The sequence below is a fragment of the Bos javanicus genome, chromosome 9, assembly GCF_032452875.1.
Source record: "Bos javanicus breed banteng chromosome 9, ARS-OSU_banteng_1.0, whole genome shotgun sequence".
Taxonomy (NCBI): domain Eukaryota; kingdom Metazoa; phylum Chordata; class Mammalia; order Artiodactyla; family Bovidae; genus Bos; species Bos javanicus.
The window spans coordinates 23,940,813-24,062,708 of NC_083876.1; the positions used below are offsets into that span (position 1 = coordinate 23,940,813).

The 121,896-nt window shown below is 39.6% G+C and overlaps 2 protein-coding genes across 3 annotated transcripts; one reads left to right on the forward strand and one right to left on the reverse strand.

Annotated features, from left to right (window-relative positions):
* Positions 1-39,948: 39,948 nt before the first annotated feature.
* ECHDC1 (ethylmalonyl-CoA decarboxylase 1) lies at positions 39,949-93,117 on the forward strand. The gene is made up of 6 exons (XM_061427342.1): positions 39,949-40,272; positions 61,756-61,974; positions 66,651-66,793; positions 71,455-71,507; positions 76,558-76,638; positions 91,488-93,117. Exons 1-6 carry the CDS (start codon positions 40,263-40,265, stop codon positions 91,894-91,896), a joined length of 915 nt encoding a protein of 304 aa, XP_061283326.1. The 5' UTR covers positions 39,949-40,262; the 3' UTR covers positions 91,897-93,117.
* RNF146 (ring finger protein 146) lies at positions 72,752-120,938 on the reverse strand. 2 transcript variants are annotated; one of them, XR_009738403.1, is made up of 3 exons: positions 120,821-120,938; positions 112,465-112,572; positions 72,752-72,772 (listed from the first exon to the last, which is right to left on the reverse strand). XR_009738403.1 is itself a non-coding variant. In XM_061427341.1 (3 exons), coding segments are annotated over exons 2-3 (1,044 nt in total). In that variant the 5' UTR covers positions 112,467-112,572; positions 120,821-120,931; the 3' UTR covers positions 94,212-94,245. The 2 variants fall into 2 exon arrangements, 1 of the variants encoding a protein (XP_061283325.1); XM_061427341.1 differs by lacking the exon at positions 72,752-72,772 and adding an exon at positions 94,212-95,287 and having other exon boundaries at positions 120,821-120,931.
* Between the last annotated feature and the right edge of the window lie 958 nt (positions 120,939-121,896).

Here is a 121,896-nt window from a genome sequence, read left to right on the forward strand (position 1 = left end):
GTCTTGAAGTGCAGCTGCACAATAAGAATGAGAATGAATTACAGTCTCTCCACTGGGAAAATTCTCAGAGGCGTTTCCTTAAATGGTATTGTTATGGTTTCTGGCCCAACAGCTCTGTGAAGCCAGTTTCTTATGACTGAACTGCATAATTGAGAATCTCTTTCAAAAGACATTCATTCAGCCTCCCATACAATGCATTCTTTATAAAGTTTTGCTGTCAACTTAGCGCTGACCTGGGGAAACTAGACTAGGAAGGGTGTTATTTTACCACACAGATATACTCAGTTTCACAGGGAAAGACCAGTTAGTGACCATTTTGCCAGAGTGTGGAGGTTAACGGTAAGAACAGAGACTATTACAGCTTCTTCTACTGGTACTACTATTCTTGATGCAAGTCAGAGAGCAAAACAGGCCCAGGTGATGTGCCAATTCATCAAGTCAATTTGGAAGCAGGAGATCTCTCTGGACTTCACCATTAAACACCCAAACTTTCTGATTGTCTCCTTTTTTTTTTTTTTTGATTGTCTCCTAAACAATAGTGGGGAGCTCTAAATCGGCTCAACTAAATTCTCTTTAAAATATATTTCTACCCATTGAATGAGGATAGAAAATAAAATTTTGTAAATTCAAAAATATTGCATGTGTGATATAAAACATATATGGAAATATGGCAATTTCAGTTTTCTATCAAATCATAACTAACCTGCACCTAAGGAATAGGGCACACTAACAAATCAAGTTAATTATTTATATTTAATTTAATAAGGGTAAAAGGTTGAAAAGATTTCTTGCCTTTGAGTGATGTATCTTGAGATGCTTTTTAACATGTGAGCATTATATGTAAGATGATATTTACTTGCTCTCAGGTAAGGAGACTGATGCTGAGTTATATAGACTGGTAGGACAGGATTATAAAGTCTATGTATATAACACTATACATTATAGAGGAACAGAGAGCCTTTGAAGACCCAACTAAATGACACAGTATGGATATCTGACATGACAGATCTTGTATCTGACTATTTCAGGAAGAAATAATCAGTACTTTGGCCATTCCTAAATTTCTGTCATTTTATATATAATACATAAAATCTGATTAGTCCAAACTAGTTCTTATCCCTGTACTGTAGATGCAAAGAAGTTTGTGGGTGTGAATTTTCTGACATCTACCTTTGGAAAGCAGGACTCATAGTGTGAGGAATTACAAAAATAAATAGAGGTATTCAAAGGAGTTGGCCAACCACAGATGAATGTCCACTCAATAGCAGATTGGGGGAATAGATGAAGTGGATTTTTAAGGCAAGATGAAATTTCATCTGGAAATATTACATTTAAATGTTAGGTTGAATAGATAGGAAGACATACTTAATAGACTCTTTGGAACCAAGGTGTGATGTCCGAACAACAGGTATTATTGTCATTGTTTACTCTCTAAGTAAATGGACTCTTTGAGACCCCATGGACTGTAGCCTGCCAGGCTTTCTTTGTCCATGGGATTCCATTTCCTTCTCCAGGGGATCTTTCCCAACCAGGGATTGAACCTATATCTTTTGCCTGGCAGGTGGATTCTTCACTGCTGAGCCACTAGGGAAGCCCTGAAGTACAGATATAGAGTGAAAATATTTGTATATAATCTACAAATGTTGAAGATAAAACGTTGCAGATAAAGCTGCCTAGAAAATGATGGAAAAAAAAGGCGGGGGGCAGGGGAAGAGTGGGGTGAAGGTGTGGGGAGCTAATAGAATAAATGCTGGAGAGGGTGTGGAGAAAAGGGAACCCTCTTACACTGTTGGTGGGAATGCAAACTAGTACAGCCACTATGGAGAACAGTGTGGAGATTCCTTAAAAAACTGGAAATAGAACTGCCTTATGATCCAGCAACCCCACTGCTGGGCATACACACTGAGGAAACCAGAAGGGAAAGAGACACGTGTACCCCAATGTTCATCGCAGCACTGTTTATAATAGCCAAGACATGGAAGCAACCTAGATGTCCATCAGCAGATGAATGGATAAAGAAAGCTGTGGTACATATACACAATGGAGTATTACTCAGCCATTAAAAAGAATACATTTGAATCAGTTCTAATGAGGTGGATGAAACTGGAGCCTATTATACAGAGTGAAGTAAGCCAGAAGGAAAAACATAAATACAGTATTCTAACGCATATATATGGAATTTAGAAAGATGGTAACAATAACCCTGTGTACGAGACAGCAAAAGAGACACTGATGTATAGAACAGTCTTATGGACTCTGTGGGAGAGGGAGAGGGTGGGAAGATTTGGGAGAATGACATTGTAACATGTAAAATATCATGTAAGAAACGAGAACTCTTGTAGAAGAGTTGCTCCCAAAAGAAATTTAGCAATTAGTAAGAACAGTTTCACAATGGAGAGAACAGAACTCAACTTCCTTTGGAAGAATATAGGGAATATTAAGAGATAAGGAGTTCTGCAAGGAAGAAGAGAAAAAGTTTTACATTACCCCTGATTGTCTGAGGAGTTTTTCGGACCCTACACACGATTCAGAGGAAAGGACGTGGGCATTAGCTGAATGGCCACTAGCAGGCCCACTGCACTATTCAGAATGACAGCACAGGCAAAGATCTTAACAGCAGATTTAAAGAATTCACACCCCAGGTCCACATGGTTTAATACTGTTAACAGACATGAATTGTGTTTTACACAAGGGTTTTGTCTCTATAATTTCTTCTCTTCAAGTGTGTGTGTTGTTGTTGTTGTTTAATGTGAATTACATTCACCTGCAAAAAAAAAAAAAAATGATTGAATGAACTGAGTTGGTCTAAAGAACACAACTGCTATTGAGGAGGAGACACAATAAACTCTACAAGCTTGTTCTGCTTCTTCATTAAGAAACAAATGGCATCAGAAATTACAGCCTCAGTTACAAAGCCCTTGAACATGGCTAATTAACAGATCCTTCTTGGGGGCCTAGGAATGAGCATGCTAGTCATGGAGCCCTTTACATGTATTCAGGCCTCTTCAACTCCTGCTAGTTTACGGGTTTATCTGGCCCTTTGTTGCATGCATTTCTAGTAGTTTTGGAATTTCTGTCACTTTCCCAGGTGGTGCTAGTGTTGAAGAACCCACCTGTCATTGCAGGAGACATAAGAGACATGATTTCAGTCCCTGGGTTGGGAAGATCCCCTGGAAGAGGGCATGGCAACCCACTCCAGTATTCTAGCCAGGAGAATCCCATGGACAGAGGAGCCTGGCGGGCTACAGTCCATAGGGTGTCAGAGTCAGAGACGACTGAAGTGACTTAGCACTCAGTCACATGCTTATTACCAGACCCACCTTTCTCTGGGACCAACCCTAACACCAGGAAGTATGGGTTCCTAAGGGCCCTTATCTACTGAAAATGTAATTGGCAACATGCATACATGCATGCTCAGTCACTTTAGTCATGTCTGACTCTTTGCACCCCTGTGGATTGTAGTCTGCCAGGCTTCTCTGTCCATGGAATTCTCCAGGCAAGAATACTGGAGTGAGCTACCATTTCCTCCTTTAGGGAACTTTCCCAAACCAGGGGTCGAACCTGAGTCTCTTATGAATCCTGCATTGGCAGGCGGGTTCTTTACCACTAGCGTCACTGGGAAGCCCCCATTGTCAACGTAGCCATAGCTATTTGATCCAAGGATGGATTCCAGAAACTGGGGTATACCATAAAACCTTACATTTCCTGCCTCCCCTGTTTTTAATGCAAGCGCCTGACTTAAGCTTTGGTTCCTGAAGTATCCACTTCAAAGACACTTTCTAGAATAAACACATTGGCAGCCATAGGACTAGATAAAGAGCCAGGCCACCTCCTCCTACTAAGATCCCTTTGTTTTAAAGATCTTTGTTGATTTCAATAAGTGACTAATTGGACCACTTGTTTTTTTCTCTTCTCAAACTTTAAATTCCAACTCCTATATTTTAAATATTCTTCAATAAAGTATATATCCCTGAAACCCTAGGCCCCCATCCTTGACCCAATAAGAGCAGTTCTCCAGGTCCATTCTCTCTCTTTCTCTTCCTCTATCCTTCAAAGGACTTCACCATGAGGCCCAGGGGTGCCATGTGCTCTCCAGGAACCATGGATAATAAATCTCCCCTCCCCCCAAACTTTCCTGATGGTTATTGCTGAAGGGCCTCTTACAGTAGTAAGAAGAACCACAGGGCTGGTCCAGCCACACTGGTTATTGGTTTTTGATAGGCTGGGTTCCATACAAAACACCTGGTCAATCAGGAGGAGGACTGGAGAGCCTGAGAGTTTGTTAAGCTGAGTTCATTAAATGGCACAAAACGTGTATAATCTCCTGCTCCTGGGTTTCTGGATCTGCCTTCTTCCTTTTTTTGCATCCTAATTTTTCTTTTGATTTTGTAAGAGATGTCCACCATCTTCCAACAAATTCCCCACTTTTGCTTATGCTAGTCAGAATTGGATCCAGTTGCTCCCAACCAAAAGAATTTAAAGAATGCTCTTAAAATTCAAATGACTTGACGTTAAAGAAAGGCACATTTCTTGGAGACTGCATGGTAGCATTTGCGGTCTCTGGTTTTCCTAGGAAGCTTCTGGCAGTGCTTGTGTGCTGCCCCATCAGAGCACCTAACCATATCCTATACTTTGTCTGTTTCACTGTCAGCTTCTCCAGGAGACTGTGAGCCTCACGGAGGTAGTGATTTGCACATCAGTGAATCCCACGTAATCAGCTCAGAGCCTGACATTTCATAGTTGTGCCGATATTGAGTGAAAGAGTTAGTAGGTACCTAGATATCTAGGTACCTCATCATCCTTACCATGGTCCATTTAGCCAAAGTGGGTAATTCATTTTGTATTACCACCAGATAACTGATAATATTATTCTCTTTTGATATATTGTAGGGCTTCCCGTTTATACTGACATATAATTTTCTTCTACTAAATCTTAAACCTACGGCAATTCCATCGTTTTGTCGGGGGAGTTTGCAATTTCCTCGGTTCTGTCTCATCGCAACAAAAATTTGAAGCAACAGATGGACCGATGTTACAGCCCCATGTAATTTCCTAGGATGGACCAGTGTTATAGCTCCATGTAACAGCTCAGTTTTATTTAGAAAGCAAAGGAAATACACCCTCAAGGCGTGAGGGTGGGCTGACCCAAAAGACGCAAAGAGAAGAGAAGCCCCTGGTTCAATTTTGGCTCCTCTTTTTATGTGTTTTTTTTTTTCTCCTCTCCCTGAGCCTGCCCTATATAAACTGTGCTAGCCAGGAGGGCTGTTTGTTTTACTTGAGGTCCTCACTCCGGTCCTCAGATCTTTCTTTGTTCTGTTTTCATGGGCTTTTCCCTTCTTTGTCTTTTAGCCACCACCATTTTGGACTCCTTTTTCCTGTTCTAACTACCTAACAGCTTTATAGGGCTAAATTCATCCTGAACTCATGAGCATAAGATCATGACTTTACTTGGAAACTGAGTTTCAAACATGAAAAATGAAGAAAATGAAGTGCTGACTGACAAAAAAATAACAAAAATGTAACTTGCAAGGAATTACTAACAGCTGACCCAACAGATTATTCATTCATGTGAGAAAGAGAAGAGATCCCTTTCCAGCTGAGCCTCTCATTCAATGGAAAGCCAGTAGTCATCTGTTGGTGGACATCTAGTGAAGCAAGTATAATAATCTAATGTTAGTCTTTCAGTTGTGTCTTACTCTTTGTGACTCCAGGGATTGTAGCCCACCAGGCTCCTCTGTCCATGGGATTTTCCAGGCAAGAATACTGGAGTGGGTGGTTGCTATTTTCTTCTCTAGGGAATCTTCCTGACCCAGGGATTGAACCTAGGTCTCCTGCATTGCTGACAGATTCTTTATGTCTGAGCCAGCAGGGAATCCCCAAGTGAAGTGAGAGCAGTTTGCAAAGCATTAGAAGCAGAAACCTCACATTCTGGGCTTAACTCAAAGGACAAAGGGAGGTTAATGTCTGGTGAGTGATCCAAGTCTAGTTTAAAACAGCTACAAGTCGAATTTTAAACTAGTTTTCAGATCAGATCAGATCAGTCGCTCAGTTGTGTCCAACTCTCTGTGACCCCATGAATCGCAGCACGCCAGGCCTCCCTGTCCATCACCAACACCCGAAGTTCGCTCAGACTCACCTCCATCGAGTCAGTGATGCCATCCAGCCATCTCATCCTCTGTTGTCCCCTTCTCCTCCTGCCCCCAATCCCTCCCAGCTATGCACAGGCCTGTACTATAATTAACAGGATTCTTTGAAAAATAAGAATGACTTTCTCATCACCCCCAGGCGAAGGGCTGGGAGCAGTAAAAAGTACATCTTGGAAAGACATCTTGAAAACAAGATGTTGGAGTACTGATGTGACTGATGGAAAACCGTTAGCGACTGTTAACATAACCAGAGCCTTGAAGGAACTGCTGAGAAAGGGCATCACTAGCCAAAGGCTAAACAGTCATGAAAGGCTTGAAGGTTTGACATTGAGGACTGTGATAGTAAAGAACAGATATCTCTAGAGTACGGATAAGGAAGTAGAAGTTAACAATAAAAGTCATGCAAGGATTAGGATCTGGGCTTTTGCCTGTGAATGGCATCAGCCCCCTGATTCCCACTTTATTTCTGGGTCTTCTTTTTCTTTATTCTTCTGTGGCACCACTCCCTCAGGTCAGTTCGTTGTTGGGCTGGTCCTGATATGTATAAACATCTGACCCAAGAATTGGGGTTCTGAATGTGGGTCCTGGTAATTGCTTTACAACTGGTTTTCTGGGGAAAAGAACCCATAAAAAACAAACAAACAAATACCCTGGTTGTCGCATTTGCTGATTTCCATGGTGTACATTGTTTCTAACATGCCCAATTTCCAGATACCAGTATGATATCAAGTAGCTCACACAATTCCTGAAAATTTATCAGTTGATAAATTTATCAGCTCTCAGGAGCTGGTGCAGGTGAACTCCAACACACCACTGATTCTCTTCCTTGGAGGGTGTTTATCACATACCCTTGTCCATTTACTGACACAGGCATACTTATATGCATCTACTAAACTAACACCTATGAAGTAAGTGTCTTGGACTTCTCTGGTAGCCCAGCTGGCAAAGAATCTGCCGCAATGCAAGATCCTCCAGTTCAATTCCTGGGTCGGGAAGTTCCCCTGGAGAAGGGATAGGCTCCCCACTCCAGTATTCTTGGGCTTCCCTGGTGACTCAGATGGTAAAGAATCCGCTTGCAATGTGGGAGACCTGAGTTCAGCCCCCAGGGTTGGGAAGATCCCCTGGAGGAGGGCACGGCAACCCACTCCAGTGTTCTTGCCTGGAGAATCCCCATTGACAGAGAAGCCTGGCGGGCTACATTCCAGGGGCTCACACAGAGTTGGACACGACTGAATTACTAAACTAAGCATGTGAAGTGTCTTATGACAGAAATGGGAGGTAAAAAGACTAACTCTACCCTCTAAGGGTTAATAGTCTAACAGAGACAATTTTTTTAAAAAACAAGTACAGGTACTATTAGAGGTACAGTCTAAATGGGCCACAAACAGGAAAGTACTTAAATCTGTATGAGGAGGCAAAGGAATATAACATTAACTATTTAGCCATTTAATGAGTATGCTTTCAAAAATGAATATATACCAGGAACTGCTAAGCATTTGATCACACGGAGGAAATTAGTTACTTCTAGAGAGACCTTCACACAATAGCAGGAAAGATAAGGAAGCAAATGATCAGACTCTGGCATAATTACAATAAGTACAATTACAGAAGTGGATGCTAGAAAGAAGGATGGCGTATAAAAAGCATAAAATCTACACTACTTAGTGTAGGCCACAAGACCCCAGTCACAAGGCCCATTTATGTTCGTCTATACTCATTTCTGACATATCATGTAATCTATGCTCTAATCTAAGCGTCTTGAAGATGCTCAGATGCCTCTAAAATGCTCATTTCCTGCCATTGAAACTTAGGCTTTCTTCTTCTAGATTCAAATGATCCTGAGTATTTCCATATAACTTTTTTGAAGGGAAATATACTAGAGCTCGGGGGTTTTCCTGGTGTCTCAGGCAGTAAAGAATCTGCCTGCAATGAAGGAGATCCAGATTCAAACCCTGGGTCAGGAAGATATCCTGGAGAAAGAAATGGCAACCCAATCCAGTATTCTTGCCTGGAGAATTCCATGGATAGCGAAGCCTGGTGGGTTGCAGTCCATGGGGTCGCAAAGAGTTGGACATAACTAAATGACTAACACACACACACAAACACACACACTTACTAGAACACTCTTTATTGTTTTGTTAGACACCACAGGGAGCAAGGAACCTTCTTTTCACCACCTACCATCCCCACCTATATTTCTACTTGTATCCATCTTTGGAAAATTAGACCCTAAGGGTATGCCTTACCATCTTTTATTTAGTCTTTTTTGAAAAAATATTCTCCAAGATTTCCAAAAGCCGAGGAAAAATTATGCTTTTGTTGTTGTCATTATTATTCCATTTGTAATCTTTTATCTTTCACCATTCCAAAATGTACATATTTTAGAATAAACTAAAATTAGTTCCAGATAACAAGAATTTGTCCAGGGCCTATGATATCCAGATTTGTACAGGGTATCATGAAATTTAATAAAGCAATTAATAAAGTTCAATAAAGATGAAAAGTATACAAAAATAAGCAACCCAAATATAATTCTAGAGGTGAAGATATGTGATATAAGCAAGATAAAGAGGTATGTCTCTGGGCATGAAGTAAAATGTCGATGGGTGAGTTGGCATTAGTCAGATAGTGTAGCATTTTGATTGATAGTGGAAAGGTAGGAGGCTTCTCTCATTGGGAGAATAGGATGAACAGAGAACATGCAGGGGAGAGAGAAGGAGGGTGATCTCTCTGAGAAGTCTGTCAGGGAACAAGGAATCACAGGCCACTGTAAGGTAAGGGGAGCGGACAGGGCCACAGCATAGTGGTTAAGAAGTTCGGCTCTATAGCCAAGTAGCTTGAGATAGAGTCTCCGAGGCGTATGAACAGAGGACTTACACTTCAGGCTGCCACTTCTCAAAGATCATAAGGGATAATATTTCACTTAATTAAATTTCAAAGCGAGTGGTGGTTATATTTTCTGTTCGTCTCTCCGTCTTTTAAAATATAAGTTGCTACATTCACCTAAACAAAAACAGTTGGTGATCAATTTAAAGACATACGGCACAGACATTTGACCCTCCAAGTGTGACTTTTTTTCCAATTGTGGTATTTTCTTTCCTGAAATTCAATGTTTAAAGCTCTCAGTGGAAGCATTTCTAAAATATAAATGATGACGGCAGTGGAGAAAAATAAACATACTGATTACTGAGCTTAACTATAAGAGCAAATGAGTTCTGGTGGGGTATGGATTGTGTGACGACATGCAACCTAGTCATGAGGTCAAGAGGCCATGACGTCAAAGCCACCCTTACTTGTCTGAAGAGTCACTGGCTGCCTAGGCAATGCTCCTGTAGGGACAACAGAAAAGATGCCTGTCACTCAAAACAACTCCCCTGTCTATAGGCTGACTTCAGATGTCTTTAAAATTTCTCTACAAAGAGGACTTTTAAGTGAAGATACTCTGTGTGATGTGGGCTTCCCAGGTGGCACTAGTGGTAAAGAACCTGCCTGCCAATGCAGGAGATACTAAGAGAGGTGGTTTGATCCCTGGGTCAGGAAGATCCCCTGAAGAAGGGCATGCAACCCACTCCAGTATTCTTGCCTGGAGAATCCCATGGACAGAGGAGGCCGGGAGGCTACAGTCCATGGGATCACAAAGAGTCGGATACAACTGAAGAGACTTAGCACACACATGTGCACTCTGCACAATATAAGGAGTTGGTTTACATTTACTTGAAGATACAAATGAATGAGGTTGTTTCAGTCGTGCCAGTCTCATGAGTGTTCATTTTTTATCTAATGAGATCATCTGACCACATATCACAGCACTCTTTTCCCAGGGTGAGTTTGCATAGTATATTTATATACTCTGTATGGTGTGGAATAGCAGGATTCACTCTGGATCACTTATTTACTTACGTAAATAACTTACTGAGGTACATTAGCAAATGCAGCTTCGGTTTTTCCTACCACTCTTCATGATAGAATTTGTGTTTTGAGTAACATTTAAATTGCAACCCCTTCCATGCCTTCTGATTTAAAAAAATTTTTTTTTTAATTTACAATTCTAAAGAGTATAGTCTCTGATATTTAATAAGTGCCGTTTCTTAGATATCAAGGGCTTCATGCCATTTTAGGAAGAGAAAACATCATACGAGAAGCAGTTAAAATGGAATTACTTTTAGATTCTATATCTATTGCTGTAAAAGATAGTTACAGTTATTATCTAAAAACCACACAGCTTTCAAACAGATTCCATCTGGAACTGTGAGCAATTTCCTCCAGGCAAAAGAAATGAGGGGACAATTTAACAGAAGCAGCAGAAGGAAAACAAGGAAAGTTATTATAACAATAACACATGCATGTCCGTCAATTTGAGCTTTCCAGGTAGCACCAGCAGTAAAGAGCCCATTCGCCAATACAGAAGACTTAAGAGCCACATGTTCGATCCCTGGGTCAGGAGGATGCCTTGGAGGAGGGCATGCAACCCACTTCAGTATTCTCACCTGGAGAATCCCAAGGACAGAGGAGCCTGGAGGGCTCCAGTGCATAGGGTCACAAAGAGTTGGACATGACTGAATTGACTTAGCCCACACGCATGTTCATCAGTTTGGCAACTACCTTAGTATCTTGTTACAACGCAAATCTAGTATACATTTTATGAGCAATACCTGTACTTTGAGTATTGCAGGTTGCAAACACGAGTTTCTTTTTTAAAACTGAAGTAAACACACTCAGAAATTACAGAAGTGAGACAAAAATTATCATATACTGCTGGTGGAAGAGTAAATTGGTCTAAACTTTCTAGAAAACAAACTGGAGTCAAATATCAAATGCCTTTAAAACTGGTTCATGGGACTTCCCTGGCGGTCCAGGGAAGAATTCGCCTTGCAATGTAGGGGATACAGGTTCAATCCCTGGTCAAGGAACTAAGATCCCACATGCCACAGAGCAACTAAGCCCACATGCCAGGACCAGAGAGTCCTTGACCACAACAAAAGATCCAGATATGATACAATGAAGTTCCTGCATGCCACAACTGAGACCCGAGGCAGCCAAATAAGTAAACAAATATGGGGAAAAAACCACCTTATTCGCAATATTTTAACACTTTCAGCTATCTATCTAAGGAACTTGTCAGTGATCTTTTAAAAAGAGAATATGGATGTTTTGCCCAGTACTCTTCTGAAGAGCAAAATTTAACTCTACAACAGGGGAATGGTTAAATAGATTGTTCCATTTCCACATGTAATATTGTGGAGCCCATAACTATATTTTGAAAACTTAGTCTTATTTTTAAAGGCTTATGAAAAAAAAAATAAATAAAAAAAATAAAAGCTTATGAGTTAACATTAATTTTTTGCAATATGAGTAAAATTTTACACGTGACCATTAAAGTTTATAAAAAAAAAATAAGTCAAATGATGATATTTCAGTTCTTCATATTTTCCACTACCAGACAACAACAGCTGTAATATTCATTGATGGATCAGTCTTAGTCCTGCTTATTTATGTCACATAGAACAAATCTATTTCAACTTCTTCACCTTTCAAATATTTGAAACTAAGTAAAGAGAGCTGTCAGATAATGTCTACTCATTCCCAAATCTAACAAAATGTCACAATTTCTCCAAGTTAAACATTCCTGATACCATCAGCCATTCCCTACTTGACATTTTCTATTTATTTACTTGATTGTGTTTATATGAAATGCTTTCTATCTGCTGCTCACTCTTTTGTGTGCTTTACAAAGGCGAGTTAAAGTACCCTTTACGGTATTTGCTGATCTACGTTACTAGAGATTTGTGTTTCAAGTTCAGGAGTGTAAAGAGAAATGAGACCTTGGGACCATTCCAGGTGGAGAGTTAAACTGAGTCCTGCCCTCCCACCCCTGCATGAAGCTGTGATCTTTGAAGGGCCATGCCTTCTGAAAAATGATAAATGAAGCAAAATCTGTACAGCAAGAAAATGTGTCTGTCTTAAGTTGAGCTATGAGTGAGGAAAGAAATCTCCCTTGAGAACTGGTGAACACAGGCATAAGTCAGGCCATCTTAGGGCTTTACCTTAAACAACTGGGATGGTTAAGTGCCAAATTGAGAAATATACTTGCACCAGCCCTCTTTCAGAGCAATAATAATTGAGACAATGTTGTGTTGGCTCAGAAGCAAACCCAAAATCAACAAAAAGAATAGTAAGCCTAGAAACTGACCACACATAAACAAACTTCACACATGACAAGTGGCATTGCTAATCCATAGTGAAAGTAGGGTCAATTCAATAAATGGTGCTAAATAATTGGTTACAAACATGGAAGATAAATTATATCTGTATGTCACACCACACCCAAAACTCAATATCAAATTCTAGTCTTAAATACAAATAAGGAAAAGAATAAGACTTTTGAATGACAAGGGAGTATTGTATGATTTCAGGACAGACAAGAATAAATAAAGAAGTTTAAGACACTTAAGGAGCTAAAAATTAACCTAACAGAGGAGGAAGACATTTGCAGCATAGAGGAGCCTGGCTCCTGGTTGAAACACTGTGTGTGATTTTTCAGGCCTGACCACAGGCTGCATGGAGCTACCTACCCTCCCTGCACCAGAGCTGGTGCAAAGCCCTTTCTCTGCAGCTTCTGAAGGGGATTGCGGCCAGTGACTCAGGCTCCCTGGCAGGTGTGCTCTCTACACTTGTGCCTTCATTCCCAAGCCTCTTCAGCCAAGGCTTTGGGTGGGGGTCTTCTTTGGGCACCTCTATTGGGACCTCCTTATCAGGGTGAGGAGGTTTAATTGTCAATCATTTTAAGTTGATAAAATTCATTTCATTGAAATACAGCAAAGCATAGCTCCATTCATGGTTCTTGATAGAGGGGCAAGAAAAATGTTTCTCCCATTATCCTAGGCCAGTTAAGGATACCAGAATAAACCAAAGCCTGCCACACAGACCAGTGGTCAAGTCACAAGTCTCAGACAAGGAAAATTAATATTTACCACTGTCAGGAGTTTGTTTCCAAAAAACTGTCACAATATTTCAGATAAAAAGTTGCAAAAGTGTCCTGTGAAGTTTACACTATTTCCAAATTTTTCTTCCGTTTGCACCTTCCGGCTTGGCTACATAAACCTGCCAGTGTTATTAATGCAAGTCACTCTGTTATTCTTCACTTTACTAAATATGGGAAGATCAGAGAAGCAGGTCCTTAAGAGAAGCAAATGTTATTCCTGTTGTGGAATGAATGAATGGTTCTGCCTTTCCTTTCCCAAATGTTTAGGGTGCTGCAGGCCTCCCATAGTGTATGAAAAAGAAAATGTAAAAAGACAGAAAGCAAGGTCCACTGAATGTTCAAAAATGAGTTATAGAACAAAATTTACTTTTCCCAAATCTTAGAAAATATTTCACCCCAATAAAGAGCCTTCAGAGTATGCATGGACAGTAGGCTGAAATTTTCATACTGTTTAACTAGGAAAATTGTTTTGTCTTCCTAAACAATTTTGTTTACTTTTTCAACAAAGGTCTGTCTAGTCAAGGTTATGGTTTTTCCAGTAGTCATGTATGGATGTGAGAGTTGGACTATAAAGAAAGCTGAGTGCAGAAGAATTGATGCTTTTGAACTGTGGTGTTGGAGAAGACTCTTGCGAGTCCCTTGGACTGCAAGAGATCCAACCAGTCCATTCTAAAGGAGATCAGCCCTGGGTGTTCATTGGAAGGACTGATGCTAAAGCAATACTTTGGCCATCTGATGTGAAGAACTGACTCATTGGAAAAGTCCCTGATGCTGGGAAAGATTGAAGGCAGGAGGACAAGGGGACGACAGAGGATGAGATGGTTGGATGGCATCACTGACTCAACTGACATGAGTCTGAGTAGGCTTCGGGAGTTGGTGATGGACAGGGAGGCCTGGCGTGCTGTGGTCCATGGGGTCGAAAAGATTTGGACATGACTGAGTGACTGAACTGAACTGAACTGAAACCATTTTTGGATACACAGCTTTTAAGTTATTTAGATTTTTCTTCACACCATTTTCTTTCACATCCAAAAGCTACATAAGCTGGAAATGACAAGTGTAGATGGATCCAGAAGCTTTATAACTATCATCTTCAAGCAGACTCTCTGTCCAGTGGGTGCATCCAAATGCCCAGTGTGTCCCCACTCCATCACACTGTAGGCTGCCCTTACCTCTGCTCAGGTTTCACAGGGCTCTAAGCAAATGGGGCCTGTTGCCTCTTTGTTCTCTTATAACAGATAGGCTTTGTTCACTCCTTCTGTGTTTCTATCACCTTGTCAAGAACGGCTCCTGAATTTCTTCTCTCTAAAGCAGAGTATCTTTTCCAGATCCTTTACTCTGGCCAATGGGATGTGAGTAAATGTAAGACAGGAACCTGAAATGTGTTTGAGGGGGAAGATTTACCCTCTTGCATTTCCTGGATGGCGCAGTGGTAAAGAATCCACCTGCAATGCAGGAGATGTGGGTTCAACCCCTGTGTAGGGTAGATCTTCTGAAGAAGGAAATGGCAAGCCACTCCAGTATTCTGGCCTGGAGAATCCCCATGGACAAAGCAGCCTGGTGGGCTACACAGTCCATAGGGTTGTAAAGAGGTGGACATGACTGAGTAAACTCTTATTATGGGGGAGAGTTTCTCTTGGTCAGCTGCTGCCTCCTTTGCCTGGAACCCAGGATATGGACACAGGAAATGACACTACAGCATTTGATCCATGGATCCAGGAGTAAAGTAAATGTTTGTTGCTTTATGCTATTGAGACACTGCAGTTCGTTTTTCTATAGTGTTGTAGCAAAGGTTGGCTGACACTAGGGGAACCAACCCATAACACCTCTTTTTTCACCCTAATTTCAGAATCAATGGAAACAGAGAAAGAGGTAAATAGAGATAGAAAAGGAGGCTGAGACAGAAAGAGAGAGTATTACCGGGGTCCAGCCTCGGTTGGATCCAGGGATATCCTCAGGAGGATGGCGTTGGCGAAAGGATAGTTAAAAGGAGAAAGAGACAGAAGCTTGATCTGACTGGTTTACATCGGAAACCAATAAAGTTCGTGACACCGAACTTGCTCTGACCGTGGAGGCCGCAGGAGCCCTCTAGAATAGCTGAAGGTGCCCCACCTTAGGCACCTTCTTGAGTGGGTCTTAGAAACCCAGGCAAGTAAGTGGTCTCAGAGAGCCCCCATGCTCCAAATCAGTCATCCTGAAGGAAGAACAGAGAAGAAAAGGAGAGAAAAGGAAGCAAGAACGACACGGGGAGACCAAGTGATGAGCAAGGCCTGAAGCTTTATTTTCAAAGGGAGCTTATATACCTTAAGTTGTGCATAGAGGATAATAGGGGGTGTAAAGTCATGCAAAGTCAGCAGTCTTTGATCCTTATCGAGACCAGGCTTTCTTTTCTGCAAACTTACCATATACAAATGCTTTAGGTGATTTACAACATCTTCTGGCCAGAAGGCCTATTAACATTTTATGACTCTTTGTTCCGATAAAGGTTAGTTAACCAGAAAACTTGTTTTTTCTAAGAGTAATTATTTTAAAGTTTGGCGCCATCCTTCGAAAGTGTTAGATAAAGTTGCATTCCTATAGGGCAAAGGTGCAGTGGGCTTACAACAAGGAAAGAATTTATTACCTTAATGGTCTAAAGTTGTTAGCACCAAGGCCACTATTTATTTTTTCTATATACCAACTATATTAATTAATATACTCCCAAAGACACAATACAGAAGATATGGAAACTTGGCAGCAAGCATTGGCTCAACAATGAAATCTTCTACTAGTTCTATTCTAGCAATTTCTAACTCCCCTAGAGGCTCTGTACTATTTGAAGTACAGAGTACTTAAGGGGAAGTACTTAAGCTTCCCGTGCCTCTCAGGTTGGGAGGCTGTAAACAATCGTATGTGTAGCTGTAGGAGTCCGGATAAACCTGTCAGGCAAGTTAGAGAGCCATCTGAGGGGTTTGGATTGAAACACTCCTATTATGCCCAGGAGGCTAATTAACTAGAGCTCTAAGTTGATTTTCTTCAAAGAAAAGGTGGTCAAGGATAGACCCCCGTTAATGTCAAAGGAGTTGGTGAAAGTCTTAAAATAGTAAAACAGACAGATTCTGGTTTGGGGGTAGATGCTTGAGCAGTTCCAGGGGGTCCCTTGAGTCCTGACTCGCCTTTGCATGTCAGGCTTCTCCGCATGACCTTTGTCATGGGTGGAAACTCCCATGCTGGCTCCCAGCAGAGTATGAAAATCAGTCAGACGGACTCACTTTGGAGGATGGGGCTTAGAAGTGCTTGAATCCTGGCTTCATAATACCAACCACTGAATCACACAGTGCTCCAGAGCCAGCTAAGGCAGATTTGGTACACAGAACTGTCTGTTCATTGAAACTCTGAAAGAAGGAGGAGGGCAGAAGGGCTGTGTTTGGAGGCAGATCCCCATAGCAGAAGGATAGGAAGGGGTAAGAAATGCAAACTTAGCTTCCACTTTTGGGAAATAGCAAGGGGTTGAATACAGAGATGAAGAAGAGGGTCAATTATTCAACCCACCACTAAAATTCTCAACAATTGTAATCCAGAAAATAGAGAAATGCAGGCAGCTAAGTAGGCCTTGAAGTGTCTGTTATTATCCCCACTTTGACTATAGAGCCTTATTTCCAGCTTGCTGCATGAACCATACGGTTGCATACTTCCATATCTTTGCACACGCTGTTTCCTTCCTGTTCAAAATTCCTTTCTCTCCAAACTTTGAAATCCCTTTCTCTCCAAGCCTAGTAAAATATTACAAATCTCTCAAGACTTGGGTCACATGGCACCCCCAATTTTTAGTTTTCCATGATTTTCTACCTTGGAGTAATTTGTCCTTAAAAATCAATTTTCTTTACTACATTTGTAGCTCATAACACTTGGAAAGAAACTCCAATTCACAAGGTATTTTTACAGACTGTATTTCACTGTATCCCTACAAGCACCCTGTGAGAAAGTCCTAAGGTTAAAAGGGTCACAGAAATCTCAGCAACTTTGATTGTGTTGTCATTTAGCTTCATGAACCCACCAGTGTGAATTTATCCTGTAACTTACCCACTTGCATTTATCTGTAAGATACTCACCTTGTAAGTGTGTATACACACACACATGCACACATGCACACTCTTAAATATACATTCTAACTAAAAAGAACCTGAATTGCCATCATCTATCATGTTCTGGGTATTCAAAAGTTTTTTGATGACTTTGTAAGTCAAAACAGTGAAAGTGAAAGTGAAGTCGCTCAGTCATGTCTGACTCTTTGCGACCCCATGGACTGTAGCCTACCAGGCTCCTCCGTCCATGGGATTTTCCAGGCATGAATACTGGAGTGGGTTGCCATTTCCTTCTCCAGAGGATTCTTCCTGACCCAGGGATCAAACCCAGGTCTCCTGCATTGTAGGCAGAGGCTTTACAATCTGAGCCACCAGAGAAGTCCAAAACAGAGCCAGGAGTTATTACATTACTTCAACACTTTAAATCTGTTCATATTTGTCTGGTTGTTATATTATGGTAAATATGTACTGGACACTCTCTTTAAAAGACAACTTTAATAACACTGCTGCTGCTACTGCCACCGCTGCTAAATCGCTTCAGTCATGCCCGACTCTGTGCGACCCCATAGACGGCAGCCCACCAGGTTCCCCGGTCCCTGGGATTCTCCAGGCAAGAACACTCGAGTGGGTTGCCATTTCCTTCTTCATTGCATGAAAGTGAAAAGTGAAGTTTCTCAGTCGTGTCCGACTCTTGGAGACCCCATGGATTGCAGCCTACCAGGCTCCTCCATCCATGGGATTTTCCAGGCAAGAGTACTGGAGTGGGGTGCCACTGCAAATAACACTACATAATATTAAATACTTTTTTTTGACTGTCCTTCAACTGCCTCATCCCTCCTGTTCTAAAAGGTGCCACATGAGGGCTTTTTGCGTGTGCTATGCTATGGGTCTGCTATTCTCTGGGCTATATACAGCTCACCTATTTCAATTTTGTGTGTATATAAGCATACCTTGGAAATACTATAGTGTTGTTTCTGGCCACCACAATAAAGTAAATGTCTCAATAAAATGAGTTACATGTATTTGTGGTTTCCCAGCACATATAAAAGTTATGTTTACTCTGTACTTGCAGTCTTTTAAGTGTGTAAAAGCATTTCCTGAAAAAAATGTACATACTTTAATTTAAAAATACTTCATTTCCTAAAAATACTTTTAGTGAATTATTTTGCAGTGACTAGAGATTTCTTATCATAGAACCCCATAACAAATATAATAATAATAATAATTAATAAGTTGGAAATATTGTGAGAATTAACAAAATGTGATACAGGGACACCAGGTGAGCAAAGGCTATTTGGAAATGGTGCCTACAGACTTGCTTCACACAGGGATGCCACCACCTTTCAATTTGTATGAAAACACAGTATTTTCTATGTGTAATAGAGGTGAAGCACAGTAAAAGAAGATGTGTCTGTATTTTAAATTTAGACAACAGCTGGAAGTATTTTTCCCCCTTACCCTAAATTGAGCATAAGAACATCCCAGAGTAGCATTTTAGATATATTCCTGATAGAAGAGAATTTGGATTCCAGAAGGATATTTAATGTTGTGCAGTTTCTTTAAACTAAGAGATCATTTCCAGCTCATTGTTTGTTGATGCTCACCAAATGATTGTGGCTTACTCAGTATTGCTTCACTTTCTCCCACTTAATTTTTGTAGGAACAGGCTGCCTTTTTCACAATCGTGGCCAGCAGAAGACTGAGTCGCATCTCCTTTCTTTCTCGCACCGTGAGGCCCTCCTGCTGCCCCTGTAACAATGGAAAAGGGAGGAGAGAGGATCCTGGGATCCTTGAAGAACCCAGAAGCACTGCTCACATTGTACTTCTGGAGAGACCACATGTGACTTTGAACTCTGACAAAGTAACATATCTTTTAAGATTTATGAAATTTTAAAATAAATTCTTCCTCTCTTTCCTACTAAATTTGGTAAATAGTAATATCATTTCCAACTGTTTGAATCACTGGTGTGACTCAATCAAATTCAAATCATTTGACAGGTAAAAATGACAGAAAGAGCTAAGTTCCATGTTAAAATAAAACTAGTTCAGTGCTCACTTGGTTTTCCTCAGGTCCTATAAAGCTATATCAGGTTAAGCTTTCTCTCGATCAGCTTCTTGAGTGACTTTCATAAACTTTTTCTTTTTCCCTTTGGTACATTCAAGTAATCCACTCTCATTTTAATTATTTGGGCAGATGTTATTTGATTTTTGAACAAACTGACTTTTCTAGGTGCTGGAAAGATATGAGGACATGCCATCAAGTATAGCTTTGCTTTGTCTGTTAGCAGTTTATCTTATTCTTCCAAGGCAAGAATAAGAAATGAAGAGGTGACTGAGAAACTTTCAGGAGCGAAAAACTACCACACATCTTATCTATCCGTTCATTCAACAAATAATTATCAAGCACCTCTCATCTGGTGATCACAGCAATGCAGAGCTAAAGGAGACAGCCATGATCTCTGCCCTCAGAGTTTGGCTAAGAATACATTTATTAAATATATAATCACAAGCACACTGAACTTTGTCATGGAGTACAAAGTATATTGGGTATGTGTAAAGAGCTCATCAGGAAAACAAAAACCCCTTGAGTATTTAAAACAGTGGGAATTTATTGCAAAGGAATGGTGATAAAGGTGATGACAAACTGAGAAGCCCAACAGAGAACTATGAGGCTATCAAGTCAGAGGCTGGAACAATAAGAACCCATTCTTCTCCCACTTCAGTCTGAAGGGACATAAAGGCAGAGGTGGCATTATGAGAACACAGGGGCCAAGGCCAAGGCCTCCTGGAAGCTGGAGTCTCATTAGGAAGCACAACTGCCACCGATTATGAAACCATGGGCCAGGAGATGGGGAAACACCATTGCTCCTAGCTTCTTCCCACCCTTTAGTTTGTCTACAGTAATCATCACTGGCAGTGAACCATCTCCTGTCATTATGTTTGTGTGTTTGAGTGCTCAATCGTGTCCGACTTTTTGTGACCCCATGGACTGTAGCCCACCAGGCTCCTCTGTCCATGAGATTTCCCAGGCAACAATACTGGAGTGGGTTGCCATTTCCTTCTCAGGCCTGCCATTATATACATCTCTAAATGATGCATCAGAAAATCTCCTTGCAACTGAGTCTTACAATTTCTCAGTCTCCACAGTTGCGAAACCTGTCTCCACTTCACCTCTGTCACAGTCTTACAGACCTAAATTGCTCCACATTGAAGATTAAATCCCAAGGCTCCACTTCTATCTAATCTTTCCTTCTTCTCATATTTGTTGCCACTACTCTTCAAGACCTCTGGTTTCCTTTCCCCTTCTGTATTCTTTTAGTACATTAGAGCCCCTTTGACTTCTCTTACTTTTATATTTAGCCTAATTTCATGCAAGCACATTTCAACTCTGCCCTTTTTTCATGCATGCAGATTTTAACTCTGACCTGTTTTTCCCAGTGCTTTTAAATCCTTAAACTCTAACCTTCCATCAACATACAAAATCAGGTCAAAAATCTTGATAACTGCCAGGCTCATACTCTTCTTTCCCTTAGAATGCTTGATGCTCCTGTATGTCAAAGATGATTCTAAATCATATGGATTCTTAATTTTCATCTCAGTTCCAGGAACCTTTTAATTCATTTCTTGTAGACTCAGAATCGTATTTCCCAAGGTGACCTTAAAGACCATTTCTTGTCTATGATTTTCTAGCAACCCTGTGTGTGTGTGCGCTAAGTTGCTTTAGTTGTGTCCGACTCTTTGCGACCCTATGGACTGTAGCCCATGAGGCTCCTCTGCCCATGGGATTCTGCAGGCAAGAATACTGGAGTGGGTTGCTGTGCCCTCCTCCAGGGGATCTTTGCAACCCAGGGATCGAACCTGTGTCTCCTACATTGGCAGGTGACTCTTTACCACTAGTGCCACCTGGGAAGCCCTATAGCTACTCTGCTGCTGCTGCTGTTGCTAAGTCACTTCACTCTACCTGCACCAAAACATCTAAAAGAGTAGTTTCTAGCCTTTGCTTTCACTTCATTATCATCCTTTGAGTTTTTAATCAGTTGCACTGTTTCTTCCAACCTTAATGAAAACTGGTCTCTCAAAGGTAACCAATTTCAGGACTCCCACTTCTAGGATGGCAGCATGAGTTCTACGGGCCCATTCCCCAACCAAATAAGCATAATTAGTAAAAAACTGTTTTTAAAAGACAACCATTTAATGTGTGTGGAAATTGGCATAAGGACATGCAACAAATAAAGAAACATTTATTCAAGAAAACTACTAAGTGCAATAAGAACATTGAGAATCTGGGCCATTTGAATCACAACCTATTCCTCTGTCCCTTCCTCTGTTCCAGCTCAGCATGAAAGAAACTTCATTCCAGACAAATGCAGCCAAGAATATATAGTTCCCTCTCATCTTTAGTGCTATGCAAGGGACAGGCTGCCAGTGTTTATCAAACACCCCAGCTACCCTTTTTAGACGTTAAATTCCAGGTGACTGCAATAGAGGTCACAGGCTGTCTTCTTTCACCTAGCCTCAACTCATAGATCAGAGGCTCTACTACAAGCATGGTAGGCTGAAAAGATTAGGACCTTGATTTCTCCCATGCTAGCTCCTGTGGAAGTGAGAGTTCTACTACAGGCGAGGCAAGTCAAGGGGACCAGAGGCTGCTGCATACACCTTGCACCCTCCTCCTAAAGGAAGAGAAGTACGTAGAGAAGTCCCCAGCCTTTGTTCCATGGCTCAGAGATTTATTTTCTCCTCGGGAGGACAAGTAGGCCTTTAGAACAGAAAGTTCTGAAGCTCTACCAAATGGACTAACTTTATATGAATCAGAGTGCAGGCAAAGGTTGAACCTAAGTGTGCTCTTAGAAATAGTGGAGCTGTTTGTTGGGAGTGAGAAAGACGAGCTAAAAGATTGACCAACAAGTTTGTTAGAGGGAAACAGGGGAAAAGTTACCTAAGGAAATCACTCTTGGGGTCAGAGCAATCTTCATACGCTGGCTTCATACATTACCCTTGTAATGAGGCCTGGATTTAACTGCATCTAACTGTGGCGCGACTTATGCCCAAGGGCATTATAGAAAAATACCGCAGATCAGCCAGAAATTAAAGGAGTCTGACATCTGAGTGTGATCAGGGAAAGAGACAATCAAAGAGAGCCCTGCTAAAACCACTATTATCCCAGGAATTGTTTGCAGTACCATCTCCAGACAATATTAGAGTCTCCAAACTAAAATAGTAGCACCAGTAGCTAAAGAAATAAACAGGCAAACAATGAAAAGCACCAAATGGGTGGGGGCGAATCATATGCAGAGTTGCTACAGTATATTGTCTAAATGTAAAGTTCGGGACTTCCCTGGCAGTCCAGTGGTTAAGACTCTATGCTTCCAATGCAGGGACACAGGTTTGATCCCTGGTCAGGGAACTAAAGTCCCACATGCCACACCACGTTGACAAAAATAAATAAATAAATAAATAGAATTTAAGACTAAAATGTAAATTTTAAAATAATGAGACATGCAAAGAAACTGTAAAGTGTGACACATACATTTTTTTTTTTTAAAGCAGACAACAGAAACTTTATTTGAAGGGGCCCAAATGTTGACAACTGTAAAGACTTCAAAGCAACTATCACAAATACCTTCAAAGAATCAAAGGACATCATCATGCCTAAGGAATTAAAGGAAGGTACAGTATTATGATACCTCATCAAAGAGAGAATATCTAAAATGAGAAGAAATTACAAAAAAGCAAGAGAAATTCTAAAATTGAAAATACAATAACCAAAAGAAAGAAAAATCACTACAGGGCTCAAATGCAGAACTGAACTGGCTGAAGGAAAAAGCAGCAAATAAAAATAAAGGTTGACAGAGATTATGCAATCTGAAAAAAACAGAGGGGACAAGAAGAATGAAGGAAAAATGAACAGAGCCTAAGAGAAATGCATAACACCACTGAGCTCACCAGCATACATGTAATAGGATTGCCAGAGCATGGAAAGGAGGGAAAGAAGCAAGCAAACAAAACTACAAAAATGTATTCAAAGAAATCATAACAATTTATTATATTTCATTAAAAAATTATCCAGGAGCCTCAACAAACTGCAAGTTGGAAAAACGCAAAGAGAGATTACCCAGAAACATGGCAGTTAAATGTTCAGATATTTTTGTCTAAAGGGGAAAATTTGAAAGCAGCACAATGGAGCTCTAATAAACACAATGCCAGATTAACAAAAACTGAAAAAGATTCATTGGAAGTCCATCCAACTAACATCAAATACTAGAAGAACTTCTTCAGCCTGAAAACAAGTGACCTCAGACAGTACTTAGAAATCATATAAAAAATAAAAGAAAAGTAAAAGATACTGGTAAGGATAATTAGGTAAGGAAAAAAACATTGAATCTGTATTGCTTCTCCTTTCTTCTCCTAGTTGACTTAAAAAGCAATTATGTAAAACAATATGTGTATCAGTTCAGTTCAGTTCAGTTCAGTTGCTCACTCGTGTCCGACTCTTTGTGACCCCATGAATCGCAGCACGCCGGGCCTCCCTGTCCATCACCAACTCCCGGAGTTCACTCAAACTCATGTCCATGGAGTCGGTGATGCCATCCAGCCATCTCATCCTCTGTTGTCTCCTTCTCCTCCTGCCCCCAATCCCTCCCAGCATCAGAGTCTTTTCCAATGAGTCAACTCTTCGCATGAGGTGGCCAAAGTACTGGAGTTTCAGCTTTAGCATCATTCCTTCCAAAGAAATCCCAGGGCTGATCTCCTTCAGAACGGACTGGTTGCATCTCCTTGCAGTCCAAGGGACTCTCAAGAGTCTTCTCCAACACCACAGTTCAAAAGCATCAATTCTTCGGTGCTCAGCTTTCTTCACAGTCCAACTTTCACATCCATACATGACTACTGGAAAAAACCATAGCCTTGACTAGATGAACCTTTGTTGGCAAAGTAATGTCTCTGCTTTTGAATATGCTATCTAGGTTGGTCATAACTTTCCTTCCAAGGAGTAAGCGTATTTTAATTTCATGGCTGCAGTCACCATTTGCAGAGATTTTGGATCCCCCCCAAAATAAAGTCTGACACTTTCCACTGTTTCCCCATCTATTTCCCATGAAGTGATGGGACCAGATGCCATGATCTTCGTTTTCTGAATGTTGAGCTTTAAGCCAACTTTTTCAATCTCCTCTTTCACTTTTATCAAGAGGCTTTTTAGTTCCTCTTCACTTTCTGCCATAAGGATGGTGTCATCTGCATATCTGAGGTTATTGATATTTCTCCTGGCAATCTTGATTCCAGCTTGTGCTTCTTCCAGCCCAGAATTTCTCATGATGTACTCTGCATAGAGGTTAAATAAGCAGGGTGACAATATACAGTCTTGACGTACTCCTTTTCCTATTTGGAAGCAGTCTGTTGTTCCATATCCAGTTCTAACTGTTGCTTCCTGACCTGCATATAGGTTTCTCAAGAGGCAGGTCAGGTGGTCTGGTATTCCCATCTCTTTAGAATTTTCCACAGTTTATTGTGATCCACACAGTCATAAGTAGGTCTATAGCATATAGAAATGTAACATTTGCCAATGACAGCACAGAGGAGATAGGTGGGAGCAAAGCCACACTGGAATAAAGCTCAAATTTTGAAGACAGCCATAAATGATAAACATGGTTTATATAATAAGTGCTATAAGTATATATTTGTTCTTCTCTCTGTTTCTTTAAAAGATATACAACTATGTAAATTAACATGTATAACAACGTAATAGGGGTGTGTAACATTTGTAGATGAAATATGTAATAATTATGGAACCAAAAGGCATAAAAAAAGGACTACATAGGAATAACATTTCTATACATTACTGGAATGAAGTTACTATAAATCTGAAGAAGATTCTGATAAGGTAAGATGCATATGGCAGATCCTAGAATGACCATTAAGAAAATAATCCCCAAATAATGAAAAAATTGTAAGCGGGAAAAAAATGTGACAAGAGAAAAACATTCATGAATGTAAAACTAAGAAGTGAAAGAAAAATGAAGAAAAAAAAAGACATGAGACAGAAAACAAAAGGTAAAATGACAAATGTAAATCAAATATATCAATAATAGCATTAAATGTGAGTAAATGAAACAATCCAATAAAAGGCAGAGATTGTGACACTGATTTAAAAAAGCAACAACCAAATATATGCTGCTAGAACAGACAAATTTAGACTTTCAGGTACAAATAAGTTGAAAGTAAAAAGATGGAAAATATGTATCATGTAAACAATAACAAGAAACCTAGACTGCTTATTCTAATATAAGGCAAATTGGACTTTCAGAAAAAATATTACAAGAGACAAAGAGGGATTTTTAAAAATGATAACAGTGTCATTCTTAAATAGAACATTTGTAACCATGTTTATCTAAAATTAGAGCCAAAACTGCAGGAAAAATTCACAAAACTGAAGGGGGAAATAGACTTAGAAAAACACAAATTCAACAGTAATAATTCAATATTACCCCACTTCCTTCTCTGTCCCCAGATTTGTGGAAGTATATTGACAAATAAAATTCTATATACTTAAAGTACATAATGTGATGTTTTGATATATGTATACATTGTGATATGATTGCCACAGTCAAGCTAATTAACTTATCTATTACTTCATTCAGGTATGACTTAAATCAAATCCTTTATGATTATACAATGGAAGTGACAAAGAGATTCAAGGGATTAGATCTGATAGAGTGCCTGAAGAACTATGGAAGGAGGTTTGTGACATTGTACAGGAGGCAGGGGTCAAGACCATCTCCAAGAAAAAGAAATGCGAAAAGCCAAAATGGTTGTCTAAAGGCCTTACAAATAGCTGAGAAAAAAGAGAAGCAAAAGGCAAAGGAGAAAAGGAAAGATATACCCATTTGAATGCAGAGTTCCAAAGAATAGCACGGACAGAGAAAAAAGCCTTCCTCAATGATCAGTGCAAAGAAATAGAGGAAAACAATAGAATGGGAAAGACTAGAGATCACTTCAAGAAAATTAGAGATATCAAGGAAATATTTCATGCAAAGATGGGCTCGATAAAGTACAGAAATGGTGTGGACCTAACAAAAGTAGCAGATTTTAAGAAGAGGTGGCAAGAATACACAGAAGAACTATACAAAAAAGATCTTAATGATCCAGATAACCATGATGGTGTGATTACTCACCTAGAGGCAGACATCCTGGCATGTGAAGTCAAGTGAGCCTTAGGAAGCATCACTACAAAAAAGCTAGCAGAGGCGATAGAATTCCAGTTGAGCTATTTCAAATCCTTAAAGATGATGCTGTAAAAGTGCTGCACCCAATATGCCAGCAAATTTGGAAAACTCAGCAGTGGCCATGGGACTGAAAAATGTCAGTTTTCATTTCAATTCCAAAGAAAGGCAATGCTAAAGAACGTTCAAACTACTGCACAATTGCACTTAACTCACATGCTAGTAAAGTAATGCTCAAAATTCTCCAAGCCAGGCTTCAACAGTATGTGAACCGTGTACTTCCAGATGTTCAAGCTGGATTTAGAAAAGGCAGAGGAACCAGAGATCAGATTGCCAACATCCTTTGGATCATCAGAAAAGCAAGAGAGTTCCAGAAAAACATCTACTTCTGCTTTATTGACTATGCCAAAGCCTTTGAATGTGTGGATCACGACAAACTGTGGAAAATTCTGAAAGATATGGGAATACCAGACCACCTGACCTCCCTCCTGAGAAATCTGTAAGCAGGTCAAGAAGTAACAGTTAGGATTGGACATGGAACAAACAATAGACTGGTTCCAAATTGGGAAAGGAGTTGTCAAGGTTGTATACTGTAACTCTGCTTATTTAACTTATACGCAGAGTATATCATGAGAAATGCTGGGCTGGATGAAGCACAAGCTGGAATCAAGACTGCCAGGAGGAATATCAATAACCTCAGGTATGCAGATGACACCACACTTATGGCAGAAAGTGAAGAAGAACTAAAGAGCCTCTTGATGAAAGTAAAAGAAGAGAGTGAAAAAGTTGGCTTAAAACTCAACATTCAGAAAATGAAGATCATGGCATCTGGTCCCATCACTTCATGGGAAATAGATGGGGGAACAATGGAAACAGTGATAGACTTAATTTTGGGAGGCTCCAAAATCACTGCAGTTGGTGACTGCAGCAATGAAATTAAAAGACACTTGCTCCTTGGAAGAAAAGCTATGACCAACCTAGACAGCATATTTAAAAGCACAGACATTACTTTGCCAGCAAAGGTCTGTCAAAGCTATGTTTTTTTCCAGTAGTCATGAATGGATGTGAAGAATTGGACCATAAAGAAAGCTGAGCACTGAAGAATTGATGCTTTTGAACTGTGGTGTTGGAGAAGTCTCTTGAGAGTCCCTTGAACTGCAAGGAGATCCAACCAGTCCATCCTAAAGGAGATCGGTCCTGAATATTCATTGGAAGGACTGATCCTGAAGCTGAAACTCCACTTTGGCCATTTGATGCAAAGAACTGACTCACTGATGCTGAGAAAGATTGAAGGCAGAAACAGAAGGGGATGACAGAGGATGAGATGGTTAGATGGCATCACTGACTGGATGAACATGAGTTTGAGCAAGCTTAGGGAGTTGGTGATGGACAGGGACGTCTATTGTGCTGCAGTCCATGGGGTCTCAGAGAGTCAGACACAACTGAACGACTGAACAGAACCATTCTAAATCACTTCACAGTTACCTTGTGTGTGTGTGTGTGTGTGTGTGTGTGTGGTGAGAACACATAATATCTACTCTTTTAGCAAATTTCAACTATGCAACACAGTCATCATGCTATATGTTAGATCTCCAGGATTTAGTCATCCCACATTATTTAAATTTTGTATATTTAGACTAATATCTTCTCATTTTCCGCATCCCCCAACCCCTGGTAACCACCTTTCTAGTATCAGTTTCCATGAGTTTGACTTTTTTATATTTTACAAATAAGTGATTTTATGCAGTATTTATCTTTTTTGTCTAACATTTCACTTACCATATCCTTCAAGATCCATCCATATTGTAGCAAGTGGAATGACTCCTTTCATTCCTATGGCTGAAAAATATTCTTTTATACATCTGTATGTGTGTATATATATATATGTCCATCAGGTATAGATGTTGCTATCTATAGAATATATTAATTTATATTTTTAGAATATGCTCATACATTGGCAATTTTCACTGTGTGATGTGACTAGGGAATGTTTTTGTTGCTTTTTAAAATTTGTCTTATGTGCACAGTAACATTTTATTCCTAAGCAGAAAAAATAGTTACTTCTTTTTTTCTAAAGCCAGCAGAGAATTACACTGTTAAAAATAGATGGGAGAATACAAGGGAATATCTCTTGCTATCTTGGGAGCGATGAAGTGTCCGAATGAGAGAGAGGGAGAGGGAAAAGCATGGTCAAGAAAGAGGAGAGCAGAAAATGGCAAAGTAACAGAAGTTATAACCAATTGATGCCCCTCATATTTGATAAAAATATCTACATTTATTTCTCAATTGGGCTTCTCTTGGACATTCAGACTCGTTAGAAAGGGATGAATGGTGACTATTCAGATATAAAATTGGGTCAAAATGCTTTTTAAGGTTTCAAAAGTCTTCTGGGATTGTTGTAAACACACACACAGAAAGTAATTAAGCGTGACATAGAAAAGAAAATTTTATGTGCCTCAAGAGTGAAAGCTATTTTGAGCAAATCTTTCAGAAGAGTAGACACTCAAAAGTCTTGAGTGCAGAACATGAGATGGAGTAAAAGGAAGAAAGGCAGTTTAACAGCAAGTCAAGTGAAGGGGGATAAGAATAACTGGATAGGTATTTTATGAAAACTCAGACGACTGGGAAGCCTGATGGGCTGCTGTCTATGGAGTCGCATAGAGTCGGACATGACTGAAGCGACTTAGCAGCAGCAGCAGCAGCACAAGCAGCAGCAGGAAACAATAAAAGAAATAACAAACTAATATTTGCAGATTGAGCCAGCAGTTAAACGTGGACTAGGCACTGACTTTGGCCACCTGATGTGAAGAACTGACTCATTGGAAAAGATCCTGATTCTGGGAAAGATTGAAGGCAGGAGGAGAAGGGGAAGGCAGGAAGAGAAGGGGATGACAGGATGAGATGGTTGAATGGCATCACTGACTCGATGGACACAAGTTTGAGCAAGCTCAAGGAGTCGGTGATGGACAGGGAAGCCTAGCATGCTGCAGTCCATGAGGTCGCAAAGAGTTGGACACGGCTGAGCAACTGAACTGAACTGAACTGAGGCACTGACATGGTAATATTACAGAGCATTAGTTTTTCAGTTTGTGGTTTGGAACAAAGGTTATTGTTATGAAAGGTATATTTACACTAAGTTATATGTAAAGATACACTGAAACAGTATCATACAGATGAGCAAACAGAACACTACTGGAAAACAAAAGAATGAGAAAGACTAGGTCTTGGAATAGAAAGCTTTATCCTACAGGATATGAGAAGCAAGTATCAGATATCCTGGAGTCAGCCTTCCCAGCTCCCACCTTCCTGTCCTTTCAGGACACTTAAATTCTTTTCTGTGGTTTAGACTCCTAGTAGATCCCAATTTATCAAGGCTAATTACCTGGTGGCTTAGTTGGTGATGAATCTCCCTGCAATACAGAACACCCAGGTTCAATCCCTGAGTGTCACTGCATCACACCACTGACATGTCACTGCAGATTCTCATCTTTTCCAATTACATGCTTATATCTGTGGGTGAAGAGGAACTTCTGTGTGTGAAGCATAATAAGAGAAAAGAAATGCTGGCTAATCTCTTAGCATATTAGTTACAGAGCTGAAATGCTTATGTGTCATCTGTGCTACTTCCCATGATCTTCACTTGTTGCCAGCACAACTGGCCAAACTCCTAAGTGCTTTGGACCCCTTTTGATTATGTATATAATTTTATAACCATATATATTAATACATGTATGAAACTTTACATATTTTATCTCCTCAATTTGACGCTAAATTCTTTGAGAACTGGCAAGTAACCAAATACTCACAGAAAAGATAAGATATCGGATAGACTCATCCTTAAATGAGATGCGTTAAGAAAGAAAGATGCTATCAGGGATCTACACAAGCTGCTGAAGCTGCCAACCTTGGAAAAATGCAATATCCTGTATTAATACACAAAGCTGGTGCAATACCACATGTCCTATACAAATTCATGACACAAACCAGACATCTAGTTACTCCCATTCATTATGCAAACTAGTTAGTGCTCCTGAATCACCTTTAAATCAAGTGAATATTTTGTTCAACAGTGTGTAATGGTCCAAGTTGCCCATTTCATATTTACAAGTGTGTGCTCAGTCATGTCTCTTTGTGAGCCCCATGGACTGTAGTCCGCCAGGTTCCTCTGTCCATGGGATTTTCCAGGCAAGAATATTGGAGTGGGTTGTCATTTCCTCCTTCAGGAGATCTTCCCAACCCAGGGTTCAAACACATGCCTCCTGCATCTCCTGCATTGCAGGCAGATTCTTTTACTGTTGAACCACTGGGGAAGCCCCCCCCCCCCCATTTCATATTGCTAGATAGGAATTTACTCATGAGCAAGGAGAGGTGGCCTAGCGGAAAGGGATACAAGCTGACCTTTAAATTCCACCCAGGTACTCCCAGGAGAGCTCACAGATATGCTACAAAAATAATCACAGAGACTTTTCCAACTTCTGCACAGGTGCCCTAAGCACACAGAGGATACAAACTAACCACAGGGGCTTCCTCAAGGAACTATAGGCAGCCAGGAGCCAATTAAGGGCTCATAAATAATCTATACATATACACATCTGATTAGAACAGACTAAATTATGGGAAGACATACACAACTGAGCCTGTTGTTATATAACTTGAAATTGTCAATTGGCCTTGAATATATGCCCATCTGCATCTCCTTTCTTGACTGGTGGTGGATATAAGCTCTATTTTGCATAGGGCACAACCAAAAGGAGGCTACCGGAAGTATGAAAAGGGGGATGCCAAGAGGGAGTACGAAGACTATGACTCCTTCAGAGTTGGCCTGCTCTGCTCATGTCTTAGGAAAGGTCTGAGGAAAGATTGGTCTGTTTGAGTTGAACTGTACTGTGACTTGTTTATTGCTTCAACCTCTTTAGTCTGTCATTCCAAAATCTCTGTTGTGATAAGAACCAAGGAAGAGACATGAAATGATCCAATCATATTAAATAGAAATGAAATACTTCCAGTAAGAACTTCTTCCTATTGGTTCAATCTTGTTTGCCACTTCCTCCTTATTGTACACATCTTGTTTATCAACCCTGTATTTACTGAGACCCACCTTCAGTTCCTCCTCTTTGACAGTTCAGTTGCTTAGTCATGCCAGACTCTTTGTGACCCCATGAACTGCGGCACACTAGGCTTCCCTGTCCATCACCAACTCCCAGAGCTTACTCAAAATCATGTCATGTCCATCTAATCTGTGATGCCATCCAACTATCTTATCCTATGTCTTCCTCTTCTCCTCCTGCCTTCAATCTTTCCCAGCATCAGGGTCTTTTCCAATGAGTCAGTTCTTCACATCAGGTGACCAAAGTATTGGAGTTTCAGCTTCAACATCAGTCTTTCCAATGAATATTCAGGACTGATCTCCTTTAGGATGGACTGGTTGGATCTCCTTGCAGTCCAAGGGACTCTCAAGAGTCTTATCCAACACCACAGTTCAAAAGCATCAATTCTTCGGCACTCAGCTTTCTTTTATAGTCCAAGTCTCACATCCATACATGACATCACATCCATCCATCTTCTTTGACAAAACAATCCCAAATCCCATTCCTGGAGAAACATAAGCCTCCTTTCAGCCACCTTTCAAAGCATCTCTGATTGGCAAATAACTGTAAGCTTGTTGAGCAGTATACAAACTGCCAACATCCGTTGGATCATCAAAAAAAGCAAGAGAGTTCCAGAAAAACATCTACTTCTGCCTTATTGACTATGCCAAAGCCTTTGACTGTGTGGATCACCACAAACCATGGAAAATTCTGAAAGAGATGGGAATACTAGACCACCTGACCTGCCTCCTGAGAAATCTGTATGCAGGTCAGGAAGCAACAGTTAGAACTGGATATGGAACAACAGACTGGTTCAAAATTGGGAAAAGAGTTTGTCAAGGTTGTATATTGTCACCCTACTTATTTAACTTATATGCAGAGTACATCTTGAGAAACGCTGGGCTGGACGAAGCACAAGCTGGAATCAAGATTGCCCGGAGGAATATCAATAACCTCAGATATGCAGATGACACCACACCCATGGCAGAAAGCGAAGAAGAACTAAAGAGCCTCTTGATGAAAGTAAATGATGAGAGTGAAAATGTTGGCTTAAAACTCAACATCCAGAAAAGATCATGGCATCCCATCACTTCATGGCAAATAGATGGGGAAACTGTGGAAAGAGTGGCAGACTATTTTGGGGGGCTCCAAAATCACTGCAGATGGTGACTGGAGCCATGGAATTAAAAGACGCTTACTTCTTGGAAGAAAAGCTATGACCACCCCAGACAGCATATTTAAAAGCAGAGACATTGTTTTGTCAACAAAGGTCCATCTAGTCAAAGCTATGGTTTTTCCAGTAGTCATGTATGGATATGACAGTTGCATTATAAAGAAGGCTGAGTGCTGAAGAATTGATTCTTTTGAACTGTGGTGTTGGAAAAGACTCTTGAGAGTCCCTTGGATAGCAAGGAGATCCAACTAGTCCATCCTAAAAGAAATCAGTCCTGAATATTCATTGTTAGGACTGATGCTGAAGCTGAAACTCTAATACTTTGGCTACTTGGTGCAAAGAACTCATTGGTAAAGACCCTGAGGCTGGGAAAGGTTGAAGGCAGGAAGAGAAGGAGAGGACGGAGGATGAGATGGTTGGATGACGTCACTGACTCAATGGACATGAGTTTGAGTAAGATCTGGGAGTTGGTGATGGACAGGGAGGCCTGGTATGCTGCAATCCATGGGGTTGCCAAGAGTCAGAGAGGACTGAGTGACTGAACTGAACTGAGCAGTATAATGAAGCTTCCTGGTGGCTCAGACTATAAAAAATCTTCCTTCAATGCAGGAGACTCAGGTTTGATCCCCTGGGTCCAGAAGATGCCCTGAAGGGAATGGCAATGGATTCCAGTATTCTTGCCTAGAGAATTAGATGGACAGAGGAGCCTGGCGGGCTACAGTCCATGGGGTCACAGAGTTGGACATGACTGTCTAGTACAGACACACACACAGACAGAGAGACAGACAGATACACACACACACACACACACACACACACACACACACAATGTCCCTATCACATGTGGTATATATGCTGTCTTTAACAAATCAACGACAAAAAAACCTCTCTCTGCTCAAGAACGCAGAAAAGATGTTTAAGAAGGTACACTAGTACAGCCACTATGGAGAACAGTGTGGAGATTCCTTAAAAAACTGGTAATAGAACTGCCTTATGACCCAGCAATCCCACTGCTGGGCATACACACTGAGGAAACCAGAAGGGAAAGAGACACGTGAACCCCAATGTTCATTGCAGCACTGCTTATAATAGCCAGGACATGGAAGCAACCTAGATGTCCATCAGCAAATGAATGGATAAGAAAGCTGTGGTACATATACACAATGGAGTATTACTCAGCCATTAAAAAGAATACATTTGAATCAGTTCTAATGAGGTGGATGAAACTGGAGCCTATTACACAGAGTGAAGTAAGCCAGAAAGGAAAACACTAATACAGTATCAGATCATATCAGATCAGTCGCTCAGTCATGTCTGACTCTTTGTGACCCCAAGAATTGCAGCACGCCAGGCCTCCCTGTCCATCACCAACTCCCGGAGTTCACTCAGACTCACATCCATCGAGTCAGTGATGCCATCCAGCCATCTCATCCTCTCTCGTCCCCTTCTCCTCCTGCCCCCAGTCCCTCCTAGCATCAGAGTCTTTTCCAATGAGTCAACTCTTTGCATGAGGTGGCCAAAGTACTGGCGTTTCAGCTTTAGCATCATTCCTTCCAAAGAAATCCCAGGGCTGATCTCCTTCAGAATGGACCAGTTGGATCTCCTTGCAGTCCAAGGGACTCTCAAGACTACTTCTCCAACACTACAGTTCAAAAGCATCAATTCTTCGGCGCTCGGCCTTCCTCACAGTCCAACTCTCACATCCATACATGACCACAAGAAAAACCATAGCCTTGACTAGATGAACCTTTGTTGGCAAAGTAATGTCTCTGCTTTTGAATATGCTATCTAGGTTGGTCATAACTTTCCTTCCAAGGAGTAAGTGTCTTTTAATTTCATGGCTGCAGTCACCATCTGTAGTGATTTTGGAGCCCAGAAAAATAAAGTCTGACACTGTTTCCACTCTTTCCCCATCTATTTCCCATGAAGTGGTGGGACCGGAGGCCATGATCTTCGTTTTCTGAATGTTGAGCTTTAAGCCAACTTTTTGAGTCTCCACTTTCACTTTTATCAAGAGGCTTTTGAGTTCCTCTTCACTTTCTGCCATAAGGGTGGTGTCATCTGCATATCTGAGGTTACTGGTATTTCTCCTGGCAATCTTGATTTCAGTTTGTGTTTCTTCCAGTCCAACGTTTCTCATGATGTACTCTGCATGTAAGTTAAATAAATAGGGTGATAATATACAGCCTTGACGAACTCCTTTTCCTATTTGGAACCAGTCTGTTGTTTCATGTCCAGTTCTAACTGTTGCTTCCTGACCTGCATACAAATTTCTCAAGAGGCAGATCAGGTGGTCTGGTATTCCCATCTGTTTCAGAATTTTCCAGTTTATTGTGATCCACACAGTCAAAGGCTTTGGCATAGTCAATAAAACAGAAATAGATGTTTTTCTGGAACTCTCTTGCTTTTTCCATGATCCAGCCGATGTTGGCAATTTGATCTCTGGTTCCTCTGCCTTTTCTAAAACCAGCTTGAACATCAGGAAGTTCACGGTTCACATATTGCTGAAGCCTGGCTTGGAGAATTTTGAGCATTACTTTACTAGCGTGTGAGATGAGTGCAATAGTGCAGGCGGCTGCAACATGGCACGCCATAGCGCGGCCAAGAGGAGCCACCCCACGTCCGAGGTCAGGGGCAGAAGCTGGGAGGACCCTATGCCTGAAGGGCAGCGGCCAAGAGGAGTTACCCCACGTCCGAGGTCAGGGGCAGCGGCCGAGAGTACCAGACTGCGACAGCGCAGGAACAGCCGAGAGGAGCTAGCCTGCGTCCAAGGTCGGGGCGGCGGCCGGGAGGAACCACCCCACGCCCCCATGCCTGAGGCCAGGGGCAGCGACCAGAGGAGCTACCCCATGCCCAAGGTAAGAGAAACCCAAGTAAGATGGTAGGTGTTGCAAGAGGGCATCAGAGGGCAAACACACTGAAACCATACTCACTGAAAACTAGTCAATCTAATCACACTAGGACCACAGCCTTGTCTAACTCAATGAAACTAAGCCATGCCCGTGGGGCAACCCAAGACAAGCAGGTCATGGTGGAGAGATCTGACAGAATGTGGTCCACTGGAGAAGGGAATGGCAAACCACTTCAGTATTCTTGCCTTGAGAACCCCATGAAGAGTATGAAAAGGCAAAATGATAGGATACTGAAAGAGAAACTCCCCAGGTCAGTAGGTGCCCAATATGCTACTGGAGATCAGTGGAGAAATAACTCCAGAATGAATGAAGGGATGGAGCCAAAGCAAAAACAATACCCAACTGTGGATGTGACTGGTGATAGAAGCAAGGTCCGATGCTGTAAAGAGCAATATTGCATAGGAACCTGGAATGTTAGGTCCATGAATCAAGGCAAATTGGAAGTGGTCAAACAAGAGATGGCAAGAGTGAATGTTGACATTCTAGGAATCAGCGAACTGAAATGGACTAGAATGGGTGAATTTAACTCAGATGACCATTGTATCTACTACTGCGGGCAGGAATCCCTCAGAAGAAATGGAGTGGCCATCATGGTCAACAAAAGAGTCCGAAATGCAGTACTTGGATGCAAGCTCAAAAACGACAGAATGATCTCTGTTCATTTCCAAGGCAAACCATTCAATATCACAGTAATCCAAGTCTCTGCCCCAACGAGTAATGCTGAAGAAGCTGAAGTTGAACGGTTCTATGAAGACCTACAAGACCTTTTAGAACTAACACCCAAAAAAGATGTCCTTTTCATTACAGGGGACTGGAATGCAAAAGTAGGAAATCAAGAAACACCTGGAGTAACAGTCAAATTTGGCCTTGGAATACGGAATGAAGCAGGGCAAAGACTAATAGAGTTTTGCCAAGAAAATGCACTGGTCATAACAGACAACCTCTTTCAACAACACAAGAGAAGACTCTACACATGGACATCACCAGATGGTAAACACTGAAATCAGATTGATTATATTCTTTGCAGCCAAAGATGGAGAAGCTCTATACAGTCAGCAAAAACAAGACCAGGAGCTGACTGTGGCTCAGATCATGAACTCCTTATTGCCAAATTCAGACTGAAATTGAAGAAAGTAGGGAAAACCACTAGACCATTCAGGTATGACCTAAATCAAATCCCTTATGATTATACAGTGGAAGTGAGAAATAGATTTAAGGGCCTAGATATGATAGATAGAGTGCCTGATGAACTATGGAATGAGGTTCGTGACATTGTACAGGAGACAGGGATCAAGACCATCCCCACAGAAAAGAAATGCAAAAAAGCAAAATGGCTGTCTGGGGAGGCCTTACAAAATAGCTGTGAAAAGAAGAGAAGCGAAAAGCAAAGGAGAAAAGGAAAGATATAAGCATCTGAATGCAGAGTTCCAAAGAATAGCAAGAAGAGATAAGAAAGCCTTCTTCAGCAATCAATGCAAAGAAATAGAGGAAAACAACAGAATGGGAAAGGCTAGGGATCTCTTCAAGAAAATCAGAGATACCAAAGGAACATTTCATGCAAAGATGGGCTTAATAAAGGACAGAAATGGTATGGACCTAATAGAAGCAGACGATATTAAGAAGAGATGGCAAGAATACACAGAAGAACTGTACAAAAAACATCTTCATGACCCAGATAATCACGATGGTGTGACCACTGACCTAGAGCCAGACATCCTGGAATGTGAAGTCAAGTGGGCCTTAGAAAGCATCACTACGAACAAAGCTAGGGGAGGTGATGGAATTCCAGTTGAGCTATTGCAAATCCTGAAAGATGATGCTGTGAAAGTGCTGCACTCAATATGCCAGCAAATTTGGAAAACTCAGCAGTGGCCACAGGACTGGAAAAAGTCAGTTTTCATGCCAATCCCAAAGAAAGGCAATGCCAAAGAATACTCAAACTACCATACCGCATAATACAGTATACTAACGCATATATATGGAATTTAGAAAGATGGTAATGATAACCCTGTATGTGAGACAGCAAAAGAGACACAGATGTATATAACAGTCTTTTATTTTTATTTTTTTAATTTTATTTTATTTTTAAACTTTACATAATTGTATTAGTTTTGCCAAATATCAAAATGAATCCGCCACAGGTATACATGTGTTCCCCATCCTGAATCCTCCTCCCTCCTCCCTCCCCATACCATCCCTCTGGGTCGTCCCAGTGCACTAGCCCCAAGCATCCAGTATCGTGCATCGAACCTGGACTGGCAACTCGTTTCTTACATGATATTTTACATGTTTCAATGTCATTCTCCCAAATCTTCCCACCCTCTCCCTCTCCCACAGAGTCCATAAGACTGTTCTATACATCAGTGTCTCTTTTGCTGTCTCGTACACTGGGTTATTGTTACCATCTTTCTAAATTCCATATATATGTGTTAGTATACTGTATTTATGTTTTTCCTTCTGGCTTACTTCACTCTGTATAATAGGCTCCAGTTTCAGCCACCTCATTAGAACTGATTCAAATGTATTCTTTTTAATGGCTGAGTAATACTCCATTGTGTATATGTACCACAGCTTGCTTATCCATTCATCTGCTGATGGACATCTAGGTTGCTTCCATGTCCTGGCTATTATAAACAGTGCTGCGATGAATATTTGGGTACACGTGTCTCTTTCCCTTCTGGTTTCCTCAGTGTGTATGCCCAGCAGTGGGATTGCTGGATCATAAGGCAGTTCTATTTCCAGTTTTTTAAGGAATCTCCACACTGTTCCTCATAGTGGCTGTACTAGTTTGCATTCCCACCAACAGTGTAAGAGGGTTCCCTTTTCTCCACACCCTCTCCAGCATTTATTATTTGTAGACTTTTGGATCGCAGGCATTCTGACTGGTGTGAAATGGTACCTCATAGTGGTTTTGATTTGCATTTCTCTGATAATGAGTGATGTTGAGCATCTTTTCATGTGTTTGTTAGCCATCTGTATGTCTTCTTTGGAGAAATGTCTATTTAGTTCTTTGGCCCATTTTTTGATTGGGTCATTTATTTTTCTGGAGTTGAGCTGTAGGAGTTGCTTGTATATTTTTGAGATTAGTTGTTTGTCAGTTGCTTCATTTGCTATTATTTTCTCCCATTCTGAAGGCTGTCTTTTCACCTTGCTAATAGTTTCCTTTGATGTGCAGAAGCTTTTAAGGTTAATTAGGTCCCATTTGTTTATTTTTTATTTTATTTCCAATATTCTGGGAGGTGGGTCATAGAGGATCCTGCTGTGATGTGTGTCAGAGAGTGTTTTGCCTATGTTCTCCTCTAGGAGTTTTATAGTTTCTGGTCTTACGTTTAGATCTTTAATCCATTTTGAGTTTATTTTTGTGTATGGTGTTAGAAAGTGGTCTAGTTTCATTCTTTTACAAGTGGTTGACCAGATTTCCCAGCACCACTTGTTAAAGAGATTGTCTTTAATCCATTGTATATTCTTGCCTCCTTTGTCAAAGATAAGGTGTCCATATGTGCGTGGATTTATCTCTGGGCTCGAATAGCCAAAGTGATCTTGAGAAAGAAGAATGGAACTGGAGGAATCAACCTACCTGACTTCAGGCTCTACTACAAAGCCACAGTTATCAAGACAGTATGGTACTGGCACAAAGACAGAAATATAGATCAATGGAATAAAATATAACAGTCTTTTAGACTCTGTGGGAGAGGGAAAGGTTGGGATGATTTGGGAGCATGGCACTGAAACATGTATAATATCATACAAGAAATGAATCTCCAGTACAGGTTCAATGCAGGTTACAGGATGCTTGGGGCTGGTGAACTGGGATGACCCAGAGGGATGGTACCGGGAGGGAGGTGGGAGGGGGTTCAGGATGGGGAACACGTGTACCCCCGTGGTGTATTCATGTTGATGTATGGCAAAACCAATACAATATTGTAAAATAATTAGCCTCCAATTAAAATAAATAAATTTAAATTAAAAAAAGAAAAGGTACAGCCTTGGTAACTTCTCTCCCCTCCCCTTTGGAAATTCTCCTGGACTGTCTTTCTTCTCCACGTTTACATGGAAGCCTGAAAAAAAGCAGGACTGCAGGATTTCAGAGCTTAGGGGCCCCAGCCCTGCATAGCGAAGCTCGGGCCCAGAGACCCGCTTTCCGAGATCGCTTACTACACGAGCACCTGCAGGCACCTGGCAGAGAGCGGGGCGCTCCGCGTCCGGGGCTCCTGGGTCTGGGGTGCCCGCCGAGGAGCGGAAAACCCAGACGCCCAGAGAAGGAGCAGACATTTAACATAGGAACCTGGAAGCAGAGGGCCAGAGAGAGGGCGTCCGGCGCGTCCGGGACGGAGTGGAAAAGCGGAAGGGAAGCCGGACGGACCGGAAGAGGGGCACGTCGGGGCGGAAGAAGGGCGCAACGGGGCGGAAGAGGGGCGCAGAAGAGGGGGAAGGGGATGTCGTCGCCAGTGCTGTCTTCAGGTCCCTGTGTCTGCGGGAGCTGCACTTTAAGGAGCGTGTCTTGGCGAACCCTAGCAGTCACTGTGTAATGGACTTTAGCGCTTCTTCACTAGAATTCCAGACGACGACCCGCGGGGCTTCGGCGGCGCTGTCCGTATGAGGCCATGCGCAGGCCCACTGCCCTGTGCGGGGCGCAGGTATCCTGTGCAGAGCGACGCAGAGCCCTTTGAGGGAAGGTGATGGGAAAAGGTCAGTGGAACTTTCCTGTGAAGGTGAAGAAATAGCTGATGTTGACATTTTCAAAAGGATAAAGACGCGTGATTTCAGTGCTGAATTTATTTAAATTTCATTCAAATGCTGAATACTTTCTTATTCCTGTACTCAGTTGTTGTTGTTCAGTGGCCAAGTCGTGTCAGACTCTTTGGGACCCTGTGAGCTGCAGCACACCAGGCTTCCGGGTCCTTGAGTATCTAACTGAGTTTGCACAATCTCACGTCCATTGAGTTTGTGATGCCATCCAACCATCTCATCCTCTGTCCGTGGCTTTCTCCCCTTGCCCTCAATCTTTCTCAGTAGTGTTAAAAAAAAAAAAAAAAAAAAAGACGAAAGAAGATACTTTAGGTGATACATTTAAGTTCACACTGCCATGAAGTGGGCAGCCTCCTTTTGGAGAACTGCAGAATAAAGTGGAAGGCATGAAGCTTTCAAGATAAAAATAAAATATCCAGTTCTTTTACCAGCAAAATGGGCTTATTTGGGTGTAGCCAAGGAATTGGAGTTGGGACAAGCGAACTATAGCAAAAGCCATAGGTAAGTTCAACAAAGGAGAGGCCCATTATGTTAAAGAGAAGAAGGAGGAAGTTGAAAGGAGTTGTTTTGAAGAAAGTCCCTGGGTTGAGGTGAGAGTTCAGGTAGTGATGGTTTCTCATAGGCTAAGTAGCTAGGTGCACAGGAAATGTTCCCTTCTAGTGGGTCTGTGAGTGATGCTCTCTTGTTGGAGTATGTTATTAACAAGGAGTAATTGATGCCTTCTTTGGTAGTGTGTCCTTCCAACTATTTTAAATGATTTTTTTTTTTAAATTCAGTTTGACGTTTTCTACTTTTTTCTGAAAGCATCGCTGATGAAGAGGCAGGTTTTCTAGTTTCAGTGGCCTTTGTCCTTCGGTGCCAAGAAGGACTTCTTGCTGGGTGTTGTGCCCCACCTTGGCGGGAAAATGCACCGATTGGAAACCTATTGAGAAAACCTAACAAGGAGGAGTAGGAGGGAGAAATTGCGATCTTAAGATCTTAAATCGTTTGAGATCGTTCTGATCATTTTGAAATGTGGAGCAGGCCTCATCTTGTTGGACAAACTGGTTGTACAAAGATTTGACAGGCAACAAAATACAGAACTTAAAATAGTTATACAGAGTTAGAAGTTTAGAACCAAATTGTGTGATGGTTCTAAACAAAGACCTTAAGCCTGAGAGTAGCCGATAGAAGAAATCATGTTGGGAAAGGGGGAGTGTCAGGTGACTCTGTTGGAAGTGGTCTTTCTCTCTGATTCTTCTATGCAATTGAGTTTCTGCTTCTCTAATCATGTTTTGTTTGACATTTACTCAGACCCAAGGGAAAAAAGGCTCTTCCTACTGAGCCAAACCTGGAGTCAGGTATGCTTCCTGGAAGTTCCCACTCAAGGTGACCATGCATGCATACTAATTCGTTTGAGTTGTCTCTGACTCTTTGTGACCCTATGGACTGTAGCCTGCCAGGTTCTTCTGTCTATATGATTGTTCTGACAAGAATAGTGGAGTGGGTTGCCATGCCCTCCTCCAGGGGATCCTCCCGACCCAGGGATCTAACCCACATTTCTTACATCTCCTTCACTGGCAGGTTCTTTATTACTAACACCACCTGGGAAGGCCATTAAAATAGTATTGTTATTTCAAAAGAACTGTTTAGAACCAAATGTATTACCCAATAATACAGGCCGTAAGGTTGCAAATTCAGAAGCCATGAATCTAGGTAAGAATCCAGAATAGTTAATAGTCCAGACAAAGAAAAACTTAAGTGAATTCTGAACCTTCTAACTCAAAAAAGAAAAACAAACAAACAAAAAAACTGGCAAGTGAAAAGATTAATTTGTCATGGAGATTCTGAAAAGCCATAATCAAAAGAAGAAGTTGTCCCCTTTCACTATAATTTGAGAAATACCAGTAGGTATGTTGGGTGTTGTCTTTCCGTGAAAGAGAGAAAGGGTGTTGTCTTTCCGTGAAAGAGAAAAGCAACAGTGACTAAACGGGTATACAAGCCTGGTCAGGTCATCTTTGGAAAGCTGTCTGCCTCAGTTATTAGCTGCTGCTTTTCCTAGTCAGTTTGATTTAGGCGTTTCCAGTGTTTGTACTGGAGAAGGCAATGGCACCCCACTCCAGTACTCCTGCCTGGATAATCCCGTGGATGGAGGAGCCTGGTAGGCTGCAGTCCATGGGGTCGCTGAGGGTCGGGCACCACTTGAGCGACTTCACTTTCACTTTTCACTTTCATGCATTGGAGAAGGAAATGGCAGCCCACTCTGGTGTTCTTGCCTGGAGAATCCCAGGGACGGGGGAGCCTGGTGGGCTGCCGTCTATGGGGTCACACAGAGTTGGACACGACTGCAGTGACTTAGCAGCAGCAGCAGCAGTGTTTGTACAGGACCAGCTGTCAGGTGCAGTCTTCTTTAGCTGTGAGATGTGTACTCAAGTTTCAAGTCCTTGAAGTTTGGTTACCTTCCAGGTCGTGAGGAGGACCTGGTATAGACTGTTCTAAGGAAATTCAAGAGCAGTCTTTTTCTTCTTACTGATTTCAAACCAGAAAAGTGGAAGAAAATTGAAAACATTAGTTTGAAGAGGAGTAGCCAGATATGTAAGGATAGGAAAAATATTTGACCAAAGAGTTACTTTGGCTACCTGCTGCCAAGAGCTGGCTCATTGGGAAAGACCCTGATTCTAGGAAAGACTGAGGACAGGATGAGAATGGGGCGACAGAAGTTGAGATGGTTGGGTTGAATCACTGACTCAATGGACATGAGTTTAAGCAAACTCTGGGAGGTAATGAAGGATGGAGAAGCCTGGTGTGCTGCAGTACATGGGGTCACAAAGAGTCAGACATGGCTGAACAACAACAGCAGAAAAATTTGGAATCCAGTCCAGCATATAGGTATGTAACAAAACCTTGAAGATCATTGGTAGGACTAGAACTTAATATCTGTGTAAGTGAAAATATGATTTCTTTCTCCCATGTTTATCCTTTTATTAAAGACACTCATAGTAAAACTAACTTGTTGGTATTGAACTTGTTTTGATTATTTACATAAATGCCATGAGAATAGTGACTGACCATATAAGCTCTTTTTCAAGTTTGTTTTGCTTGAACCTTGTAAACAAGGTATCTGGCCAGTTTATTTATTTATTTTTCTTGAGTAGGTCCTTAAAGCTGTCTGGTCACATCTGAGTCTATGTACACCTTTCCTGAGTATGATAATACAGCCAAAACTATGGTAATATAGCCAGTATTTCCAGTGGTGTCTTGTTATGAGGAGAACAGATTCCCAGTGAATTTATGCAAATATACATATTGTCACGAAGAAAAAAAAAACCTTAGGTTTTCAAATTCTGGAGGAATCAGGAAGGGAGGAAAAAAAATAAATGTTTTAACCCTTGTTGTAAGATACATTTTCTTAAAGGAGAGGAAAAAAAGGGTCCTTTAAATCCAGTTCTGTGCAATATCTTAAATTTATCTAATACTTTCATCCTAGAGTATTTGTCAGGATCTTTTCCATGAATTTCTTTGAAGATAAATACACTTGCAAAAGCCTCGGCATATGAACAATAATTGTGTATAAATGACAAAAGACTTAAAAATAGTAATAATTAAAGATGAAGGTTCAATTTAATGTAATCGACAAATCTGTTTGGTCATTTCTTTGACCACATCTTTAAAACCATGGCTGTATATCGTCAGCCTGTTTATTTAACTTATGTGTAGGGTACGTCATGAGAAATGCTGGGCTGGATGAAGCACAAGCTAGAATCAAGATTGCTGGGAGAAATATAAATAACCTCAGTTATGCAGATGACACCACCCTTATGGCAGAAAGTGAAGAAGAACTAAAGAGCCTCTTGATGAAAGTGAAAGAGGAGAGTGAAAAAGTTGGCTTAAAATTCAGCATTCAGAAAACTAAGATCATGGCTTCTGGTCCCATCACTTCATGGCAAATAGATGGGCAAACAGTGGAAACAGTGACAGACTTTATTTTTGGGGGCTCCAAAATCACTGCAGATGGAGGCTGCAGCCTTGAAATTAAAACCACTTGCTCCTTGAAAGAAAAGGCATGACAAACCTAGACAGCATATTTAAAAGCAGAGACATTACTTTGCCAACAAAGGTCCATCTAGTCAAAGCTATGGTTTTTCCAGTAGTCATGTATGAAGGTAAGAGTTGCATTATTAAAGAAAGCTGAGTGCTGAAGAATTGATTCTTTTGAACTGTGGTGTTGGAAAAGACTCTTGAGAGTCCCTTGGACTGCAAGGAGATCAACCAGTCCATCCTAAAGGAGATCAGTCCTGAATATTCATTGTTAGGACTGATGTTGAAGCTGAAACTCCAATACTTTGGCCACTTGATGCAAAGAACTGACTCATTGGAAAAGACCCTAATGCTGGGAATGGTTGAAGGCAGAAGGAGAAGGGGATAACAGAGGATGAGATGGTTGGATGGCATCACTGACTTGATGGACATGAGTTTGAGAAAGCTCCGGGAGTTGGTGATGGACAGGGAGGCCTGGCGTGCTGCAGTCCATGGGGGTCTCAAAGAGTTGGACATGACTGAATGACTGAACTAAACTGATAACATTATACTAGAACACATGAGAATTGTCAGAATTTTCATACAATATCTAAAATTTCATAAAATATCTAGATATTTCATACAATAGATATCTACAATATCTAATATTTAAATAATATTCATGTATACAAGATAACCTAAGAAAGTTTATTATAATTTCTTTGACAAAGCTTCCCATAAAATTTGACATATCAAATAAACCTAATTACCATCTCCTTTTATAAGAAGAGAGAACATGTTCTTTAAGAAGTTCTAGGGGCCCCTCTGGACATTCCTAAAGTTATTTTCAGGTCAAAAAAACTTAGTTTAGAGTTTGAATTTTGGGGGGAAGTTTTTCAAAAATATCAAAAGGTTTTGGACAATTCAACAAATAGGATTACAGAAGATTACAAAACACTAAGTATCTGTTTAATCAAAATGACAAAAAGATTTCAGAAGAATAATAGAGAAGGTTACATAGCTGCAAAACAAAAAAGCCAAACCAAACCCTTAGCTCTTCTTTATAAAAAAGACAATTTTTAACTTAAAGCACCTGAAATAAATTTGATTAATGTTTTGCCAAAAGTTTTCACTTTTGTCTCGGTTCAAAGGGTTTGTTAACCTAATAAGCCACTCATTCTATACAAACTAAATAATACCAATATTTATTAGAGTTTTCTAGCTTACTTTCAATATGCAGTAACATTGAAGAGAGAAATAGAAATAGCAGAGGATACGTCATCAAATTGGGTTTTAACCAACATCCAGACTCAAACAGCGCTGGGAAGTCCCATGACACAGCACATCTGGAGTCCTAATTGGGAAAAGGTCCTAGGTAGCACGTCCACTCTGTGGAAGAGACTTCAAAGACTGCACTTCAGGGTTCCTGCTTATAATCCTAGGACACAAACTGATATCATCAACCTGTGAGCAAATTGCAGCTCTGAGTTCCTGTTTATCCTTTAAACTTGGAATGTTGTTAAGCCCGGGGCTTGACTGGCCACCCTGTCTTGAGGGGCTCAACAGTCTCAAGATTCGTCCCCTGTCTTACCTATGGTGCTGCAATTCTTACAGTCATAGCTGTCACTCACAGCCAGGGCAGTGTCCAGGCAGGTTAGAAGCAAGGTCATAGGTCTGCTCTGCTGTGTCTCTGAAGCCTAAACAAAACTAATTTCTCTAACAATGAAATGGTCTCTGAAGAAAATGAGAGATACCAAGGGAACATTCCATGCAAAGATGGGCACAATAAAGGACAGAAATGGTATGGACCTAACAGAAGCAGAAAATATTAAGAAGAGGTGGCAAGAATACACCGAAGAACTATACAAAAAAAATCTTAATGACCCAGATAACCACGATGGTGTGGTCACTGACCTAGAGCCAGACATCCTGGAGTGTGAAGTCAAGTGGGCCTTATGAACTATCACTATGAACAGAGCTAGTGCAGGTGATGGAATTCCAGCTGAGCTATTTCAAATCCTAAAAGACGATGCTGTTAAAGTGCTGCATTCAATATACCAGCAAATTTGGAAAACTCAGCAGTGGCCACAGGACTGGAAAAGGTCAGTTTTCATTCCAATCCCAAAGGCAATGCCAAAGAATGCTCAAGCTACCACACAATTGCACTCATCTCACACGCTAGCAAAGTAATGCTCAAAATTCTCCAAGCCAGGCTTCAGCAATATGTGAACCATGAACTTCCAGATGTTCAAGCTGGATTTAGAAAAGGCAGAGGAACCAGAGATCAAATTGCCAACATCCGTTATGTAGAAAAAGCAAGAGAATTCCAGAAGAACATCTTCTGTTTCATTGAATATGCTGAAGCCTTTGACTGTGTGGATCACAACAAACCATGGAAAATTCTTCAAAGATGGGAATTCCAGACCACCTGACCTGCCTCCTGAGCAACCTGTGTGCAGGTCATGAAGCAACAGTTAGCACCGGACATGGCACAACAGACTGGTTCCAAATTGGGAAGGGAGTATGTCAAAGTTATATATCGTCACCTTGTTTATTTAACTTATGTGCAAAGTACATCATGTGAAATGCCAGACTAGATGAAGCACAAGCTAAAAACAAGATTGCCGGGAGAAATATCAGTGCACCTCAGTGGTGCAGATAACACCACTCTAATGGGAGAAAGCCAAGAGGAACAAAAGAGCCTCTTGATGAAGGTGAAATAGGAGAGTAAAAAGGCTGGCTTAAAACTCAACATTCAAAAAACTTAAGATCATAGCATCCGGTCCCAACACTTCATGGCAAATACATGGTAAACAATGGAAATGGTGAGAGACTTTATTTTGGGGGCTCCAAAATCACTGCAGATGGTGACTGCAGCCATGAAATTAAAAGATGCTTGCTCCTTGGAAGAAAAACTATGACCAGTCTAGACAGCCTATTAAAAGCAGCGGCAAAGGATGAAACAGAAGTGTTTAGAAAAGACACATGTAGGTGGGAAATTAGTGTGTATGATAAAAACAATTCTAGTCAATCATGTAATTTATCTTGCAAAACTCTGACATTTTAAGTTACCTCAAAAGATTTCAGTATGCTATTTTAAGTACATATATCGTAAAATATAATTGTTGCACCTAAAAACTCTTATCCCATTTTCATCTATCTGAATTATTTGTTCCCAACATTTATGTTTAAGTTACTCACAAAAACTTAATGAGTCATTAGACAAAGTCTGCCATCATCTCAAGCAAATTTTTTTTCTGACAGATTTGCAGCAGAGATAATGTGAATTTATCTGACTAGTAAACGCATGTGGGATTAAAGTATTCAGTGCTGATGACACTAAAGACGTGCCTGTTTCAGTTAGACTAACAAATTTAAACTATCACATGAACCACAAAAGCATTCGTGTGAGTTGCTCTTATATTTCTGATAATTTACTTAAGTAATATTTTTAGACCAATTAAATGGAGCTCTTTTTATAAATTAATTTTGGTAGTACCATCTGGCAGTATAAAAATAAGACATACCTGTGACATAACATACAGCCATACACAGAGATCTTTTAGCATGGTACAAAACTCAAAGGAGAATATTTAGATACAAATTGTACTTCTGACAGATAAACTAAGTTAAGCCTACCTGTTTATTTGCATGCTATAAGGATCCTCTTGGAGCTCTTTTCAGACTCATCTTGTCTTTTTAGAAATTTCTGCTTACCAATAAAAGAAAGCATTCCATGGTCTTTGAGATCAGGTGCCCCAAATATCAAACCTGAGTTTGAGCAAAACTACAGTTGTTTTGAAGATTTATATCCCCTTGAGGCCAAATGTTTTAAAAGGTAGGTGCTGTCTTCCTATGAAGAAATTGAGAAATTTCGGGGGGGTGGGGGTGGGGTGGGAGAGAAACAGATTATTTACATAGTATAACAGAGTAGAGAATATAAGATTTTATCGAAAAATTTGATCTCCATAGGAATGGATGTCAGTAGCATGTAGAAGTTGGGAACAATCAAGTGTCAAGGGATAACAGTGTTATTTATTGCCCCGAGGTTCTGAGCAAACCTATCCCTCTGGCCTTGGGTTTTCTCATGGGGAAAATAGATGTGTTACAGGGAATGCGTTTATTGCTTTGAAAGATATTTATCTACTATCAAGTTCTGGAATTATTATTTCCTTTTTGGGGGAGAAAGAAATCCCAGGATGATAACTTTTCTAAAAAGTCTTGGCTGGATCATCGAAAAAGCAAGAGAGTTCCAGAAAAACATCTATTTCTGCTTTATTGACTATGCTAAGGCCTTTGTGTGGATCACAATAAACTGTGGAAAATTCTTAGAGATGGGAATACCAGACCACCTGACCTGCCTCTTGAGAAACCTATATGCAGGTCAGGAAGCAACAGTTAGAACTGGACATGGAACAACAGACTGGTTCCAAATAGGAAAAGGAGTGTGTCAAGGCTGTATATTGTCACCTTGCTTATTTAACTTATATACAGAGTACGTCATGAGAAATGCTGGGCTGGAAGAAGCACAAGCTGGAATCAAGATTGCCGGGAGAAATATCAATAACCTCAGATATGCAGATGACACCACCCTTATGGCAGAAAGTGAAGAGGAACTAAAAAGCCTCTAGATGAAAGTGAAAGAGGAGAGTGAAAAAGTTGGCTTAAAGCTCAACATTCAGAAAACGAAGATCGTGGCATCTGGTCCCATCACTTCATGGGAAATAGATGGTGAAAGAGTGGAAACAGTGTCAGACTTTATTTTTCTGGGCTCCAAAAATCACTGCAGATGGTGACTGCAGCCATGAAATTAAAAGACGCTTACTCCTTGGAAGGAAAGTTATGACCAACTTAGATAGCATATTCAAAAGCAGAGACATTACTTTGCCAACAAAGATCCGTCTAGTCAAGGCTGTGGTTTTTCCTGTGGTCATGTATGGATGTGAGAGTTGGACTGTGAAGAAAGCTGAGTGCTGAAGAATTGATGCTTTTGAACTGTAGTGTTGGAGAAGACTCTTGAGAGTCCCTTGGACTGCAAGGAGATCCATTCTAAAGGAGATCCAGTCCATTCTAAAGGAGATCAGCCCTGGGATTTCTTTGGAAGGAGTGATGCTAAAGCTGAAACTCCAGTACTTTGGCCACCTCATGCGAAGAGTTGACTCATTGGAAAAGACTCTGATGCTGGGAGGGATTGGGGGCAGGAGGAGAAGGGGACGACAAAGGACGAGATGGCTGGATGGCATCACCGACTCGATGGACGTGAGTCTGAGTGAACTCTGGGAGTTGGTGATGGACAGGGAGGCCTGGCGTGCTGCAATTCATAGGGTCGCAAAGAGTTGGACACGACTGAGCGACTGAACTGACTGAACTGTGGTCCTAGTGTGATTAGATTGAATAGTTTTCTGTGATTATGGTTTCAGTGTGTCTGTCCTCTGATGCCCTCTTGCAACACCTACCATCTTACTTGGGTTTCTTTTACCTTGAACGTGGGGTATCTCTTCGCGGCTGCTCCAGCAAAGGAAATAGTGAAGGACAAGGAAGCCTGGCTTGCTGCAGTCCATGGGGTCACAAAGAGTTGGACACGACTGAGTGACTGAACAGCAACAACAGAGTCCCTGAAAGGGGAAAATTCCTAAACAAATTGCAGGTCATAGCCCAGCACAGTTCCAGTGGGAAGAGCTTAATTTCAAAGGAGTTGGGCCAAATGCTAAGTGCATGAGTGCTCACAGGAAGGATAAAGCCTTTAATACAGAAAGTTATCTACTGGAGGTTGTGTCAGTTTGGATTTGCTGAGGAGGCAGCCCTGGCAGCAGTAGCTGTATTTTGTGCCTAGAAATTGATTCCAACCGTCAGTAATGTTCTCTGGGAACTCTATAATTGTCCTTCTTGCTGCCCATATTAAGTTATCTTAAGTAAAATTTGCATCATTGATTTCATGCAGCCAGCTTTTCAACAACAAAAATGAAAAACTCATTTTTGGTAAATGTTCTTTCATTCTAGTATTCTTTTTGAGCCTCAAAAATTCTTTTAATACTACACACACACATGTAATTGTGAAATCAGCTGGGGGAGGGAGGAGCATAGTAATAAAACAGCTGATCTTTTCTTGATAGTTTATTGGTCTGACCTGAAAGATGAGTAGATCTTAGTTAGCTGGTGAGTTGGCAGTGATAAGCATTCCAAGAAGAGAGACCAGCTTGCATAGAAGAGTGGAACTGAAACAAGGTAAGTGGTGGGATTAATGAACAGGGTAGGTGGAGTTGACTTGTGGAAAGATTCTTTAGCCTGTCTCGTGTTGTGGATTCTCAAGCCTTGTGTGCCAAATTGTTATTGGCAAATATTATTTGTCAAGTACTGTACCAGGCGTTCGGAGAAGGCAATGGCACCCCACTCCAGTACTCTTGCCTGGAAAATCCCATGGACAGAGGAGCCTGGTAGGCTGCAGTCCATGCTAAGGGTCGGACACGACTGAGCGACTTCACTTTCACTTTTCACTTCCATGCATTGGAGAAGGAAATGGCAACCCACTCCAGTGTTCTTGCCTGGAGAATCCCACGGACGGGGGAGCCTGGTGGGCTGCCGTCTATGGGGTCGCACAGAGTCGGACACGACTGAAGTGACTTAGCAGCAGCAGCAGCAGCAGTACCAGGCATTGCCAATGTCCTCTTGCAGCTAAATCTAGTGGGAAGATTTGGTTAAAGGAATAGTTACAGCAAAGTGTGAGTGAAGGTTAATGAAGGATCTAAACATTGTGAGAGCAGACAGAGTATTTTGTGTAGTTGAGGGTATTAGAGGAGTTGATTTGGAGTTGCTTTGAGGAAGAAAAAACTGTAATGGGGAATCACATACTCAGAGGGTTGGAATGAATAGAACAACTGAGGGATATGAACAACTGAAAGAAGTTCATTTTGGCTGGCAGGAAAAGTATATGTGGCATACTCAGTACATACACAGTATAGTGTATGACTCAAGTAGTGAAACTTGGAAGTTAATTAAGAAAGAAAGAAAGTGAAGTTGCTCAGTCTTGTCTGACTGTTTGTGACCTCATGGACTGTAGCCTACCATGCTCCTGCCTCCATGGGATTTTCCAGGCAAGAGTACTGGAGTTGGTTGCCATTTCCTTCTCCAGAAGATCTTCCCAACCCAGGGGTCGAACCCGGGTCTCCCGTGTTGTAGGCAGACGCTTTACCGTCTGAGCCACCAGGGAAGTGAAGTGTTAATTAATGACAGCCTAAAACCAAATTCAAATGCCAAAAACGAGTCATATGCTGACAGTCTGAAACGGAATAGTTCTGATTTTTTTGTTTACTCCATGCCTTATGCTTATTTTTTTCTTGCTCAGTATGTGTTTGTGTTTACTTTCTGGATATTTCCAGCACCTGATGAAACAGGTTGCAGCTTCTGAGAGAACAGAGAGCTTAGTCTCTGTGTAGGGAAGGGAGCTTACTTGTTTGCCTTTGAAAAAGTTAGAAAACATGGAGAGAGTGAAACCTTTGATCTCGGACTTCTTCTCTTTCCCCTTTCTGATGGCATGGTTATGAGCTTGTTCAGCTGGGCTGAATCTGGTTGTGGTAGGACAGCAAAGCAACCAGCAGGATGGATTAGCAACCCTGACAGGCTACAGTCCTTGGGGTCACAAAGAGTCAGACATGACCAAGCAACTGAACTGAACTGATCCATATGATTTGTGGTAAGTTGCTCAGTCGTGTCCAACTCTCTGCAGCCCCAAGGACTGTAGCCTGTCAGGCTCCTCTGTCCGTGGGGATTCTCAAGGCAAGATACTGGAGTGGGTTGCCCTGCCATTCTCCAGAAAGTATTCATAATAGGCTCTCATCCAGTGTCAAGGATTAGACCCCTAATCTTGGAACTGGCAAACTTGAGAGGCTTAGCATTGTACTTGAGTTTCTCAGGTACTACTCTTTGCCACAAACAAGGGGATCTGAGGAGAGAAAAGAAGGGAGAGTTAGTGGAAGGAGGACAGGAGTTTGGGGGGCCAAAAAATGGAATCAATAGAGGAAAGGATCCATGAGGTTTTTATTATGAGGTTTCCATGGAAAAATGAGTATATCAAAGATGTCCAATGAGGCAAAAATATTAGTGACATAATGTTGAAATTTGGTAATGATTTAAGTGTAAAAAGGTACATCTGATGATGTCTATACTGATTGCCCTTGTTTTGGATATTGGAGTGGGGTGCCATGCTAAGTCACTTCAGTCATGTCTGACTCTTTGCAACCCTATGGACTGTAGCCCCAGCAGGCTCCTCTGTCTGTGGGATTCTCCAGACAAGAATACTGGAATGGGTTGCTGTTTCCTTCTCCAAGGGATCTTCCCGACCTCGCGTCTCTTAGATCTCCTGCATTGGCAGGCGGATTCCTTTACCACTAGCGCCACCTGGGAAGCTTCATTGGAAGTGGTGGGCGGGGAGGGGGATGTATGTGAAGACAAAACAGACAGACTCCTTACAATGAGAAAAGATATGTTGTTTATTGATTCTATTATCCCTTCATAATAATTAAAAATGCTAATGATTTTATAAGTCTTACTCCTTATTTTCTATTTTAACTATTTTTTTATTTTCCCTAAACAGAATACTGTGGAAAACATAGGCAACTTTTTTCTTTTTTTAAATAGCCATCTAAGTTCTCATCAAGTTTCTTTGGCACAGTTCTCTTACATTAAAGTCACGGTCAACGTGGAAAAGACCTCACCCCCAAATGAATTTTACATTTAATGGTCTCTTTTATATATGACTATATATGACTTATCACTCGGGGCAAAATGTGCAGAGAGCATATTCTAGGCAAAAGCCAGCTTGGTCATGTTGTGTTTGGCTCTCTCTGTGTAGGCCCCTCAGTTTTGTGAACTGATTTGGCCAGTGACCTTGAGAGCTTATTTTTCCTAGACTAGAAGCAGGCCTAAGGAACCCTGAGCCCTACAGCTTTAATCTTCTTCAAATGCCTTCCCAAGATAAAGGCAGCCCCTGGTTCTATGTCCCACACAAGTTGAGAGGCAGAGAGGGGAGCATGAGAGAGAAGGCAGTAGAGATGAAAATGACGAAAGAAGGGAAATTAGAACAAAGAAAATTCAAAGCGGCAGCAGTACCAGTGGAAATAGTTTCACTCTGTTGCCTTCTACGGAAAGCTGTAGTGCTGTGACTGAATTACTTATCTTGGCTCAAAACCAATAGTTTTGTTCTTTGGAAGAAGGACTGGGGAAAGTAGATCAAGTCATGGGTTCTCCACTTAAGTTTGCCGCTAACAGTTACTAGGTCTTAGGCTCAGTACTCCCTGGGTAAAATGCCTCTGATTCTGAGAAAGTCAGAGAACGTAACTGCCTCGCTCTAACCCTTGTGATAGAAATCGTTATATAGTTAAAATATGAAGTACACTACTAACCAAGTCCTTGTAAAATGTGAATCACTAACCACAGACATTATAAGTAGGTAATGTCTTATTATCTATAACTTAACCTCATTTCTTAAAAAGTGTCAGTATTTTTATTAATGATGTGGTAAAGATTGTGTTGTATGCAAACCTGATTTGTATACCTGAAAAAAAAAAAAAAAATCAGACCCACAGCTCTTATCCTTCTTGTGAAGAGGGGTAGGGACTCCTAAGCTGGGAATGATAGTGGAGTGGTGGTTCTGCATCAAACTGACCAGGGGCCAGTGAAAGGGAGACCTTCTTCTCTGGCTGACTCTAATACCCTTAAGCACTTAGAGCTACATATTCTGGACTTGGAATTCCTAAAATCCCCACAATGAAATAAACTTTTTCTGTCTGGCAGATAGAGATCTTTTATTTAGTTTGGGAAATGATGGTTAAGTATACAGTAATCACTGGGCTTCCTGGGTGGCTCTAGGGGTAAAGAAGCCCCTGCCAGTGCAGGAGATGCTGGTTTGGTCCCTGGATGGGCAAGACTCCCTGGAGGAGGAAGTGGCAACCTACTCCAGTATTCTTGCCTGGAAAATTCCGTGAACAGAGGAGCCTGGAGGGCTAATAGTCCGTGGGTCACAAAGAGTTGGACATGACTGACCATACAACAACAACTATAGTAATCCCTATACAGTAATAACCACATTAGGTGTCATTTAGTACCACAAATGTTAAATGTAAAAACTCTGTGCGCTAAAACCATGAGTAAGATGTGGTCCCTGCCAATAGGGAGTTTTTAAATTTACTGGAGGCAGGAGCATCATTATGAGTCGTCATAATTTACTGGAGGCAGGAGTGTCTCTAATTCTTTCTTACCTGGTTTCTGGTCATACATCAAGTTTTAAGAAATATTATTACCTTTAATGAGGACACTTCTTAGTTTTCAGAACTGCCAGAGACTGCAGATACCTATGTGGCCACCTATAGCAATATGTGTGTTCTTTATTAAATATCTTCTATGCAAAAAACAGAATACTTACAAAAATTAGTTTTGAAATTAGTGTTTTAGAAGATTGGGAGAGATTATTGGTAAAGGCAGAGACATCTCTCCATTCCACATTTGAAATGGTATCCTTTAATAAAAAAAAAGTTTAATGAGAAATGTAGCATACTTGCACATAGTTTCAAAGCATAAGAAGAGTTTAAAGAACAGCAACAACAAAAATAAGGACCTGTTTATCCATTGTCTAGGTTAGGAAATACAACACACTCATTCTGAAACCTAACTTTTTCAAAAGTATGTTAGGTTAGCTTTCTTTATGTCTACGTTTATTTTCCTTCTAGCCACTGTACTGAAACCTGATTTCAAATTTAAGACAACAGTCTTTTATAGAAGTAATTTAGGAATAATAATATCAAAGTTTCATAACATAAATATTTTTATTTCATCAGATACATATTTTATGTAAAATATATTCTTATCTGTTCAAAAGATTTGTGATTCTGGGCAGCTGTTTAGTTACTTGAAGTGATGCCTCAAGTTTTAAAGCTTTTTAATAAATTAATATTATGCTATAAAAATATATGTATTTATTTAGAGAAAAAGAGTAAGAACTTTGAGGTCTTTCCTATTGCTTCAGAATTTGACAGTAAGTAGGTGACTCCCTAGAGGAAAGCTTCACATATAGGTAAGCTTTCATTACTTATGAAATGGAAATGTGGGCCTTGTTTCTTGTTTTCTTAGATTTGTTTTGGAAGGGGAGTGAGGCTGTATCATTTTCATTCTAATTGATTAGTGCTAATTTGGCTGTGTGGATCACAGTAAACTGTGGAAAATTCTCAAAGAGATGGGAATACCAGACCACCTGACCTGCCTCTTGAGAAACCTATATGCAGGTCAGGAAGCAACAGTTAGAACTGGACATGGAACAACAGACTGGTTCCAAATAGGAAAAGGAGTACGTCAAGGCTGTATATTGTCACCCTGCTTATTTAACTTATATGCAGAGTACATCATGAGAAACGCTGGACTGGAAGAAGCACAACTGGAATCAAGATTGCCAGGAGAAATATCAATAACCTCAGATATGCAGATGACACCACCCTTATGGCAGAAAGTGAAGAGGAACTCAAAAGCCTCTTGATGAAAGTGAAAGATGAGAGTGAAAAAGTTGGCTTAAAACTCAACATTCAGAAAACGAAGATCATGGCATCTGGTCCCATCACTTCATGGGAACTAGATGGTGAAAGAGTGGAAACAGTGTCAGACTTTATTTTTTGGGGCTCCAAAATCAGTGCAGATGGTGACTGCAGCCATGAAATTAAAAGACGCTTACTCCTTGGAAGGAAAGTTATGACCAACCTAGATAGCATATTCAAAAGCAGAGACATTAGTTTGCCAACAGAGGTCCATCTAGTCAAGACTATGGTTTTTCCAGTGGTCATGTATGGATGTGAGAGTTGGACTGTGAAGAAAGCTGAGCGCCAAAGAATTGATGCTTTTGAACTGTGGTGTTGGAGAAGACTCTTGAGAGTCCCTTGGACTGCAAGGAGATCCAGCCAGTCCATCCTAAAGGAGATCAATCCTGGGTGTTCATTGGAAGGACTGATGCTGAAGCTGAAACTCCAGTACTTTGGCCACCTCATGCGAAGAGTTCACTCACTGGAAAAGACCCTGATGCTGGGAAGGATTGAGGGCAGGAGGAGAAGGGGACGACAGAGGATGAGATGGCTGGATGGCATCACCAACTCAATGGACATGAGTTTGGGTAAACTCTGGGAGTTGCTGATGGACAAGGAGGACTGAATATAGTTAGGTGAAGAACGGATACTCTGCCAACATTTTGGCCACAAGACACTGTAGAGAAAAGCTAATCTGAGTTTACTTTTTCCTTTCCTTACTCCCCAGCAAATTAGGATGGTGCTTAATTTTTGTTCTACTTCTGCCTAAAATGTTAAAACCTGGAAAGAACGAAGGGAAGTTAAATATCATAATCCTATGCACTGATTTAGTATCTTCAGGTCCCTTTCTGCCTATAGAAAATTCTCAGACTTCATGATAAAAGTTTACTGGTGAAGAGAGGGGAAAAAAATCAGGTCTTTAATAAAGCTTAATAAAAGGAGGAATTTTGTTCTATTTTCAATTAGAGAATTGAGTTATTTTTGCTTAGTAAATACTTCATTTCTTTGATAAAACTGAAAATTTGTTGAGGGTAAAATTTTTTTTTCCTGAAATAGCTAGTTGATAGAGGGGAGATGACCAATAAGAACTCAGTTAATTTCCACTGAACTGTTACCAATTATATCTTACCAAATGCACATGTGTTTATATACTAGGATCCCAGTCCTATGAATTTCTTGACTATAAAAACCTACATGTAGTGTGTAATTTACTTACTGGGTCTTAAGCACAGAAACTCTTCAACCCACTTTTTATTCTTAGAATGAAACTATTGTCTATTTTAAATAATCCAATAAAGAATCCTGACCTGTTTTAAAAGATTTATCTTAATTGCTAATCTAGTCGTTATGTATATTTCTTAAATTTTGTCTTCAAAAAGCAAAAAGGCTTCCAAACTCATTTTGAAATGATGTACAGTAATTTGATCTATTTCCTTATTTTTCCCACAAACATTGATCACTGAACTTGAATCTGGGGATAGTGAAAGGGGAGATGAAAAAGAAAGAACAGTGTTTGAGGTCGAGATGGATTTTTTATGCACATGGCTGGAGTTGTGAGCTTATGTATGTTGCAGGAAAGGGTCTGCAGGAAGGGAGATGCCGTCCAGGGTCCAAGAGTAGGCTCTTGTCTAACATTTAGAAATGAATTGTTCCAGATGATAAATGTGTTGACAAAAAGTGGCCCCCAGATGAAGAGCAGCAAGGTAAGGGAACCCAGAGCTGCTCTGCCACATGGCTTGCAGTGTTGGTTTTATGATAATGGAGTTAGTTTCTGGGTTGTCTCTGGCTAATCATTCTGACTCAGGTTCCTTCCTGGTGGCCTGCGCATTGCTCAGCCAAGATGGATTCCAGTGAGAAGGATTCTGGGAGGTTGGCAGGACATATGAATTGGTGTCGCACTCCTTTTGACTTTTCCCGAGTTCTTCCAGTTGGTGGTAGCTTCCGTGTTCCCTACCAAGGTCTCCTGTTGTAAGATAACTCATGCAAGGGGTTACTGTCGACCCTGGCCAGGGTAGGTGGTTTTGGGCAGTGGTTCTCCTATGTATATAGGCATGAGAATATAAGTTTTGTTTGCTAATTTAATTTGTTTCGAGCTCCATTGCTTGTCATTTCTCAACAACTCCTGAAATTTTTAGTGTAGATTTCCTCTGCTAGCTAAGAGAATCTTGAGAAAACTTGATATTTACATTTAGCAAATAATTTAGAAAGCCTCTAAAATCCTTTATTTTTTCATAGCTATTTCATATTTTAATTAGTAAAAATACTATATTTTTGAACTTCACCTTCCATTTCCAATAGACCTAAGTTTATCAACCTTTATCACTTTATTTCTTCTTCATGTTCATTTAGGTTCATGCTCAAGTCCTGAGAAGTCACCCTATTTTAAATCTTTTCAGTTTCTTTGAAAATGTATTTGTAGATTTGTGCTTTTAGGAGCATACAGTATAAAGGTAGCTCTGATTTTAAGGAGTAGTGTGAAACTAATGGTGGCCATTGTATTCATCCAGAGACATAGGTTTGAACTTTGTTGTAGGGGAAATAAAGGATTGGAAAAATAAAAAAGGTAGGTTGTACATGAGATATGAAGGAGGGGAAGGAGATTGGGAGATTGGGTTTTCTACTCTGGCTTTCTCTGTGGTTGATACTACAGATAGTTAAGGGAAGGAATAAAGTAGTTACAGGTTTTAGTAGATTTAAACTGATTTTGAGAAGCCTGTGGTACATCTAGAGGTGAGGAATATGGAAGTAGATTTTTGTTTGATTTAGGAGTACACAGGCATTTCCAATGGAGATGGAAATGCAGGATTTATTGTCATAAGAATTTTAATAAAAGCTGTAGGCAAACGAATAAAAGAATTTCTACAAGGTAGTAGTAAAAGGTTCAGTTCAGTGCCGTGCAGTGCAGTCGCTCAGTCATGTCCAACTCTGCAACCCCATGAGCTGCAACACGCCAGGCCTCCCTGTCCAACACCAACTCCTGGAGTCCACCCAAACTCATATCCATTGAGTCGGTGATGCCATCCAGCCATCTCATTCTCTGTCGTTCCCTTCTCCTCCTGCCCTCAATCCCTTCCAGCATCAGTCTTTTCCAGTGAGTCAACTCTTCGCATGAGGTGGCCAAAGTACTGGAGTTTCAGCTTTAGCATCAGTCCTTCCAAAGAACACTCAGGACTGATCTCCTTTAGAATGGACCAGCTGGATCTCCTTGCAGTCCAAAAGATTATCAAGAGTCTTCTCCAACATCACAGTTTAAAAGCATCAATTCTTCGGCACTCAGCTTTCTTCACAGTCCAACTCTCACATCCATACATGACCACTGGAAAAACCATAACCTTGACTAGACGCACCTTTGTTGGCAAAGTAATGTCTCTGCTTTTTAATATGCTATCTAGGTTGGTCGTAACTTTCCTTCCAAGGAGTAAGCGTCTTTTAATTTCATGGCTGCAGTCACCATCTGCAGTGATTTTGGGGCCCCCAAAAATAAAGTTTGACACTGTTTCCACTGTTTCCCCATCTATTTCCCATGAAGTGATGGGACCAGATGCCACGATCTTCGTTTTCTGAATGTTGAGCTTTAAGCCAACTTTTTGAGTCTCCTCTTTCACTTTTATCAAGAGGCTTTTTAGTTCCTCTTCACTTTCTGCCATAAGGGTGGTGTCATCTGCATATCTGAGGTTATTGATATTTCTCCCGGCCATCTTGATTCCAGCTTGTGCTGGAATAAAAGGTAAATAAATAGAAAAAATTGGTAAAAAAACTTGGAAGAGGCACTTTACAATAGATGATATACAAATAACCAATTAGCATATGAAAATGGAGTTTCACTTCATTAGACGTCATAGAAATGCAAAGTAATACCACAATGACTGTATCACTATCTAGAATACCTAAAATGGAAAGAAAGGAAATAAAAAGACATTAGCAAATGATTAATAAGATCATGGAGCAACTGGAATGTTCACTGTCTTTGGGTATGAAAACTCTTATTAGCCAATATCTCTTAAAGTGGAACAAATGAACTGGTATGATCATTATGACCAGCCCTTGGAAAATGGCAAATGGCAGTGTGTGTGTGATATGTGTGAGCGTGAGAAGGAGAGAGAGATTGATATGTAGAGTTTGCTGATACTTTTCACCATGAGTAATTTCTGTGGGAAATAAAGCCCACTGGCCCAGACTGAAAGAGGAACTTGGAGACACTAGGTGCAGCTAGAAGAGAGGCTTTATGACGGTCTTGCAAGGTCTGGTGTCTGGTGGGCAGGCATACCCAGTGTCATTAAAACAAGCAGTTTTATCCCCTAGCATGCAAGCCCTTCCCCCGGTTCCTTCTTGGCTGAGTACTGTGTGATGAACAGTCTTCCTGGATGTTGCCTAGGTTTGTTCCCTCTCTCTATATGGGCTTGCCCCTCCCTGACATCTTGTTTCTTCCTTTCCTGTGTACTCATTCCTGTTTTCTGTTTTGAATTCACTAGTAGAATGAGCCTCCATGAAAATCCTAGACATTCCACTCTCCCTTTGTTTGCCCGGACTTTCCAGTTTTATAACCCTTATGGTTACTGTGTCAGTAAGCTGTTAGGCCACTTTGGCTGGTAGTAATTTTTCCACCCAAAGTCAGCACCCTTGAAAATGGACCATTTTAAGTTTTTTTATTTCTTATAATTTCAAGCTACCAGTGGTTTAAAAAAAACAACTTGCAAAATTCTTCACTGTTTAACAATCAGTTTTAGCCAGCTGCTGCCTGATCCACTACTTCTATTTTTAGATATAGCCAACAGAAGTGCATATGTGTTGACCCAAAGACAGATACTAAAATGTTCACAGCAGCTCAACTTGTAATGCCAAAACCCAGAAACAACCCTAATGTCTGTTTACATTGGAATTGATGAATGGTGGTATATTCATATAATGAAATACAACAATGAAAAGAATGGACTATTTAGAATTTCATTACACATAATAATAGTAATAGGTGTCACAAACATAGTTGAAACCAGACAAAAGACGATATACCATATTTTTCAATTTGTATAATGTTCAATAGCAGGCCAACTAATCTTGAGTGTTAGAAGTCAAGATAGTTGTTATCCTTATTTGGAGTCATGACCAAAAAGTGGCACAATGAATGGTGGACCTTATAAGGTTCATGTTCTGTTTCTTGATCTGAGTGCTATTTACTTGAATGTATTTGCCTTGTGAAAATTCATTGAACTGTAACTTATGATTTGTATCATTTCTGAGTGTATTTTTTATGTCAGCAAAAATACTTACAAAAAAGCATTTGAACAAATAGGTGATTACCCGGAGATGAGATATGTAAAATGAGAAGAGTTGACAGAACTTTGGGGGATGCAGAAACCTTACATATGTGTTCCTATTTCTTTCCCTATTTTCCTTGGGACTCCTTCCAGCTGTTTCTGTGAGAGCATTACATAAGATAAGGATAATACCAAGAATACCGCTCTGTTGCATTTCTGCCTAGAGGTTGTTTCCAAAGGGACTTTTGGACTGAATTTTTTCTTAGATTTAGAGTTAGAAGAAGAACTGCCATCATGAAGAAGACTCCCTGAAGGCAGGAGATGGTGCAAACTACAGAACAGCAAGTTTTCTAAACCCTCCTAGTGTGTTGGATCTCAGTAAATGTCCTGTAACTGTGTCATCATCTCCTAGTGATGTACTGAAATCATGTACTTTGGGAATTGTTTGGTTTGAGAAGCTGGGAAAAGGGAAGTAATCCGGTACTTAGAGTGCTTTGAGAAGTAGGGAAGTCCTTTCAGTAAACCGAAAGGTTCCTCGCTAAAGCCTATTAATGTGTTATATTAGAAAAGTGTCTGTTTAGCTAGACTACTGCCTACTTCTCTCTTTTTTCCAGAAATGGCAAGTCTTTTGAAGACATCGCCTAACGCTGTAAAGAAAAGATTGCTGCATCAGATAGGATTGTCACTTTATAATACTTCTCATGGCTTCCATGAAGAAGAAGTGAAAAAAAAACTTGAACAGTTTCCTGGTGGATCCATTGACCTTCAGAAGGAAAACAATGGCATTGGCATTCTTACTCTGAACAATCCAAGCAAAATGAACGCCTTCTCAGGTATAGAGATCTTTCTTATGTTAAAGAATGATACTAAATCTAACCTGCTATCTTGTGATTTTTATTCTTAAACTCTGTAGACAGAATTCTTGAAAGTCATGGTACTCTTTGTAGAACATGTAAAAATGAAAAGCTGTCACATGAACCAGGAATATTTTTAAAATTTATTTATTTTTAATTGGAGGATAACTATGTTGTAATATTGTTTTGGTTTCTGCCATACATCAGTCAGTCATAGGTATACATATGGCCCCTTCCTCCTGAACCCCCCCTTCCACCTCCCACCTGATCCCTTCTATGTTGCCACAGAGCACTGGTTTGAGCTCCCTGCATCATACAGAAAATTCCTACTGGCTATCTGTTTTACATATGGTAGTGTATCTGTTTCCATGCTCCTCTCTAAATCTCCCCCAGCTTCTCCTTCCCTCACCGTGTCCACAAGTCTATTCTCTATGTCTGTGTCTCCATTGCTGCCCTGCAAATAGGTTCATCAGTTCCATTGTTCTAGATTCCATGTATATGTGTTAATATATGATACTTGTTTTTCTCCTTCTGACATAACTTCACTCTGAATATTAGGCTCTAGTTTCATCCACCTCATTAGAACTGAACTGACTCAAATGCATTCCTTTTTATGACTGAGTAATATTTCATCGTATATATGTACCACATCTTCTTTATCCATTCACCTATTGATGGGCATCTAGGTTGCTTCCATGTCCTAGGTCTTGTAATAGTGCTGCAGTGGACATTGGGGTACATGTGTCCTTTTCAGGTTTAGTTTTCTCAGAGTGTATGCCCAGTAGTACAATTGCTGGGTCATATGGTAGTTTTATTCCTAGTTTTTTAAGGAATCTCCATAGTATGCCCCATAGTGGCTGTACCAGTTTACATTCCCACCAACAGTGCTAGAGGCTTTCCTTTTCTCCACACCCTCTCTTAACATTTATTTTTTGTAGTTTTTTGATGATGGCCATTCTGACCTGTGTGAGGTGATACCTTGTGATTTTGATTTGCATTTCTCTAATAATGAGCTGTCGACATTGAGCATCTTTTCATATGTTTATTAGCTATCTGTATTCTTTGGAGAAATGTCTGTTTAGGTCTTCTGCTCACTGTTTGACTGAGTTGTTTGTTTTTCTGGTATTGAGCTTCATGAACTGCGTATCTATTTTGGAGATTAATCCTTTGTTAGTTGTTTCATTAGCTGTTATTTTCTCCCATTCTGAGGGTTGTCTTTTGTTGTCTTTATACCTTGTTTATAGTTTCCTTTGCTATGCAAAAACTTTTAAGTTTTTAAGGTTCCCTTTGTTTGTTTTTATTTCCCTTAATCTAGAAGGTGGGTCATAGAGGATCTTGCTATGGTTTATGCCAAAGAGTATTCTGCCTATGTTTTCCTCTTAAGAGTTCTATAGTTTCTCATCTTATATTTAGTTCTTTAATCCATTGTGAGTTTATCTTTGTGTATGGTGTTAGGAAGTGTTCTAATTTCATTCTTTCTTATGTGACTGTCCAGTTTTCCCACCACCACTTATTGAAGAGACTATCTTTTCTTCATTGTATATTCTTGCCTCCTTTGTCAAACATAAGGTGCCCATAGGTATGTGGGTTTATCTCTGAGCTTTCTATCTTGCTCCATTGGTCTGTATTTCTGTTTTTGTGGCCATACCATACTGTCTTAGTGACTATAGCTTTGTAGTATAGTCTGAAGTCAAGCAGGTTGATTCCTCCAGCTCTATACTTTCTCAAGACTGTTTTGGCTACTCAGGGTCTTTTGTGTTTCCATACAAATTGTGAGATTTTTTTTTGTTCTAGTTCTGTGAAAAACGCCATTGGTACTTTGATAGGGATGCATTAAATCTGTAGATTGCTTTGGGTAGTATAGTCATTTTCACAGTATTGACTCTTCCAATCCAAAAACATGGTATATCTCTCCATCTGTTTATGTTGTCTTTGATTTTTTTCATCAGTGTCTTACAGTTTTCTGTATACAGCTGTTTTGTCCCCTTTAGGTAGATTTATTCCTAGGTATTTTATTGTTGCAGTGGTAAATAGGATTGATTCCTTAATTTCTCTTTCTGAAGGAATGCAAATAATTTCTGTGTATTGATTGATTTTGAATCCTGTGACTTTACTAAATTCACTGATTGACTCTAGTAATTTTCTGATAATATCTTTGGGATTTTCTATGTATAGTATCATGTCGTCTGTAAGCAGTAAGAGTTTTACTACTTCTTTTCTTGGATCCCTTTTATTTCTTTTTCTTCTCTGATTGCTGTGACAAGTACTTCTAGAACTCTGTTGAATAATAGTGGCGAGAGTGGGCACCATTGTCTTGTTTGAACTAGGAACATTTTTACTAATTGTGTGTTTTAATTATTTTTAAATATATGAATACAGATATTGATAAAATTAATCAAATTGAGCTTGATTATGTTTTCCATGGAAATTTTAAGTGCTTAATAACTTCATTTGTGTTCAGCTGTCACTAGGAGACAAAGGGAAGGATATTTCAAAGATTAAAAACTAAAGAGAAAAGCCTAAAATGAAAAAAAAAAGTTAGTTTAATTTTTTTGTGAACTAAAATAAGACTGTCATTTTAACCATGTAATTCTAATAATCAGTGAAAGCACTGCACTTGCCTATTTGCTGCCCCTTTTCTAACTCTGAGATACAGGTAAATACCTTCTATTGCTAGGCAACACTCTTGGCATATAAGAATTTTACATTTAAGAGACCTCAACGTCCAGGACCTGGATAATTTGTAATTTTTTGCCAAAGCTCAAATTTGAGTTATTCTACCATGATGTAATACAGAAGGCAATGAATAACCTTGCTGACTACCCAGCACTCATGTTTCAAGGTGATTTTGGCAGTCTCTGTTTATCAGTTATATGCTTCATGGAGGGAGGGGGTTGTGAATTATATTTTGTAGTAGCATTTGAAATATTGGGTTCAAAAATATCCCAATAAAGTTTTATGTGTCTTTACATAATCATAACTATAGACATAATTCGATAGACTGTAAACTTTGTAAATTATCAATGATGTCTTTCAACACAAGATGACTTTTCTTTACACTCAGCAGAATTCAGAGATATCTCTTGCTATTAATGTTAACGAATAGAAATATAATGCAGGATACAAGTGTCAGCTATATATATCATTTAAAATTTTCTGGTAGCCCTATTTTTAAAAGGAAAAAGAAGGGTTAATTTTAATAACATTGTGTTTAATCAGTGTATTCAGAATATTGCAACTTGTGATTGATATTAAAAGTATCAATGAGATATTTTCCTCTTTTTCATACCAAGTCTTTGAAATCTGCTATGTATTTTACACTACTGTTAGTGAAGTGAGTCTGGCTGCTTGCTACTCAAAAATCAGCATTCAAAACAAGTGTTATTAGGAAAGAAAGTTGCTTTTAGTCAGAATGCTGGCAATTTGGGGAGATGGTGGACTCAGTGTCCCACAAAAACCACCTCTGAAGATTCTGCTCAGCCATGAAAGTTTTAAGGGAAAAAGGGGACATAATCTCAGTCACCGGGATAAGGTGTCTGAGTCATTGCCATCCCCCACTGTGTGCTGGCTTGTTGACTTCTTGTAATTTTTCTTTAGATGCTCTCGTTCACACAGTTTGCACGGATTTGTTCTTGAGATTTCTGAAGAAGAAGCTAGGGAAGAGATCTAGTCCTCTGTTACTTATTCTTCGTCTCTACTTATCTGATCTATGGAAAGAACCAACATGTTAGGCAATGTATTGTGTCATCCAGAGATCTGATAGTTGTGCCTAAGGCCAGAGATGAGTAGAGGATGGGATTGCCTGGCCTAAGGTTAGTGACAAGACAGGAGCTTCCTGTCGAGAGCTCTTTCCTGCCAAAAACTGTTTACACTACTGCACATCTCAGTTTAGACTAGCCATATTTCAGGTGCTCAGTGACTTCATGTGGGTGGTGGCTACTTCATTGGACAGTGCAGCTCCATACCTTCAGTTGGTTCAGAGAATAAAAGGCAACTTTTATATGAGCCTAGAAAAAAATAAAATTAGAAAGGTAAGACTGTTCTAGAGATTTTAAACTAGCTAGCTACTAATTTTAACTAACTACTGAATAGCTATACTTTATGATTTATATCAGTAAAGCTTTTTATTCAAATGGAAACAAGTATTAATTTGATGCCTAGTGTTTAAAACTAATACAAGCAGAGCTACTTTGATTAGAGTGATGGGGTTGGTTTGGGTTGAGAGATGATGAATGAGCCCTACACTCAGAACTCTCAGGTCTTTGCCTGAAGATCACCCAAGCAGATACTCTTCATGGTCCATTTCATCTCATGTTTATTTCACAGAGTCAATAAGATTAATTTAACTACTGGTATAGGTTTCTCATACTCAGTGCCAGCTTATTTTTCCTACCTAACCACATATTTATGTGGTGTCTTAATTAAGGGGGAGATAAAGAGAGATCACTAACAAATTGTAAATTTTTAAAGCAGAGAGACTGTCATGCTTATCTTCTTCGTATATACTCAGTACCAACATTATAGGCATTTGATAGACATTCAGTATTTGTAAAATTTGTGATCTAAGAGTCTTGTTTGACACCTTACAGTTACTAAATTATTTCTATTTGTCCAATATTTTATGTGTATGTGATTCCCCCTCCCCTCTCCGGCAGGTGTTATGATGCTACAACTTCTGGAAAAAGTGATTGAATTGGAAAATTGGACAGAGGGGAAAGGCCTCATCATCCGTGGGGCAAAAAATACTTTTTCCTCAGGATCTGATCTGAATGCTGTGAAAGCACTAAGAACTCCAGAGGCAAGTATTGTATGAATTATGCAGTAGATTCTACACGTTTGTCAGCCATCTATGGCTAAGATATTTATATTCTACTTATATGGTTATTATGATGACAGCTATTCTCTAATAGCTTTCCAAAGATCAGAGTTTTTGTTTTTGCATCTTAAAGATTAGCTTGTAATAGTGTGAAGTGATGGGGAAAAAATGACGGACAGGAAGGTTAGCAATAAAACGTCCACTATTAAAACCAGCAAGGATGTGAAGCCCTATAGCATCTCATGATATGGAGTTTTGCATGAGGTACATATATAAAATACCTAGCATGGCTTTGGCACTTGATAGGCTCCAACAAACGCTGGGAGTTGAAACATTTGCTTTTGAATTATGGTGACAGAAAAGCAGTCTGAATCATCTCTCAGTATTTGTCCTCCATGGAAGCTGTTTTTCTTGAATTCACCCCTCCACTAACATCCCCTAGGCAGGAAAAAAAAAAAAAAAAAGCAGATGAGAGAGAGAGGAAAAAGGGAGAAAAATGTATCTGTTACCATTTAATGATAGATGTGAACTGTATTTAGGTAATAATGTTTTAATGTTATTGGACAGCTCTGGCACCACTCTATGTAGTATAAGGATTTCAAGTTGCATAATATCTGTGAGGAAAGATCTCTCTTTCATAGTATCTCTTTCTTTCACAGTATCTCTTTCTCTTTCACAGTATCTCATAACCCTGAGAAATCGCTCTGAGGCTGTGAAGGGGAGCCAAGATATATGGGTGTGTTTGCAACAAAGGGCAAGTAGTCAGGAAATTATTGTTAATTAAAGAAAGCCAGACATTGAAGTTAAGGAATTCAGCACTTTTCTGTGTATGGGTAGATTCAAGAGTCTGGGCTCACTGAAATCATTTCCTTTGGTATGTACCTCAGCTGTAGGGGCCAGTATCCTGTTTTCTCATCCTGAGTTCCCTCAAGCTGCACTGTTGGGAGTGGCTACAGTCTAATGACTGCTCGATGGGGGTGCATTCCTTGTTTCAGTTCTAAGCTCCCTTAGGGTTCACCATCAGGGTTGACTGTGATCGCTGATGACTGCTTCATCCTTTGTTTACCTATAGGATAGGCAGTATTTTATTTTTCAGACTAATATGTTGAAACCCTCCTGTACTCAGAATCGACAATCATCAGCATTGTATTTGCTTATCTATCGGTAGTTTTTTTCTTTTTTTCTTTAGGACCTGGTCTCAAGAGCTTGGTTTCATTTTGATACCCTTTTTTTAATGAGCAGGGAAAAAAGCTCTCATTGTTCCTAGTGAAAGAAAGTGAAAGTCACTCAATCATGTCCGACTCTTTGCCCCCCTATGGACTATACAGTCCATGGAATTCTCCAGGTCAGAATACTGGAGTGGGTAGCTGTCCCCTTCTCCAGGGGATCTTCCCAACCCAGGAATCGAACCCAGGTCTCTCACATTGCGGGTGGATTCTTTACCATCTGGGCTACCAGGGAAGTCCCTAATTGTTCTATTAGACAGTTAATCCTTCATTAAGATGGTCCAAGCAGAGAGATGAATTAGCCCTGAAAAGCAGGGCTTTTCAGTTGAAAAGCAGTTGAAAAGTTTTGGAACAGAAAAAAAGAATAAAAGAGGAAAAAAGTCTAGTGCAATATTAACCCATTTCTAAGATGTGACTTGATGCTGCAGATGTTCTGCAGACTCTGAGAAGTCTTTTTTCAGAGGACAGAAATAATAAGAGTCCAGTTGAAGCTTTAAGATAGGGGGAAATAAAAACCTTCTTACTCTGCAGTGAATGGGTTTGATGCCTCGAGGAAAAGTTTGGCCTTTTAGAAACCTGTATATTTCTCTATGTTCCTTGAAGATAGTATCCTCCTTTGTTCAGTGACTTCCCTTGTTAAGTTTCTGGCCAGTCTGTTGCCCCCTATTTCTCTGTGGCCTAAATTTTCGCAGTTCTTGTCAAAGAGCCTCAAAGTTCTTGTCTAACTTCTTTGCTTTTGCTGTGCTTATTGTACAGTTCCATTGTAACCTTATTGATTTGTAGACAAGCTGTTATAAATTTCTCAAAACACTTCTGTGTATTTTGAGGAAATTAGTAAATTCATACAACAGGCACTTAGGGAAAAAAAGGAAGGCCCATTTATGGTTCTCTTACTGGAAGGGGGACCGCTTCCAGGGCCCAAGAGTGGGCTCCTGTCTAACACTCAGAAATGAATTGTCCAGGGAGACACATACTGACAAAGCAAAATGCTTTATTGGGAAGGGATGCCCAGGCAGAGAACAGCAGGGTAAAGGAACCCAGGAGAACTGCTCTGCCACATGGCTCTTGGTCTCAGGTTTTATTGTAACTGGGAGTTAGCTTTCCAGGTTATCTCCGGCCAGTCATCTTGCTTATATCCATATTTGGTCCGATTCCTGGCAGCACATACATCTCTCAGTCTCGATGGTGTCCAGCAAAAGGATTTCTGGGAGGTTGGCAGAATATATTATGGGCTGGCATCTCCTCCCTCCTTTTGGCCCTTCCCAAATTCTTCCCAGCTGTATCATACTGGATTTACTACTCATTGATTGCCTTTATTTTGTGAAACAACGTAGTTCTCCATCTCAAATTCATCTGAGTCAGTTAACTTCAACAAGCACATACTATATGCAGAACGTTGATTACACTGCTAGCTTCTGAGGATAAAGAATGCGTTTTGTCAGCCTCAAATTATCTAGCAAATGCCATCTCCTCTTCTCCTCTGTAAAGCCTCCTCAACTACTCCAACCCAGTGAATTGTTTCTTATTTGCCACTATTCTCAGCTTGTTTAAGCATTTCTCAGAATACTTAATGTGTTCCTTGATGCATGATGCATTTCTTTTTTCCCACAAGACTTTTGAAGACTGGGAACCAGGGCCACATTCTACTGATCATGTTCCCTATCTTTATCTTGTATAGATGATGTGACTAATAATAAATCTAAACACAATGTATACAATCTATAAATTCTCTAGTTAAGTTAGAAAAAGGAAAATACTACAGAAACACAAAAGGAAAAAGTTGTTACTCTGGGATTTAGAAAATCTTGTTGAAAAAATGTTTGATTCAGGCATTCCTTGAAATAGGTAGAGACAAGGACCAGCTGTTCCAAATAGTGGGAATGACGTGAGCCAAGACATAGAACAACAATAAATGTAAGGTGTTAAAGGAATAGCAAATAGCTTGTTGCAGAAGAAGTTAGGATGCTTTACTGAAGGGTACAGTAGTCAATAAAGTTGGTAAAATAGTTTGGGATCAATCCTTCCCAAGGAATTCTGACCTTATTTTATTGGTGATATGAAATTATCCTGTAAGAAGGTTTTTCAGGCAGGATGCAAGATACATTACAGAGGAAAGAGAAATTAAATACAGAGAGGCCAGTTAGGAAACAAGGCTGTTACAATAATCTAACCATGAGTAACACAAGTTCAAACTTGTGAAAATAGAAGACAAAGGGATTTAAATTAGAAATATTTGAAAAGAAGGATTGAGGGGACATGCTTGGTAACTCAGCAAACACAAGAAAACTGAAATGGAGGAGTTAAAGATAATGCCAAGAATTCTGAACCTCTTGGACTAGAGAAACCGTTCCTGTTAATTCAGAACTCTGTGATCTATTACAAAGCATCTAGGTACATTTTCATCTTTCTAACCATTCTTTAAATCAAATGGAACAAGTCTTTAAAATTTTTCGTTCCTTCCTTATTGTGTAAGAAAACTGAAGTTCATTGTTATGACTTGCTCAAGTTTATGTTTTTATTATGTGGTGATACTCGTGTTAAAAGTAAGCTTTTTCATAACTAGTTGGTTTTGTCATGCCAAATTTGAAATGTTGGCAGAATGTGAAATTTCTTAGCAGGTTTTGGGACTCTTAAAGGAAACACTAGTTGAAGCAATGGGAATGGATGACACTTCCAAGGAAGAAATTATAGGTAAGGTAGAGAAAGAGAATCATGGATTGGATTTTTGGTAACATGTATTTAGCTGAATAAAAAAGAGACAAGAAAACTAGAATATAGTAATCAAAGAAATAGGAAGAGAATTGGGAGTTGAAGTGTCGCTAGAAACGGAGACTATCAAAATGAAAAAATTGATCAAAGGAAGATGCTACGTATGTTATGGGGATACAGAAGGAGATGAGAATAAGGAAAAGCTATTTAATTTAACAAATAGGAGATTATTAGAAACCTTTGAGGAAAGTTTTTTGAGAGAAGGCTGAAGACCCCATTATACTTGGTTTAAGAAAGTATATGAGGGTAAAAAGAAGAGGCAATGAGTTTACACTACTATTAAGAAATTTGTTTTTTATATGTTTATATTCATAGGGGATCAGAGTTTGGGATAATAGGTGGGTATGTCTTATGCCTTGTCCTTCCAAATTACCCTGAGTAGATCTCTACACTTTTCTGAGACCTGACTCTTACACCTAAGTCCATGGTAATACCTCATACAAAGCTGAATTCAAAAAACCCTTGAAGATCAACACAATAAATACACTATAATTTGCATTTCAGACAGCTTCAAAGAGTTTTTAAATGAAAACCTCATTTTAAAAATTTCATTATTTTTGGCTCTACTTTCTAAATCCTAAAAGTGTTTTTCTTTTTAAATTTCTTATGTAAAACATTTACATTGTATCTTTGTGTTTATTCTTAAAGGATGGAATGGCCGTATGCATGTTCATGCAAAACACCTTAACACGATTTATGAGGTAATGTATCTTTGTTTTTAAAACATGATTTCTATGCTTTCTTCTCTGTAACCACCCTCTGTGTTTTTTCAGTCTTCTAACTTTATTGAGGCTTTCCGTGGCTAAGTCAAAGATCTCTCTTGGTAAATGTCACATGGTACTTGAAAATACATGGGTTATTTTCAAATATCTTTTGATACTGATTTTTAGCATCATTCCACAGTGGTAAGAGAACAGACTCTGATTTCGATACCTTTAGACCATGAAATTTTTGCATCTTGTTTTATGTCCCTGGATATGTTCCAGGGCCTCCTAGTTTATAGTCTATGAGAACTTGAATAGAATTTGTATCCTCCTATTGTATGAAAATTGTATAAATCTTAATTATGTTGAATTGGTTCATGGTACCTTTCAGGTCTACTGTATCCTTCTACTTTTTTGTATGTTCAGTCCATTAATTTTTGAGAGTTTGATATTGAAACTCCAACTAAAAATCTTTATTAAAAAAATAATTGTAATATATAGTGGAACTGTATGTAACTTTGTTCTGTATTTTCCAAGTCTCCTATAAATGTGTTATATTTTCATAATTTAAAAAATAAAAAAGGCAATAATTAAAAAAAGAACACAATTTCTAAAAAAAACCCAAATAACTCTTTATTAGTCTATGCTTTGCACTAGTTAAAAAATAGTCACTGATACTCTATTCATATTTAGAATATATGAATCCAATATTCATATATTCTGGTTCATATTTATTCTAATGATGAACTGTTTATTTTTGCCATCAAGGACAGTCATATAATTAGGTGTTAGTGAAGTACATACAAATATTTAAAAAATAAGAGCCTTGAGAGGTAAAAAGAGTTTAAGACTTAGCTCTTTTCCCTAAAGAGTTTGTATTTAGTTATAAGCTGGCTATATTTAAGTATAGTTAAATACTGATACTAGAGCAGAAAAGATGCATAAAGATAACCTAATATTCAAAATTAGTAGAATGTATAGGAGAAGGCAATGGCACCCCACTCCAGTACTCTTGCCTGGAAGATCCCATGGATGGAGGAGCCTGTTAGGCTGCAGTCCATGGGGTCGCGAAGAGTCGTACCGGACTGCGCGATTTCACTTTCATTTTTCACTTTCATGCGTTGGAGAAGGCAATGGCAACCCACTCCAGTGTTCTTGCCTGGAGAGTCCCAGGGACGGGGGTGCCTGGTGGGCTGCCGTCTATGGGGTCGCGCAGAGTTGGACACGACTGAAGCGACTTGGCAGCAGCATAGTAAAGTGGTCTGTATCCACAAGGAGAGAGAAGAAGAGTTACCAGTTGGAGAAAGCTTTTACATATGTCTGAGAAAGATGGATGCACTTTGCACCTAGAAGAGGAAGAAAAGGGAAAAAATTTGGGTCCTGTCATTATGCATTTGGGGTTACAAACTATGACATGATTGGGGTGATTAGCTTTCTACTTCCATATTCTGAATGTAAAAAAAGTTAAAATTCGGGGAAACTAAGGAAATTCATACTTGTTTAGCACACTTATTTATTGGACATGAATGTATTTTTGTTACTCTTTATATATGAGAGTCTAGAAAGAGTGATCTTCATTGTATTAGTTCCTATTCATCACATTTGACCTTTTCTTAAGTAAATCTTAGAAGTTTTTTTCTTTAGATAATCCTTTTTATTTGGAAGCAGTGTGTGTTAAGAAATGTGTAATTTCTTAAGACCTGTATCTTTTCATTTTGGTTAGACCTACAAAAAAATTTATATTTTTGAAACATTTTAAATTCACCTTTTAATACACAGTTCTGCAAAGTGTGTCTTTGCAAACATGTCTTTTCATGTCTTTGCAAACATGAAAGGTGAAGACTATTTTTACTTCAGAACCATTCTTTTATGTAGGATCAGTCTCTGGGTCATTTCAATGAGGAATGAAAAGATTTTTGGTAGGAACCTTCCATACCACATTTCTTCCTTTTTGATACAGCCTTAATTTTCCCATCTATAATTTGATATCAACAAAAATGGACTAAGACTATAGCACACCGAATAATTCCCAATTGTCAGGTGCTTAGAAATTCCAGGAGCTCTCTACAAGCTTGTTAGTCAGTCACTCAGTCATGTCTAACTGTTTGGACCCCATGAACTATACCCCACCAGGCTTCTCTGTCCATGGAATTCTCCAGGCAAGAATACTGGAGTGGGTGCCATTCCTTCTCCAGAGGATTGTCCCGACGCAGGGATCAAACCTGGGTCTGCTGCATTGCAGGCACATTCTTTACCATGTGAGCCACCAGGGAAGCCTGTATACAGGCTTACCTCGGAGATATTGCAGGTTGGGTACCACACCACCACAACAAAATGGTAGCAAAATAAAGCAAGTCACAGAATTTTTTGGTTTCCCAGTGCATATGAAAGTTAATTTATACTCTACTGTAGTCTGTTAAGTATGTGATAGCATTATGTCTTTAAAAATGTACGTATTAATTTAGAAACACTTTATTGCTGAAAAATGCCAATCATCATCTGAACCTTCAGTGAATCTTAGTCTCTTTGTTGGTGCAGGGTCAGTATTGATGGCTGCTAACTGATCAAGGTGGTAGTCACTGAAGGTTGGGGTAGCTGTGGAAATTTCTTGAAATAAGACAACAGTGAAGTTTTCAGCTTCATTTGACTCTTTCTTTCATGAACAATTTCTCTGTAACATCCAGTGCTGTTTGACAGCATTTTTACCCACAGAGGAACTTCTTTCAAAATTGGAGTCAATCCTCTCAAACCCTGTGGCAGCTTTATCAAATACGTTTATTTAATATTTAAAATCTTTTGTTGTCATGCCAATAGTCATCACAACATCTTCACCAGGAATAGATTCCATCTCAAGAAACCACTCTCTTTGCTCATCCATGAGAAGCAACTCCTCATCTGTTAAAGTTTATCATGAGATTGCAGCAAAATCAGTCACATTTTCAAGCTCCACTTCTTATTCTCTTGCTGTTTCCACCACATCTGCAGTTACTTTCTCTTTCTCTAATGTCTTGAACCCCTCAAAGTCATCCAAGAGGTTTGGAATCAGCTTCTTCCAAACTCCTGTTAATGATGTTTTGAGTTCTTCCGATTAATCACAGATGTTTTTAATAGTGTCACCAGGCTCCTCTGCCCATGGAATTTTGCAGGCAAGAATACTGGTGTTGGTTGCCATTTCTTCCTCCAGGGGATCTTCCCGACCCAGGGATTGAACTCCAGTCTCCTGGGTCTCCTGCATCACAGGCAGATTCTTCATCTGCTAAGCCATTGGAGAAGCCCCAACAGCATCTCAAATGGTGAATCCTTTCCAGAAGGTTTTCAATTTACTTTGCCCAGATCCATCAGAAGAATCACTCTCTGTGGAAGCTAAAGACTAATGAATTATATTTCTTAAATAATGAGACTTGAAAGTTAAAATTACTACTTGATCCACAGGCTGCAGAATGGATGTTGTATTAGAAGGCATGAAAAACAGCTTTTATTTCACTGTACACCTTCATTGGAGCTCTTGGGTGATCAGGTGCATTTCATTGTCAATGGGCAGTAATAGTTTGCAAGAAATCTATTTTTTCTGAGCAGTAAATCAGCAGTGGACTTAAAATATTCAGTAAACTACGTTGTAAACCAATGTGCTCACCCAGCCTTTGTTGTTCTATTTATATAACACTGAGTAGATTGAGCATAATTCTTAAGAGCCCTAGGATTTTCAGAGTGGTAAATGAGCATTTAGTTTCAACTAGTAACAGGCTGCCCCTAAAACGAGAGTTAGCCTGCCCTTTGAAGCTTTGAAGCCAGGCATTGATGTCTCTCTAGCTGTGAATGTCCTAGATGGCATCTTCTTCTAATATAAGGTTGTTTTGTCTGCGTCCTCACCTTCATGAATTATGTTAGATCTTCAGGATAACTTGCTGCAGCTGGCATCTGATCTGCATCAACACTTGCTGCCTCACCTAGCACATTTATGTTATGGAGATGACTTCTTTCCTGAATCCTCATAAACCAACCTCTGCTAGCTTCACACTTTTCTTCTATGTCTTCCACATCTCTCTCAGCCTTCATAGAACTGAAGAGAGTTAGCACCTTGCTCTGGATTAGGCTTTGGCTTAAGGAAATGTGGGTAATTTGATCTAATATCTGGACCAATAAGACTTTCTTCCTATTAGCAATAAAGTTGTTTTGCTTTCTTATCTTTCATGTGTTTACTGGAGGAGCACTTTTCATTTCTTTCAAGAACTTTTACTTTGCATTCACAACTTGGCTAACTGTTAGCCAAAGCTTAATCCAGCACAATAAGTGAAAGTGAAAGTTGCTCAGTCGTGTCCAACTCTTTGCAACCTCATGGACTATATGCAGTCCATGGATTTCTCCAGGCCAGAATACTGGAGAGGGTAGCCTTTTCCTTCTCCAGGAGATCTTCCCAACCCAGAGTTTGAACCCAGGTTTCGCACATTGCTGGCGGATTCTTTACCAGCTGAGCCACCAGGGAAGCCCAATAAAATGAAGCACAAAAAAATGAGGTGTGCTTGCATTATACAGAAGCAACTGTTTATTTGGAAGAAAGTTAATATGCCTATAGTTTAAATAATGATTTGGGGAGGTATGTTGATCAGTTTGGGGCTTCCCTGGTGGTTCAGAACAGTACAGATGGCAATGTAGGAGACCCAGGTTCGATCCCTGGATCAGGAAGTTCCCCTGAAGAAGGGAATGGCTACCCCCTCCAGCATTCTTGCCTGGAGAATTCCATGGACAGAAGCTAGCACGCTACAGTCCATGGGGTGGCACAGAGTCGGATACGACTTAGCTACTAACACCTTCACTTTGATAAGTTTGCGTAGCATTTAGTATGAATTATTATATCTTCATTATTATACTGTTTTGCTTCTCATGATTTACAGGCTAATGAGTCTACTGTACCTTGAGGTGTGCTTGTTTTTTAAACATAGATCAATAATTTTGTTTCTACTGTATTTCAAGTTTTTAAAATATTTGTAGATTAATATCAGAATTTAAAATATTAACATCCATTTGTCCTTCTTCCTTCAATATACAGACTTCCTTTAATAAGTGTTGCACTGGTTCAAGGTTGGGCATTGGGTGGAGGAGCAGAAGTTACTACAGCATGTGATTTCAGGTAGGGTAAAAATTGTATTACTCCTCACACAAATATAATTAACGTGTGAAATTTATTTCTTTGCCTGAATTATAAGTATTTAATATATTTTAAAATAGGATGATTGATGAGGAAATATTTTCTTTCTGCCAATCATATCATTAAAGTAGATAATGAGTCTAATATAACTCCATAATTACTTCATTGCTGTGCATTTCAAAAAGTTAAAATGATTTTGAAAAAAATCCATATTAACAAAGTCCCCAGGGAATGAAGCCAAGGAAATACAAGCCAAGAGTCACAAGAATTATACAAGAAAAGAATAAATACAAGCCAAGGAAATACAAGCGAAGAGTCACAAGAATTATACAAGAAAAGAATTTAAAAAAAAAAACAAAAAAAACAAAGAAATAGAATGGGGAAAGGGTCTGCTTGGGTCTTCCTCTTACTAATGACAAAAGGTTTTCTGAGACCCTGTCTCTACTGTGGTTTGTAGAAACTTTGTGGGGATTTTGAGCTGATTAGAGAATTCATTTAGAGAAAATTATTTGGTATCAATTAACCCTTTAATCCAGAGAAGGCAGTGGCACCCCACTCCAGTACTCTTGCCTGGAAAATCCCATGGAAGGAGGAGCCTGGTAGGCTGCAGACCATGGGGTCGCTAAGAGTCGGAAACGACTGAGCGACTTCACTTTCACTTTTCACTTTCATGCATTGGAGAAGGAAATGGCAACCCACTCCAGTGTTCTTGCCTGGAGAATCCCAGGGATGGCGGAGCCTGGTGGGCGGCTGTCTATGGGGTCGCACAGAGTCAGACACGACTGAAGCGACTTAGCAGTAGCAGCAGCAGCAGCAACCCTTTAATCCTAGAATTCTTTTTAGTATTGGATAGCTGTACTTTTGGAGAAGGGAATGGCAGTCCACTCCAGTGTTCTTGCCTGGAGAATTCCAGGGATGAAGAAGCCTGGCGGGCTACAGTTCGTGGGGTCACAAAGAGTCAGACAGGACTCAGTGACTAACACATGCAGCTGTACTTTATAGGAATGATACAGTTTTTGTAAGGCTTTCTGTATTTTGGTTTTGTGTGTATAAAACATAAATGTCAGTTTAATGACTTGCTACAAAATAGGAAGCTATGTAACCATCTTATAGGTCAAGAATTGAAACATTATCAGCATTCCTGAACTCCTTAAGTCATAACCCCTTCATTTCCATCTGTAAGAGAGTATTACCCGAAATTTTATAATTACTTTCTCATTATCCTTTATAGTTTTATAAGTTAACCATTCTATAACCAATATATTCTATTTATTTTCCTTTTGAACTAAATATAAATAGCATACTAATAGAAATACTATGAGGAAAGATTCAGTTAGCTAATTCCTGCAAAAGAGGTAACTTTTTAAAATTTATGACTCAGGTTTCAGTTTATAAGTTGAAATATGTCACTTTATATTCAAATAAATTGAGATTTTAAAATAGTTTGGGTGTATAAGACAAATTACAAAGATCCTAGTCTCTTTGAAAACTGTGTTAAAGTTGCTTCAGTTGTGTCTGACTCTCTGTGACCCTATGGACTGTAGCCTGCCAGGCTTCTCTGTCCGTGGGATTCTCCAGGCAAGAATACTGAAGTGGATTGCTATGCTCTACTCCAGGGGATCTTCCCGACCCAGGGATTGAACCTGTGGCTCCTATATCACACGCAGATTCTTTACCTTTGAGCCACTGCCACCTGGGGAAGTCCCTTTGAAGACTACTGCTGCTGCTAAGTCGCTTCAGTCGTGTACGAGTCTGTGCAACCCCATAGACGGCCGCCCACCAGGCTCCCCCGTCCCTGGGATTCTCCAGGCAAGAACACTGGATGGGTTGCCATTTCCTTCTCCAATGCATGAAAGTGAAAAGTGAGTGAAATCGCTCAGTCGTGTCCGACTCCTCGAGACCCCATGGACTGCAGCCTACCAGGCTCCCCCGTCCCTGGGATTTTCCAGGCAAGAGTACTGGAGTGGGGTGCCATTGCCTTTTACTTGCTAATTGGGGAGCATTCTTGTATACAACAAAAACTGGCCATTTCACACGACAGTGCCCTCTGCTGTCATCAGTGCAGATTGCATTCAGTTCAGTTGCTCAGTTGTGCTCGACTCTTTGAGACCCCATGGACTGCATGCAGCACACCAGGCTTCCTTGTCCATCACCAACTCCCGGAGCTTACTCAAACTCATGTCCATTGAGTCGGTGATGCCATCCAACCATCTCATCCTCTGTCGTCCCCTTCTCCTCCTGCCTTTGGTCTTTCCCAGCATCAGAGTCTTTTCCAAGGAGTCAGTTCTTCACATCAGGTGGCCAAAGTATTGGAGTTTCAGCTTCAGCATCAGTCCTTCCCATGAGTATTCAGGACTGATTTCCTTTAGGATGGATTGGTTTGATCTCCTTGCAGTCCAAGGGACTCACAAGTGTCTTCTCCAACACCACAGGTCAAAAGCATGAATTCTTTAATGCTCAGCTTTCTTTATGGTCCAACTCTCACATTCATACATTACTACTGGAAAAACCATAGCTTTGACTATATAGACCTAATTGCAGATTCTGTCAGGAAGCTACATTTTCATTCTATGAGGAGGAAGCAGTTATATTGGCTTTATGGACGATATGAGACTAAATAGAAAATGTGTGTGAAAGGATTAAATGCTTTTCTCACTTTACCCTGAAATAAAGGTACTTATGAAATATATCATTTAAACATATAATTATATGATATATAAGTATAAAGTATATATTTAGATATAATGTAATATATCTAAAGAATCCTAAGCTATATGTAAATATACATTATTACACTTAAAAATCCTCTACATAAAAGTAAGTGAAAATTAAAACTTTATAGATGTACTCTGGACAAAATGTACCCTCTAACACAGAATCATGTGCTCATCTTTAAGCATTTATTAGACTTTTCCTTCATCTTTTATACTCATTCCTGATCTGTGTTTGGGTGGAGTTAGGGTTTAGGACAAAAGGCAAAATCACAGAAAAAATAATTAAAGATTACTTAGTCCTTTAATACTACTAATTTACCTTTCTATGTTTTTCTGTAAATGAAGTGTCATATGTCCTAGAACCTCATAAAATATTGAGTTTTTTTGATTATGAGAAGTCTCAGGGTACTACCCTCATCAGATATATTCAGTATCATAAACTGATACAGTCACTTTTCCGTGAAGACATATTCATTTGTGGATCAATGACTTGGCTTGTATAGATCCTCATATTAAGCTGCATTCAGTAGAGTCATTCATTAAACATATATTTAGCACACATTTATGCTAGCTCGGGAAGCAACAGTTAGAACTAGACATGGAACAACAGACTGGTTCCAAATACGAAAAGGAGTACGTCAAGGCTGTATATTGTCACGCTGCTTATTGAACTTATATGCAGAGTATATCATGAGAAACGCTGGGCTGGAAGAAGCACAAGTTGGAATCAAGATTGCTGGGAGAAATACCAATAACCTCAGATGTGCAGATAACACCACCCTTATGGCAGAAAGTGAAGAGGAACTAAAAAGCCTCTTGATAAAAATGAAAGAGGAGAGTGAAAAAGTTGGCCTAAAGCTCAACATTCAGAAAATGAAGATCATGGCATCTGGTCCCATCACTTCATGGGAAATAGATGGGGAAACAGTGGAAACAGTGTCAGACTTTATTTTTGGGGGCTCCAAAATCACTGCAGATGGTGATTGCAGCCAAGAAATTAAAAGACGCTTACTCCTGGAAAGGAAAGTTATGACCAACCTAGATAGCATATTCAAAAGCAGAGACATTACTTTGCCAACAAAGGTCCATCTAGTCAAGGCTATGGTTTTTCCAGTAGTCATGTATGGATGTGAGAGTTGGACTGTGAAGAAAGCTGAGCGCCAAAGAATTGATGCTTTTGAACTGTAGTGTTGGAGAAGACTCTTGAGAGTCCCTTGGACTGCAAGGAGATCCAACCAGTCCATTCTAAAGGAGATCAGTCCTGGGTGTTCTTTGGAAGGACTGATGCAAAGAACTTTGCAGTACTTTGGCCACCTCATGCGAAGAGTTGACTCATTGGAAAAGACTCTGATGCTGGGAGGGATTGGGGGCAGGAGGAGAAGGGGACGACAGAGGATGCGATGGCTGGATGGCATCACCGACTCAATGGACATGAGTTTGAGTGAACTCCGGGAGTTGGTGATGGACAGGGAGGCCTGGCGTGCTGCAATTCATGGGGTCGCAAAGAGTCGGACACGACTGAGTGACTGAACCGAACTGAACTGACTGATGCTAGCTCAGCATTGCCATTCAAGAAAGTTGTGTGTCTTGGTTTTTCATTTAGTATTTTTAGTAATACAGTTTTATTACATTTTATAAAATTCTTGGTTCACAACTTATAAGAAGTTTTAAAAACATAGAAACTGATCCTTCACAGTAGAAGTGTGAAAAACACTCTCCTAGACTATTCAGCTCTTTTAAATGTACACACTCAATACAAGAGTTCTTAAAGGTAAAGCCTAATAGAAAGGCTTGTATAACTGAAGTACATTACTAACCACTAGTTACAAGGTAGTGATAAACCAATATAAATTACTCTAGCTGATCTTCCACCTAACTTTACCATTGTTCTGTCGGTTATTTTCTATAACAAACTGGAAATTATTTCTGGAGATGAGAGATACTTTTTTTTTGAGAAATATTTTTAATATGAATATTCCTGATAAGTGAGTGCATTACCCCACTCCCTGCCCTGAAACCCTTTAAGCACCAGCTGATAATACATGTAATGAATTAATATGTCAGAAACACTCAGGTCTACATAACATATATAGACTCTCATACTGAATTGCCTTCAGTTGAGTCATCATTTTCATGTAAAACTTGCTTAGAGAAAATGGCTTTTAAAAAACATTTTCTAAAGTTGGTAACTTAAAAATTGTCATTCCACAGTGCTCAAAAACTAGTCATTCAAACATTATGTTTCTCTTTAGTGACAAAATTGATGAGGAAATAAAAAGGTAGAACCGTGATAAAATCATCTGCTTCTAACTTTTAAATTTGTCTTGATTAAATGAAACACAAATTAAGAAAATATGTATTTGAATATTAGTTTTCTATTGCAGCCATAACAAATCACCACAAATTTATTGGCTTATAACAGCACGTGTTCATCTCACAGATATATAGGTTGGAAGTCTGGCTGGGCTGAACTGGGTTCTCTAAACCTGGTCACGCAAGGCCCAAGTCAGTAGGTTGACCGGACTGAGCTCTAAGGACTCGGGGGAGCGTGCACTTCCAGGCTCATCCTGGTTACAGCTGGCAGAATCCAGTCCCATGCACTTGTAAGACTGAGGTCTCTGTTCTTCCATCAGCATGCCAGCCAGGGGTTAGTCTTCGCTCTTGGAAGATGCCTGTATTCCTTCTCATGTTTTCCATGTGACCCCCTTCAGCAGCGGTGGATTAAGTTCCTTTCATACTTTAAATCTTTCTCACTTTTCCCTCTGCTGCATCTCTCTGACTCCAGCTGGAGAAAGTTTTCTGCTTTTAAGAGCTCGCTGGTTAGAATGAGCCCACTCAGATAATCTGGGATAATGCCTCTATTTTGAGATACACACACACACACACACACACATACACACACATAACCTTAATTAGATCTGCACAGTCCCTTTTATCATGTAAAGTAACATATGCACAGCTTCCTGGAATTAGGGCCTGGATGTCTTTGTGGGACCATTCTATCTCCATCACAAGGGCTTGTCATAGAGAATATAGTTGCCAGCTTTTTTTTTTTTGCTAACTTTTATATTCCTATTTGATCACCAATTAAAATTGGTAACTTTGTTACTCTAAGTTACCTTTGTGAACTGCATCTTTTTAAACTTGTTTAGATATACCAAATTGGTAAAGGTTCATTGATACAAAAATTACTTAATGTGTTGTTATATTATAGTTTCTTAGATTGGTTTCAAGCTCAAGATTCTAGAGTGTGCTTTAGGAGGTACTTAGAACACTCATTCCTTGATTCCCCTTGTCTTATGCCCTATCATTCAACAAAAGGAAGGGGGTGTGAGAGGGAAGGGGAAAGGAAGGAAAATCTCTCAGAAATATCCTAGAAAATAGAAAATTACAAACTCAAACTGCTTGAGTTTTCAGCATCAACTTTTGGCAGTCAGAAACATGTCAACAGTTTAATTCAGTTTTTGCTACTTAATTTGGTATAAGAGAGAAATTGGAATTGTGCTTTTGGTTTGAATTTACAGTCAGCTCTCTGTATCTGTGGGTTCCAAATTCAAGATTTCAACCAAGGATTGAAAATACTCTGGAAAAAAATTCCAGAAAATTTCAAAACGCAAAACTTGAATTTGCCATGTGCTTGCAACTACTGATGTTACTTTTACACTGAATTAGGTACAAGTAATCTGAAAGAAAAGTGAAAGTGAAGTCGCTCAGTCGTGTCAGACTCTTTGCAACCCCATGGACGGTAGCCTACCAGGCTCTGCCGTCTATGGGATTTTCCAGGCAAGAATACTGGAGTGGGCTGCCATTTCCTTCTCCAGGGGCTCTTCCCAAACCAGGGATCAAACCTGGGTCTCCTGCATTGCAGACAAACGCTTTACTGTCTGAGCCACCAGGGAAGCCCTGGTGGGTAATCTAGAGGGATTTAAACTATATGGGAGGATGTGTACAGGTTATATAAAAATACTACACCAATTTATATAAGGAAATTAAGCATCTGAGGATTTGGTATCTGTGAGGGATCCTGGCACCAGTTGTGGAATGGACAAAGACTCCCTGCACCATATTATAATGTAACTTCACCAATTTTTAACATTTTGCTGTTCTGTTTTTCACCTCTTATGTGTGTGTGTATATGTATGTTTTATATATATACACACACATATATATGTAAAATGATTTTTTATGAGAAATTTGAGAGTAAGTTGCAAACATCTTACCCTTTTACTCCTTTATACACACACACACACACACACACACACACACACACACACACAAATATATATTCTTCTTTTAAGAACTAGTTGTTCAGTTGCTCAGTTGTGTCTGACTCTTTGCGACCCCATGGATTGCAGCATGCCAGGCTTCCCTGTCCATCACCAACTCCCGGAGTTTGCTCAAACTCATGTCCATTGAGTTAGTGATGCCATTCAGCCATCTCATCCTCTGTCTTCCCCTTCTCCTCCTGCCCTCAGTCTTTCCCAGCATCAGGGTCTTTTCCAATGAGTCGGCTCTTCACATCAGGTGGCCAAAGGATTGGAGCTTCAGCTTCAGCATCAGTCCTTCCGATGAATATTCACGGCTGATTTCCTTTAGGGCTGACTGGTTGTCCCCTTGCAGTCCAAAGGACTCTCAAGAGTCTTCTCCAGCACCATAGTTCAAAAGCATCAATTCTTCAGCGCTCAGCCTTTTTTATGGTCCAACTCTCACATCCATACATGACCACTGGAAAAACCATAGCTTTGACCTGATGGACCTTTGTCAGCAAGAGTCCATATAGTAACTGACTATACTGTAATGAAGAACTAGAGTGTTCTTTATATAACCACAGCACACAGTTGTCAAATGCAAGAAATTTAACATTGATGCCATACTTTATCTAATATACTATCCATATTGTAATTGTGTCAGTTTGGCAGTGATGTCCTTTATAGCACTCCTGACATTCCCTCTACTGCAGGGTCGTGCACTGCACTTAGTTGGCAGAGCTCTTCATGTTCAGAACTGAGATAATGCTTATAAGCCACTAAGTTCGTGTGATAACATCAATAGAAAGTAACACAGATAATGATACTTTAAAAATGTTTATTGTGCTTTCTATTGTAAAAGGATATTTTGTGCATTCTGGGGAATATGAATCACCTGAGGATTTTGTTGAAATGCAGTTCTGATTTCATCTCAGGGGTGAAGCCTGAGTTGATGCTGATATTACTGGTTCACAGACCACTCATTGAATAGCAACGTTCTAGATTACTTTGTGTGTTGGTCATTCAGTCGTGTCCAACTCTTTGTGATCCCATGGACTATAGCCCGCCAGGCTCCTCTGTCCGTGGGATTCTCCAGGCAAGAATGCTGGAGTGGGTAGCCATTCCCCTCTCCAGGAGATCTTTCCGACCCAGGGATCAAACCTGGGTCTCCCACACTGCAGGCATATTCTTTACCATATGAGCCACCAGGGAAGATTGTTTTGAAAATACTTACTTTGAACATATTGTAAATATTATAATAATAAAATATACCTTACTGTATATTAAATTTTAAGAATATAGAGTTAGCTATAGCATAAAAATTAAAGTTGCAGCCAAAGGTAATTAGCAGTAGCACTGCAGTGTGCTTTCTTCATATCTTTTTAAAATAGACATAATTTTCTGTTTTTAAAAAATTAGGATCATATGACCTATATTTTATATTTAATGACAGTGTTCCCATATCACTTGTGTACTTGAAAAATATGAATTTAAAATTTTTTAAAATATCCCATCAGTTTGGATGTACTAAAATATCCTCTTTTGGCTGTTTCTAATTTTCCTCTATCATGATTAATGCTGTGATAACTGCCTTATATGTAAGGCTTTGTCATTTTGGATTATTTTCTTTGATTTATTCTATAAATCCTAACACTTACTAAGTATTTCAGGTACTTAGTCAAAGAATGTGAACATGTTTGAAAGTTTGGATATATAGTGCCAAGTTACCCTCCAGGAAAGATTCTGCTAGTTTATGCTACGACCAGCAGTATATGAGTGTCTATTTGAGAGCATCCTTTTTACTATAAGTATTACTCTTTTAAAAGCTCTCTTCTAACTTTAATAATCAAAAATTAAATTTTATTTTGTGTTTTTTAAAGTTTTGGTGAGGCATAAATTTTCATATATTCATTGATGTGTATCTGTGTGAATTGTGTGCATTTTCTTTTTGTTTTTCTTTGGAGTATCTTAAGATTTTGCTGTTTATACACTGGATGAAAAACACATTTTTATTCCGTCATCTCCCTAGAGGAATAAAATTCTCAATTATGCAATTTAGAGCCTGTTATTTAATTTGTTTTCAATCTTGAACATTGATTTTACGAATATAAATAACTCTCAGCCAAAGGTATTAGCATTTCCAGCTGCTACCTTTTAGTTCAAAGTATATTACAAAGAAAGGGAGCTGTAAACAGGCTTGTCCCAAGGGAGCTACTGTACATAGCCCTTTTCTTAAAATACTAACCTAATAAGTCAAACATGAAATACAACATAATATTCATACTTGCACAAATGTGCACACAAACACACACACACCCCCCAACCAACACATCCCAGAGTCATTAAAAAGCAAACTCCATTTTTGCTGTGGCAGTGCCTGTATTCTGAATATGAGATGTCCAGCTCAGGAAGCAGTCACATTTCCTGTGCATGTTGCTTTTTCTGTAGTTATCACTGTTTTATGTGAAAAGTCTTACTTCAGAGCCTGTGGTATCAAGAACATCCCCTTCTCTGAGCATGCTAGGATTACAACTGAATACTAAAATCAGACTTTATACTCCCCAAACATTCTCCTGTCTGTTGCTCTCTCACTGTACCACCACCATCACACACAAATGCGCCCACGCACAAATAGAAAAAAACTTCATTCAACCACATACTTCTTACTCAAGCAGTCTCTTTACATAAAGTACATGGAGCCTCATGAGACCAGTCAGCTAAGAGCAGGAAATCAGAAAGGTGAGATAAGGGGAGGATCTTTGAGATCTTTCCCTCTCTTTCCTGTAATTTGCCTGTGATGTGATAGACAACAGGAGGAAGAAAATGCCAGGAAGGTACGCACAAAAATAAATAAGTGTCTGTGTTCAAGGCATGATTCTAAAAAGTATTGTTTGTGGTCAGAGATGTTGCTGCTTATGTACTGTATTTCTCACGTCACTACAGTTTGCTTTGTTGTATTTGGTTTGTTCTTAATGTCATGTAAACGACCAGCAATTTCTGACCCTAAAAGTTTATTTAAATCAATGATTCCGGACTTTAAATTTATGATATCATGTGATTTAATTTTATAACAGGACTGCTGTCTTTAAAATTTTAAATATTTATGCTTTTACTTATATTGCACAATATTCCTTAAGTTAGTCTTAGGTGTATGTCTATTTCTATGTTTTTAAAAAAAAATCAACTTGGAATCTTCCACTTCAGTCATATCTATAACGGAACACAGTATTATTTCTACCTTTATTTGGAAATTAAGAATTGTATATAGTTTGTAGTCTCCGTTAACAGATATTGAGGAAAGATAGTGTATCATTCAGAGAAGGCGATGGCACCCCACTCCAGTACTCTTGCCTGGAAAATCCCATGGATGGAGGAGCCTGGTGGGCTGCAGTCCATGGGGTCGAAGAGTGGGATAAGACTGAGCGACTTCACTTTCACTTTCCACTTTCATGCATTGGAGAAGGAAATGGCAACCCACTCCAGTGTTCTTGCCTGGAGAATCCCAGGGACGGGGGAGCCTGGTGGACTGCTGTCTATGGGGTCGCACAGAGTCAGACACGACTGAAGTGACTTAGTAGCAGCAGCAGCAGTGTATCATTATTTGCTGGGCTTCCAGTGCAAGTATAGCTCTTTTACATTTCAATACTTTAGGGATTGAATGACTTTAGTCCAGCAAAAAACTTTATAATGCCATTCTAGCAGAAACACTGCTATTATTTGTAGTGACTTACCTGTTAAGGCAACCAACTTGATAATAATGAAAGCTAGTACACAGAGAATGTAATACGTGTACTGTGAGGCTATAAAATACATAGTTTTTATATACCAAATAAAAGTATAAATAATACTGTGTTCTATAGATGTGGCAGAGGCAGAAAATTTCACACTTTTTTTTTTTTTTTTGATGTGGACCATTTTTAAAGTCTTTATTGAATTGGTTACAATATTGCTTTTGTTTTATATTTTGATTTCTTGGCCAGGAGGCATGTTAGAATCTTAGCTCCCTAATGAGGGATCAAAGCCACATACCCTGCACTGAAAGGTGAAGTCTTAACCACTGAACTGCCAGGGAAGTCCCACACTGATTTTTTTTAAAATATATGTATAAGCAAGTTCCTCTAGGATTAACAGAATTGTGGTGTATATATGTCCTAAGTAACTTTCATATATTAACTCATTTATTGTAGTACTCATAGAAATTCTAAGGCATAAATATTATCTTTATATCTATTTGCTGGACAAGCATACAGAGGCCCAGGGATGTTAAATAATCTACTCTTGCTCCTCTTTATACCATTGAGTCTTTGGTCTCTGCTGTGTTTTACAAGGTGTAAAATGCAGCCGGTCTAGTGGTCAGGCCTGGTAGTCTGGCTTAAGTTATATTCTTCCCCAGTGCAGTTATCTATTTGTTTCTCATTTCTTTGCCATTTAGTTCATGAAAAGTACCTTTCTTTAATAATAAACATTTTTAACACTTAAAAAAAATAACTTTTGGGAAAAAGTTTCCTATTTTAATACAATTTGGTAATTGTTTTTCTTGAATAAGTTTGTTCAAAGTCCTGAAACTTATAGCTCAACTCATCAGAAATTAGTAGCACAATGAACAGTCTTTTCAGGTATCAACATTGACTTTGCAACACCTGTCAAAAGATACTCTCTTCCAAGTTATGGTTAGTTTTTCCTGATGTATCCATACCACAACACCAGGTATATCCAGGTTAGATTAATTTCCTCATCACCCCTCTCAGTGGGTGTCACAGGAGATTTTCAACCTTGCCAACGATAATGACACTAACAGTCAGAGGATACTTATAATTCTACTTGTCAAAATTCTAAGAGAGTTAATATGGTTTAATGAGTCTGCTATAGGGCTTCAGAATCTTAAGATTTGGGTCTTCCAGTTTTCTACATAGATTAATAGATTATCACTTGCAGGAAACTACATTATACATGGTGCCAGATAACTGCATCTAAACTAGCAGGAATTCGTGTATAATCTTGTAAGGGCTCTTAGGAAGAAGTTTCTAATTTTGGATACATCTTGTTGATGGGACATTTTCTTCATAAATTCTGATTATCACCATTGAAAATTTTATATTTAAACTTGAACTTTTAGATTAATAAAGAGTCTTGTGAAGGGTTATCATCTAAATGTCCCATATTTCTCTCATTGTTAAACTACTTTGTGTTCGTCACTAATAAAATTTTTGGTCTTATTTTCTAATGTAATATGCACTTCAGTTCACAAGTACACCCTAGGCATGACGTATAAAGAATGGATGTCAGAGTTTGATGACAACAGGTATTTATACAAGGACAGCCTCAGGATTTGTTAGCGTTCTTTACAAGTGATACCTCACCTTATAAAACGTGGCAAAAGGAAAACAACCAGTATAAAGATGATGTTATTCTTCAGGAGAAGTGAAGTCGCTCAGTCGTGTCCGACTCTTTGCGACCATGGACTATAGCCTACCAAGCTCCTCTGTCCATGGGATTTCCAGGCAAGAGTACTGGAGTGTATTGCCATTTCCTTCTCCAGGGGATCTTCCTGACCCAGGGATCAAACCCGGGTCTCCCACATTGTGGGCAGATGCTTAACCATCTGAGCCACCAGGGAAGTGGCTTTAGAAGGCATTCTTTACAAGCAATTCCAAATATATATATGTTTTATACATAATAACTTTTGTTGTCGTAAGTTCATCTGCATTAGCCCAACATCTAGGACTTTAACCAGCTTTTATGTTCAGATGATTTTAAGTGAATTTTTTCCTGACATAGTCCTTCTTTGTATTGTAGACATAGCTCTGAGCCATCAATGTCAGTTCCAGGGCATAATTAGGAATTGTGACAATTTTATCTGTGAAAAGCTTTATAGGATTTTCAACATTAATAATATTATTTCCCAGTTATTAGACATTACTGTAATTTCTACTTTCTTTTGACCTTGATTTCTGTTTAACGAAGCTGTTCTTCCCTCACAATTTGGGGCTAGTTCAGATTCTTAAGACACTTGGTTCCTTCTTCCTCCCATTTGAAAATTATTTATTGAAAACTACTACTTTCATGGCTGTTTGCTTCTAAAAACAGTGGTCCATAATTGAGGCAGATTTTCCCTCATAGGAATTCACAGCTGCCAAGAACGTCCTCTTTCCCAGTGGGTTAGTAAATAGGCTTTTGTGAGAATTCTCTATTGGAATATTTCTCTTGATTAAAGGATCAGAGACTGAGAGTCTGTTGTTCTTGGTGCTGAAAGAACCAACCACCTGCAGCTGGGCATTGAACACTTGGGAAATGCAGAACTAACTTAGTCTTCATTTTTGTAATGAGTAGCTTGAAAGCAATAATTTTTCTTAAAAAATTAAAATTCAGACATGACCTTTAAACCAAATTAGATTTTAATAGTGAATGCATAGAGGCATGCAGTCAAAATACTGATAGGCTGCATTCCCCAAACACTGTGGCTTTATGCAGCCTATTAATAACAGCATACACATATTTAACTGGTAAATGATTGCTGTGCCTACTAGTCTCCTTGTTTATTCCCTTTTATTGTTCCACTTGATTAATCATCCTGTACATAAAAGTCCCAATATTTGGGGAAAATGAATCCCTGCTGTAGGAAATCATCCCTCTCAAGTCCAACCCAAGCCACTGTCAGCTTTCTTACTAGCATCCCCGCTTCCACTCTCCCCTAGTTACCTATTGTATGTAGTGGGAGGTTTAGAGCATGCGTGGGGAAGCTAACTTGCTTGGATTTAAAATTCTGTCCCTGCTATAGCTGCATGGCCTTGGGTGTGCTATTTATTTCATCTGTTGCCTCTGTTTCCGTCTGCAAAATGAGCATATTACTATACCTCCAGGGTTGTTCCGAGGATGTTAACATAGAGTTCCTTAAATAGTTGGTGTGCTATTAAATGCTAAATAGGCAACTCTTACAAAATAAATCAGATACTACTCCTTTGGACGGTCTCCTCCTAAAGAGCCTCACACTTAAAAAATAAAATCTGACCTCCTATCCAAGTGCCTATAAGCTCGCTCTGATCTCATCCCCCATTTCTGTTTGCTGTATTCCTGCTACATAAGCCTGGTCCCCAGAGATACTAAGCAGTTCTGCTTCAAGGCCTTTGCACTTGTAATTGCCTCTTCCTGGAATTCCCTTCCAGAATTTTGCATTGCTCACTCACTTGGGTAGTTGCTCAAAAATTCAGAGGCCTTTTCCATATAAGATGGCACACACCCAACACATGTATCCTCATACTCTAGTCCCTTGCCCCGTTTTCTTTGTAGCATGTAGCACCACTGACATCATATTGTTGTTCAGTGTCTTTCTCTCCTAACAGGAATGTAAACTGAGCAGATTTTATTTTGGTTATTCCTGTAGTCCTGCATCGAGACCACCTGGCATTGATAGAGCTTAGTAAATACTTGTGGGAAGAGTGGAGCTAAAAAACAAGTCCCAAGTTAGAAAACAGTATTTTTACCCTAAGGACTAATGACTTGAACTTATTATAATTTTTTTTTATAGTATGCACCTAACATTTTCTACTCCCATATATTCACTTTAATCCAGGTTTTCTCATTAGGCTACCACTTACTTTAGATTGGGTTTTCAGAATAAACGTCAAGATTAGATTCATATATGCAAAGTAAAAGATAACACAAGATTGGTGACCTTGTTTTCAGACAGAAGCACTAAATGCCATGTAGTAAATTGAATTCTATACTTAGCCAGGTTTTTTGAACATTATTTTTAATGACACAGCTACCTATAAAGACCTATGAGATTTCAGGTCAGATTATGAATAGGTAGTACTTTGTGACTAAAGCATACATACTTTAAATTAGTTTTTTTTTTCTTTTTTTTTTGCAGGTTAATGACTACAGAGAGTGAGATCAGATTTGTCCACAAGGAGATGGGCATAATACCAAGCTGGGGCGGTGCCACCCGGCTGGTTGAGATCATCGGCGGTAGACAAGCTCTCAAAGTATTAAGTGGGGCCCTTAAGCTGGATTCAGAAAAAGCATTAAATATAGGAATGGTGGACGACATCTTGCCGTCTTCAGATGAAACCGAATGTCTCAAAGAAGCACAAGAGTGGCTACAGCAGTTTATCAAAGGGCCACCAGAAGTAATCAGAGCTTTGAAAAAATCTGTTTCTTCATGCAAAGAGCTTTGTTTAGAGGAGGCATTACAGAGAGAGAGAGATATTCTAGGAACAGTTTGGGGTGGACCAGCAAATTTAGAGGCTGTTGCTAGGAAGGGAAAGTTTAATAAATAATTTTTAAAAATACATCAGATCAGATCAGATCAGATCAGTCGCTCAGTTGTGTCCGACTCTTTGAGACCCCGTGAATCGCAGCACGCCAGGCCTCCCTGTCCATCACCAACTCCTGGAGTTCACTGAGACTCACGCCCATCGAGTCAGTGATGCCATCCAGCCATCTCATCCTCTGTCGTCCCCTTCTCCTCCTGCCCCCAATCCCTCCCAGCATCAGAGTCTTTTCCAATGAGTCAACGCGCAAGTTAAAACCCCAATGATTAATATGGATAAAAGTTGAATGATACCAAATATGAATATCAAAACTACTTAGAAGGTAGTATTAGTATTTGTAGTATACCAGCTGTTTGACTACTTGAACTCAGTTGGCCTAGTTTTCAGTTTATTCAGGTAGTTGCTAAGTAATTCTGAAGCTCTAACTAAAATACACAACACTTTGGGCTTAAACATAATCATTAATTCCCAGATTCCCATGATAGTTATTAGGCTATACCCAAAGACTAGTTTTTGAAAGGAAAAACTACACAAAACCTATTCCTGGTGTTCTCAAAAAGTCTTGTCTTGTCTTAACCTGGAAATAACTTACAAAAATAACGTAATGAAGCTAAGAGAACAAAATTGTAAAGGGGTCAGGGGACAGGAAGATACGCAAAGTTATGATTCGTCCTTTTCTTCCCCTCCATGCAGCTGCATTAAAGAAGTCATGGACTGGCCCTTCTTTTAAGGATGCTCCTCACCCCACCCTTCTACGTATTTGGACCTTATTTGATGTTTCAAATAATTACTAATTTCTATTTTTGGTTATCTATGAAACAATGATGGCCACCATACAAAAAGTCTGTTGATTCTACAAAATTGGCCAGTTGATTTGTATGCACCAGAATTTCCAAGCTAGCAATTACTATAGTTTATGTAGTAATCAAATTTTCTTTGATCAGAGACTCATGAAGCATTGTGTTACACATGAATCAGATTTCTTTTTTTCCTAAGAAGTAGCCATCTTCTTTTATAACTAGCTATATTTAAAAGTAAATTTAATAATAATGGATGACAAACTTTTATGATCTTAGTAATACAGACTTAAAAAAAAAACTAAGTCAATTAAGTCCTAATCTAAGAGGTAAAAGGTGATTTTATTAATGCCAGTTTATACTTGCCATTGTAACATTCAATTCACATTTGATAAATTGTATTAAAGACAACTTGCATATGCTTCATCAACATGATCCTGCTGTTTTGATTTAGGAAAATACAGAAGATAAACTCATGTTACTTTTTTGCAGAATCAAATTCTGGATTACCAAGTTAACCCAACATTTCCAACCTTGCTGTAGATTCTACATTTTGTGTTGAGTGAGTTTGTGTCTACTAATGCTATTTAGAAATAAACCTATCATTTAATTCATGTAAGTGCTAGCCATTAATGAAGACTGGCAAGGAAAACCCAGTATATACATAGCCTCTACTATCAAGTTATTTAAGACAGGCTTTAGGTTTATTTCCACACATATTTATTCCATGAAAATTCCCTGGAGACTGTTTAAATATTCTCTATGAAGAAATCAAACTTTTCTGAGCAAGTGGCCATGTAAGCTGAATAGACCAATTTAAATCACCACTTTTAGTGATCTTTGGCCACAAAATGTTTCCCATTCCCTTCCAGATTCAAACAAAAGACAGATTAATTTTGATAAATTCTAATATTTATTAAATTATAAAGTCTGTAATCAAAAAAAAAATGTGGATCAAGAGAAACCTCTTAACTACAAGGACTAGACAGCAAAGCCTATGAGAACGCTATGAAGTGTGTTACAAACAAGATTCTGAAACATAAGTTATAAGCTGTTTCCTTTACATTTCCATTTCAGTAACTTTACTGTTAAGTAGTTATTTTAAAACCCCAAATTCACATTTGTTCTCACGTTATTTAAGCTTTCTGTTCATACTGATACCAGACATCTTGTAGGTGCCAAATTTTGGTAATGGTTTTACGTCAATCCATGCAGAAAAATATGAACCAAGGCAATAGTCAGATGAGGACCATTAATGCACAAATACACACACGCTGGCCAAAAGAACTGAAGGTATTTTAAAAAACTATAAAATAAACAGACCTCAAGAAAACTGCGTTATTACTAAACAGCTCTCAACTATTAACACCCAAGTTCTTTATATTAAATAAATTTCTCAACAGAGATGTGTTAGACATATTAATTACAAGTCTATCCTTCCCATACCCCTTCCCACCCCAACTCCCAAAATGCACTACTGGGGATGAGTATAATGTTACGTGGGCAAAAATTTACAGATAACCATTTTCATCTTGAGCATGGATCTGAAAACTTTTATTTAAACTTCCGTTACTGTGCACTGTCCATCAGGCCTTCGAGATCTGACACTCACTGTTCCACCCGCTGCCACTGATCGATCAGATACTGTCTGACTTGGATTAGGAACCAAAAGTCTCTGTTGGGTCAAGGAGTGTTGTGCAACAAGCGCAGATACATCCTCACTATCACTACTGGCATCGGATTCGGTTTCTTCAATCGAAGTGTCTGGTGCTGGTACCCTGCCTGAAGATGGTGATTCATGCTCTTCTTCTCCTTCCCCTCTATGACTTCTTTCCGCTATGCTGTCTCCACCAAGTTGTAAATGTGCAAAAGAGTCTTCCAGAGAAGTGCCTGCATCAGGGGATGGTGTGGCGGGGCTTGTTAGCTGACCGTCTACTGACGTCAGGGGCCTCACAGAAGACGACTGAACAGAAGCTCCGCTCTGAGCTGGTACACTGTCCGCTCCGTCAGCAGAGCTCTCTCTCGCCAGGTTTACAGTATTAGCATCGCAGTCCAGCCTGAGTCCAGCTACTCCCTTCTTTGGTATATCTATTATATCCCGCTTGATCTTCCTGCGACGTCCATGTTCATTTCTCCTATACTGTACCATATTTTCAAGATCGGCAACATACAGAAACCCGGCAATTAACATTTCAGTGCTCTTTTTACCTTTGGAAAAAGCCTCTTCCAGCTCTCTGCTAGTGCGCTCGTCATACTGCCACCACCCATTTCTTCCTTCATAATACCAGGCATATTCACCGTTTCCTCTACTTGCTGCCTTGAGTTCTTCTGGTGACAACAAGGTTGGCTTATCAAGGAAATCTTCGGGAATTTCTTGTCGACAGAGGGCACATCGCTTTCCAAGCCATGAAGCTCCCTTCACACACAGATAGCAGAAAACATGCTTACAAGGCAGACTGACTGGGTGAACACATGTCTGCAGACAAATGGCACATTCAGGGACAGTTAGAGAAGGTGCAGTATTAGAACAGGACTCATTTGCTTTCCTGTTTGTAGGAAGCATGTTTATAGAGTGATCAATTTCTCCACAGCCAGCCATCCTGAGAAAATGAGAGAAAATACATGTAATATTAAAATCTTGTTTTAACTCTTCCAAAATCTTAATTCAACATTCAGAAAACACTTATTAAGCACCAATTATATGCAAGTCAAGACAATGGGGACACAAAATTGAAAGCAGAGAAAAAACTTATGTAGAAAAATATTTTTGATTTGAATTTATTCTTATTTGTGGGCGGGAAATGAGGCACAAATAAAAAGGTACAACCAAAGTATAGATTTGAAATAAATATACCATTTCTATTCACAGAATAGAACTAAATGCTAAGATTTTAAAATGTACACTCCATCTACACTTTTAAAATCAGTCTGGACAGTACAGAAAAACAAAAAAATGGTTAAAAATAATTCAGATTACAATCTCAGTAACAAATTTTATATCTTTTAGGATACCACTAAGTGCAATTCTCCAATACTTCCATGTATTAATGTACTTCTGGTACTTGACAAGTAGACCATGTAAAATGACTAGAGCTGAAATCCTAGAAACTCCGTTTCTCTGCTGTATAATCTTAAAAACACTGGTTAAACCAGTCATCTCATTCCCCCTCTGTGAAACAACTTTTCTTTTAATGGCCTTTTTATTGTTGAGGCTTGTTCTAAACCACACAAACGTTCCTCTTGCTGTACTCTTTCAAGATGATCTCATCTACGTTCATGGCTTCAATTTGTTACCAACTCCTAAAATGATAATCACCAGCCCGGGTTTTTCGTTTTAGCACTAGAACTATCTTTTAATTGCCTACTTTAGCTCTCTTCTTGGCTAAAAAACTGAATTTATGATCTGTTTCCTCCTTATTTACTTATTCCCTAAATGCCCCTCTGGAGACACCTCTATTCATTTGCTTTTCAAGCCAGAAATCCATCACTGAAGCTGTCCTCGGTTCGGTTCAGTTCAGTCGCTCAGTCATGTCCGACTCTTTGCGACCCCATGAATCGCAGCACGCCAGGCCTCCCTGTCCATCACCAACTCCCGGAGTTCACTCAGACTCATGTCCATCGAGTCAGTGATGCCATCCAGCCATCTCATCCTCTGTCGTCCCCTTCTCCTCCTGCCTCCAAACCCTCCCAGCATCAGAGTCTTTTCCAATGAGTCAACTCTTCCCATGAGGTGGCCAAAGTACTGGAGTTTCAGCTTTAGCATCAGTCCTTCCAAAGAAATCCCAGGGCTGATCTCCTTCAGAATGGACTGGTTGGATCTCCTTGTAGTCCAAGGGACTCTCAAGAGTCTTCTCCAACACTACAGTTCAAAAGCATCAATTCTTCAGCACTCAGCTTTCTTCACAGTCCAACTCTCACATCCATACATGACCACAGGAAAAACCATAGCCTTGACTAGACGAACTTTTGTTGGCAAAGCAATGTCTCTGCTTTTGAATATGCTATCTAGGTTGGACATAAGTTTCCTTCCAAGGAGTAAGCGTCTTTTAATTTCATGGCTGCAGTCACCATCTGCAGTGATTTTGGAGCCCCGAAAAATAAAGTCTGACACTGTTTCCACTGTTTCCCCATCTATTTCCCATGAAGTGATGGGACCGGATGCCATGATCTTCGTTTTCTGAATGTTGAGCTTTAAGCCAACTTTTTCACTCTCCACTTTCACCTTCATCAAGAGGCTTTTTAGTTCCTCTTCACTTTCTACCATAAGGGTGGTGTCATCTGCATAGCTAAGGTTATTGATATTTCTCCCCGCAATCTTGATTCCAGCTTGTGTTTCTTCCAGTCCAGCGTTTCTCATGATGTACTCTGCATATAAGTTAAATAAACAGGGTGACAATATACAGCCTTGATGTACTCCTTTTCCTATTTGGAACCAGTCTGTTGTTCCATGTCCAGTTCTAACTGTTGCTTCCTGACCTGCATATAGGTTTCTTAAGAGGCAGGTCAGGTGGTCTGGTATTCCCATCTCTTTCAGAATTGTCCACAGTTTATTGTGATCCACACAGTCAAAGGCTTTGGCATAGTCAAGAAAGCAGAAATAGATGTTTTTTTTTGTTTGTTTGTTTTTTTAAAGTCTACAAGCAATAAATGCTGGAGAAGGTGTGGAGAAAAGGGAACTCTACAGCCACTATGGAGAACAGTGTGGAGATTCCTTAAAAAACTGGAAATAGAACTGCCTTATGATCCAGCAATCCCACTGCTGGGCATACACACTGAGGAAACCAGAAGGGAAAGAGACACATGTACCCCAATGTTCATCGCAGCACTGTTTATAATAGCCAGGACATGGAAGCAACCTAGATGCCCATCAGCAGATGAATAGATAAGAAAGCTGTGGTACATATACACAATGGAGTATTACTCAGCCATTAAAAAGGATACATTTGAATCAGTTCTAATGAGGTGGATGAAACTGGAACCTATTATACAGAGTGAAGTAAGCCAGAAAGAAAAACACCAATACAGTATACTAACGCATATATATGGAATTTAGAAAGATGGAAACAATAACCCTGTGTACGAGACAGCAAAAGAGACACTGATGTATAGAACAGTCTTATGGACTCTGTGGGAGAGGGAGAGGGTGGGGAGATTTGGGAGAATGGCATTGAATCATGTATAATATCATGTATGAAACGAGTTGCCAGTCCAGGTTCGATGCACGATACTGGATGCTTGGGGCTGGTGCACTGGGACGACCTAGAGGGAGGGTATGGGGAGGGAGGAGGGACGAGGGTTCAGGATGGGGAGCACGGGTATACCTGTGGCAGATTCATTTTGATGTTTGGCAAAACTAATACAATATTGCAAAGTTTAAAAAAAAAACAAAAAAAAAAACTATAGAAGGAAATTTCTGCTGCACCACAAAAAAAAAAAAAAGATGTTTTTCTGGAACTCTCTTGCTTTTTCCATGATCCAGCGGATGTTGGCAATTTGATCTCTGGTTCCTCTGCCTTTTCTAAAACCAGCTTGAACATCAGGAAGTTCACGGTTCACATATTGCTGAAGCCTGGCTTGGAGAATTTTGAGCATTACTTTACTAGTGTGTGAGATGAGTGCAATTATGCGATAGTTTGAGCATTCTTTGGCATTGCCTTTCTTTGGGATCGGAATGAAAACTGACCTTTTCCAGTCCTGTGGCCACTGCTGAGTTTTCCAAATTTGCCGGCATATTGAGTGCAGCACTTTCACAGCATCATCTTTCAGGATTTGAAATAGCTCAACTGGAATTCCATCACCTCCACTAGCTTTGTTCATAGTGATGCTTTCTAAGGCCCACTTGACTTCACATTCCAGGATGTCTGGCTCTAGGTCAGTGATCACACCATCGTGATTATCTGGGTCGTGAAGATCTTTTTGTACAGTTCTTCTGTGTATTCTTGCCACCTCTTCTTGATATCTTCTGCTTCTGTTAGGGTCATACCATTTTTGTCCTTTATCAAGCCCATCTTTGCATGAAATGTTCCCTTGGTATCTCTAATTTTTTTGAAGAGAACTCTAGTCTTTCCCATTCTGTTGTTTCCCTCTATTTCTTTGCATTGATCACTGAAGAAGGCTTTTGTATCTTTTCTTGCTATTCTTTGGAACTCTGCATTGAGATGCTTGTATCTTTCCTTTTCTCCTTTGTTTTTCGCTTCTCTTCTTTTCACATGTATTTTGTAAGACCTCCCCAGACAGCCATTTTGCTTTTTTTGCATTTCTTTTCCATGGGGATGGTCTTGATCCCTGTCTCCTGTACAATGTCATGAACCTCATTCCATAGTTCATCAGGCACTCTATCTATCAGATCTCGTCCCTTAAATCTATTTCTCACTTCCACTGTATAATCATAAGGGATTTGATTTAGGTCATACCTGAATGGTCTAGTGGTTTTCCCTACTTTCTTCAATTTCAGTCTGAATTTGGTAACTTCTTAAGGAGTTCATGATCTGAGCCACAGTCAGCTCCTGGTCTTGTTTTTGTTGACTGTATAGAGCTTCTCCATCTTTGGCTTCTCCTAACCCCTCCCCATTCAAAACATTAGCAAGTCCTACATTTTATCTCCTAAATATCCCCTAAATCCAACTATAGCCCATCTCTGCCCTTCCAAGTCATCAAGTAAACAATATTTATTAAATTACTGCATATGCCTTTTAATGGGTCCAGCCTTGTGTCTTGTTAAAAACTTGGTTTCAGGTTAGAGACCAGGATCTATATGCCCTGCACAGTCTGTCTGGACACCAGCTCTCATGCCAGCTTCATCTCACAGCATGCTTCTTGGACTTCAGTTTTCTTATCAGTAAAATGGGGAAAATTCATGTTTTGACTCAATTCCCTTTTCTAAGATATCTAATACACACTACATAATAAATACTTGATAAACTGAATTTAGCTCCTCTCTTTTCTGTTTATTGGCAAAAGCAGATTGATTATATTCTTTGCAGCCAAAGATGGAGAAGCTCTATACAGTCAGCAAAAACAAGACCAGGAGCTGACTGTGGCTCAGACCATGAACTCCTTATTGCCAAATTCAGACTGAAACTGAAGAAAGTAGGGAAAACCACTAGACCATTCAGGTATGACCTAAATCAAATCCCTTATGATTATACAGTGGAAGTGAGAAATAGATTTAAGGGACGAGATCTGATAGATAGAGTGCCTGATGAGCTATGGAATGAGGTTCGTAATATTGTACAGGAGACAGGGATCAAGACCATCCCCATGGAAAAGAAATGCAAAAAAGCAAAATGGCTGTCTGGGGAGGCCTTACAAATAGCTGTGAAAAGAAGAGAAGCGAAAAGCAAAGGAGAAAAGGAAAGATATAAACATCTGAATGCAGAGTTCCAAAGAATAGCAAGAAGAGATAAGAAAGCCTTCTTCAGCGATCAATGCAAAGAAATAGAGGAAAACAACAGAATGGGAAAGACTAGAGATCTCTTCAAGAAAATCAGAGACCAAAGGAACATTTCATGCAAAGATGGGCTCGATAAAGGACAGAAATGGTATGGGACCTAAAAGAAGCAGAAGATATTAAGAAGAGATGGCAAGAATACACAGAAGAACTGTACAAAAAAGATCTTCACGACCCAGATAATCACAATGGTGTGATCACTGACCTAGAGCCAGACATCCTGGATGTGGAGTCAAGTGGGCCTTAGAAAGCATCACTATGAACAAAGCTAGTGGAGGTGATGGAATTCCAGTTGAGCTATTCCAAATTCTGAAAGATGATGCTGTGAAAGTGCTGCACTCAATATGCCAGCAAATTTGGAAAACTCAGCAGTGGCCACAAGACTGGAAAAGGTCAGTTTTCATTCTGATCCCAAAGAAAGGCAATGCCAAAGAATGCTCAAATTACCGCATAATTGCACTCATCTCACATGCTAGTAAAGTAATGCTTAAAATTCTCCAAGCCAGGCTTCAGCAATATGTGAACCGTGGACTTCCTGATGTTCAAGCTGGTTTTAGAAAAGGCAGAGGAACCAGAGATCAAATTGCCAACATCCGCTGGATCATGGAAAAAGCAAGAGAGTTCCAGAAAAACATCTATTTCTGCTTTATTGACTATGCCAAAGCCTTTGACTTGTGGATCACAATAAACTGTGGAAAATTCTGAAAGAGATGGGAATACCAGACCACCTGACCTGCCTCTTAAGAAACCTATATGCAGGTCAGGAAGCAACAGTTAGAACTGGACATGGAACAACAGACTGGTTCCAAATAGGAAAAGGAGTACATCAAGGCTGTATATTGTCACCCTGTTTATTTAACTTATATGCAGAGTACATCATGAGAAACGCTGGACTGGAAGAAACACAAGCTGGAATCAAGATTGCCGGGAGAAATATCAATAACCTCAGATATGCAGATGACACCACCCTTATGGTAGAAAGTGAAGAGGAACTAAAAAGCTTCTTGATGAAGGTGAAAGTGGAGAGTGAAAAAGTTGGCTTAAAGCTCAACATTCAGAAAACGAAGATCATGGCATCTGGTCCCATCACTTCATGGGAAATAGATGGGGAAACAGTGGAAACAGTGTCAGACTTTATTATTCGGGGCTCCAAAATCACTGCAGATGGTGACTGCAGCCATGAAATTAAAAGACGCTTACTCCTTGGAAGGAAACTTATGTCCAACCTAGATAGCATATTCAAAAGCAGAGACATTACTTTGCCAACAAAAGTTCGTCTAGTCAAGGCTATGGTTTTTCCTGTGGTCATGTATGGATGTGAGAGTTGGACTGTGAAGAAGGCTGAGCACCGAAGAATTGGTGCTGTTGAACTGTGGTGTTGGAGAAGACTCTTGAGAGTCCCTTGGACTGCAAGGAGATCCAACCAGTCCATTCTGAAGATCAGCCCTGGGATTTCTTTGGAAGGACTGATGCTAAAGCTGAAACTCCAGTACTTTGGCCACCTCATGGGAAGAGTTGACTCATTGGAAAAGACTCTGATGCTGGGAGGGATTGGGGGCAAGAGGAGAAGGGGACGACAGAGGATGAGATGGCTAGATGGCATCACCGACTCGATGAACATGAGTCTGAGTGAACGCCAGGAGTTGGTGATGGACAGGGAGGCCTGGTGTGTTGCGGTTCATGGGGTCGCAAAGAGTCGGACAGCACTGAGCGACTGATCTGATCTGATCTGATATATATATTGTTCTCAGGAAAAAACAACTGAAAACAGTTGTAAGGCACTGACTAACTAGGTTTCATTCATCAGGTCCTATTGCTACATTTAAATCATAGAATAACTTGAAACATTGTACTAACAGAAAGAACTAAAATTAGCTAGAGAAAGGGTGAACAATATCATCTTTTGTCCCTTTCAATTAAAAAAAATTCACTGTCAATGAAATTCTGAAAAAAAACTTTTTTAATTTCCACATTTAAGGCCCAATTAAAAATAATGAAGTCCTTCATCCACAACTAATAATTTAACTGAGTAAGAGAGATGTTTGATTCTATTTGTAAGACAAAATGTTTAAATGAGCTACTGATCACCACTACTTTGGAAAAACAATAGCAACATCTCATATACACCTAAATGATCTAGGTGCCTTCTGGACAAAAGAAAGGCCAATAAATTTAAAAATTTTAAGAAGAAAAATAGAAGTCTACTAAAATGTAAATTAAGTATCTAACAGTGCAACTTGGATGAATGCCATACTTTTAAAAGATACACAGTCTCACACCCTGTTGTATTATAAATAAAATTAACCCCAAATATCAATTTTCCATTAGATGCAGTTACCTTATCTATGAAAAAGAAGTTTTCAACCTAAAAGCATTACTCTCCATCCTGACCAATACTTTATATGAATCTTACTCTTGCATGCATAAATAAATGTAAACATATAATTAACAAATTAAAAAAAAATGATAGACATCCCAGGGGAAGATATGAACTGTGAAAATAACATACTAGGAAAGGCAAAACAATTCTTTTTGGGCAGGTATTCTGGTTCCCTCATTAGAATGAGATAAAACTGGGTAAACATCATCAGAAAACAGGTAGAAGATAGTTAAAGCTTCATTATTTCACCTAAAGAACTTTCAACGTTCAGTTCAGTGGCTCAGTCACGTCTGACTCTTTGCGACCCCATGAATTGCAGCACGCCAGGCCTCCGTGTCCATCACCAACTCCCGGAGTCCACCCAGACCCATGTCCATTGAGTTGGTGATGCCATCCAACCATCTTATCCTCTGTCGTCCCCTTTTCCTCCTGTCTTCAATCTTTCCCAGCATCAGGGTCTTTTCAAATGAGTCAGCTCTCCACATCAGGTAGCCAAAGTATTGGAGTTTCAGCTTCAACATCAGTCCCTCCAATGAACAACCAGGACTTATTTCCTTTAAGATGGACTGGATGGATCTCCTTGCAGTCCAAGGGACTCTCAACAGTCTTCTCCAACACCACAGTTCAAAAGCATCAATTCTTCGGCACTCAGCTTTCTTTATAGTCCAACTCTCACATCCATACATGACTACTGGAAAAACCACAGCCTTGACTAGATGGACCTTTGTTGGCAAAGTAATGTCTCTGCTTTTTAGTATGCTCTCTAGGTTGGTCTGGAGAAGGCAATGGCAACCCACTCCAGTACTCTTGCCAGCAAAATCCCTTGGGGGGAGGAGCCTGGTAGGCTGCAGCCCATGGGGTCTCGAAAAGTCGGACACGACTGAGTGGCTTCACTTTCACTTTCATGCATTGCAGAAGGAAATGGCAACCCACTCCAGTGTTCTCACCTGGAGAATCCCAGGGATAGGGGAGCCTGGTGGGCTGCCATCTATGGGGTCGCACAGAGTCAACTTCACATGACTGAAGCAACTTAGCAGCAGCAGCAGCAACAGCTAGGTTGGTCATAACTTTGCTACCAAGGAGCAAGCGTCTTTTAATTTCATGGCTGCAATCACCATCTGCAGTGATTTTGGAGCCCCAAAAAATAGCCACTGTTTCAACTGTTTCCCCATCTATTTCCCATGAAGTGATGGGACCAGATGCCATGGTCTTAGTTTTCTGAATCCTGAGCTTTAAGCCAACTTTTTCACTCTCAGTTTCATCAAGAGGCTCTTTAGTTCTTCTTCACTTTCTGCCATAAGGGTGGTGTCATCTGCATAGCTAAGGTTATTGATATTTCTCCCCGCAATCTTGATTCCAGCTTGTGCTTCCTCCAGCCGAGCATTTCTCATGATGTACTCTGCATTTAAGTTAAATAACCAGGGGGACAATATACAGCCTTGACGTACTCCTTTTCCTATTTGGAACCAGTCTGTTGTTCCATGTCCAGTTCTAACTGTTGCTTCCTAACCTGTATACAGGTTTCTCAAGAGGCACATCAGGTGGTCTGGTATACCCATCTCTTTCAGAATTTTCCACAGTTTGTTGTGATCCACAAGTCAAAGGCTTTGGCATAGTCAATAAAGCAGAAATAGATGTTTTTCTGGAACTCTTGCTTTTTCCATGATCCAGCGGATGTTGGCAATTTGATCTCTGGTTCCTCTGCCTTTTCTAAAACCAGCTTGAACATCTGGAAGTTCAAAGTTCACATACTGCCGAAGCCTGGGTTGGAAGAATTTTGAGCATTACTTGACTAGTGTGTGAGGTGAGTGCAACTGTGCGGTAGTTTGAGCATTCTTTGGCATTGCCTTTCTTTGGGATCGGAATGAAAACTGACCTTTTCCAGTCCTGTGGCCACTGCTGAGTTTTCCAAATTTGCTGACATATTGAGTGCAGCACTTTCACAGCATCATCTTTTAGGATTTGAAATAGCTCAACTGGAATTCCATCACCTCCACTACCTTTGTTCGAAGTGATGCTTCCTAAGGCCCACCTGACTTCACATTCCAGCATGTCCAGCTCTAGTGAGTGTGAGTGATCAAACCTTAGTCATTATCTGGGTCGTGAAGATCTTTTTTGTACAGTTCTTCTGTGTATTCTTGCCACCTCTTCTTAATATCTTCTGCTTCTGTTAGGTCCATACCATTTCTGTCCTTTATCAAGCTGATCTTTGCATGAAATGTTCCCTTGGTAACTCTAATTTTCTTGCAGAGATCTCTAGTCTTTCCCATTCTATTGTTTTCCTCTATTTCTTTGCAATGATTGCTGAGGAAGGCTTTATGTCTCCTTGCTATTCTTTGGAACTCTGCATTCAGATGCTTATACCTTTCCTTTTCTCTTTGGCTTTTGGCTTCTCTTCTTTTCACAGCTATTTGTAAGGCCACCTATCAAGATCTCTTCAAAAAGTTGAAGGTATCAAGGGAACATTTCATGCAAGGACAAGCATGAAGGGCAGAAACACTAAGGACCTAAGAGAACAGATCAAAAAGACGTGACAAGAATACACAGAACTAGAGAAAAAAAAGTCTTAATGACCTGGATAACCACAATGGTGTGGTCACTCACCTAGAGCCGGACAACCTGGAATGTGAAATCAAGTGGGTCATACACAGGAAGCATTACTACGAACAAAGCTAGTGGAGGTGGTGGAATTCCAGCTGAGCTATTTCAAATCCTAAAGCTGATGCTGTTAAAAGTGCTGCACTCAGTATGTCAGCAAATTTGGAAGACTCAGCAATGGCCACAGGATTGGAAAAGGTCAGTTTTCATTCCAATCCCAAAGAAGGGAAATGCCAAAGACTGTTCAAACTGCCATACAATTCTGCTCACTTCATATGCGAGCAAAATTTTGCTCAAAATCCTTCAAGCTAGACTTCAATAGTAAGTGAACCGAGAACTTCCAGATGTACAAGCTGGGTTTCGAAGAGGCAGAGGAACCAGAGATCAAATTGCCAATATGTGCTGGATCACGGAGAAAGCAAGAGAATTCCAGAAAAAAATCTACTTCTGCTTCACAGACTACGCTAAAGCCTTGGCTGTGTGGATCACAACAAATTGTGGAAATTCATAAAGAGATGGGAATTCCAGACCATCTTACCTGTCTCCCGGGAAACCTGTATCCAGGTTAGAACTGGACATGGAACAACAGACTGGTTCAAAATTGGGAAAGGATCACGTCAAGGCTGTATATTGTCATCTTGCTCATTTAATTCTGTGCAGAGTACATCACATGAAATGCAGGGCTGGATGAATCACAAGATGGAATCAAGATTGCCAAGAGAAAGATCAATAACCTCAGATATGCAGATGATACTGATCTAAAGGCAGAAAGTGAAGAGGAACTAAAGAGCCTCTTGATGAGGGTGAAAGAAGACAATAAAAAAGCTGGCTTGAAAGTCTACATTCAAGAAAAGAGATCATGGCATCCAGTCCTATCACTTCGTGGCAAATAGAAGGGGAAACAATGGAAACAGTGACAGATTTTATTTTCTTGGGACTCCGAAAATCACTGTGGATGGTGACTGCAGCCATGAAATTAAAAGATGCTTGCTTGGAAGGAAAGCTATAACAAACCCAGACAGTGTATTAAAAAACTGAGACATCATTTTGTCAACAACATCTGTATAGTTAAAGCTATGGTTTTTCCAGTAGTCATGTACGGATATGAGTGTTGGACCATGAAGAAGGCTGAGCACTAAAGAATTGATGCTTTCAAATTGTGGTGCTGGGGAAGACTTGAGAGTCCCTTGGACAGCAAGGAGATCAAACCAGTCAATCTTAAAGGAAATCAACACTGAATACTCTTTGAAAGGACCGTTGCTGGGTAAGATGAAGGCAAAAGGAGAAGGGAGCAGAGGATGAGATGGTTAGATAGCATCACCGACTCAATGGACATGAATTTGAGCAAACTCTGGGAGCGAGTAGAGGACAGGAAAGCCTGGTGTGCTGTAGTCCATGGGGTCACAGAGTCAGATAAGACTTAGGGACTGAACAACAACAACTTTCAACTATCAATTTGCCATAGCAAATACCAAATTATGATTCTGTGTAGCTCACCAAGTATACTCCTAGTGTATCCCAAGACAGACATGAGGAGGAAAAACTTTAAGTACTTTTTACATAATTCTGTATTAAGTACATGCAGTAGACAAGATACCATTACGATATGTAAGAAGATAAAGACATAGCAACCCAAACCACTAGCCTGCCCATCTGTAAGACACACTCCATGCACGTGTGCTGTTGCTTCAGTTGTGTCCAACTCTGTGACACTATGGACTGTAGCTTGTGAGCCTCCTCTGTCCGTGGGATTTTCTAGGCAAGAATATACTGGAGTGGGTTGCCACGCCCTCCTCCAGGGGATCTTCCGGACCCAGGGATCAAACCTGCATCTCTTAGGTCACCTGCATTGGTGGGCAGGTTCTTTACCACTAGCGCCACCTGGGAAGCCTTCGATGATCTTCAAATAGGCTGAAGGCTAAACTTGTGCAGAGGATCATACAAATATGTAAGTAAGAAATGTTTTTATTTCTTTCCCTTTTGTAGAGTAAGGATTTGACAAAGAGAGTGCTAATTAAATAGAAATATTCCCTAAGTAATAAATTTCTTAGGAAACTTTAGAGATCATTTTAAAAAAGGAAATTTATTTCCTGGTTACTAAATTAATATGTAGAAATTTGGAATGAAGTTGGTCCAACTCTACTGAAGAACACAAATGTATCACTCACTTCCCAAGACATTTTTTTTTTTTTACCAACTGAACCCTTAATGGGCTATTATTACTTTTACACATAAATTCCATTCTTCTAAACGATGTAAAATATTTCTGGAAGACGAAAAAATGTCTATCAATGCTAGTTAAGACTTCTCTGCAACAAGACCAAATACAGAGGGATATAGGCAAATTCAGTGGAAATCTGTAAGTATTCAGATTTTGTCTAATCTTCTTAAAGACATCTAATCAAAAGAAAGGTAAAATTACTATAAATGAGAAAGATCTTTAGCTTACTAATATTGAGGAACTTTCTGACACCAATAAAAACTACAAATACTGAAAAACCGATTTTTTTAAAGTATGGGCTCAGAACCCAATTAAAAGCATTAAAGAGAACAAAGAATAAAGTACTACAAGCTCTTTTGTGGAGACCTATCAAAAAAGAACGTCATCTTCCTTCCCAAAATTTTGTTTTTTTTGTTTTTTAATTCCTCAAATCTTTACTTCTGTTGGAATATAAAGCGTTTGAACTTTAATACAAGTTAAAAAATTTAACATTAAAATTTTCACAATGACCATTCCTAAGTCCTTAAGACAAAATTCTTAACTTTTCCTATTGCACAGTGTCTTGTAATTGGTGGTGGTCGTGGTTTAGTTGCTAAGTCGTGTCTGACTTTTGCAACCCCATGGACTGTAGCCTGCCAGCCTCCTCTGTTCGTGGGATTCTCTAGGCAAGAATACCAGAGTGGGTTGCCATTTCCTTCTCCAGGAGATCTTCCTGATCTAGGAATCGAACCCGGGTCTCCTGCATTGCAGGCAGATTCTTTACCAACTGAGCTACAACGGAAGTAATTTCATTTCTGTTGGATGCCTATTGATGTATGTTTTATTATAGTAAACTATTTAACAACTAACAATTACTGATTGCATAATATGTGGCAGATATTTTGTGAAATACTTTAATCCTCCTATCACCCTACAAACTGGGTCTGTTATTTTCCTTTTTACAGATGAGGAAACTGAGGTACAAAAAGCTCAGATAATATACCCAAAGTCATAGTTCATTAAGTGATTGAGCCAGCCTCAAATCTAGGTTCCATAACCCAGATGATCTGACTTCAGAGTCTTTACTCTTAACTGCTACATATTGTTTCTAAAACAACCATGTCTATCCAAATATAAGAACCACCATCAGTAATTTTAGGAAAGATAAGGCTTCAGGAAGTTACAAGAAATTTCACAGACTGATAGAAGAATGGCATCTTATCACCTGCTGCAAGAGCTGTCATGTATTTCTCCTTATTCCTTTTCAACTTTGAACAGAGAACACATGTGAGCATCTACCATGCCCATGGCACTAAGAAAGGAAATGCATAATAAAGTCTGCCATCAAAGTTAAAGAACACTGCATTACCTAATGATTTTTTGATAAGTGTAACAGACACCAGGGAGTACAAAGGAAGAAATGCTAACTAGCAAGGAGGGGATAGATACATATGAATAGATGAAAAGTACTGTGCAAAGAAGTACAGCAGAGACCTTCTATATTATGGAATCTTAATAAAGTTTAAACATTTTAAATGCAAACGGTTCGTAAACACTTCTGGTCACAGCCTTATTAAAAATTTAGGGAAATCTTACTTATAATTTAAGGAGTTCAAGGATCTCTATGAAGTTGGTCCTTATACTAACTCCTAAGGAGTCAACAGGAATTCACTGAAAGGTTATGTTAGGAAGTGACAAGTTGGTTTACTAGTTTATCAAGACCAGTTGGACAGAAGTTTGGAGGAAGACTTGGCAGGATGAGGCCAAAAGGAAACTAGAATTTATAATAATCCAGGTAAAAAAGATAATGGGAAGGAAGGGACAGATGTAAGGTTCTAACAGTAGAACATAAGAAATACTAAGGAAACAGAAATGAAAGCATTTAGTTACTGATGGATGATCAAGATTCAGAATCTGAGGTGAGTTCTGACATTGTAACTTTAAGATATTTATAAAGTCTTCAAATGAAGACAGGCAGATGACAGTTGAGTTAACTGGACAGGTATGCTCAAGAAATCTAAGCAGAAAGAAGTGTCTTGAGCCACCAACACATACATGATTACTGACACATGAAAATGGATGGATGCCCAAATTAAATCTGCACACACAGCACACAAAAGGGCTAATCACAGAACCTTGGATTACTCCAACATTTGTAAGTGAGGCAGTGGACAAGAAGAATGGCAGAGAAGGATGGGGAATAAAGTGAGACTACTCCCTCAAAAGCCACAAGGAGAGACATTTGCAAAAAAAAAAAAAAAAAAAAAAAGATCAAGCAAGGAGCAAAGTTACAAAAGTTACTCAACTTATGAAAATTTCCACAATTGTAGTGAAATACATGGTGCAAAATATGTGAACATCACACACTGATTAGCTATTTTGAGTTCCCAGAACCCATTGTGCCTGGTATCAATTACTTTTTACTTAACCAAGACACCTTTCTTTCCTTATTGTCCCAAAGACTATTATAAAAGTTTCCCAACCTCTTAGTTAAGAGATATCCTGAACCCTCAAATTAAGAAATTAGGTATGAATGACTCCTCAAAATTTATCTTTATCTTCATTCTATCTTATTCCTTTTGGCTCAGGATGGAGTACTGGTAGCTTTCCAAGCTAAACCATCCCAATTCCTCCAAGATTTCAATTAATATTCTATTCCTAAATTTCAAAATCAACTAACATGCTAAGTCTAATGATCTCTTTCAGTCTTATCTATTTGATTCCATTGCATTAAATCATATTAACCACAGACTCTATCTAAAAATTTATATTATTCATTTCCATGATGGTACTGGTACTCTCTCCCAGTTATCATTTCCCCCTCTCCCCCCCCACCTTCTTTAGTTTCCCTGAAATACCAGGATTCCTCACAGAGGCTCTGAGTGACAAAATTTTCAATATTACATTTTATGCCTAGACAATCTACAGGATATTCCAAATTTATATGTATGAATGTAAATCTCATATCCCCAAAATGTAGTATCTGGAACTGTTCTGGATTCCTAAGAGCTGTATTTCCAATTCTGTATTCAAAAGGTCTACCTCAATATTCTCCAGTCACCTGAAATCAAACATGACTAAAATAAAAATTAACTCCTTTAAACCCACATCCTTTTCTCTTGGTCTCTATCTTGGATAAAACTTAGGAGTCATCCTCAGCACTCCCCTATTCCTTGGCTACTTTGCTTTTCTGCAACAAAAACCTTTATAGAATGTGTCCCCTTTGTTACTAAAGCCTGTGACCTTAATTTTGGCCTCCTGGGCACACTCTTATACAAAATACTGACCTCTCAAGTGGCCTTCCTGACCTCTCAGTCTTTTCTTCCTCTCATCTTTCCTCAGTTTAATTATCTAATTAGTCTTTCCTCCACTCAGTCTTCAGTAGTTTTCTATTGCCTACATAATGGAGAAGGCAATGGCACCCCACTCCAGTACTCTTGCCTGGAAAATCCCATGGACGGAGGAGCCTGGTGGGCTGCAGCCCATGGGGTCGCTAAGAGTCGGACACAACTGAAGCGACTTAGCAGGAGCAGCAGCACTGCCTACATAACGTCATCAAAATTGCTAAGCACTAACTTTCAAGTACACTGACACAGACTTCAGAGTAAAACAAGACTTAGTTAAAAATCCGTCATTTATTCTTACTATGTTGACCTAGAACAGTGTTTCCCAAACTTCTCCAAACATAAGAATTAGCTGATGTGCTATCTCTTGGAAATTTGGACTCATCTGCATTAAGAGTCTAAAAATCTGTTTTCAGTAAGTGCCCTAGCAGATAATTCTGAGAAATTTGGTAAACAATGACCCAGGGAAAATGAGTTTTATCTGTTTCTTCATTAGTAAATAAGGCTACTACAATCTTATGACTGAGTTCAATAATCCAAGTAAAACATCCAGTAAGCACCAGGCAATAAGTAGGTACAAATAAACACACTCATTCCCTTTACTAACTGTGAAGTCTCTGTTTCCCATTGACCTTCACACACAGGATTGCTCCCTGAGTCCTCTAAGATGCCTGGATATTTAGGCAGCTGTGCCCTTCCCCATTCCCTTGGCTTGAAAAATAATTCCTAATTTTCTGATTGTTAAGATTCTATTCATTCTTTAAGACCGAACCAAAAGTTCCCCTGTTCACTCTGAACTCTTCAGATGGAATACACTCTCTCAGTTCTGAAAGTGTTTTACTGGTGTCTCAATATAGTATTTCTTCCACTGTATTAATTATATATGTGTCTTACTTACTAAACTACAGTCTAATTCCTTGATGGCAGGGATAGTCTGATGGTCAGACTATCTGACCTACAGGATTAAAAAATATACAGAAGTATATAAACAGACAGATAACATGTAAACACGGTTAAATTAAAACTATATTTGCCCCAATTTTAAAGAAAAATGCTTACTAGTTTCATTTGTCTTTTATTAAAATCCTCAACACTAAAAATGATATGGTAATACTTTTAATGGGAGTATATAATCAAAGCATCACACTAGAAAAGTAGATAACAACAGTTACATGTCAAATGGGGAGAACATATGAAGTAGTATCTATAAGGGTTACTCTTTGGTCAAGTATTTTAACCACTGTAATCACCAAAAACTGTCAACTTGCAAGATGGCAATATGATGTTCATTGTGTAAAAAAGTTTCATCAATAACAGACTAAAGTTCAATATGGCCAAGACAGAGGTAGTGTTAACATTTTAAAGCATATTTCACAAAGAGAAACTGATAGGAAAATAGAAGTAGTAAAACTGGGGACTAGAGTGACTCCAATAAGAATTAAAATGCAATAATGTACTTAAAAAAAAATAAATTAACTTTGTTTATTTAAATAAATTACTATGTAAAGAATAAGTAGAACCTAAAAGACCTGGAGATCCTTCCAGTTTTTTAGCCTTCTATGTGCAAATTTCTCTATCTTCCGTTTCACTTTTATAGGGATTATTCCCTATGAAGAGATTTTTTTTGGAAGCCTATATTAATAGTAATTAAATGTGAAGAAACTTGTCAATTCAATTAAAGATCTAAAAGTCAATATAAAACATTCATTTTGTTTGATTAAAACTAACTGATACTCAATTTATTACATTTTATACCAGTCATTTAACTTGTTGCAGCTTTGTAAAAACCATGATTCCATACTTACATTTCTATTACAGACCCCACAGATGCCTGCCACAAAAATAAAATCTTATCTTCATGAGTAATCAGCCAGTTTGCAGAATTTTCTCCTCCATTGCTGGATCATCCTGTGCTGCAAAAGAAAAATTTCAACATCAACTTCTCAACAAAATTAGTCAATTATGTATGATTCTTTGATTTAATAAAATTCAGTGGCAAATTTTATCTCGAAGAGGAAAAATTTCTAGACAAGAATGCCAGCTTTCCCCACTGCTATTCAACACTTCACTGGAAGTTTTAGCCGGAGCAATCAGATCAGAAAAAGATATGAAAGGCATACAAATTGGTAAAGAAAAAGTAAAACCAGATCTATTTGCAGAGATAGTAAAATTTTCTCTGTTCTCTATACAGAAAATTCCAGAGAATCCCGAAGAAAGCTGCTAAACCTAAAACAAATTTAGCATAGGTGCACTTTATAAGTTCAATGCACAAAAAGTCAGTTCTGTTTCTATATCAACAATTCAAACAAGGAATCAAGAAAGCATTCCCACTTATAATAGCATCTGAAGGAATGAAATACCTTGACCAAGGAGGTGAAAGACTTACACGCTGAAAAACTACAAGGCACTGCTTAAAGAGATTCAGAGCAAAATAATGGAAACACAACTGGTGTTCATAGACTGGAAAACTATGAAGACGACAGAACTATCCAAAGTGATCTACAGATTCAACATAATTCTTATCAAAATCCCAATAGTTTTTTTTTTTCTGTTTTTCAGAAATGAAGAAACTCATCTTCCAATTCATATGGAATTGAAAGGGACCCCAAATAGCCAACACAATTTTGAAAAGGAACAAAGATGGTGAATTCACACTTAAAGATTTCAAAACTTATTACAAAGCTACAATAATATACGTGTGGTTTTGGCGTAAGAATAGACAAATACGCCAACAAAAGAGAGAGTGCAGAAATAAACCCATCTCTATGGCCAACTGATTATATTTTACAAGAAAAAAGAATTGTTTTTTAAGTGAAACAAGTTCTATATGGACATGATATGTATTTCACAGCCTCTGCCTTCCTACAGGAGGTAATGCACGGGAAGGCAAGGTCATCACATTAACTAGGACCTCCTGGTACCTATATGAATGTCCCAGTTTACAACCATTAAGATGGTTCCTGGACAGCAGGCATCTTGAGGCACCAACCAAAACATCATCTCAGTCATTAGTCCTCTTTCTTCACAGTTAGTGTTACCTCCATCCACTTCATGCCCACTACAGGAGGCTCATTTACTGCAAAGAACATACATGATGATGACAGAGACAGGCTCTACAGTAACAAGACAGAAGAGACAGCTATTCTTTCAGTTCCATGCACCTCTTACAGTGTGGGAATCTATCTCCCTAAAAAACTTGGAATTTTATTTAGTGTTTAAGATTTTTTAGATAAATGCCTTTTTAAGATAAGCCAGCATATCTCACCAAATGTTTAACAGAACAGACCAAACAATATGTAATCTATCTCAAAACTGAAGACCTTTCAAAGTAACTGACTAAAAGTGTTTATAAACAACTTGACTTTTTGTTTTACTCTGACTTCCGAACCTAGTCTTTCCATGACAAGGACTCCAGTGTCCTGACTTCCCTCCACAACCCTTTCACTTTACTAAGTGCCTACAACTTCAGTGGCACCAAAGAGGACTCCATCATTCACTTCCCTCCTAGAGTCTACTCAAAATATTAGAAACCACCCACTTTCACACACAGGACAATAGGAAACATTCTACTATTCTAATATCATTACTCTTAAACACAAAACAAACAAACCCCCACTTATTTTTCGAAGTCTCTAACCATTGGCTGTAATCCCCTAAAACTATTCTCTTAACCCTTAAAATACTGACAATCTATCTACTCACTACTGGTCATCCAATTCATTATAATTCCTGACACCTGACTATGAATTAATTAAATATCCTTGAGAATAAACCATTCAACACCTAACTCGGAGGTTCTTGAACTTCCCCAGAGACACACATCCTCAGACTCTAACTCGAGATACTATAGGCCAGTAGACATGGGTTTCAGCCCAAGAATCTCACCTCAAGTGATGCTGATGCAGGTAGTCCCATCAAATACAATTTGGGAAACACTGTCCTTATTTTTCAATTCCTAAATTCAACAAACTTCACCCTCTGCCCCAACAAAATATGATGGCCACCTAAAACTGCTGTCTCTCTAAAATCTTAAACTCACTCTCAGACCACAAGGTCTGGTTCTTCCAGCTCACTTACTCATTCTTACACCCGTTCTTTAATTCCAAGTGCCTCTTCAGTCTCTTGCCCACCTCCTTTCCTTTCTCCAATACCTGATTCCATTTCCTTTTCTGCCCAATCTGGAGTCCAGCGATTTTAACTTCTTGAGAGAATGCTTGGCTCTCTCCCATCTCTGTCTCTCATCTACACATCCTCTACACACCCCCATCTCCGCATGTATCTTACAACGTGACATCTCGGCTTCTGTGCCTTAACCAGAAGTGCCAATGGAGAAATACAAAATTATTTTTCTCACTGCCCTTTCAACATGTTACATCAAACTGTCAACTTTTAGCCCTAACACCTTTGGAATCTATCCTCCATTCTCTTGCCATTGCTAGTGCCCTAGTTCAGACTTTTACCATCATTGGACTACTGCTCCATCTGATTATTTTGCTTCAGTATCACCCCTTAAATTAAGTCTCCGAATGTGATACACTTAAAAAGAAAAATGAATCCTCCATACGTGAAGCCCTATATGGGCTCTCCAGCCTACACAATAAAGTAAAGCTCCTCAGACAATATTCAACAGCCTTAAAGACCTGAAACCTAAATAACTCTCTCCCACAACCACTCTCATAGATTAATACTCTAGTTACACCAAATTACTCAGTTCTCCAAATTTCTTTTTGTAATTCTGTATTTCCTCCTACCTGTATAGTCTTTCTTTTAAGGTTTATGAATGCTACTATCTTTCTCTGATTGCCTCTGGAAAAGCTGTTCCTTCCCCTTTATTTTGTAATTTTTCTATTATTGAATTTACCATATGCATTGCAATTATCTGTTTGCTTCTGACTCTTCCAGTAAACCATGGGACCCCTGAGATAAGGATTACTTATATCTCTAAGTGGCTAGTCAACTGCCAATCAGTTGTTGCTGTCTTGAGCTGGTATTCCTTGGATGAATGAAAAACTAAATGCATTTAATCACCTAACACAATATTTACATTCTAATTGTGAACAGGCACCTAGCCACAAAAGCTATAAAGGTATACAACTTTCAATCCTTTCTTTAAACAACTTAAAATCCAACAGAGGGAGTTACCACATTTACAAATTATAAAATTGGTGCCATCTTTATATCTTTTGACAAGTATATAATTTACCCAGCTATTCTTCACTGGCAGTGAACTCTCCAGAATGCAGATTAAAATCCAGGAATAAAACAGACTTTAGTAAATCTTGTCAGCTACAGGGACCTTTCCAATTACTATCTCCCGTGGCTAAAATTTCAAAGCTGACTGTAAATGGATAATAGCTGAGGGGAGGAAAATGAACTAAAACCTATATAGTAATCTAGACTTCCAGATATGACAACTGTGGTCCTCAACCAGCAGTATTACCTGAAAATTCTTTACAAACAAATATCCAAAGCCCCACTCTCTGCCAAGAGAATCAGATCTCCAGGTATTTCATATGCATACTGAAGGTCACTAAGTAGATGCATTATATCACTGAATCCTCAAAATGACTCTGTGAGAAATTTTATAAATGAGGAAACCCAAGCCCACAAGGATTTAGCCCCAATTCACAAAGCTATCAATACTGGGAGATGAGATTCAAACTCAAGTATATCCTTAAAAAAATATTTTCCTCAATGTGCTGTATCTCAAAGAATATCATTATCTAACAGAAATACCATGCAAGCCACATAGGTAATTTCACATTTTCTATTAATGACAATAATAAGAAACAATCAAATTTAGAGAGTATATTTCATTTAACCCAATATATTCAAACCGTTACCATTTCCACATGTACTTTATATAAATTATTAATGTGGTATTTTATACTTGTGTGTGTACACTCCTTGAAATCTGATACACGTTTTACTTTATAGCACAACTCAGTTCAGACTAGCCACACAGCTTACTCAATAGCTCCATGTGGCAAGTGGCTAGCATGCTCACGATGCAGGTTTAGAATGTCTTGCATACCAACAGTCTTAAAAAAAAAAAACAAACCTGCAATTTAGTGCAAGAATTGTTGAATAAAGAAAACGAACTCCATGTTCCTTTACTCACACCTTTGCTTGCATAGATTAAAAAAAAATCGTATATTCTACTGTGATCAAAACTGACTGGTTTAGGTATCCCAATTCTACCAATTAGATCCATCAACTCTAGCCTCTGAGAATTGTAATGCCAACTGGGCACAACATATGGTGTAGCGTGTAATATTCAGAATAGTCATGTGTAATATTCAGAATAGTTGAGTGGCTCTCAGAAAACTTATACATTTGAAATCAAAGAATTTTTTTAAGGGAGGGAGGGGGAGTCTTTTACTTTTAACCAAAGATAAAAGAATAGTGTAATTCTAACTGCAGACCACAAATAATTTGGCAAACATAAATGACTCAAACATACGTAATTCATTCTGCAATGAATGATTTGTAAATTATCACCAAACTAAATACAATTTATGAATTATTCAGTAAAATTTACCATTATATTTTGGCATGCATCTATCAACTAGTTAATGGGTTAAGTTTCCTTCTTAAGGTGCAAATTTATACAGAAACAAACTATTAGGAAGGTAACATAAAAAGAGAAAAGATTTGAAACTAATCAGTTATTTCTGCACCTTAATTCTAAAGGGAAAAAGTGGCAGACTATTTTTTAAAATATATAAAAGTTTAGAGATTATCATTTACCCATTCAACCAATCAAGTTTAACTGAAAATGAATATTGTATTATTTGTAATTTTGTGACCACTCAACAAATTCATGCGCCTATTATCTGCACCCACTGTTATTTTCTCTGAAAATATTTAGGATTAATTACGATTCTACTTTTTAAATCAGTCATGGACTAAGTTTTTTTTAGATAATAGATTCAAATAAATGATTATCTTTTTAAAAAAATCAAAGAAAAGATAAGCATGTTGACAGTTAAAATATCGAATTATAAAGATCTGAAGATTCCCTGTATTTTTCCAATTATTAACAGCCAGTGTTTAATAAAAGTTATTACTCTTTATTCAAAACACACATAATGTTCTACATAAAATGTTCTACATAAAAGAGATCAGTGACAGAAAAGAAAAATATTACACATCTTACAACTTTTGTTATAGTCAAAAAAGAAAAAGGAAAAAAAAAAATTAAGGACCAGAAAAAGGAACAGAGACAGAGTGGGTGTAATTTAGCAGATACATCTTAATATCCAAGAGAGAGTCCCAGATTGAGAGATGTAACTAAATGCCCTAACGTTTTTCCATTTTTAGCTTTCCTTCTCCTCTCCTGTTAAAACAGCTTACAGAAAGCACAAGTCATACTAGGAAACAAAAGTCTTCAGTCAAAACTCACTTCTACTAAATGGGGTCCAATATTTTACACTACTCTGTGTTAAAGAATTATATTTCCACCACTTCATTTAATATTTCCCATAAAAAAAAGTTACTGAATGACAATCTCTGGGCTTCACAATCTTCATATCCAAGCATTAAACCTTTACTTTACACTTCTCACCCAAAAATGTGGGCTTTGCATTTTAACATTAAATGTGAACAGGTAAACATTTGCAGAATTATTTTCATTTAGCTCACAATTTACATTACAATTTACATTGGCCCATTTGAAACAAAATTCTAAATCAAAGACTGAGCTTAACAAACGCTCCAATTTAAGATGTACAAGCAAAAGCAAACACATCCAAAATCTATTTTTAGAGTGGGCTTTCACTCTTCCGGTTTGCTCTTTCAAATTAGATATTTTTGGACATATTTTCATGTTTTGTTAGCGCACTTCACAGACTCCCAGACACTCAACACAAACAATATTTGCTGGTCACAAAAACAGCAAAGCCAACATCATAAATCCCATTACTTGAGCAGGTGATTTTCTTCCTGTGTCCTATATGTCAGGTCTTTTAGAAGTATGAATATAGAATCACTTATTAAAAAACAAAATAGCCTTAAGTCTTCCAATTTCTGGAAACGTATATTGCTTTCAATGACATATTTTCAAACCCTATTTTAAAAGGACACACATTGTAAGCACTTCCACTTACCACATCACAGCTTGACCACCCAAACTGTATATAATTATTTTATAGTTAAGTTAATCATGTTCCCATTATGGCCTGCAATTGTAATTATCTTTTATCTTGCCATTGATTGTGAAAACTGATAACATCTTTCACTATTGTGATTATATAACTATTACTCACTTATTATTATTTATGATGATTGATCAACAGAAAAATAATAGAACTCAGTATCACCAAAACTATGATTTAATAGAAAAACCTGTATCACTTTTTAATATCCAGATGCATATCCGAATTATCTTGAAATTTTTTGAAAAACATAAATGCCCAGGTATTGCTTTTCTCCAGAGTTCCAGATATGTTTCTAATGAGCAGTCATGTTTAAAAACAACTGGACTATATGACGATCTTTTACTTTTATCTAGTTTGTTTCACTTTTTCTATTTCATATTCAGTGCTCCCATTTCATTTATATTTTCCAATTCTCCATCTTTTCTTTTTGATGTTCTCAAATCTTTATCAAGCACAGTAGAAAAGCTTTGTATACATATATACAATATGCACATTTTAGAAAACTTGTGACTTTTTAGGACATTTTGATTCCACTTGCTTGACTCACTATGAATAGAATGAGGATTTCTAATTAAAAAAAATAAATACGCAACAATCAACAAAAACTTACTGTATAGCACAGGAAACTACAGTCAATATCTTGTAATAACCTATAATGGGAAATAACTTCAAAAATAATGTATGTATAACTGAATCACCTTCCTGTGCACCTGAAACAGCGTAAGTCAACTATACTTCAATAAAATATATATGTTAAGTGAAAAAAAAAGTAATCAAAAAAGAAAAGTACACACATTGGAGGGGCACCTGAAAATATCTATCACAAAGACAATGCGTTTTTCTACCATTTCTTGGCTTTCTTCTCTCAATTCCAGTTTCACTATTACTTAACAAACAAAATGTACCTACTTTAGAAACTTGAGAAATAAGTGCTCAGTAAAATGGCACTTAGGGAACAGAAAGAAAGCCGTACTAAATCTGATATCAAGAGAAAAAGATCTAGTTGCCAGAAGTACGTATAAACTCAAAACAATTTTTCTGCCTTTCTCTAGGTGCCCACAGAAAACAAAAAATAGCGGCCACAATGGAACATCCATTTACCCTTTCGGACGGGATGCGGGGGGAGGTGGAGGGGTGGTAGGGAGAGAACTCCGCACCCAGCATCCAAAAGAACAAAGCAACAGCCTCGTCTTTCAAGATGCACTGAGGTTTTGGAGACTCAGCGGGTACGGAGACACCTCTCAGTGGTTCTGATGCTTTAACAACAGTGCTGAGCTTTAACCCGGACAAGACGAGGGACTGGACTGCTCGTCGGATTAGGCAAGACCCAGGAACTGAGCAGGAGGAGGAGGGAGAGAGGGGAGAGAAAGATGCCAAAGACACTCCGGAAAAACAAAATGCAGGAACTGTACGTCCGGACCCAAGGCCCGAGTGGACGCCTCCGCACGGGATGCTGGGGGCGGGGGGATTACCCCTCCAACCATCGCCGCCCCTACATCTTGAGGCCCATAAAGTCCCCTAGTAGAGGCCTGACACCTGCGCTGAGGGGACAGGAAAGGGACCTGGCTGCCACCGAAGGCAGCTACGAGGACCCCGGCGGAAGAGGCTGCGCAGTAATGGCCGCTGCTCCGCCTCTCGCACCCCGACCGCGACCAGCTCCGGGCTCTCGCCCAGGGCAGCGGCTGCGGCGGCCACTGGCAACGCGGCGTCCGTCACAGTCTTCCTGCTTCTGACAGCAACCAAGCTAGGGGCGGCGGAAAGGGCTGAGCTGTGCCACGCCGGCTCGGTTCCACTGCCGCGGCCGCGCCGGCCCAAGGGCGTCCACCCGCGTCCCAGCCCCTGACCCCGCCGCCGCCCCTCTCAGGCCCGGAGAACAGGGCCGACCCGGGGAGTGCCGCGCTTGGAGGTGACGCCGCGGGCCATCACTCCTCTCCCCGAGTAGGACCCATAAGTGGCTTCACTTTCACCCTGCCCCTCGAGTGGGCTTCGCCCCGAATCCCACCTCTGTGGCCACAGCCGAAGCCGCCTCGCCGTCTTTTCTCTTCGGCCTCCGAGCCTGCAGCGGCCGGGAACGCGCGCGCGGGCGCGCGGCCGTCACGTGACGGCCGATCGCGTCGCGGGGGCGGGGCCACGAGAGGCGGAAGCAGCGCCGCTCCAAGGGAGCTCGCGCCGGCCCCGCCCCCGCCTTATTTCCCCACGCCCCGTCCCTGAAGCCCGAGCGGCTGATCTCGGATCTCTGGTGATGTGTAGTTTCGCGGCTTGGGTCTTTCTAACTACATTATATTTTGCTGTGCTTGTAATTAGGTGCCGAAGAATTATGAAAGACTGCAAGTCCACCAGAGAGAGAGAGAGATCGGGGGCCGAGGAAGTAGGACGCGTGTAGGGCCAGCAGGTGGTGCTGCTCAGAAACCCGGCTTCCATACCCAGGAGAACCTTTTGGGCACCTAGCTGGATTTGAGGTTGAAGAGTCTGTGGCAACACTGCGCGTTCTCGTTCAAAAAAAGTCCAGTTTATTCCTCCTTTGAACCATTGAGCAATTAATTGAATCGGCAAAAAAAGAATTACTTTGCTTTTGGGCCCCTTTTTCTTAGACTGGCTCACATGTGGTCAGTCGTGTAATGGACTGTAGCCCGCCAGGCTCCTCTGTCCCTGAAATTCTCCAGGCAAGAATACTGGAGTGGGTTGCGAGTTCTTCTTCCAGGGGATCTTCCAAACCCAAGGATCCGACCCAGGTGTCCCGCATTGCAGGGGGATTCTTTACCGTCTGAGCTACCAGAGAAATGCAGAAGCTGGAAAAAGATTAATCAGTATACAAATCTAAAAACTAAAGAAATGGCTTAATTTGTTGGACATGTGTGGTTTTAAACATCAAACTCTTGGCTGTATCCTCCATTTCATTTGAGCCTGTATGTTGTCTTTTTTTGAAACTGTACTTTCTTAATTCTTAGTAAAATGAAGGTGGAAGAACATGGTTTCTTACCTTTAAAAGAGCAGTATATATTTCAGATTCTTTGCCAGTATCTTCTTACTTGCAGTCCTGTCGAATTTCCAACTCTCATTAACTGTTTAGTCAAGGTT

Excerpts from the sequence above, each read along its gene's own strand:
- ECHDC1 (XM_061427342.1), top strand. Across the intron at positions 66,794-71,454 it reads AAGCACTAAGAACTCCAGAG|GATGGAATGGCCGTATGCAT; the intron begins GCAAGTATTGTA and ends TTATTCTTAAAG. Across the intron at positions 76,639-91,487 it reads ACTACAGCATGTGATTTCAG|GTTAATGACTACAGAGAGTG; the intron begins GTAGGGTAAAAA and ends TTTTTTTTGCAG.